Source organism: Mastigoproctus giganteus, chromosome 8 (assembly GCF_048544385.1).
Source record: "Mastigoproctus giganteus isolate SK-2022 chromosome 8, ASM4854438v1, whole genome shotgun sequence".
In the NCBI taxonomy this organism is placed as follows: Eukaryota; Metazoa; Arthropoda; class Arachnida; order Uropygi; family Thelyphonidae; genus Mastigoproctus; species Mastigoproctus giganteus.
In genome coordinates this window covers 21,099,946-21,219,285 of record NC_143582.1, presented here as the reverse complement: position 1 = coordinate 21,219,285, position 119,340 = coordinate 21,099,946, and the positions used below count along the sequence as shown (strand labels likewise).

Genomic DNA, 119,340 nt, shown 5'->3' with positions numbered 1-119,340 from the left:
CTGCAGGATCATTTAGACATGACTTCAGTTATAGCTCGGATACAGCATGGTTTTGTTAAGGGGAAGTGTTGCCTGACCAATTTGATTGGATACTATGATGCAGTCACAAAAGAACTGGATGCAGGGAATAACTTTGATATTATATACTTGGATCTTAGAAAAGCTTTTGATACTGTTGCACATGGAGGAATGCTGCACAAATTGGAGCAGTGTGGCACTGGAGGCAAATTGCTGCTATGGATAAAGGGGTGGTCGAGGGGGAGAAGACAGAGAGTGGTAATCAATGGACACTGCTCGTCGTGGACTAATGTTATCAGTGGAGTCCCTCAGGACTCAGTGTTGGGTCCATTATTGTTTTCTGCATTTATAAATGATATTGATGATGGTATATGAAGCTTAATGTCCAAGTTTGCAGACGATACAAAGGTTGGCAGGGTTGTCAAAGACAGTACTGACACTATGCTGCTGCAACAGGATCTGGAAAGTTTGAGCAGATGGGCTGAGAGGTGGCAAAAGACGTTTAACATTGACAAATGTAAAGCACTACACATGGGAAACAGCAACCCCAGAGCAACGTATCAACTCTGTGGTACTACATTGACAGTGGTCGAGAATGAAAGGGACCTGGGGGGGGGGTTGTGCAGGCAGATATGAAGTCCTCTGAGCAGTGCAGACGGGCTGCAAGAGTAGCTCATGGTATATTGTCAATGATATATAGGAATTTTTCTAGCAGGGATAAGGAGGTGATTATTCCCTTGTATAAGGCAATGGTCAGGCCACACCTAGAGGCCTGTATACAGGTCTGGAGGCCTCATTTCAAGAAGGATGTAGAGCTGCTGGAACGAGTACAGAGAAGGGCAACAAGATTAGTGAATGGAACAAAGGGGTGCTCTTACGAAGAAAGGCTTAAATTTTGCAAATTACAGTGTCTGGAGACTAGGCACCAGCGAGGTGATCTGATAGAGGTGTATAAAGCCTTCAATGGTTTGAGCATGCTCAATGCTGATGGGATTCTTCCTCTCGCTCAGAATAATCACCTGAGAGGGCATAAATTCAAATTGAGGAAAGACAGATGTAGGATAGACGTGCGGAAATTTGCCTTTAGCCCGCGGGTGGTTGGTTGGTGGAACAGACTTCCAACCCTTGTCGTGGAAGTTGATAGCCTAAATAAGTTTAAGGCTCAGCTGGACAGGTATTTCGAACGAACAGAGGGGTGAAGTGGAAGTGGTTTTTTTTTTTTTTTTTGGGTGATGCTGCATAAGCTTGCTTTCTTGCATCAAATACCTCTACTAATGCTAATGTCTGTTGTAGAAAGGTCCTTTTTGGGTCGGTGGGTTTGTCAGATAGCTTCCTTTGTGAACTTCGAAAGATTGCTGTTAGGTTAGGATAAAGATCAATATCCTGTTGGTGTTTTCTTTGATTCCATTCAGGATGTGTTCTATGAATTGAGTTTTGGGTTCATTATAAGATGGGAGTGCGCTGAACAGTTTGCTGTATGTGAATTTGACGCATTTCAAATACACTCTGGGCAAAAGTAGTGAAGGCTTTGTTGGTTTCATCAATTATATAGAGATGTTCCTGCCCACTGGGTATATTTCCAGTTCTGGTAATTAGGAGACTTCTGAGTAAATCATAAAGAGGGCAATTATACATGAGGTGAATCTAGTGTTCATTGTCACTGCATGTGCAGAGAGGAGAATCGGTGAGACCCAGGGCACGCAGCTTGGCCCGAAACGATCCGTGACCCGAGAGGAAGAATGAGATGTGAAGGCCTGGTGAGTACCACGGAGGAGGTTTTAGTGCGGTTATCATAACTTGTGGAAGAAATCTTTTAGTTGTTTCACCTTTGGCTGCAATGAATAAAATTAGCTTACAAAAAGCCAGGAAATTTTCAAAATACGTATTTAAACAGTACATATATACTTTTTAAATTTTATTTTTAGTCACATGGTTCAATAGCACAAAAAAGGCTCATTCTTCCACACAGTGTGGCTAAGTTTGTATATGAATTCCTTCTAAAACAAAACTGTACTGATGATTAAGTACATATTTTGTCCTAGAAACATGTTTCCAGCACAACACAGTTAACATTTTTACTTTTCTCACAAGGGTATTAGAATATTTCTTCTGTTGTTTGAATTCCGTTCGTAGCCTGTGGTAACAGGGGCTCATATGTGGTTAGTATAGTCTTGGCATACCTAGGATCCTGAGCTGGATATCATTCTTCTCTTTTCTGGTGATTCCCTTCTACTTCTGACTCTCTCTCTCTCTCTCTGGGTAGCTCGGGAAATTTTCTTTTTTTTTTTGGCTGGTGCAGCAAAAGCCTGAGGCTTCCTTGCACCATATAGCTAATGATAATAATAATAGGATATAACAATAGAAAATTTAGCCAGAATGAAGAGACATGGAATTTGCAATATTCTTATATGAAATATTACGAAGTAAATTACAGCCTCCACATTTTATTTTGTAGCGGTATTATTTTTGTTCCTATCTTTCGTCAAAGAGGATATCTTTTTCACTCAAATGTTTTAGCGAAAAAAATAATATATATATATATATATATATATAGATATATATATAAGATAAAATATAAAAAATAAAATAAAAATAGATGGAGAAGTTATTAAACACAAAATGCCGAACCTAGTTGAAGAAAAAAAAAGAGAAAAAGAATGTTAAGATCCTATAAAAAAAAAAAAATAATAAAAATAAATAAATAAATAAAATAAAATAAAATAAAAAATAATAATAATAATTAAGTAGAATTAAATCCGAATTAATGCCGAATTAACAGGCCAATTATATGTATAAAAGCTGAAAGAAAAAGAGGGAGGGTGATAGAGATAAAAATTATAAAATAAAAATTAAAAATTAAAAATTGGTACATAGATCAGGTATTTCATCAGGGGGCTACACCTGATCATGTACCAAACACTGTGTTTCTATGCAAACTCATGCTGATGGAGAAGCTGAAGAAATGAAAAGGAAATAAAAAAAAAATAAAAAATAAAAAATAAAAAATAAGAAATTTTTTATATATCTCCATAAACATGAGTGAGGTAGCCCCAACGCAGTGTATTTAGATTAATAAATTAAGTAACGTAGTGTAACCGCAAATGCAGTGTATTTAGATTAATAAATTAAGTAACGTAGTGTAACCGCAGTGTATTTAGATTAAAAATTAAGACAATTGAGTAACGCAAACGCAGTGTATTTAGATTAAAAAATTAAAAAAATTACGCAACGCAGTGTATATGGAAATAAATTGAGTCGATAGTATGTAATAAATAAATAAATAAATAACAAGGTAGCGGTATAGAAAAAGGAAGCAATGCAAGGTAGGGGAGGGAAAAGAAGTTAAAAATACAGAGGCGAAGATAGTGAGAATGAGGAAAGTGAGAATGTCCGAATGCATTCCATTCTTATTAATCATATTCGCGTAATTGTACCTTATTAATCATGATCGCATATTTTATTGTCATTTCTTAATTATATTTCACTCAACTTGTTTCTGCCAACTATCATAGGTATTTAATTTTCTTCCTTTTCATATTTTTTATTTTATTTTATTTCGTAAAATATACAATACAAGCTACCGGTATTAATTTCCACTTCTACTAACACTCTCACAGCCAAGGCCCTCTCTATGAGGTTGGGTACTTACATCCCCAGCTTGCCTAGTATCCTTTAAACTCTTTTCCTTCGCTTTACTTCTTTCTACTTTCTACTCTTCGTCTTTCCGTCCGTTGAACTATTAGTGTAATACGAGGGTGATTCGGACATTCTCACTTTCCTCATTCTCACTATCTTTGCCTCTGTATTTTTAACTTCTTTTCCCTCCCCTACCTTGCATTGCTTCCTTTTTCTATACCGCTACCTTGTTATTTATTTATTTATTTATTACATACTATCGACTCAATTTATTTCCATATACACTGCGTTGCGTAATTTTTTTTAATTTTTTAATCTAAATACACTGCGTTTGCGTTACTCAATTGTCTTAATTTTTAATCTAAATACACTGCGGTTACACTACGTTACTTAATTTATTAATCTAAATACACTGCATTTGCGGTTACACTACGTTACTTAATTTATTAATCTAAATACACTGCGTTGGGGCTACCTCACTCATGTTTATGGAGATATATAAAAAATTTCTTATTTTTTATTTTTTATTTTTTTTTATTTCCTTTTCATTTCTTCAGCTTCTCCATCAGCATGAGTTTGCATAGAAACACAGTGTTTGGTACATGATCAGGTGTAGCCCCCTGATGAAATACCTGATCTATGTACCAATTTTTAATTTTTAATTTTTATTTTATAATTTTTATCTCTATCACCCTCCCTCTTTTTCTTTCAGCTTTTGTACATATAATTGCCCTGTTAATTCGGCATTAATTCGGATTTAATTCTACTTAATTATTATTATTATTTTTTATTTTATTTTATTTTATTTATTTATTTATTTTTATTATTTTTTTTTTATAGGATTTTAACATTCTTTTTCTCTTTTTTTTTTTTTCTTCAACTAGGTTCGGCATTTTGTGTTTAATAACTTCTCCATCTATTTTTATTTTATTTTTTATATTTTATCTTATTTATATACATGTATCCTGTTTTGCTGCTTTGCGCATTCAGGTGCACGTACTGTTTTTTCCTTGTTTTTCCTTATTTTTCCTGTTTTTCCACATCCTTGTTTTCATATTCCACGTATATATATATATATATATAGAAAAAGGAAAAGAAAAGTCATTTCATTAATCTTAGAATGTACTGTATTTATTTGCACCATTTAATTAATATTTAATTCATATTGCTTTAGCAGAGTTGCCACCTGTTCCGATTTAAAGCATGTCTGTTCGGGGTTCCCACATCCAAAAATTATAGAATACAAGAAAAAAAATATGTATAATATAAATTAAAATTTCCATCCCATTTTAAACAAATTTGACATTGTGTATTATTACATGCTATTTTAGAATCTATACAACTCAAAAAATTATCTAGTACTTGTATCATATAACAATATTCGAAATTGTTAGATTTATAAGAGGCTACAAGCAGTGCCGGCCTTAGCAAATGTAGGACCCAATTGGAGCATGCTGGAGGGGCCGCCTTGAAAAATTCAACATTAACCCCTCAATATTTTTAAATGAGGAAAAACTAAAACTATTAAAAATTCTTTATTATTTTTATTATTGCAATTTGTTAACAATTCACCAGACATTTTGATAATATAAACAAAACTAGTCAGAAAGATATTTTTCTTGCCTTTTACCCCAGGGGCTCACATCTGGTGAGTATGGGCTTGGCAAACCCAGGGTGCTGAGCTAGTAATCATCATTCTTCTCTCTCTCAGGGTAACACGGGATTTTTTTTTTTTTTTTTTTTGGCTGGTGCAGCATAAGCCTCAGGCTTCCTTGCACCATATAGCTAATAATAATAATAATAATAAACACCGCAACACATACCCGGCCTACATCGATTACCGCAAGGCCTTCGACTCTGTACCTCATAGTCGAGAAGCAACTCCAGCAGCAAGTATGGATATAACCTCAAAGAAGGAAGAAAGAAAGAACCTGTACACCCTCACCCACATGATGTACATGGATGGCATCAAGCTCTACGCAGCAACCGAGAAGCAACTCCAGCAACTACTCTGAATCACCGAAGAATTCAGCAAGGACATAGAGACCCTGAAGATCTACAAGGTTAATCTGAGAGTGACAAACTTCCTAGGAGCAATAATGGCGAAATGGAGTACCACCTTAAGGTTGAGAACATCACAATCAGGCCAATCCCCATTAGAAGAGGAATCTTTCAGGGAGATGCATGGTGGATAGCACTCAACCCGCTATCCACCATGCTCAACGGCAGCAAGTATGGATATAACCTCAAAGAAGGAAGAAGGAACCTGTATACCCTCACCCACCTGAGGTACATGGATGACATCAAGCTCTACGCGGCAACCGAGTAGCAACTCCAGCAACTACTCCGAATCACCGAAGAATTCAGCAAGGACATCAGAATGGAATTTGATCTAGAAAAATGCAAGACCCACACTGGAAAGTTGCAAATATGAAACTGATCCTTAAAAATCCGACAAAACCACCACATCTACCAAGTTCATACAGGCCCATAGCCCTATTATCCGTATGCAGCAAGCTCCTAGAGCGTCTCCTCCATGTACGGATCCAAAGCCACTATGAGAAAGCAAACCTAATATCACCAAACCAATATGGTTTCAGACCAGGGCGTTCCACGGTTGATGCTCTATAGGCACTGCTCACTGAGGCCCGCCAAGCAGACAGGAAATACTTCCTGATGATTACAATTGATTTCGCGGGAGCGTTCGACACCCTTTGGTGGCCGAGCGTCCTCCGCAGACTCAGGCAAGCAAATGTACCAGACAATTTGTTCAATATCATGAAAAGCTACCTCTCAAATAGGGTGATCACAGTAAATGCACCTTATCAGAAACTCACAAGACGGATACACCGTGGCTGCCCCCAGGGCTCGGTCCTGGGGCCGACCTTATGGAACATGGTGATGGACGAATTTCTATGCCTTGACCTCGGGGAGGTTCGTTCACAAGCCTTTGCTGATGACCTCATCCTGATGGTGACTGCAAATTCCAGGGCCCAGCTTGAGACCTTGGCAAACCATGCACTCCAAATCCTCCAGGACTGGGCAAAAACACACTGCTTGACCATATCACCATCAAAAACAAACTCTCTGCTTCTTAAAGGAACTCTCTGCATTACAAGACCACCACAGATTAAAATTGGAAACAAGACCATAAAGTTGTCAGAGCAACTGAAATATCTTGGCATAGTACTGGACAGAAAACTCTCCTTCCAAGCTCATCTCAAATACATCAGAACCAAAGTGAGAAACTATACTGCCATGGTTGCTAGGATATCCCGTCGGGACTGGGGTCTCAGCACCCTCTCTAGTTGTATTACAAGGCTATCTTCATCCCTGTGATTACGTATGCAGCCGGAATTTGGTTTGGCAAGGCTACGACTGCAGTAAACAGACGAATCCTAGATTCCACTCAACGCACGGTCCTGCTCTCCATCTCTCGTGCCTGGTGCACTGTAAGTACTCACGCCCTCCAGGTCCTGGTGGGGGCCCTCCCCCTCGACCTGGAGGTGGTGAGAAATGGAATGTTGTATCATCTTTCTAAGGGCGTGTCTCAGACCTGCTTGGGATTCGAGCTGAATCTTACCAACAACCAAAAATTTGAGAAGAGGTGACTTCAAGCACACATGCAGCGGGTGTGGCAGGACCGCTGGACAAATTCAACCAAGGGGGAAATCACCAGGAGATTCATCCCAGATGTTAGCAGAATCTATCCAAAATCCCCATTATGGTTTTCTCCAGGCCTGTATGCCACGTATTTGCTTACTGGCCATGGTTCAATAAAGGCAAAACTAACAACCTTTGGCCTAGAAGAGAACCCAACATGCACCTGTGGAGGAATTGAGGACTGGGATCACCTCATGCATGAGTGCCCCCTCTACGATGACCTCCGCTGCCAGCTTATCACAAAGCTGACTTATATACCAAAAGGCAAAGAAAACCACTTACTGGATACTAAGGAAGAGTATCAAGCTCTCACCAACTACGCACAGCAGCTTTTCTTGAGGAGAAGACAACAAATTGCAGCAACATGATAACCCTCTACTAAATGAACTCAGGGACCCTGATGGTACTGGAACAAGGCAGCTAAACTTGACCAGCATTTAATATTTATTTTTTATTATTATTTTTTTATTTTTTTTTAGGCCCTTGCCACTGAAATCTTAGGAAATTAGGTGGCAGGGCCTGCCAGAGTAATTACTTCTAATGCGATCCCTCTATGCCTGACCTGCCTCCTCGGGGTTAAGTGTGGGCAACGGGGGGTCCCACTAGGGGCCCAACGGCTAAAAGGTCAGAGGAACAACACAACATGACACTACACAACATAAACATGTACCTTACACTTTTTAAAATCTCTGGCCTTCACAGTGTTCTGTGTTTCACAAACAGAGTACACAACACGGAGATGGGGGAAACCCCTTGGGCCGTTAGACAATGAACACTTTACACTTTACACTTTTACTGCGCCAGGGAAAATTAGTTGGCCGAAACTACCAGCTGCTGACTGGTAAAGAGATCGAAGCTATGACAGAAGGAGAGACCTACAAATAACTAGGGATGATGCAGGCTGAGCAGTTGGAACACAAGGAAATCAAGAAGTACCTGACCGAAAAATATCATCAGAAACTCAGAATCCTGCTGAAAGCAAAATTGAACGGAGGGAATACAGTTAAAGCCATAAACACCTATGCAGCTCCAGTAATAACATACACATTCGGGGTCATAGATTTGACTAACACCGAGCTAGAAGATATCATGCGAAAGACAAGGACAATGATGATCAAGAGTTGCCAACACCATCCGAAGTGGAGAGAATAAGAATAACAATACCTCAGAAAGAGGGAGGAAGGGGCCTGATAGACTTGACAGAACAACAGAAAACAGCGATAGTTAACCTGAAGGATTACTTCAAGAACAACACAGCACCACTCCACCAGGCCATAAGGAAGATAGATAAGTGATATACCCCACTCAACCTAAGCGAGGAAACCCCTCCCGCCCAAACGGTCAAGAAACGAAGATAGAAAGATGGGCAAAGAAGATACTCCATGGCAGACACTACAATGATCAAGATCTCATCGATAACATTGCTTCAAATGCATGGCTCACTAGCGAGACGCTCTTCCCCGAGATGAAGGATTCATGCTGGCCATCCAAGACCAGGTAATCAACAGCAGAAACTATAGAAAATACATCTCAAAGGAGCCCGGAACGTCAGATAACACATGTCAACGATGCCACCTGGCCTCAGAAACGATCCAACACATCACCGTGAGGTGCAAGGTGATCACCCAGAGTGAGTAAACACGACAAGGTAGCCAGAATAATAAATACATCAGAAGCTAGCGAGAAAATACCAGTTGATCAAAGAAAGTGTACCATACTACAAGTACGAACCCCAGGCAGTACTAGAGACCCGAACCCACAAGTTGTACTGGGACCGCGCCATAATAACGGATAAAACCATCCCGCACAACAGACCGGACATAACCCTTGTGGACAAAATGGAAAAGGCCACTACCTGATTGACATAGCAGTGCCGAACACTAGCAATGTCCAGAAAACCCATGAGGAAAACATTAGGCAGTACACGAACCTGAGACATGAGATCAAGGATATTTAGCATAGGCAAGAAGTATCAACCATCCCAATCATCGTGTCAACAACCGGTATGGTACCAACGACTCTACATAGCAGCCTAGCAGCAATAGGTCTCCCAGAGAACATCTACAAGGAACTCCAGAAAGTCGCAGTCCTGAACACCTGTAGGATAGTCAGAGATTTCCTCGACCGGCAGTAACACAAGACATTACAACCACCCTGTATACTTGGTAGTTCTGATGTTTCTGCTATTTCCAAAAGCGCATCATAGAAATCACCGACTTGATACCTTACAGCCTTCACGCTTTGCATTCGACACTTCCACCTTGTTTCAAAGAGAGGTATTGCAAAAAGACCCTTCACATATTTTTTGAAAACTGACCATCTCTTCGTTGATGCTGAAAAGAGAACATTCAGACGTTGAAGTGTCCCAAAAAAGGTAATTGCATCAGTACAGGTTTTGGCTATATCTCCTAGAATTAGATTATAATTGTGACAAGCACAGTGTAAAAAATGCTTTTGAAATTTCCTGTAAAAGTTGTGCCTGAACACCTGAAACTTTTCCTCTCATATTAGCTCCACCATTGTCATAACCTTGACCTCCACCATTGTCATAACCCTAATCCTAATATTTCGAGTTCCTGTTTCAGCACATTATACAAATTTTCTCTGGTACTGCTCTTTACATTGATAAATTTTATAAACTGTTCATACACACTTACTGGAGTGTTGGGCAATGTTCCATCGGAGACGTATCTAATTGTCAGGGACAATTTTTCCTGATGACTGATGTCGGGTGTACAATCAAGAATAACAGCAAAATACTTGTCAGATTTTATTCGCCTAACAATATTGTTTTGTACTGCATCTCCCATGATACCGAGGAGCTCATTTTGAATTCGTTTTCCGAGGTAGTGGTCCTGAATAACTTTATTAGAAATTCATGGAAGGTGCTCTTGAATAATGGGGTCGAATTTTCCTAATAATTCTATAATACCAAGAAAGTTTCCATTGTTGGAATTTCTCAGTTCTTCGACAGAGCCACGAAAAGCCAAATTACACTCTGACAAAAATTGAACAACTGCGACTAATCGTTCAAAAACTTGACGCCGTCGCTTATTTTCTTGATTGCTCTGTTTCTGTTCAATTTTGTCGATAGTTTCTTCAGCAGAGAGTCTACTCTGCAGTTTACAATAATTTACCATAGCTCTGAAACGGCCTTTTGATTTTTCATGCTCTGATAATCTTGTATGAATATTGGGCCGATCGTCAAATCCGTTTGTATCCAAGGCACTTTTCATATCATTTCCAAAGAGGCTACAGAAAAAAAAAAAAAATAGCCTGTCAGCTGATTCGGAGTATGTTATCCATTGGCGAAGAATGACTTCCCCGTTCAGAAGCTTCCTTTGGAAATGAATTTTTGGGAAATGTGTTCCAATTTCGTTCCGTGGAAAATCTTCCAAAACGATTTTTGGTGGGCCTTTCTTCATTAAATAGTCTCTCACACGTTGGACAATTCTTCTTGGCCAAGTGATTGGATCATCTGTTATGTTTAGCTGACCTTCAAGACTTGAATTGTTTTGATTTTTTTCCTTTTTTCCTGATTGACTCTTTGCTCTGATTAGTTGTATCATCAGCCTGGAGTATTTCTGAGTCAACATTGTTTCCTCGAAGTCTTGATTACTTATCACTTCACTATCAATTCTGCAGAACTCGGACGTCCTTAACAAATACTTATCTAGAGAACCATGTTGCTTTACGTTAGTGGCTTGTTTCAATTTGAAACGTAGTTACATTGTAACTATGTTTAAAAAACCAAACTAGCAGTGAATACCTGTAACAAACAAAGGACCCTATCTGCACTCTATATAAAGCAAAGTTAATAATATCATAATAACTCCATATTTACAAAATACCAAAAAATACAAAATTGATCAGTTATTAATGAAAAACATATAACTAGCAGAAACAGATAGTCTTTGTTGTTATTTATGGCATATATTGAGAGGCGCTTGCCCTATGAACACGTGCCTTTCAATGTAAGCCCTTTTCAATAATAACTGATAAATTTTGTATTTCATAAATATGGAGTTATTATGATTATTATTAACTTTACTTTATATAGGGTGCAGATAGGATCCTTTTTTTGTTGCAGATATTCACTGGTAATTTGGTTTTTTAATTTTAATTTCCCGTGTTAGGTATTATTTGAAGTTATATCTATTGATTTGTATATTCTATTTAAAAAATGATTTGTATATTCTCAGGCAAATGTAATGTTTAATCAGGTCTGATGGCATTAATTTGTTCTGACTAGAAAATTTTTATCTGTGTGAAATAAATAAATAATTGTTCCATTGTAACTACACGTGATAGGTCGGCACGCCTACTCATACACTTATCTAATCCATTTGTCTATATTTCATTATGGTTGCTGAGTATTTATGCTCCGGATCCATAAACTAGCACAATATATTATTTTTACATTCTTTTTTAGCCATTCTGATTTTTCACTACAACTTATTCTGTATGTACGTATATTATTATTATTATTATCATTATTATTATTATTATCATCATTTGGTCCTTGAGGTTGTCACAGACATTCTCTCAGACATGCCAGACAAGCTGTTCTTGCTACTTGGGAGTCTAAAACGCTGATGGAACTGATATTCGGGTGACACTCAAGTCAAAGTGGACTTCGGCGAAGTCCGGACGGTCTATGACAGCCAAATCCTCTGCTTGCACCTTCACGATGGTGGGACTGTTAGTAATCCTGGGTATAACCTTCATGCACAAGTACATGGTGGGTGACCACCCAGGTGTGAACCAACGTAAGCAGGCGTCGAGGTGTGGCGCCCACACCACATGGAGGAACGCCGCCCCTCTATGTTACCAGGCAGTACTAGGTGGTAGATGACTCTCATCAGCCGGTGAAATACCACCACTTTGCTTATTGGAGGCTTGAAGTGGTGGAACCCATGTTTAGTCTCTAGAGCTAAGTTCCGGCCAACCCTTCCATCATGCAGTATGATTGATGATTTTTGAGGTTATGATGAATGTCGTGGCGAGATCCAATATTCCTAACATTTCGAGGGTACAGCTCTAAAACGGTGTTCGCAGGCCGGCCGCTAGTTAGTACACCGGACTGAACCTATTAGTAACTCTTTAGGAAGCTTCCGGATCAGCTAGTGTATAATCTTGCTACCTCTACTCTGCCAGATAGTGACTGGAGGGAGTCCGTGTAGTGTGTATGCGGGGAGCATTGTCGAGGCCACGTTATGTCAAGGATCTGGTTATATTCTTACCACGTGTACGCCATATCCAAAAATTTCATTACTTCATACAGCATGTCCCACCTACTTTTTCTTACTATTGAATACACCATGAATTGTCAAAATAATAGAGCAAGCTTATCTGCGAAAAGATCTAAACCTCCCAAGGACTTCCTAATTCATTTCACAAATATACGTGGTCTCAATTCTAATCTCAACGATGTCCATTTCCACTTGCAGTCTTCCAAACCCCATGTACTTTTTCTGACTGAATCTCAGTTATCAGTTGATTCAACTACTACTCATCTCAGATGTCCAAATTATTTGCTGTATGATTCCTTTCGCCTCAAAAGTGGTACTTGTGCATATGTCCGTTCTGATATTCCCTGTCAGAGACTTGGCAATTTGGAATCTCCTCTCTTTGATCTTCTCTGGCTTAAAATCTCTCTACCTCATTGTGTAAAATTCATATGTTGTCTCTACCGTTCTCCCAACTCCACTAATCACTTGGAGCTCTTTGACTTCCTCTCTTTGCAACTTGACTTTCTCCAGTCCAACTTTCCTAACAGTGAGGTAATTTTCCTTGTGATTTTAACATTCACAACTCCAGCTGGCTTCCGTTTTCTAGTCACACCGACCCAGCAGGTCGAGATGCTGAGGCTTTTGCAATTACTAATGACCTAGCACAGATTGTTCATTTACCTACAAGAATACCGGACAATCCTAATCATACAGCCAATACGCTTGATCTTTTTCTCACAAACAACCCTTCTAAGTACAAGGTTGAAGTGAGAGGTCCTTTAGGCACTTCAGATTACAACTTGGTGATTGTCTCTTCTCCAATGGAACCTTTATCTCATGCCTATTCCCAACCTCGTGTTGTTTGGCATTACAAGAATGCAAAATGGGATGACCTGCGAGACTTCTTTTCTTCTTTTCCTTGGTCTGATTACTGTTTCAAAACTTCTGATGTCAACGTTTGCTCAGATCGTGTCAGTGAAATTATTCTTGCAGGAATGGAATCCTTTATCCCACACTCCACTTTAAAATCTCGTCCTTTATCTAAACCTTGGTTTTCCAATAAATGTGCTAAGGCTGTCCAAGAGAAGAACGTTGCATATCGTAATTGGCTTGTTTCTAATTCTTCAGTTTCATTTTCTGCCTACACCAAAGCTCGCAACAATTGTAAAGCAGTTATTAATCAGTCCAAACTAGAGTTTGAACAGGCTAAGAGTAGAAAACTTGCTTCTTGCCCTAATGGTAGCCGTGCATTCTGGTCTCTTGCCAAAGCTATTGGCCGCAACTTTTGCCCATCTCTGCTCCCACCTCTGTCCAAACCAGATGGTTCTGTTGTCACTTCAGCCAAGGATAAAGCTGACTTGCTACCATCCCATTTTTCTTCGAGCTCATGTATTAATGATCTTGGTAAAACACCTCCCACCATTCCTAACACACTCAATTCAATGCCTCCTGTGGTCTTCCGTCAAAAGGATATCAGAAGGATTTTGATAAATCTTGATGCTAAGAAAGCTCCAGGTCCTGATGGTATTTCTCCACTTGTTCTCAAAACCTGTGCTCCTGAACTTACTCCTATTCTTTGCCGCCTTTTTTCACTTTCTTATTGCAAAGGTGTTTTTCCTTCTGCTTGGAAATTTGCTCATATCCAGCCAGTTCCTAAAAAGGGTGACAAATCCCTCCCATCCAATTATCGTCCCATTGCGATTACTTCTACTCTTTCTAAAGTAATGGAGAAATCAATTAACCGCCAACTCTTAAACTACCTAGAAACCTTCCGTCTGATCAACGATCGCCAGTATGGATTCCGTCAGTGTCGATCCACTGGTGATTATTCTGGCTTATGTTACCCATTTATGGACTAATTCAATGGAAAGGTTCGGTGAAACACAAGTAGTTGCTGTTGACATCTCAAAGGCTTTTGATCGTGTTTGGCATAAAGGTCTTCTAAACAAGCTTCCATCTTATGGTTTGCCAACTGTTTTTAGTAATTGGTTATCCAGTTTTCTCTCTCATCGCTCACTGAGGGTGATGGTAGATGGCTCTCTGTCTTCTAACTTCTCCACTAATGTCGGCGTCCCCCAAGGTTCAGTTCTTTCCTCCACTGTTTTCCTCTTGTATATCAACGACCTTCTTCCATTGACTGGAAATCCTATCCATAGTTTTGCCGATGATAGCACATTGCATTCAACTTTCCATTTTGAGAAACCTTGTCCAGGTTTCTCGAAAATCTGCTGCCAATTCCTTAAATGCCGATCTTCAGGTAATTTTCCAGTGGGGCAAAGACAACGTAGTTGATTTCAACCCTTCTAAAACTCAATCTGGTCTAATATCTCGCAAAAAGGATTCTTCTTCTGCTCCTATGCTTATCTTTAGTGACACTCCGATTTCTAGGCAAAAGGATATATCTCTTTTGGGGATTACCCTGACTTCTAATCTCTCTTGGCACAAGCACATTACAAATATTGCTTCCTCTGCATCTAAAAAACTTGGTTTTCTCTTTCGCTCTCGGCGTTACTTTTCTCCCAAACAGCTGCTCACTCTGTATAAATCGCAAATCCACCCTGCCATGGAATATTGTTCCCACATCTGGGGTGGTGCCCCCAAAACCTCTCTCAGGCTTCTTGATTCCATTCAGAAGAGGGCAGTTAGGTTAATTAATGATTCATCTCTAACAGAGTCTCTCCACTCGCTTTGTCATAGACGCACTGTTTCTGCTGCATGCCTCTTCTTCAGATACTTCCATGGGCACTGAATTGGCTTCTATAATTCCCGCTCTCTCTTTCAAAACAGTCCGAACACGTGCCACCACCAGCCAACATCCATTTACTGTCCAACTTCAAACCCACAGAATCAACTTTTCATCTTCCTCGATTATTCATTCAACTGCCGTTTTCTGGAACAACCTTTCTTCATACGTATTTCCTGAAAATTACAATCTACAGAAGTTCAAGTCCAATATCAACAAATATCTTCTTTCGTCTTCTCAACCTCCAACCCAAGCACGGTACTAAGTACTATAGGTTATAATACCTCTCGTGTTTGGGGTTCTCATAAAAAAAAAAAAAAAATTAGCTGTAAGGTGCAAGGAAGTCTAAGGCTTTTGCTGCACCAGCCAAAAAAAAAAATCCTGAGTTACCCAAAGAGAGAGACTGAGAAGTAGAAGGGAATTACCACGAAAGAGAAGAATGATGATATCCAGCTCAGGACCCTGGGTGTGCCAAGCCCATACTCACCAGATATGAGCCCCTGTTTCCACCCTGAATGTCATCACTGTAACGCAGTGCTTTCAGTAAAACATATCCTTGTTGATGTCTAAAATATACAAGAGAACGCCAGAATCTTTTCACTCACGCCACAACAGAAGACCCTTTTACACCTAGAGGCAATAAAGCAAATGTCTCAAGCATTTTTACCTTTCTAAAATGATTAATGTATACCACCTCCTTTAAATAGTCAAAAACTAACTTTCTGGTTCTATTTTTTGCAATTATCTCTATCTTACAGGAAATAGCATTAATACTTACCATTTGTATGGCGCACTATGGCCATAGTTGCCGATGTGCCTAATAAATCCCTAAACCAACAACAATATGAGTGCTGGGAAAAATTAGCATTAGATAAGGGCACACCATGCAAGAAAGCAAGCTTATATAGCATCAGCCAAAAAAAAAACCCCTTATTTCACCCATTCCCTCGCTCCAAATGTTTGTCAATTTCTGCCTTGATTCTATTTAAGCTATCAACTTCTACAACGACAGATCCAAGTTTGTTCCAGCAATCAACCACCCGGGGAATAACACAACCAAAATCTGTTCATTTCGAGACCCAATTTGATTATTGTTTTGTAATAGCTTTCTGAAAACGACCTGGTGCTTTGATTTTTTTGGGAACGGGTCGTTAGGTCTACAAGGTCCACGTTGTAAGATAATTAGATAGTATGAATCAGAGCTGTAATACTCAATATGTTCTACGTTGATAATAATATAGTAAATTTATAAGAGGAGTTTACCTCAATATAATACGTGGAACACTTCCGTATGATACCTTCCAGAAATTAAAACGGAAAAAACGAAAAAATCGACAACTTACCGGTACATTAAAGTAAAATATAAATAATTAAAGTAAAATATAAATAATTAAATAATCAATTTAACACAATTCAAAATCAATTCAAAACAATTAAAATTCAAATTAACGCAATTAAAAGAATCTAATGAAAATATTCAAAACGATTTTCCTTCCTGAAGCTGACAATGCTTTTCGACCGACTGTCGTGATCACAGGAATGAAAATTACCGAATCAGGCTAAACCTGCAACTTAAATAGTGATTATATGTCTACGCGCATGCGCGTAAAGGTCCACGCATCGGAGATCAAATATGGCCGCCGAACATTAACAGAATTCTCGTGTAATTTAATTTCAACGGTTTCTGCAATTAATAGTCGCGTATAATTACGTTGAACGTTAAGTATTTTGGCCTCGTTAAATAAAAAAGTATGTTTTTCGTTAATGGCATGAAAGGCTAATTCTGACGCTGCTGAACGAGAAGCACGAACTGAGGCTTCGTGTTGATTTACACGAATATTAAGAGAAAACCGCGTCGAACCCTGATAAGACGAGTCGCAATCACCGCAAGAAATGTTGTATACCAGATCATTAATTTGTGTTGCGAACGCGGAAAGAACCGAGCGATTGTTCAGTATAGTGTGTAACTTCCGTATAGGCCTAGCTATAATTTTAAATTCGGTATCTTTAAAGACTCTGTTAAGCTGTTTGTGCCACTGTTCAACATATGGGACCGAAATAAAGTATTTTTTGATATTACTATTGTTGATTGGTGCAGTATTTTGTATCCTATCCTTAGCTTGTACCCTAATTCGATTTATTGTGTTAATGGGATAACCCCTGTTCAAGAATCTGCTAGTTAATATTTGTATTTCTGAGTCCAAAGCAGAATCCGTCTTTGAATATTTATAGGCATTTATAAATTGATTAAAGATTATCGATCTTTTTAGGTGAATGGGTGGTAGCTATTATAATGTAGAAGCATACCGGTGTTTGTGGGTTTTCGATAGATGCTAAATTGTATTTTGTTCGAGTCCCGGGTAAGCGTGAAATTTAGAAAGTTTAATGACTTAGTATCCGTATCTTCCCTTTCCAATGTAAATTTGAGTCTAGAATGAATATTATTAAACGAATGTAAAATGTCTTGGATAGTACTACTATCGGTAATAACTAGAACATCGTCTAAATACCTCCCATAGTATGTGATACGGGGACGAAAAGGTGTCAAATGTATCTGCTCAATCGTTGAGAGATAGATCTCTGACATTAAGCCACTCAGGCTCAAACCCATTGGTAATCCAAAAATTTGTTTGTACACCTTGTCTCGAAAGGTGATGTAGTTAGCCTCAACTAATAGTTTAATTAAGTGAAAAATTTCCTTAATAGGCAGCTTCGTATAATTAATCGGTGTCGAGTTTTTATTTAACATATCCCAAATAATATCTAATGTGTATTCAACGTTTACATTCGTATATAATGAGATAACATCTAATGAGAATAAATTGTCATTGTCGCCGAGTCTACAGTCTTTAAGATTATTAAATAATGTACCGTAATTCTTAATCCCAAATTGTATAACCTGTCTAAAAGGTTTTATAATGTTATATACATGTGTGGCTAAGGCTGAAAATGCCGAGTTCCTGTAGGAAACAATAGGTCGAATCGGAAATCCAGGCTTGTGTAATTTTACCTGACCAAAAAGTGCAGGAATATTGTATGTTCTGGACTTCAATTCCTTCAACTGAACCATAGTAATGTAGTCGTTTTTACGATATGTGGTTAACGTTTTATTGTATTGATTTACCAAATTGGTAAACAGTGTCGGGTCCACTTCACGATAAGTGGAATTGCGTTAATTTGAATTTTAATTGTTTTGAATTGATTTTGAATTGTGTTAAATTGATTATTTAATTATTTAAATGTACCGGTAAGTTGTCGATTTTTTCGTTTTAATTTCTGGAGGGTATCATACGGAAGTGTTCCACGTACTATATTGAGGTAAACTCCTCTTATTAATTTACTAAGTTGTAAGATAATGTAATTCCTTGACATAACAAGCCTCTGTATGCGACGAAATCTCTTCATAGCCGTTGTTAATATGTCTGGATAATTAGCGACGTCACTTGGATATTGTTCACTAACTAAAATTTTTAATAGTTCCAGTTCATTGGTGTTCGTTTGGTTTTTTACATCTATATATTTAGTTTGTGCTGGAAAAGATGATGTTGCGGATATTGAACCCGATATTGATGCTGTTATTTCTGATGTTTCCGTTGGAGAAAATGAATCCTTTTCCGTTGGAGAAAATTTATCCTTTATCAGTGATAAAATGACAAACTTCAACATTCATTAAACTCTAAAGCTTCTTACATTTAGCCTGTTGAACAGGTGAGTGTGAGAACAATAAGAAAATCTGTTTCGTAGCAGACACTCATCGAGAGCTGGAACACCACCTAGACACCGCTAGTTGGAGTGAATGAAAACACAGCTGATGAGAACCAGACAGGTAATCTCAACCTTTAATTTATTATACATCATTGTTACCAACCATTACATCATTGTTACCAACCAGTACAAGTGCAATAAGTCTGTACAACTCTAATTCATTACTTCTTAGCGATATTTTCAAAGATTTACATATTTATTCTGCAACGCATTCATTGAGTTCAATTATGTCAAGAAAAGTTACCACTAATCGATCTCGAAATTCAAATAGTACCGTATTACAATTCTCAACATTTATATAACATTAATGTCATTACTTTCATCAATAATTTAAAATTATCCACGAAACGTGGTGCTATAGCATTGCATATTATTGAGTACGTTTTGTTCTTCGCAGTTTAAAATCCTTACTTATCCTGCTGTCTGAAAAACGAAATTTACAAATGTCACTCAAATGCTCAACTACCCTTAATGCACGATGCACAGCTATGAAAAATGCTATGCTGCTTTCTGCCTTTGCACCTTCTGTGTCGCCAATTTTCTTGAAAGGCAATAAATACTCTCTGATGCTGAAAACTAAAGGATTACAAATCAATGGATTGCACAACTGTCATGTTAAAAAATGTATTTTTTGATTCTGAGATAGCAAAAAGATTTTTCTGCGCTAGAACCAAGACAGAAGCCATTGTAAACTTTGTACTTGCAAATCATTCTCTTAATGTTACTGTAAAAACTTTAAAATAAAATAAAATTGCGTACTGTGGGGTCTCAACTGATGGAAGTAATCATGGTTCTGAAAAAAATCTTCCCATTAATTATTCAGTATTTTGATGTAAATGAAGGAGGGTTACAAAACAAAATTAATTGAATTACAGAAGATGCCTAACGAGACTGCAGATACCATTTCTACGTATGTTAAAGAAACTCATTAAAAAATTGTTTGTGTGAAAAATGTATTGCATTCACTGGGGACAATTGCAATACAATGTTTGGAGGACTGAGACGAAATGAAGAAGAGAATAATGTCTTTGCAAAATTAAAGAAATTTTTGCTGTCTGGGTGGTGGTACCTATCTGAGAATAAGTAACATTAGTCTTCTCCTTAGGTGAATGGACATGTGGACATGTGTTTTTGTAAAGGGCGGCTCCTAGAACGTGAGTTCAACTCCGCCTCGTATCTCTGTGAAGAACAGTATCACTACAAATGGGCCAGATGTGTGTGACGTCGGTTTGTGTGTATTGTGTGTGTGTTCTGTTGTTCTGTTCTGACCTCTTGGCTACCCAGAAGCATCAATCACCTGGATAGATGATTCTGGGTACTCGTCCACACCACAGGAAGGTGGGCCAGTCCCAATGGAGCACGTACTGTCTCGATACGAGACTCTGAACCACCTGAAGTTGCCAAAAGGTGGGCCAGATTTCTCTGGGGGCCCACTCCAGAGAGGGGAAAAAAAATAAATAAAATAAAAATTAAATAAACTAAAAACAGAAACAAAATGTATTTCCCGTGGTGCAAAAAAAAACAAAACAAAAAAAAAATAAATAATAAATAAATAAAAAAAAAAATAATAAATAAATAAATAAATAATAATAATAAAAAATAAAAAAATAAAAATAAAAAATAAATAAAATAAAATAAAATAAATAATAATAAAAAAAATAAAAAAAATAATAAAAAATAAATAAATAAATAAAATAAGAAAAATAAAATAAATTCCCTGTGATGAAAAAAAAAAAAAAAAAAGGGAGAGCTGTCTGGCACCAATGATAGTCCACATCCCAGTTGTCAGAACAGAGCACGAGTAAAAAAAAAAAAAAAAAAAATGAAGCTAAGTAAATGAAAAAAAAAAATAAATAAAATAAAATAATAATAAAATAAATAAAAAAAATAAATAATAATAATTACAGAATAATTAAATAATTTTAATCCCACAGTGAAGAGGAAGATGTAAGTCGGGGTGCCAGCAGAGAGAGAGAGTAAGAGAAAAAAAAAAAAATGTGAGAGTGGTTACCTGTCCTGCACAGAGGGAGAAAGAAGAAAAGGTGAGCCAAGGCTGCTCCTAGTTCCAGGGCAGGACCCGGAAACAGTGCAGAACGCAGGTTTGAGGAAAAATAAAAAAGAATAAATAAAAATAATAATAAAATAAAAATAAATAAAAAATAAAAATAATTAAGGAATAAATAAATAATTTTAATCCCACACCCTGGCTACAGTGAAGAGAAAGATGTAAATCGGGTGCCAGCAGAGAGAGAAAAAGAAAAAAGAAAAAAAAAAAAATGGGAGAGTGGTTATCTATCCTGCACATAGTGGGAAAGAAGAAAAGGTGAGCCAAAGCTGCTCCTAGTTCCAGGGAGGACCCGGAAACAATGCAGAACGGAGGTTAGAAAAAAAAAAAAAAAAAAAAATAGTCAGTAGAAGGGGTGACTTTCAGTTGGCAGTGGAATTGTTAATGATCGCATTTCCACGTCGGTGACTGACGATCAGTGTCCTCCTCCAGGCAAATACCTCAGCTGCAAAGGTCTGGAAGGCTTCGAGGTTGTTTTGGGTACATATCAGTTGATGCAGATCTGCTGGTGGGAAGTCCTGGATCTTATTCCGGAGACGGTTTCTGATATCGTTGTAATGTACACACTCTAGAAGCAAGTGTTTCCAACTTTCACTTTGTCCGCAAAAGCAGTAGGGAGTGTCGATGAGTCCCAGTGTATGCAGTTTCTCATTTAGAGAACCGTGTCCGGTAATGAGAAAGGATGATTCGAGGCTGAGGGAGAACCATCGGGCGTTATTTTTAGTGGTTGCAAAGGTTACCTCAGGAAGAAAACTCCGAGTTACAACCCCTACAGTAGAAGAATCCCATCTGGTCTGCCATACATTGAAGAGTTTATTGAGACATCGAGATTTCTCCTGCTTTATATCCGTAGTTAGTGAGAGTTCTATATCCAGGATCGTTGCCGGAATACCTTTTTTAATTCGATAGAGCCCCTTGTAGATTGTGTAAAGGTCGAGAGGGAGGGTGCCTGCTATAACTTGGAGAGCTGCTGTAGAGACTGTACGGCAGATTCGATGGGTCGCCAGTAACATAGCTCTTTGTATAGAGTTTAGCTTTTCTTTCATCTTAATGATGGGAACTCTGTGAAACCAGACCCCGGCAGCATAGGTTACTATTGGGAGAAAGACAGCTTTATAATAAAGAAGAAGGGTTCGTTTTGATAGTCCCCACTCACTTCTTGAGATCCGTATAATTGCGGCGGAGAACGTTTTGGTCTTGGAACTCAGATGCTGTAGATGGGGGAAGAAAGACAGACGGTTGTCTATTACTACTCCCAGGACTTTTGTCTGTTCTACGAAGGTTAGCTGGGTTCCGTTGATTTTGACCTGGGGAGGCCTTCGTAAGTCGAGTCGGTTTTTAAACACCATCATCTTAGTTTTGGCAGGGTTGATTTGCAATTTGTTGATTGTTGTCCAGGTAGAGAGATGGTTGAGTACTCGCTGTGCTGTGGATTCGAGGGCTGCTCTGGAATGACCAGCGACCACGATGGTGAGGTCGTCGGCGAATGCTATGATTTTCGTTTTTTCAAAATTGTTACTGAGCCAGCTGTGGAGCACCATATTCCACACCAAGGGCCCCAGGACAGAGCCCTGGGGACACCCACGGTGGATGGGTTTAAGGACTTGGTGATATTTTGACTTAACTACTATTGTACGTTGTGAGAAGTAGCTTCTGAACAGCCAGTAAAGATTGTTTGGACATTCTGCTGTGCGAAGACGTTCCAGTGCACTTTCCCACCATACATTATCGAAGGCCCCCTCGAAGTCAATAAACAGAGCGAGTTCATACTTGGATTGCGAAGTTTCCAGATGCAGGATCAAATCAGAGAGGGCATCTTCACATGATCTGCCCTGGGTGAATCCATATTGGGCTGGTGAAATCATACCTTTGGAGAGAAAGAGATTCGTGATTCGGATGGCCATTAGTCTTTCCAAGGTCTTGCCCAGGTTTGCCAGCAGGGCAATTGGTCTGTATGAACGAGGGTTTGTTATTGGTTTATTTGGTTTTGGTATTAGGCGGAGAAGTGCAACCTTCCAGGGCTGGGGGAACTTTGATTTTTGGAGGCATTTATTGTACAATAATAGAAGATGTTCTGGCTTTAATTTGTGAAATCTAATGATGAAAGCATATTCAATTAAATCCACTCCCGGGCACTTTTTCGTATTTACTTTTTTGAGGACCTGATTCAATTCCAGACCGGTGAAGGGTTCAGCTTGGGTCTGTGTTATATATTCGGCATTCTTCTTCCGGATACTTTTGTGTTCCGGCAAGTCATTCTGAGGGTTGTCGTCTGGGAAGAGCTTATTTATGATGGCACTGACAGAGTCAGTCCAGTTGGTGGTTTCATTTTGATCAGCCTGGACAGTGCCAGAGATATCTGTTGTGAAGGTTTTTCCCCGTGTGATTTTATACAGTAACCCCCAGGGGTTTGAATTTCCAGATTCTAGGACGAATGTAGCCCAGGTTTCTCGCTTTCTAGTTGCTATTGCCTTGGTTTATGTATTCTTTTTATTCAAGTATTCCCTGTGTAGCCTTTCGACGTCTGCTGCTGGCCAGTTTCGTCGGTTCTGATACTGCTTTCGTGCGCGGTGGACTTCCCTCCTTAGTGTCATAAGTTCCGTGTTCCACCGTGCACAAGGTCTGTTGCATGGAACTTTCTTCCTTGTTGCTCTATACGAAGCTCTGGTAATTGCTGTTTGTATTACTTCACTGTATTCTTCTGGTGTTGCTTCTTCATATTGAAGAGGGTCATGTGTTGGAAAGTCTCTATTGATGGAGAAGTCGAAGGCATCCCAGTCGACTGTTCTTAGGGAAAACCTTACTAATTCTGTCACTCTTTCCTTAGTAGTTGTCGGCAGGCGCCTGGTCCCAATGTGAAAATAGATGACCCGATGGTCACTTATCGTCCAGTCCGGTATTGTGACCCAATCCCAGACGCATATCCTTAAGTCATTGGTGGTTAGTGTGACATCAATATTAGATTGTCCAGTGGTGCTACAATATGTCGGAAGATTGTTGGGTAGGTTATGGATGGTTAAATTTCTGTTCAGAATTAATTCCTCTAGAAGTCGCCCACGTGCATCCAAGGAAGTTGAGAACCACAATGGGGATTTGGCATTAACATCTGCTGTTATTAGTATACTGTTAGAGTTAAGAAGGTCAATGGCAAACTCAATATATCTTAGGAAGTCATCTATATCCCTGGAAGGCGGACAGTAGAGGGAGATGATATATAGTGTGACTGAAAAGAACCTAACCTGGATGCAAGTAGCAAACTTTGTGCAGAGCCCGTGAATTATAAGGACATCAATATGCTTATTGAGTACAACTATGCAGGTCTTAGGGTCAGTGCTAGCTGGCTGTATGAGTCTTGTCTGCATTGAATAGCCCACTATCTTGTGTGTGTTTTCTGCTGGGACTTTGATGGTGTATGGCTCCTGTATTGCAATTATGTCGATTTGGTGAGTCTCGGCTGCCTGTCGTATTTCATCCGCAACTGTGCGGGAATGGTGAGCGTTTATCTGCATGATGCGTAATTTAATTTGGCTGGAGTTCTGACTATTACTGGCTGCTGAGGATGATACTGCCGGGGCAGGTCTGGTAAGTTGTTGTTGAGAAATTAGGTTCTTATCCATTAGTGGTCCTTTGCCGTGCAGTTTCTAGAGCTCGTTGATACTCTGGGCAATTTACCTCTCTAACTGAGTGTTGATGGTCTTTCTTTCTCCGTTTGCAGTTCATGCAGCTTGGAAATTCGTCTCGGTATGGACATTCAGCATGAACGTGTCCGCTTCGGGCACAGTGTCCGCACGTTGGAGAAGTGTGGGTGCAGTGGACAGAAGTGTGCCCATAGCCCAGGCAAAGGAAGCACTTGGTTACCACAGTGAATGGCCTGAACTTGTGGGAACTATAGCCCAGAAAAATTCTGTTGAGCGATATAACTTTTTTGTAAAGATAGGGATCTAGTGTTATGACTCTATGGGCAGTAGAGCTGCCTTTCGCACTTGTGGAGAATCTGAATGTTACTCCTTTCTTTATTTCATCCAAGGTGACTCCATAGTCCACCAGGTTTTTGTGGTACATGTCTTCTGCCAACTCGTCGTTGGTCATTGAATTGGGGATAGTATAGATGATCACTGATGGGTTACTCATCTTTGGAGGACCAGCTGTAACCCCAGCAGTTTGAAATGAACTCGCTGTAGAGATGTTTTCCAGGTCCTGTTTTGAGGCAGTTTCAATAATAACTCCTCTGTTTCTTACAGGGCGCAGTGACTTGACTTTGATTGATTTAAATTCATTCTTCAGGGTGTTTTGAACAAGGTCCTTTACCGCGCTACTTGTTTTTAACTCAGAATCTTCATTGGCTCTCAGTAGTAGGACATGTTGTGGGCTCTGCATTTCTGATCTATTTATCCGTAGGTTGGAGGTTGGTTCTGGTCTGGTTCCGGAGGGCTGTGTTTTCACTGCAGCAACATAGGTGCGTGCCAGCGGAATTTCCAAAGGAGGCTCATGTCTTGTTCAGAACTCTCTGAGAAATTTGATGAGAACTTGGAGACTGTATCAACCACTTTTTCTAATAGCTGGATTTTGGACTTGAGTTCAGCATTAACTGCTTTTAGTTTCTTATTGTCTATTAGGAGAGCTGTGGAGATAGTCTCCAAATTATTCCAAAGCTCTTGTACCGTATTGCTAGCTGACTTTGTAATCCTATTGGAGTCTTGGTTTAGGAACGCAACCAGTTTTTTGTGTAGCATTGCTACTACCTGATGCAGGGATAGAGATGAAGTATTATCAGTGTTGACAGTCAGAGTTGGGACTAATGTAGATGGAATTGCCAGCTTGCTGGAGGTTTGAATTCCAGCCGCTATAGTTTGATCAAGGGCCGATTGTGTCAGAGCAGCCGCAGTTAGAGTAGCAGGAGTGGCTGCAGCTGAATAGCTTTGTTGGGCAGTAGAGGCTGTATTGCTAGTTACTGCAGGAACCGGGGTAGCATCGCTTGCTAAGAGTAATGCGGAAGCTGCTTTTGGGGTTGGCAATATCGGTTGAACTACAGCAAGTTGGAAGGCTGCTGGAGATGCAGAAGAAGCCTTAGTGGCCAGTTTCAGAAGTGGTGGTGTGGCTTGTGGATGAGAAGAATCTGAAGCTGGATTTTTAGTAGCTGAATTGGCAACTGGTGTCGACATGCTAAATTCTAATTTTGATGACATCAGCGGGTCTGGGTCGGAATCTGGGGGCTCGGCACAAGGAGACTTACTGTTATTATTAAGGGGAAGCAGAGGGGGAGAGCGAGGCTCCCGGTACTTGGATTTCTTTTTAGTTTTCTTTTTCTTCTTCCTGGAAGCAGTTGTTACTGGCGCCCTAGGGAGGAGGGGGCCCGAAGCCTCAGCCCCATCTCCCGCATCCCGAGGAACATCCTCTGGAGCTGAGGAGCTGGACTCTTCTCGAGAACTCATAGGTTGTGTTTGTGCTGGTTTGGATGAAAATCCGATAAGGTAGCGCAGCCTACCAATTTCAGTATCGGTTTCCAGATAATTTATTTTAGGCTAAAGATTTACTTCTGGTATTTATTAGTTCCAATTACTTTCAGAAGGGGGCGTCATAATCTACCATAGTTAATTCAGTATTCTGTTAGAAGTCACGTCTCTGTAATACGAGTTCAGTGGAGTATGACGTCATGTACAAACTAGCACTAATTAGCACCCGATTAAAGATCAAAAATCATTATTAATAGATGCCATTACTACAATATTAATAAAAATCAACTATTAATTCCATATCGTGATATCATCATTAGATTGGGTTCAGTTTGATTACTAAAATAATTTACCCAACGCTACTTCAACCTCCGAACTGTCAGCCAATGGGAACTGAGTCACGTGACAGAAGCACCGCAGACTAAGTTGATGTAGAGAACATTGTTTTTAAAATTTACCAGTATTTTCATAATTATACAGTCCGGACTGAAGAGCTTAAGGAATACTGTGAGTTTGTTGAGATTGAATATAGACAGCTCCTTTCTCACAGCAAGACGAGATGGCTTTCATTATTTCCAAGCATCACAAGGCTCATAGATATGTTTCCAGCTTTACAGGCTTATTTTCTGTCTCAAGAAAAACCTCCCATTGTGATTAAAAGTTTCTTTGAAAATGGATTTAGTGAGATTCATCTTTGGTTCATGTAATCACATGAGTGTATTCCATACACACATACAACGAATTGAAAGGGAAAGTAGCTCAGCTGCAGAAGTGCTAGATGTCTTAGTCTCTGAAAGAAATTATCTCGAAACGGATGGATCACAACTTCATGCCATTAAGAGTAAAAGGAAATGCTATACAAGAAACATGATGAAGGACTTGTACTTGAATGTGAAACATTTTCTAGTGATACAAAAAATCTGTATAGAATGTACTAATCCTAAACATCAGTAAATGTGGTTTTCATTGTCTTTATTTTATTATTTGCATAATATATTTGTCCTCTTTTTTAATCCAAGATGAACTTTTTGTCCTCTTTTATTCGCCCCAAAACATGTAAATGTCCTCTTTTTATGAGTGCACAAGATGGTAACTCTATATTATATGTTTTCTGATATGTAAATGATCCAGCAACAAATTTTCAATAAAAAAGAAAAATTGCTGACATCAGAGTAATAAAATGACAAATCGTTCTATCAAATTGTAACAAAATGCAAAGAATAGTAAAAAAAGAAAAAAATAAATCTACAGCAATGAGTAACAACCCCGGGGTTTGTTCTTTCTTCTCTTTCATCCATCATTCTTCTCTTTTTTTCTTCTGTATGTCTCTCTCTCAGGGTAACTCGGGATTTTTTTTTTTTTTTTTTTTTTTTTTTGGCTGGTGCAGCATAAGCCTCAGGCTTCCTTACAAGTTAGAAAACACTGGTGGTAATGAGTAAATTTTTTCATGTTCTAATAAACTTAAATGTATAATCACAGAATGGTACATGCTACTTGATAAGAGCTGGAGAACTTTTTCTGCCAATAAAGAAAATAAAAATTTCTGTGATTGGCTGAATTTTTTTGTTTCGTTTCCCCAGTTTCTTCTTCTTCAAGTAACATTGCAACAAATTTTCCCGCCATAAACGAAAACAGAAAAGATCCATATAAAGGGGTTATGAAATGTATTATTCATGGCCAACAACAAAGTCCAGGGCCTGTTGGCTGTATAGAAACAAAGCAATACATAATAAATGTAATATTTATAATAAATATGTACTTTATTAAGTGCACTCTTCATTTGTAACATGTATTATTTGTTTATAATATATGGAATATTAATAATAAAAAAGGGGTTTATTAACTACAAAAATTTATTTATAATAGAATTTTTACTCATAATATTTTGTTTATTGACAATATACAGTTATGCTCCTAACAAAAAATATTACAATAATATTATGTCTCTTAGTTTAATGAGATCCCCAAGGAAAGGATCTCACTAATTTCTTTTTTTATATCAGTAATAATTTTATTTTAGAAGTGAACTTTTCGTGGCCCACTTAACAGTTTCCAAGGTCCCCAACTTTAACCTGTGCCCCTCAGAAATACGGCATGGACCCCCGTTGAGAACCACTGCTCAATTCGTAATATGTGAAAAAGGAAGGCTGTATAAATTACACAGCCTTCCTTTTTCACATATTACGAATTGAAAAAAAATTATAATAAAAAATAAACACAGTATTTTTGTCTGCGTCCTTTCTACTCATTGATAAAATGCTAATAATTTTTTTGAAACATATGTAAAAAAAAAAAAAAGTCATTGTTTCGGGTTTCACAGGAGTACCGCGCGATTTGAATACATTTTAAAATCAATTCTTTAACTTTAAAGAAAAAACTTTTTCCTTCTCTTATAATTTATCTCTCTTTTTTTATTTAACTTTAATTTTTCTGCCACGCCCGATTGGGTCCAATCGACTTAAGGCCGGCCCTGTCTGGTGTTGAGTACTGACTCGGAGGTTATCTCCCACTTTTCGAACTGATGGGTCTGCCTAATACCTGAACACGAGTGACTTAAGCGTGCATCACACTAGATGCAGTATACAGTACTTGATATTTCTACTTGTCATTTTATCCAGCTATCAAGTTCAACTTTAGTTCCATCACTGGAGAAGTTGATCCGATAAAGCAGCTTTCCCGATTTTTTTCCGCGTTCGAATTTTAATTTATTTTATTATTATATTTATTAATTATTTTTTTTATTGTTGGCGAACTATGATTCTCGAGCCAGTGTTGAGTGATTTTCTCTCCCGGAAGGTACATTTTTACTCTGGAAACAATGTAAGAAATCATACTCCATAATCATTCCTAACTAATTCTACGAACACTTTACTTTAAAAAAGCAGGTTGTTAGATGGAATTAATAAGTTTTTTCTTTCTGTTTTTTTTTAAATACATTTTCTCCTATACATTTGTATGGGCGGCAGTGGCGCGTTATCCTACAGGCAAAAAGACATATGCTTATGGCCCCGATCAGAGAGAACCCCAAAATCATTGTGGCAAAAACTCATTGCTGTTTTTTATTAATATTTTTAAGTGATTTTTACCGGAAACTGAACTTTCTACCTGCCAAGGTAGAAAGTTTAGAGCTTTAATTGAAGTTGACAGTAATTTGAAAATTGCGTTTTTTGTTAAAATGTTTTTACCGATTTTCATGAAATTTTATATTTAGTCAGGAATTATTCTTATAAGAATATAAGAAAATATTCTTATACAGTATCATATAATTTGTTTGTTTTGTTGTCACAATAAAATTAAATTGTTCTTTATTAGTTTTTTTTTTCGGATGGGGGCCCCCAAATTCCATTTTGTCTTGGGCCTCAGGAAGGTATAGATTGGGCTCCATATTCCACTTTGCCTTGGGCCCTATGAAGGTATAGACGGGTCACCCAAATTCCTTTTTTTTAATTTTGATTGGCTGGGCTGGGTTACCAGCCCAGCCAATCAAAATTAAAAAAAACTGATTGGCACTGATTGGCTGGGCTGGTAATCTCCCACTGAGTACGAGATTCTCGTATTAGACGAGATTCTCATACTGAGTGTGTTATCGAGTGACTTTTAAACTACAGTACTGTCTAGAGTTGGTGTTTGTGTGTTTATCGCTTTGGAAAGTTGTGTGTTTTTACGATAGTAGTTATTTTATTCTGAAATCAGTTATATTTCTATATTTGTGAAAATGCCTCGTATAATGATAAAAGGAGGTGCTTGGAGAAATACTGAGGTAAGTAATACTTTACGATGATAGCATTTGTTTATAAATTTTTTTCTTATACATCATACAGAAACTAGGTACTGTGCATAGGTTGTTTTTACGTTTACGTTAGTAGTTATTTTGTTCTGAAATCAGTCATATCTCTATATTTTTGAAAATGCCTCATATTATAATAAAAGAAGGTGTTTGGAAAAATATTGAGGTGAAGTGTTTTTCCTTGAAGCAGTGTTACGATAATAGCATTCGTTAATGTACATGTTGTTTTTGCATCCCATAGAAAATTCACGCGATTTTTGATATATATATATATTTTTTTTCTTTTTATCCTTTTTGGCTGAAATTTAGTTCAGCCAAAAAATGGTAAAAAGAATAAAATAGCTACTAACAAAATAACTAAATTTCAGCCAAAAAGGGTAAAACAAAACCGTGAACTGAGAAAAATAGTTGTAATTAGAAGTTAAAAAAAAAAAACAATTATAAGAGGGGTCTTGTTTTTAATCGACTGTCATTTTTGTTTAGTGAAAAAAAGTTTTGTTTTTACCCGACTTCGGGAGGGATTTAAGCAAAAACCGGTCGTTGGCCATGGTACCGTTTAGTTTACGTTATCCTCTGGCCGTGGCCAACGACTACAGTAAACTAAAGTTTTACCTATATAGCTATCTGTTTCTTACCTTTTTCATCATGATACAGAAAATAAATTTATGTACAATAAAGTTTTCTGGGTATAAAAACCTCAGAATATGTAGTTTTGTGTACCTATAACCTACAGAACTAAAGAAAAAGGGTATATACTATTAAATTGACCTGATTCTCCAGGTGTCGTCATTCATCAGACATATACTTTATGTTTAATATTCTGTCTTTGATAATGGTTGTGTTAGATCTATTTTTAGTTCTGTGACAAAGGAATTCCATGATTCCCTACATTTTTCCCGCACTTTTCTGTTGAAAGAACTGTTGCTCTTTTCGCAACAGTTCTTTTGTTCTATCCTATTTGATCTGTTAAAGACTGAAGTAATAAGTATTTTCATCATTTACAATAAAGTTTTCTGGATATAAAAACCTCAGAATAAGTAGGTTTTGTGTACCTATAACCTACAGAACTAAAGAGAGAATGCTGAGCTAAATTTCAGCCAAAAAGGGTAAAACAAAACCCGTGAACTGAGAAAAATAGTTGTAATTAGAAGGTAAAAAAAAATAACAATTATAAGAGGGGTCTTGTTTTTAATCGACTGTCATTTTTGTTTTCTTAATATAAAAATTTCTATATTAAGACAACTAGTAGCAATAAGGACCTCAGGAAAGTTTAGATTGGGCCCCAAATTCCATTTTGCCTTGGGCGCCATGAGGATATAACGCGTCACTGATTGGCGGAGTTTGGGCTGATAATATCGTACTCAGTGTGTTATTGAGTGACTTTTAAACCTCTGTCAGCTTTTTCGTGCAACAAATTTAGTTAAGCAGGTGTCTAGAGTTGGTGTTTACCTGTTTGGAAAGTTGTGTGTTTTTACGTTAGTACTTATTTTATTCTGAAATCAGTCATATTTCTATATTTGTGAAAATGCCTCGTATTATGATAAAAGGAGGTGTTTGGAGAAATACTGAGGTAAGTAATACTTTACGATGATAGCATTTGTTTATAAATTTTTTCTTATACATCATACAGAAACTAGGTACCGTGCATAGGTTGTTTTTACGTTACTTTAGTAGTTATTTTGTTCTGAAAACAGTCATATCTCTATATTTTTGAAAATGCCTCGTATTATAATAAAAGGAGGTGTTTGGAAAAACACTGAGGTGAGTAATACTTGAAGCAGTGTTACGATGATAGCATTCTTTAATGTACATGTTTTTGCATCCCATAGAAAATTCACGCGATTTTTGATATATATATATATATATATATATATATATATATATATATATATATATTTATTTATTTTTCTTTTTGGCTGAAATTTAGTTCAGCCTAAATTTAGAGAAAAAATTTTAAAGTATCATCTTATCAGATGCCATATAATAATGGGTTACATTTGGAATGACAGAATTTGCTTAAAATATTAATTGAAGCAGCAAATGAAAGTTTAGATAAAAAAAAAAAAGGTGGCAGGGAAGGAAGGGCCTTCAAAAATGGAATAATGAAATTACAAGAATCATTGAGAAAAGAAAACCCTATAAAAAATACTTATTACTTTAGTCTTTAACATATCAAATAGAATAGAACAAAAGAACTGTTGCGAAAAGAGCAGTGAGGGGAAAATGTGGGGAATCATGGAATGCCTTTGTCACAGAACTAAAAATAGATCTAACACAACCATTACCAAAGACAGAAATTTAGTTAAGCAGGTGTCTAGAGTTGGTGTTTACCTGTTTGGAAAGTTGTGTGTTTTTACGTTAGTACTTATTTTATTCTGAAATCAGTCATATTTCTATATTTGTGAAAATGCCTCGTATTATGATAAAAGGAGGTGTTTGGAGAAATACTGAGGTAAGTAATACTTTACGATGATAGCATTTGTTTATAAATTTTTTCTTATACATCATACAGAAACTAGGTACCGTGCATAGGTTGTTTTTACGTTACTTTAGTAGTTATTTTGTTCTGAAAACAGTCATATCTCTATATTTTTGAAAATGCCTCGTATTATAATAAAAGGAGGTGTTTGGAAAAACACTGAGGTGAGTAATACTTGAAGCAGTGTTACGATGATAGCATTCTTTAATGTACATGTTTTTGCATCCCATAGAAAATTCACGCGATTTTTGATATATATATATATATATATATATATATATATATATATATATTTATTTATTTTTCTTTTTGGCTGAAATTTAGTTCAGCCTAAATTTAGAGAAAAAATTTTAAAGTATCATCTTATCAGATGCCATATAATAATGGGTTACATTTGGAATGACAGAATTTGCTTAAAATATTAATTGAAGCAGCAAATGAAAGTTTAGATAAAAAAAAAAAAGGTGGCAGGGAAGGAAGGGCCTTCAAAAATGGAATAATGAAATTACAAGAATCATTGAGAAAAGAAAACCCTATAAAAAATACTTATTACTTTAGTCTTTAACATATCAAATAGAATAGAACAAAAGAACTGTTGCGAAAAGAGCAGTGAGGGGAAAATGTGGGGAATCATGGAATGCCTTTGTCACAGAACTAAAAATAGATCTAACACAACCATTACCAAAGACAGAATATTAAACATAAAGTATATGTCTGAAGAATGACGACACCTGGAGCATCAGGTCAATTTTGCTGTTGTTGTAATAGAGGATATAGAAAAACAGAACTAAATATGAAAGAAACCATTTCAGGCTAAATTAGGGATCCAAATAGAAGGCAACTTCTTTTATAGTTAAGATTTGCTTTAAAAAAATGGGGGAACCATTTAGTGATAGATAACCTGAAATAGTTAATCACTCAACTGTTTGCAAGAAAAGGAAATATACAGAAAATTACACAATCTTATACAAACTTCTTGTATCAGAAGAAATTATGCAAAAAAATTACGGCGCCTCCATAGCCGGGTGGGCAGGAGCAGCAGTGCATAAAACATACTTCTTGATTAGACCGGGGTTTGAGCCAGTGACCACCAAATACGGAGGATTCGGAAAGGTCAGGCAAAGACCACCACATATCCCCGGAGCAATATGACCTTAGTTGCAAATGCTCCTAAAAACCAAATAACAACAACAAAAAAATTATAGAGATATAAAAATGTTCAGAATTTATTTCACAATTCACACAATAAATTTTACAAGATAATGACATAAATTGTGTTATTGTCCGTGAGATTTCATAACATTAAAGTTGTTATTTTAATATCAAATAAGCAATGACAAATTTCATGTTAGAAAATATGGAACAAACAGTTGAGACGAATGTTACAGCTTATACAATTTGTGCTACCAGGCTGATAGTAATATGTTTTCTATTCAAAGGAATTAATCATTCCAAGAAAATTCCTCATTAGGACTATTCCCCCATGTTTTAGTATGAGTATTGTTTTCTGACTGCATGATTCAGTTCAAGTGTTATAACATATCTCAAAAGCATGAAACAGCATACAGTAATACTCGCCAACTGCAGAGGATACATTCTGAAACTATCACATTTGACAAAACTGCAGTTGGAAAAACTAAGGCCCCATAGAAAATAGGGGAAATAATAAATATTCCAATAAAATATATGAAAAAGTAATTTTCATTTTTTTTATACTATGTAAAAGCTGTCGCTACATTATGAAAAGCGAGGATAGAACAAGTGTGGGAACAAGATAATAAATATACACATTCAATTTCAGCACTTAATGAACATTTAAAGGAAATAATAAAGGATAAAATAAATGTTAATTTACATTACTAAGTAATTATGGCAATTTTTAAAGCATTATAAAAACAATTGATACACTTGTTTTCATAATGTGCTTCTGAAACAAAATGTAAATATTAGTCAGAATCAAAAAAGGACACAGATGAGCAGTGCCACATCCACACGGAATACACTATGTATCAAGGACTAAGAGGATGATATGTCCTTATCCAGTTTAGTAGAATATACTAAAATATAATTTGAGCATTTAAATGAAGATTAATAGATAAAAATAAATAACAATTACTAATAAATAAAATTTAAAAAAATATGAAAATACCTGAAGTAACAGGAGTAATAATTTTTTTTTTTTTTTTTTGTTAATGCATTTGTGTCAGTTGCTTGCTTTGTATCAGTGTAGGATGGAAATGAGGATTTTTGATGAAAGCCAGTTGAAATATGCTTCATTTTGAATTCAGACAGTCTTGACTGATTTAATCGACAGATGTTTATATAAAGGACAAGCTTATGGTAGGGTGAGAAAGTAGGGGTGTTACATTCCTACAAAAATAATTTCTGTAATGTGATCAGAATAAATATTAAGATTAAGAAATTTAAATAATAATCTAGCCAGTGAACAGAATAATAAGAATCATGAAGATCTTTGCATTTGACATGCTGTGTGGAAAGAGAAATATTCATAAAATTGTGAACTGAGGCATCTAGAAGATAGCTATCATCAGCTGTTGACCTTTGAGGAGTTATTGGATTTGTAAATACCAAATAATAGGCAAATGCATAAGTAATATAATAATCTGGGCATAATAATTATTATTATTATTAATATCCATATGATGCAAGGAATCCTGAGGCTTATGCTGCACCAGGGAAAAAAAAAGTTCCCGAATAACCCTGAGAGAGAGAAAGTCAAAAGTAGAAGGGAATCACCAAGAAAGAGAAGAATGATGATATCAAAAGCCTCAATATGCCTAACAACTGAATCTGTTTCATTGGAATATGGATCCATTTATTATAAGGAGCTAATTTGAGATTTAAGGCTGGAGAAGGTCAAGTTCAAGAAGTAAAAACATTTTTCCTAATTTGTAGTTTGCTGATATGATAGATTTTCAGCCAGATGACATCAAAAAGAGACAGATTCTAAATTAATAAAATTCTGACAAGCAGTATTAGTGTGAATCAACATGAAAGCAAAATTAACACTGAGTAATTTGGGGCAGTGAGATAAATGGCAGTTGACGAAATGAATAGTTACATTCTGTTAGAAGATGTGTGTAAGATTTATGAGATTATAGATGGAAATTGGCTTCATTAAGATTTGAATTGCATCTATATATGAGGTGAATTAGGAAATTTTTGGGGATTTTTAAAATTATTTTGCAGATTCTTCCATTACTTGTTGACTGCATGATTTCTTGATATCATTTGATCATAAAGTCATTTATATTAAAAGCAGACCAGAAAAAGGACAGATGCCTGTCCTTTAAAAATAGGAAAACTTTTTAATAGTAGAGAATTTCCTTATCTTATTTTCTGTAGGCATTCTGCCATATTTATATGAAACTTTTATTCCTAATACATTTCATGGGTAGGCTGTCAGTCTGCCTTTCTTACTGATTATAAATGAAGCACATAATCATTTGGAAAGATTAGTATATATGGCTGGTGGATGCATACATGTGGCTTTCAACTGTTACATATAACAGGAGAAAGTTATTGAGCTCTTTTGAGAGTTAGCTGTTCTTAGGTAAGATTTTTACTCCAAAATTTTGTTGTTTATACTCCCCCATGTCAGACCTTAGAATAAGGTCTGATGTGTGGGGGTAAACAACAAAATTCCACATCAGACCTTAAAATAAAGGTCTGATGGGGGGAGATAAACAGCAAAATTAAAATCATGAGTCATCAGAGCAATCACACAATTCTCTGATCATTCATGATTTGATTTTGCCATGTTGCTAATTCATTAGCCCAATCCATCCTCATAGAAAGTGGTTAGTCCATGATTATCTTTATGAATTATTACTATTGCTGAGCATAGCAATGTAATCAATAAAATAAATGGTTAAAAATTGTTTTTAATTATATTTTGTGCAAGTGTGGTAAAATAACTATTAAAATATCAGCATTCTCATAGAAATTGTTTCTCGTTTTTGTATTTTAAAAAAAAATCTCATATTCTTTATAGGATGAAATACTGAAAGCAGCTGTTATGAAATATGGAAAGAATCAGTGGTCGCGAATTGCTTCCTTATTGCATAGGAAATCTGCCAAGCAATGTAAAGCCAGATGGTAAGTTGTGTTTACTCATATAATTGAAAGAATAAATTTAAAAAAAAGCAAAACATTTTAATTAACAGTTGAAAAGGTTAAAAAAAATTATTTTTTGTACATAGTATTTAACTTTTTTCAAGTACACTTTGAGCACTATTTTATGGAATATGGTTTTTTTTCCCCCTATAATAATAGTAAAAAAAAAAAAAAAAAAAACACACCATTCCCTCCAAATGCCTGTTCAGTTCCCCCCTTAAATTTATTTAACCTTTCAACTTCCACAACGACAGATGGAAGTTTGTTCCAGCAATTAACCACCCGCTGGCTAAAGGCAAATTTCCGTACATCTATTCAACATGTCTTTTCTTAATTTGAATTTATGCCCCCTTAGGTTCGTAATCTGAACAAGTGGAAGGATCCCATCAGAATTCAGCGTGCTCAACCCATTCAAGGTCTTATATACCTCAATCAGATCACTGCACAGGTGCCTAGTCTTCAGCCACTGCAATTTGCAGAACTTAAGCCTCTCTTGGTAAGAGGATCCCTTCACTCCCCTCACCAATCTTGTTACAAGGTTTGGTAACAATGTGTTTCATTCAAGTTTGTGTCACATCCTCACTGATGATCACAGAGACTGGTGAGTGATCATATGTCAAAATCTACATTAATTTGCTGCAACCAACGACCCACACTTAGTTTCTTCCAACATCAAAAAAGTGATAAACAAAAGCCCATTTCTCTCAGTTGAATATTTTCTTCTCCAAGGCCCAAAAAATCAATAAAATTTCCATCAAATTTTATTGCTTGTTTATCATATTTTTTGACTCACAATGCATTGTTCATTATGAATTTGTCCAAATGGTCAGACAGTGAATGAGGAATACTACAAAACAGTTCTACAGCAGTTGCGTGATGCTGTTGAAGAAAATGGCCCTAAAAGTGGGCTTTGGAAAATTGGTAATTACATCATGTCAATGGTCCTGCATGCTTGACACTTTCCATTTGAGAATTTAATGTGAATCATTCCAATCACTGTCATCCACCACCATGCACTCAAAATTTGGCTTCCTATGTTTTTTTTTTTTTTTTCCTTTCCAGGTCTCCTTGAAAGGCCACTGATTTGCAATAGTTGAGGAAATTATTCAGTATATGACACTGGAACTATAAGCAACTTCAAAAGAAGCCTATCAAGAATGCTTTCAGAAGTATTGGAATTGGTATATAGAGTGTCAAGGAGCCATTTCAAAGCAGATCCATTTGAAGAGCAAACATGCTTCATTTCCTAAATATTAGTTTTCGCTCTGAACTTTTTGATTGCACCTCATATAACAGTGGAGTCCACCTTCACATGGATCTATATTGACTTGTCTGTGGACTCCCTTGAGATTTCCACAGATATATGTATATACTCTTCTGTGACCTATAACAGTGTTTTACATTGCTAGCTTACTGACTACCTAATAGATCATTTGTCCTAGCCAGTTCATTTTGTAGCATCAGCTACTTCAGTATTTCTCCCTTTTTTTAGCAAATTTTTTGTGATCATTCCTCACAAACCTGTATCATCATTTTCTGTTTCTGCACTTTTTTTGATATATTAAATATCTGTACAAAAATGTTTCACAGCACAGATTGATCTCTATACAACCAAACATTGTTACAATCATGAGTCCAAAATTCTAGAATGCTATACCATTATCCCAAACAGCAGCTACTTGGAAAAGTAGCTGCTGTTTGAAATAATGATTAGAGTTTAGCAGTAAATAGTATAGCACTGATATGGATTCTGATCATTGGGTTTAAAAATTTGCAAATTTCTTACATAAATCTCAAAACTTAAATGCCCAAGTGTGCACTAGCAGGTGCATTTGAATGTTGTTCAACATTCCTTTTTATTTTGGAATAAAAGCTAGAAATACTTAATTGTGCGCTTTGCAATACCATGTTATTTTAGTATTTATCTGGACTGTTCCATAAAGAATGATCATAATTTTTTTTTCACAACATACATTTATTAGTCATCCATATTTTGATGGTCCTTTTCAAAGTAGTCCCCATTTGATGCAATGCACTTACTCCAATGTTTCTGCCATTCTTCAAAAACATGGTGAAAACCGTTTTTTGACATGCTTTCGAGAATCCTTAGATGTCTTTACAACTTTTGACAACTGGAAATGTTTTCCTCGCAGCTCTTTCTTTAACTTTGGGAAAAAAAAGCAAAAAACTGCAGGGTCAGGGTTGAATAGTGGATGAAGAACACATTTTACATTAATGCTGGCTAAGTACTTGATAACAGTACGAGCAGTGTGAGGTCTTGCATCGTTGTGATGTAGCATCCACCCACCTACATCCAGTTGTGGTTATTTATGATGAATGATAGTGCAAAGTATGCAATACAGTTTTGTTGTAAGGCCCCATAACAGGCATACGATATGGCACAACATGCTGGTAAACTATTCCTGAATGTCAAACAAAAATATGACCATAACCTTTCTTGCAGAAGCCACAATTCTTGTTTTTTACAGTGTTTACAATGACGTAGCTTTGTTGCTTACTCTCTGGCTCGAAATGATGATGACATGTCTCATCCACTGTTATTACCTTGTGCATAACCTCACCATCTTCAGTAATCATCCATTGCATCTCCTGAAGAACCTCCATACAAACTTGCTGTAGCTCAGGTGTGAGTAGTGTTGGAACCCAGCATGCACAAACATGTGTAATATGCAAATAGTCATGAATACTGTGCATACTTCCTACTGATATTCCCAAAGCCTTTGTCAGTTGCCTTACTGTTATTTGACGATCTTCTCATGGTTACAGAAGCAGTGTTTATGGTTTTTGTGGTACAGTAGTGGTTGGAGCTCAGAAGCCGATTTTTGTGATTGAATCATGTCCATCTTTAAACATTCTAAACTATTTTTGAGCTGAACTATATGGAAGTGTAGATTCGCCATAAGCTTCTTTTAACATTTCATATGTTGCAGCTGATGTTTTCTTGAGATGGAAACAAAATCTGAAAGCAGCATTTTTATTTATTTTTTTTTATTATAATAATGTAGCAGAATGCTAATTAAGGCAGGCATCTTTGTTAATTTATGGCATATACCATTTGGTCTGTTTTTGAAAAAAAGCAAGATTAAAGAAGTTTGAAATACAGATTATTGGTGGGTTTTTTTTTCTTTGTTATTTAAATTTAATATAATACAGTAAAATCTGTCAAAATGACCACCATTTGTATAGTGACAAGTAACAAATGTGACTACTCTTTGGCAGATTTTACTGTATTATAAATTTCCTATACTATCATTGCAATTTTTTATGCACTGTGACCAGTCATCACTTTTCAGATAAAACTCTTAAGTCAAATATATTCCCATAACATAAATTTAACAGTGAAACTACAAAATAAAATTCCACTTTTTTTTTTAATCTTTAACAATAAATTTTAATTCAAAGCTTACTCCATTCTTAATTTTCAAATATTTAGTTCTTGTTTAACTTCAAAAAATATTGAGAGAGTGAACATTGCAAACATTTCATAACACTGCTGAAAAATACACTATCTTTATGCACAACATACTGTGAAGAAACATTATGGTTCAAGAATATGATTTGTTCAGTCGGGCCTCTCTTTAACGAACTTCCATATAGCAAATTTTTTTGATTTCCCCTTGATCATTACATTCAAAATGGTTTCTGTATAAACAAAGAAAATTTCCATATAACAAACTGATTTTGAGAGACTTAGGTATGCATTGTTTGCATCTCTGGCTTTAGGCAATAGAGCTGATGCTGTAGAAAGCACAAATTAAGAGCTAAAAGGATTAAGAATTAATCACTTTAGCTTTTAAGAGTTAAACGGTTTAATTCTTAAGTGCACAAATTAAGACCTAAAACATTTCACAATTTAGTGATGCACGTAAAACCTATACAACCGCCTCTATTGTACCAAGAAGTTGCACTGGTCAACTGCTCTATGTATCCACAGCAATTGGCAAAGATTAAGCCATAATCCTGACGTGGACATTGGCTCTGGTCAACCTGTTTTCTACTGTAACCCTATTAGAGAATTAGGAGAGAGTGATTTTCCTTTATCCTTGAAAATTCATCTGTTTCGCAGAAATGAGTCATCCACACTTTCACTAAATTTCACCTGTCTCTGTTTATGCGGCATTACAAGTGGCCCTTAAATCAGTTTTGTTTTAGCTTCTCTACAAGTAATCTTACAGTGTCTAAGAGGAAATCCTTTAATGTAGTGGAAAAAGTGGAAGTGCTTAATAGTGTAGATTGCGACATTAAAAAAGAAATCGTTTTAAAATTTGATATCCCTGCTAGTTCACTACTAGTCAACCATTCTGAAAAACTGTTTTGGTTCTTAAACTGTTTGAGGAAATGGGAACCAGTTGGAAGCATGGCCAATCATGCTTGTTTGAAGATGCAGATTAAGCCGTTTTTAAGTGTGTGAAGTTGATTCGAGTCCAAAACATGCTGATATCGGGGACATTAATAAAAGAAAAGGCTATGGAGTATGCATCATTTCTCAGACATAAAACTTTCCAAGCCAATTCTGGTTGGCTAGACAAATTTAAAAAGCAACATGGCTTACTCGAAAAAGTTATTTCTGCTGAAAGTGGGGTTGTAATTGAACGAGACTACCCACTGGAAAGAAACTTTTTTGAAAAAAAATTGTAGAGGACTACTAGCCCCAAGACATTCAACATCGATGAAACAGGTCTATTTTTTAAATGCTTGTTGAACAAGACACTGACTTTTAAAGGTGGTAAAAATATTAAGGAGAGAATTACAGTCTTGGTTGGTGCAAATATGGCTGGTAATGAAAAACTGAAGCTTTAATAGGCAAAAGTAAACAACCCCGATGTTTCAAAGGGTAAGGTCATTAGAGGTGGGCTACAATAAAAAATCTTGGATGACAAGTGAAATTTTTGAACAGCGGATTTTAAATTTTGATAGGAAGATGACAAAATTAAAAAGTGTGAAACTTGTTTACTTCCCTCCGAATACCTCATCTAAACTGCAGCCAAAAGACCAAGGCATTATCAAGAATTTGAAAATGCACTACCGAAGGAGCATACTGAAAAAAATTATACTGAGAATAAAAACCAGTCAACCTATAGATTTGTGGATGTGCATATTAGAATTGGGGAAAGTAGAGATGTGATGGAAACAACGATAAGAATTGTTTCACAAAATCAGGTTTTGCTAAAATGCCAATGAACAGCAGTGAGAGGGATGAACTGCTACAAGATATTGATCAATCTTGGCAAGAACTCCAAGCGAGAGTTTTGATCAGTGGAGAAACTGTCCTTGGCGAATTTATAGGCGTTGATAATGATATCATGGTAGCTGAATATCCAAGCGTCTCCAACATTTTGTAGGGTATTCAAAGATTATCGTTAAAATTATATTTTAATCTCTGTTTGCCATTTCTCATATCCCATAATCATTCACTAAACTAGCAAAGTGTTTCCAGATTTTTTCTGTTCAAATTGCTAACATTTAATTTCAGGATTTCACAGCAGAAATGTTTGGTTACTAATTTACCTTCTTTTTTTTTTTTAGGAAGTCTAAAAGTTAAATGAACTATAGAGCAATAGCTCTTTTTCACAGATATCTTTTTATTGGTTTCACATTTAAATGAATTTGTTTCATGTAATATTAACTAGTAGGTTTTGTATTTGTACTAATGTTTAATTATTACTCTTAATCAGGTATGAATGGCTCGATCCAAGTATCAAAAAGACTGAATGGACCAGAGAAGAAGAGGAAAAGCTTTTACATTTGGCTAAGCTGATGCCTACTCAGTGGAGAACTATTGCACCCATTATTGGAAGAACAGCAGCACAGTGTCTAGAACATTATGAATATTTACTGTAAGTATTATATAAAATCTTATTTTTTTTTATTGTCATCAGAATTAAGCATAATAGTGATTAATATATTCATACACATTTCTGCATTTGTTTCAAGGAGTTGCAAACTGATATTCCTTAATTTTTAAACTAAGGATAAGCAACTTGCAGGCTGAACCCAGTCCACATGTTATCCTTTTCATGCTGGCTAGTGGTAAATCAGCTATTAAAAAAATTAGTGCAGAGTGAACCCAGTCCACATGTTATCCTTTTCATGCTGGCTAGTGGTAAATCAGCTATTAAAAAAATTAGTGCAGGGTGAACCCAGTCCACATGTTGTCCTTTTCATGTTGGCTAGTGGTAAATCAGCTATTAAAAAAATTAGTGCTGAGTGAACCCAGTCCACATGTTATCCTTTTCATGCTGGCTAGTGGTAAATCAGCTATTAAAAAAATTAGTGCAGACTGAACCCAGTCCACATGTTATCCTTTTCATGCTGGCTAGTGGTAAATCAGCTATTAAAAAAATTAGTGCAGAGTGAACCCAGTCCACACGTTATCCTTTTCATGCTGGCTAGTGGTAAATCAGCTATTAAAAAAATTAGTGCAGAGTGAACCCAGTCCACACGTTATCCTTTTCATGCTGGCTAGTGTTAAATCAGCTATTAAAAAAATTAGTGCAGAGTGAACCCAGTCCACATGTTATCCTTTTCATGCTGGCTAGTGGTAAATCAGCTATTAAAAAAATTAGTGCAGAGTGAACCCAGTCCACATGTTATCCTTTTCATGCTGGCTAGTGGTAAATCAGCTATTAAAAAAATTAGTGCAGAGTGAACCCAGTCCACATGTTATCCTTTTCATGCTGGCTAGTGGTAAATCAGCTATTAAAAAAATTAGTGCAGGGTGAACCCAGTCCACATGTTGTCCTTTTCATGTTGGCTAGTGGTAAATCAGCTATTAAAAAAATTAGTGCTGAGTGAACCCAGTCCACATGTTATCCTTTTCATGCTGGCTAGTGGTAAATCAGCTATTAAAAAAATTAGTGCAGGCTGAACCCAGTCCACATGTTATCGTTTTCATGCTGGCTAGTGGTAGATCAGCTATTAAAAAAATTAGTGCAGAGTGAACCCAGTCCACATGTTATCCTTTTCATGCTGGCTAGTGGTAAATCAGCTATTAAAAAAATTAGTGCAGGGTGAACCCAGTCCACATGTTATCCTTTTCATGTTGGCTAGTGGTAAATCAGCTATTAAAAAAATTAGTGCAGGCTGAACCCAGTCCACATATTGGCTAGTGGTAAATCAGCTATTAAAAAAATTAGTGGTAAACCTTTATTTCTTATTGTGAAATAAAATTTTAATCCTCTAATAACTCACATGACATAAAAAAGATGTTGCCTGCCCCTCACTTCCTCTGATGTGCGAGGGAGGGGGAACACCTATAAATTATACTCTGGCATGACCACTAGGTCAGTAGAATTTACAATAAATTATGAATATAAACGTTAATCGTATTAGTAGTCATGAGCTTGAACACTGGTCCACTCAAAGATTGTCTGCTACTGCACTCATTAAGAAGACATATATGTAAGATTTTCTTTGTATTATTAAATTTGGAAATACTAACACATTTGCTTTCAGGTGCACTATAGCCCCAGAAGCTTATGCACCATTAAACCTCCATAACACACACACACACACACTTGCTTTCTGTTCTATATGTAGATGTGACTTTTTAGCTTCAATTTTGGTGGGAAACATGATGTAATCAGTAGACATTAGATTATATGCACTAGAAAACAGGTCAGATATGCACCAAAATTTTAATATATGCACTATTATTACTTTTTACTACAATTTTTACATTTATTACTTGTTTATTACAATTCATTGAACACAATTTCTTTGTATTCAACATGTTAAATAATAAAACCATTTCTGAAAAGTTTTAACATCGTTTTTAAAAGTTTTCCCTTTCAATCTCCCACCTGGAATAATTTTTGTTGTTACAATACACAATAATATATTTCTCAAAGCGATCCATTGTAAATTTGTGGCCTTACAAACAAGTGAATATGGATGCGATGGTTCTGCATCTAATTGTCCACATATAAAATGTGTGGTATAGCAGCCACAAATGTCTCGTTTCATTACAGACATCCAAATGTGGTTTTCTCTAATATCTTAGACAAATTTTGCAAATAATTTCATCAAAATAGCATTAAGCTAATTCTTTCTAAAAGTAGATTCATCTGGAATATTTTTATTTATACAGTTTTTATTTTCAAAAATTGCCTAAAGACTTCATTGTTTAACTTATTGAAAGAGACATTGGTGCTTACCAGGGAGATACACAAAATCCTTTTGAAAATCACTTTTCTTTTGTAAGTACATGGCCTGGTTAAAAGTGACTGTTCTGGAAATATTTCTTTGCTTTTTCTTTTGCTTGGCCATATTATCAAGCTGTTTGATTGATCAAGCTGTTTTCACACCTTGATCAATCTGGAATTTATTTTATTTTTTTTCTTCTGCTCACAATGTTCTTTTAGCAAACAACACAGAATGTATTAATGCCATCCATAGTAAAATCTTTTCCGTGATTGGCATTCCATAATTACATACAAATTTTTCTAACAATTTAGATTAAAAGCATTTAAATTTTGGCATGTTCAAGGAAAACATTTCATCTGATGTAGATAGCATGAGAACGAATAGCAAAATACCATTAAAACTGTGGAGTATTTACATGTTTATTTTTATTATTATTTTTCTTTCCTTTCATTTTTAGCACCAATTAGCACATTACCTTCTGTTATCTGGATTATTTTCAGGGCCACTGATAAGTGCTGCCCTGCTGGGCAGCACTTATCAGTGGCCCCTTTCACCTGTAATTTTCAACACATCACTGTGTTCTCCTGCAACTTTAGAACAAATGTTTCCCACTGGAGTGGAAATCTGGTAGGGAGACCTTTCTCCCTACCAGATTTCCACTGTCTGATAGTGTAGTAGGGTTTTCATATCATTGTATTATTATCTGAAATTGCTCAGTCTCTTTCATCTTGTTTTCACTATTTTCATATAATTACTACCTCCCTTGCTTGAAGGTCCTCAGATGGTACTATTTGGCCCAGTGGCTATAATTCTCATGTTTACCAGGTTCGGCTTGGTTTACTCTCAAAGCACTTTTTTTTTTTTTTTCTCCCTTTAATGTCACTCCTATTACCTACTCTTTAATGGTGGCACTCCTTCAACAACCAGAAATAAACAGATTTTCTTCCATTTTCCGAAATTACAAGGACTTTGCTGATTTCCTTCACTTAAAACAAGCCTACTCTTTCTTCTACCATATTCTACCTTACTAAAACAATAAAAAAAATAAAATACAACCACTCCCCGATTAACGTAAGGTTTGCATTCCGCAGAACGCAACACAAGTTGAATTTTACATATGTCGGAATTTCCCTAAATAAGCATTTAGGGAAATTCCACACTCGCAACTATGCACGCTGAATTTGATAGAAGCAAAAAAAGAAATGTTCGACGAACATGGAAATAGAATTATTCAATTTTTTTATCTCATGCGCAGGAAAAATTACAAAAGCGTACAGAAATACAAAAATTATAAAATTGCAAAAAGAAACAGGAGACAGGCATAACGTTGGCAAGTTTTACCTTTCGAGAATCATTGCCAGAATTAACTCTCCAGCCGATAAGCAAGCTACTTTAATGTTTTGGAAACCAGCATGATGCTTGAACCTATTAAACCACTCGTTGCTTGCCACAAGTGGTTTAATGATTGGGGGGGGAGTAGAAATGATTTCATTTGCAGAATAACTTTGACATGTGCAATTTGGCCTTAGTGCCCTTGTGTCAATAAACTCCAATTAAAACCAAACCAACCAATTGCAGAATAACTGTGACATGTGCAATTTGGCCTTAGTGCCCTTGTGTCAATAAACTCCAATTAAAACCAAACCAACCAACTGGGAAAATGAATAAAAAATAACCATCATGGCTGCATTACAATTTTCTGAAATGAGTTCTTTGCTAAACAGAAGCAATTATAGGTTATAAATTAAAAAAGTAATAATACTTTGTTTTATAATTATCACAGTGTATATATTGCATTTAGCTGTGCTAACTAGATAAAAAAAATTTCAATGAAAGAATCTCCCCTTGCAGCCATGTTAATATAAATAATTTAAAAAAACCTGCTCCAGTACTATTTATAAGTTGCAGTACATGGTAAAACTGGTCATTATTTTGAATGCCTTGGAACAGTGTTTTGTAATTGCCATCTCTTTACTTCTGCTTTTTTTCTACTTTGTAATTTTACATAGAATATTTTCTGTGCTTCCATTTCAAATTTACAATTTATAAGAATTACGCTAAAACTATGAATGATAATAGCTGCAATTTAGTGTAGTTTGAATTAATTATAGGAAAAGGTACTTCATACCATCATGGATTAAGAATTTATACATAAATATAGTGGGGGGTTTCAGAGTCATATACTTGAAAACAAGATTTCAATTATCTAAGCTATTATCATTCATAAGTTTTAGAGTAATTCTTGTAAATTTGAAACGGAAACACAGAAAATATTCTATGTAAAATTACAAAGTAAAAAAAAAAGCAGAAGTAAAGAGATGGCAATTACAAAACACTGCTGCAAGGCATTCAAAATAATGACCAGTTTTACTATGTATTGCAATTTATAAATAGTGCTGGAGCAGTTTTTTTTTTTTTTTTTTTAATTTATTTTTCCCAGTTGGTTGGTTGGGTTTTAATGGGAGTTTATTGGCACAAGGTTATTGGTTGTAAATACATGCAAAGCAAAATTATGGTGATCCCTTGCCCAGAGTTACACAGTTTTACCCATTGTCTACCAAAATATTTTCACCGAAAATATCTTGGTAGATAATGTCATGAGTGATTTTATGATAGTGCATTACTCTTCTTTGATTACGTCTGTATATTGGAAGTTTTTTATTTTGAAAGATTTATTTCTAACTAAATCATCCACTATTTAATAATTGGTTTATAGCTTTTATATATTGTATATTTATTAGTAAGCTAGGAAATTTCATTTTCTTATCAGTGAAATTTATTTTACTATAGAGATCAAGCTCAAAGAAGAGAAGAGGATGGAGACATTAATGATGATCCTAGAAAATTGAAACCTGGCGAAATTGATCCTAATCCTGAAACAAAGCCTGCCCGTCCTGATCCTAAAGATATGGATGAAGATGGTATGTGATTTTGAATTGTTACAAATTTTTAAATTCATAAACATGAAGGTGCAAGCCAGTGGTTACCAAACTGTGTTCTTTGAGATTTGTTAAAGATTAGTTGGGTTTCATGGCAATCATCCTTTAGATGAATATAACTTATCTTTACTCCAAGTGATAAAAGTTTGAGAACCACTGGTGTTGACCATATTAAATTATAAGATAACAAATTGAACAACAAATTTTGGGTCATATCATGTTACGGGCATGAAAGTAAGTTTACTTTATAGATTTTGGGGTGCTGAACACAAAAATAGTGCTTTAAAATCACAGATTGGATCTTGTTTTTGAAAAAAAAATAGCTTTTTATATTTATACAAGGTACTTTTTGTTTATATGGCAGTAAATAAGCTTCGGGAGCATCCCTTTTCACCAGCTAACATGTCAGCACTCCATTTGCTTTTGTATCTTTGTTCCATCACTGCAATATCTTGATGAAAGAGCTCATTGTGTTTGTCGCTGACAGCACCACAGTTTGGTGGGAAGAAATCCAGATGTGAGTGCAAGAAATGCATCTTCAATGACATGTTGCACTCCAGTTTTTTGTAAGAGGTAATGAGATCTTCCAGAAACTGCCTGTAGTTGCCGGCTTTAACATTTCCTAGAAAACCAGTGGAAACATTTCGAAAGGCTTTCCATGCTGATTTCTTATACTTGCTAAGGACACGTTTGAACTGTTTGTCTTTGAAAAGTTGCCTTATTTGTGGATCACTTAAAATGCTTGGCTTGATTTTCTCTGTACTAAGTCTTGGGAATTTCTCTTGCAATTATGTGAATGCAGGACCGTTCACTTCCAAAGTCTTCACGAAATTTTTCATGATCCCCAGTTTGATGTGTAGTGGTGGAAGCAAAACTTTATTTGGATCTATCAGAGATTCAAATGCTACATTCTTCATTCCTGATGTTAATGATTTTTGTCAAGGCCAACTCCTCTTCTCGTAGTGAATATCCTTGGCACGACTATCCCACTTGCAGAGAAAGTAGCAATACTTAGTGTAACCCTTTTGTAGTCTGAACAAAATGGCGATTACCTTTAAATCACCACATATCTGCCACTCGTACTTCTGATAGTGTACGCCTAAGAGGATGTACTCCATGTTTGCATATGCTTCTTTTTCGTGGATGGCACATGCAAGAGGTATTGAAGGCAGCATATTCCATTGTGTAATAACGAAGCCTTAAGCCTATAAATAGTTGCCATTTTTTGGGAACGTGCCTCATGTTCATTGCTGCCATTAGACCATCAACATCCTTACAAACAGTGAGTTCACTTTCTGTTTGATAGAATTTATCATAGTCTTTATTTCGAGTACGAAATGTTGTCACTCTCACCGAATGATCTAGAAGATTCCACTGTTGTAGCCTTGAGGCCAAAAGCTCTACCTTATTCTTCAGCAGTTTGAGATCCCTGATTAGGTCATTAAGCTCACTTTCTATGATCTTATGTGGTTTGGACAAAATGGTGGTAGACAGCTGCTGTACTTTGTGAATATCAAGTTGATGTTCATCAGAGTGTACAGAAAAATGGTCGGGTGGTTCAGGATAGGTAGTTCTTCACTGTGAGGCACGGGACAAATTTCAGATGGTATATTTGGGTACGTCACTGTCCACTTTTTCTAATAGGAAGCACGATGCAGACGTAATAATCTGTGATGCGATTTGTTGGTTCCCTCCATATCATGGGCACTGCAAAAGGCATAAAATGTCCCTTTCGATTCACCCACATGTTGAGTTTTGATGAATAGGTAGTGCAGCATATGTGTGGAGCCCAGTCCTTGTCCTGGTCACCTACTTTACGCCCAAAGTAAAAGAAGTAGACCTTTTTTACTGCTCAAGTTAAGGGACACTTTTTCTTGAAGCTAACGAGATGTTTTCACATACATAATGGAAGTTATCTGGACTATTGGCACAATTAGGGGCATATTAATCTTACATGACACAAATACTGCACAAAAAGTGGGAATTTCACAGAGAACAACTGTCAATAAATCTCCCAGAACCTAGCCATTCGTATTCAAGGATTACTGCAACAGAGTTGGAGGCAACAACAACTTATGTGATGTAGAACAAGGTGACAGTTGCCAATCACACGATAAGAGTGTTGTTGTAATGAAACTGCGGTGTTGTCATGCATTAGCCATAGTTGATAATGTAGACTAATTCGCTAATATAAGATCTATGGCGCCTCCGTAGCCAGGTGGGCAGGAGCAGCAGTGCGTAGCACACGCTTCTTGATTAGACCGGGGTTCGAGCCCGTGACCACCAAATACGGAGGATGCGGAAAGGTCAGGGAATGACCACCGCATATCCCCGGAGCAATATGGCCTTAGTTGCTAATGCTCCTAAAATCCAAATAACAAACAAACAAATAAGATCTATGATCTTATGTGGTTTGGACAAAATGGTGGTAGACAGCTGCTGTACTTTGTGCATATCAAGTTGATGTTCATCAGAGTGTACAGAAAAATGGTCGGGTGGTTCAGGATAGGTAGTTCTTCACCGTGATGTAGAACAAGGTGACAGTTGCCAATGTAACTGTAATTTGGAAACAAGAGCTAATCGACAAATTTTAATGCGATTTTTGTGTTTAGCACATAAAACTAGTTAAGATTGGGTATTTTTGTTTTTGTAAAATTTTACGTGCTGACCAGTGTAATTAATCAGAGTTTTCCTCTGGAAACACTTGGCGCTCCAAAAAAAATAAGGTTAAAACAAGTAGAGTTGAAATTAATGTGTATTTTGCCTTTATTAGTTTTTACCATTCTTTAAATACATTTTATAATTTCATTTTGACTAATTACATGTCTTTTTTATTTGTCTTTATTAGAACTTGAAATGCTTTCTGAAGCCCGTGCCAGACTTGCAAATACTCAGGGTAAGAAAGCAAAACGAAAAGCCAGGGAAAAGCAGTTAGAAGAAGCTAGAAGGTTAGCTGCTTTACAGAAACGGCGTGAGTTGCGAATGGCAGGAATAGAGTTAGAACCCCGAAGGAAAAAAAGAAAAGGAGTTGATTATAATGCAGAAATTCCATTTGAGAAGAAACCTGCTCCTGGTCTATATGACACTTCTGAGGAAGTATACGATCCCATGGAGCCAGATTATAAGAGGTTGAGGCAACAGCAGCTAGATGGAGAATTAAGAAGTGAAAAAGAAGAGGTAAGTCTTTCACAATACATGTAATTTAAATTTTATTATGCTAAAGTAATTAAAAAAAAATCTGTCCTTGTTACATGGGTCATTAATCAAAAATTAGCATATAGTTTTGTCCACTCTTTCAATGCAAGCAGATAACTTCACAAAAAAATTCATGGCTCTGCGAACATCTGTAATTCATAAATTTTAATGTACTATTTTAAAGTGAAGTGTATACAAACAAAATGTTATTGCACAACTCAAAATTATTTTATATTTTAAAATTTATCAGCTAATTTCACATTTGAAGATACATATTTCACCAAAGTTGTCCTCATACCATCATTCAAATATTTATTTTCAAAATTTCACCCTGTCAAAATTTAATAATTTTATTTAAAAAAAGCCATATTCACTTTAAATACATTGAAAACTTTGTTGGTTCACTCCATATCATGGGCACTGCAAAAGGCATAAAATGTCCCTTTCAATTCACCCACATGTTGAGTTTTGATGAATAGGTAGTGCAGCATCTAAAAGCGGCATCTTTAGAAGTATTTCTCAGTTAGTATTAAAGCACACAAGTTTTGCTATGAATACTGAAATTTTTATGGAGAATCTCTCCTCATTTTAATGATTTCTTAATCATCAGGACATCATTTCATTGGGATTATGCAAGGCTGCACGCAACATCATCATCATCCAGCTGGGGTGGATCATAATGCCTCACCCACCCTATAGCCCTGACCTTGGTCCATCAGATTTTTTTTATTTGGTAGATTGAAGGTATACCTGTGTGGTAAGGTGTTTGAGAATGATATGGAACTTATTTCTGATATTAAACATTGGTGTAAACGTCAGCCTCCTGGTTTTTACCAAAGTGCATTCACAGCCTGGAAAGAATGCTGGTCCTTACATTGAGTGAACTTTTCACAAAGTTGAAAGATTGTATTTTATGTAATTGTAATAGTATTTGCCGTATAGTGCAAGAAAGCTATAAGCTTCTGCTGCACTGGCAAAAGAACTAAAACCACAAAGTAGATAAGAAAATACAAATTATACGCTTTCCTCCTCCTCCTCACACAGGTAACTGTTCAGTTGACCTTTGAATTTATTCAAACTATCAGCCTCAGCTACCTGTAAGGGCAACAACTTGTTGGCTAAAAGAAACCTTCCTACAATCTGATCTAAAGCTTCAACCCTGTGATTTGAATTTATGTCCACTAATTCTGAAATTCTTTATAACAGTGAAAACTCCACCTCATTCATTTTACTAATCCCTCTCAGAACCTTATAAACCTTAATCAGATCCCCTCTGAGGTGTCTGGTTGCCAAGCTGTGTAGCTCACTTAATCGGAGGCTTTCCTCATCAATCTCACCATTCTTGGGACCCCATCAAAAAACATTGTCTTTTTTCAGACAAGTTCTCGATACTTGAACACAGTATTTCAAACATGGTTTTACAGTTGTCTTATATGGTGGGATTATGATCTCTATGGGATAATATTCAATAAATCATCGATAGATCACCATGGGCTTTCCTGGCTGCCTGTTTACACTGTTCAGAAAATTTCATATCTGCCTGTATCATAACTCCTAGATCCCTTTCCTCCTCCACTGTTTTTAATTCAACCCCACCAAGTGTATAATTTATTTGGGGGTTGCTATTCCCCAAGTGTAAGATTTTGAATTTAGCTGCCACATCTCTGACCATCTTTGAAATCTATTCAAGTCATCCTGAAGGAGTACTGCTCGGCACTGATCATTAACAACTCTATCAGTCTTTAAGTTGTCTGCAAATTTTGACACACTCCTTTTGTCCCTTCATTGATGTCATTTATGAAAATGAGAAACAATGGTGGTCCAAAAACTGATCCATAAGGAATCCCACTCCTGATGTTACACCAGTAGGAAGAATATCCACAATCACAACCCTCTGCCTTCTGCCCTGCAACCACCCAGCAATCCTTCATAGAATCTTACCAGTAATCCCAACCTGTTCATGCTTAAACAGTAACCTCTCATGAGGGACTGAGTCAAAATCCAAATGAACTATGTTGAAATTGTTGCCTACGTCCAATTCATGAATAATTCTGTGTCAAAATAGCCTACTAAATTAGTTAAACATGATTTTCCCTTAACAAAGCCATGTTGTGTGTCCTAAATGTTCCTGGATTGCACTCTTAATCATTGCCTCTTAAGATTTTTCCTACGACTGAAGTCAGACTAACTGATCTATAGTTACCAATTTCACTCTTAGAACCGCATTGATGTATTGACGATACCTTGGTACTTCTCCAGTCCAAAGGAATCCCTCCCCCCACCCCCGGAGCCTTAATTGCTTTTAATGTGTAAAGTTTTTCTAATAAACAGTCATCTATAATTACGAAGTCACTAATTTCATATGGCTCAGCCTCGCTCACGGAGTCTCTTTTCTAAGATATTGTAACCATTACATCACATGTATGTGAAATATGGTTACAACATCTCAGCTAAAGATGTTACAGCTTAGATTGCACTACTTATTGACCATGCCTTGTATTAGTTAGAGAGTCTGAGGCAGATGGAGTATGGTCCCCTTATGAGTTATTCTAGGTTTTCAGCCTGCACAACATTCTTATCAGCCCACAAACATATTTCTACAGACACACATTGGTGCAATATTGCCTAAGTTGCTGATGGGATTAAAACCAAACAACAACAATATTACATTGTTCTCCTTCTTAACATATGTATACAGCTAGGCCTCGCATAACGCAAGTTCAATTAACGCGATATTCAGTTAACACTATTTGAAAAATGATACCACTTTTCACTTGACACAATGAAAATTTCCAGTTAACGCGATCTTTTTTTTTTATGCGATAGTTGAAAAAGATTTGAATCGTGCGTTAAGCTTACCGCGAGTCATACGGTCAATAAACAAACAATTGCCTGCTGCCCACCTTGGTGTGTTCCATCAACCATAGGAAGAAAACGTGTTTGTCTCTGCTAATAAAGTCAATGCAGACTTGCATTTAAAAATTCAAATTTTTAAATGAGCCAGATGAAAATGTTACCGCGAAGGAGAAAACGTTAAAGATTTAGATGAAATCTTTCGTATCGCATAGAACCTCAAACAAAAGATTTGATGTTCTCTGCGATATTTATTTCGCCAGGGTCCAGAGAAGATTGTTGTCGGCTATCGGAAATTGATTGATGAAAAGTGAAAGTCAACACTCTTCAAATATTTCCGCAACAGTAATTCCTTCATTGTGTATTTTATGTCAGAGGTTCCCAAAGTTTCTCGGTTCATGGCGCCTTTAATGTCTCAGTAATTTTTTCAAGGCGCACCCAGACCAAAAGAAATACCTAACAGTTTCGTTTAGTAGTTAGGTCCAAACAACTTAATAAGAAATGCTGAAACTGTGAACTACCTTGAGCTAGTAGTTCGCGCGGTGTCTGACAGATGTCGAGTGTTGCTGTGTTTCCCTCGAGAATTTAAAATATTCTGCAGAGCAGTTTCAGAACCGCTGTTTTATGCAATAAACATTTAATTCCATAATTATTTTCATTCTCTTTTACATTATATACAGTTAAAAAGTTATTTAAAAGGCATTTTTAAAATTCTTTATGGACATTCCAGAAGGTCAAGGACCAATTATAATTTTTCCTATTGGTTATGATATTCGAGTAACGCATTTCCGTTTTGCGCGATGCGCTCACAGGACAAATTAATCGCGTTAATCGAGGCCCGCCTGTATATATATATATATAACCACACACACACACACACACTCTTTTACGAACATAATACACACATCCCACAGTATGGTCTTAAATGTTAATGCACTGTATTAATCATAATAACAATAATAATAAATAACCCAGCCAGAACCTAAAAATCTAACATTTTTTTATTAGGTCATTTGCATATACAAATTTCAGAATGTAAAGTATGTAATAGTTGATGTGCCACATTTATTTTAAGGTGTTCTTGTTAATTTTATAGATATTAATCGTGATAAAACCTAATAATAGTTTTCATATGTCTATTTTTAGAAAGACCGTAAGAAGGATAAGCAGAAATTGAAGCAGCGCAAAGAGAATGATATGCCAACCGCTATGCTTTCTGGTAATGCTGAACCTGCCAGAAAAAGAAGTAAATTAGTTATGCCACCACCTCAGATATCAGATGCTGAATTAGAACAGGTAAGTGAATGATTTTGTATTATTTTTCTTTTACAAACATGTTGATTTGTATTTATTTCATAACTTAATTTTATAATGCAATGTGTTTAAATCTGAAATATATTCTATTAGTAATTTTCCAAATCTCCAATTAGAGGGTCTGTTCGGCATACAGCATATTCCCCAAACTTTTCTTACTATAGAATACACCATGAATAGAGTAATAGAGTAAGCTTATCAGCGAAAAGATCTAAACCTCCCAAACACTTCTTAGTCCATTTCACAAATATATGTGGTTTCATTTCTAATCTCAACGATGTCCACTTGCAGTCTGCCAAGCCCCATGTATTTTTTATGACAGAATCTCAGTTATTGGTTGATTCAACCACTGCTCATCTCAGTTGCCCAAATTATTTGCTGTATGATTCCTCAAAGTTTTTCCCCAACCAGCTGGTTGGGGAAAAATGCTTATGATTCGGGGCATACCACTTAGGTGGCTTTGGGCTAACCATTGCCACCAGCTGGCAATTTCAATTAAACCTTCTCTGAGCAGGCATAAACCTGCTCTGAACACATCCAAGGTCATTACGTTACAAACGCTTCAGACTTACCAGTTGAAGCACATGTAACGTAAGTGTTACAGTACCCATCTGTATTACTGAAGCAGCTGTATATTTCCATCAAGAGGCAAATCAAACGTTTTTCCTCAACCAGCTGGGTCGGTTAAGAATATTTGAATCAGTTTGCGATTGGGAGATAACAGACTCCAAATTACATGTATGATTAGAATCTTTTCCTCGTCGTTGGCCATTCTCATTAAGTTGCAGAAATCCTTGTTGATCATCAAGCTTTGGCATTTATATGCAGTTGGGCTGAGTTGGTTGAGTATGGCAAGCTTTAGATCCTTATTCATCTCGTTGTTTGGATGATTGTAAAAGTTTTGAAAGGGGTTTTCCTCTCGCAGTCATGTTACAAGGCTATGCAGGTCATTACTGCATGCTTCATCAGGGTCACCATTGCCTTGACACATTGTCTTACATGTTTCAATCGTTTTGCGAATTTCCAAGTCCAATTCATACAATTTATGATCTAGTATGAGCTCTTCATTGTTATACATCTCGACATATTTCATCTCTGACAGTATCTTTGTTTCCTCATTGCAACAAGGAATGTGTGCGTTACCTGGAAATTTTAACTGGAAATTGTTCATGATTTTGTTTCTATCTGTTCGAAATTTAGTAGGTGTCATCAAAGATGTTTACACATAAAACATCTTTTGTGCATACAGGGCACACACATGATTTTTTTTACATCTTCATTACAGTATAATTTTTAATTACTGTGAACATGCTTGAAAGTATAGTACAGAAAACATTATCATGTATTGCCAACAGTTGTCATTGTGATCAGTGTCAGCAATGCAATTGAAGAACAGAATTGTTTTGTGAATTGTCCCCTAGCATTTATAGTGGGATGTTTGCCGTATTATGGCTTTAGTTGCCAATGTTCCATAAAAAAATCAACCAACCAACCTTGTATAATATCCTTGAAGTCCAACTCAAAGAATTTTGGAGAGAATTCCATATTGTAGATGCAATCAAAATAATAAAATGAGCCTGGGACAAAATTGCAGAGAAGAATATTGAAGGGTGTTTGGAATAAATTCTGTCTTCAGCTTATTGATAATTTTGAAGAATTTCAAGGACCAGCAGAGATCATACAAAATGAAATGAAAACAGTCATTAATATTGCTAATCAATTGCAGCTTGAGGTTTCTACAGCTGACTTCACTGATCTGCTTCAAACACACAATGGAGAGCTCATAAATGAAGACCTCCTCAAGATGGCAAAATGTGAAGAAGCTGAGGAAGAAGATTTAACAGCTGAAACTCCTGTTCTTTCCTACACTCTCAAGGGGCTCGACGAAGCTTTTCAACATATAGAAAAAGCAACTGAGATTTTTGGGCCGCAAGATTCAAATTTTGAGTGTACCAGAAAAGTTTCTACAGATTTAAAAAGTGCTTATGCATTTTATTGTGAAATTTATAAAGAAAAGAGAAGAATATCTTGGAAACAAACCAACTCTTGAAGCATTTCCGAAGAAGAAGGCTCCTTTTGCTTCCAACAAACCGAGTGACGAACCATCAACGAGTGTGCATTTAGTCAGTGATGATGAAGTATAAATATTCTTTAATATTCATATGACAAATAATTTCTTTATTATTATAGCTTGATTTTAAAGGCTATGTTTTCCTTTCTTTGGATAAATAAATGATTGAAGCATATACTATTGTTTTGTTGACCTTTATTTAACGTTACTATGATCAAATTTCATTGTTGAAAACGTAACTCCTGTTTTTAACATTACGTCTATGGGAAATAAATCCCCACTTTATGAGCGTACACTAGGAGCGAATTAACTTGTAAAGTCGGGAACTACCTTTATTGTATATTGTTCTTTCTGACAAGTATTGAAAGCAGTATTATCTTAAATCAACATTTTACATTGATATAAAGAATATTGATATAAACTCAATTACTTGGGTATCACTTGTCTTCATGCAGTGGGTGTGGTCATAGAACGGAGTGATTGTACGGTCGAGTTCTGTGATTGGGTGATTATTGTGAAGTTTTCTTTCTGATTGTTTTGTGTTGTCAAGGAGGGGGGTGCTTAGTTTATCCCCCATCCCGCTGTTTTAAAATTGGAAACCGAGTTCCTGATTTAAAAACAGTGGGGGGGGGAAACACCCTAGGCATAACAACCTAGGAGGACAGTGTACAGTGAGTGGCACCTCCCTATCACTGCTTTATTCCTGTCCTTTTGTTAAAATATGTACTAAGTACTAAATATGTACCCAAGATCTGGAGTTTTACCTAAACAAGATAGTTCAGTAAGAGTAATCGCTTAGCATAATTTAATCATTATTTTATTTCAAATACTAATTATTTTCAAAGATGAACTGTTGTAATTTATTTGTGTATTAAGAAGTCATTCAAAGTCGGGAAAGCATTTAAATTACCTTTGGAAATGAATATTGAAGAGAGAAAAATGATGTGATCACTTTCTAAGTAAAAGAATTTTGCAAATTCTCAGCTATATTTACACAGTACTGCCATAAATACTGTCACCAAAGTAAGACTTCCGTAAAAATCAAAATGATATCACAGAGCTGTGGGTTTTGCATCACGTGTAGTACTAATGTATGATTTTCTGTAACAGGTATCATCAACTAGTAAAGGAAGCCAGTGAAAATTGAATGATGCACCTACAATTTTCAAATTTCTGAAACCACTTGGAATAAGCCGAAGCTTTGTCTACAGGGCAGTACAATGAACAACAAAAAATTGATGACAGGCCCTGGTCTGGCCACCCAGGAACCGTGAGGACCCCTGCAGCTATCAAGGCGGTGGAGAACATCCTCTATGAAAACAGAAAATCGTTTCCAGAGAAATGGGAATATCACCAAGATCGATGTCATGCATAATCAAAAGTCATCTAGGATTGAGTACCTACTGCAGAAGAACAGGATGGTTTCTAACTCCAGCTCTGATGGAATGGAGGCACAAAAGATCAGAAGCAGTGCAGCATCGGTATGTGAATGGTAAGCATCAACAGATACTCTTTACGGACGAAAAGAATTTTACTATCGAGAATAGTTACAACCATCAAAATGACAATGTGTATGCCCATAGCTCTGCAGAGACACATTAGACCGTTGAAAGGGGTCATCATCCAGCATCAGTGATGATTTGGTGAAGAGACTCATATGAAGTTGTAACAAAGATGCATTTTTGTGTTCAGGGGGTGAAAACCAGTGCAAGGGTGTACCTGAATGATATTCTGGAGCCGCACCTGAGACCCCTCAATCAGACTCTGTTCAGTGGTCAGCACTGGATCTTCTAACAGGACTCAGCACCTGACTGAGAATGTGCCAGAGTTCATCAGTCATGACGAATGGCCTCCTGCTAGCCCAGATCTTAATCCACTTGATTACCGTTTGTGGGCTGTTTTGGAAGGGATGGTCTGTGATAAAGGGCATGCCACATTGGAGAGCCTGAAGAGATCACTAGAGTATGCTATGGCCAATTTCCCAATGGATGTTCTGTTGATGAATGGCTGGAACATTTGAGGTCTTGGGTAAAAAACAGGGGGAGGGGGGCCATTTTGAATGAGTGTTGTGTTTCTTCATTTGTTGGATGTTCAAGAATAAATCCACAGAGTTTTCAGTTTCTGTGTCTTTTTATTTGTGGCTACATGCAGTAACACATGTGGCAGTACTGTGTATAATGAATTTGTAAATTTACATCATTAATAATAGAAAATTGAGACTTTAAAAACTGTATTAGAGGAGTATCTAAAATATTCAAGTAGAGAAAATATTTTAATTTTTTTTTTTTTTTTATAATTTCTTTATATAAAGTATTTTATTTCTGTAAATTATTTGTTTAAAATTTCTTTTACAAAATTTTTTAGGTTGTGAAATTAGGAAAAGCAGGTGAATCTGCTCGTGAAGCAGCTGAAGATTCTGGAAATAAGGCATCAGATGCACTTTTGGCAGATTATAACCTTACACCTGGCACAACAAATATACGTACTCCACGTACACCTGCAACAAGTAGAGACACAATTCTTATGGTAAGCACTGTGAAGTCAGAAAATAAAAGCACCTTATTTCATTAGTTTTGCATGTAGAAGTTATTTAATAATAGTGACTTTGTTTTTAGTATGGTAGTAGTTTCTTCTGTATCTTATGCTATTTGTTCAAATTTCCGTACTGAGAACTTATAATTAAACTCATTGTGTTTAATTATTGGAATTCGTAGTCTCTTTCAAATTGTATGAAAACATATTTTTAAAAAAAAATCTCTGTACCTACCCCATTATGTGCATTTCATTTAGCTAAGAAATAAAATGGGCACCGCTAGCCAGAAGGGTCCTTTCACATGTGATTATGGCATAGTTCCTTGAATATTGTAGCAACTTGTGGGCATCTGGCAGCTGTTGCTAGTAATGGCATGCATAAGAAATGTCTGGAAGAAAAATTTGAGCAGGAATAGAGTACCTTGGATGAGAAAAGAATCAAAACTTACCAGGGATTCAGTTGCATTCTAAAGTTTATAGTTATGAATAATGGCAGGCGTTTCTAAAATGGAACAGGATTGGCTTGTGTGTGTTTTGCATACATTGTTAAATTTGTTAAATGTTTTGGCAATTCTTTTGTATATGGAACTTCAAGAAAGTGCCCCTGCTGGTGTATGCAAGGGAGATAAATGAGTCACATGATTCTTCTCTGAGATACTCAGCACAGCTTGCAGCAAACAAGAGTCTTTTCTGTATGAACTCCTGCATCCAGTCAAGAACACGACCTCTGATTACTTTGTTTTGGAACTGTTTCTTCTTTGATTTTGTGTCCAACAAGATGCAACTAGATGATCCTATAGATATCTAAACAAGTTTCTTTTTTAACTGTTTATTTATTTAACAATTCTATTTAGTTATTTTAACTATTTATGTAACCACAGAAGGAACCATTGTGTTTAGGATAGTGTAATACATAATTATTAATTAATTAAAATGTTAAAATTATCTTCACACAGTGTAGTATTGTGTGTTTCTTTATTAATTTAATCATTCCTGCATTTGTTGTCTTTCTCATTCTGAAAAATTTCTATTCTATAATGGGACTTGAACCCAAATGTTTCTAAGCAGGTTCCAAGTAACTAAACCACTATATGGACATGGAAGTCATACGTAATGGCAAAATCTATTAAAAAAAAAAAAGATAGAGAAGAAGAAGGAATGTAAAAGGACTACAGAAATATTTTCTAGATTAACAAAAAATTTTCTCAAAAGATCTAACTTCATAAGCCAGTAGCTCTTTAACAATCTTTTGCTAAAATAATCTGCATGGGTTTTGAAAATGAGTCCAAGAAACTTTCTGGAATTGCAATTACAGGTTTTTGCTGAATTAATTTTCTGGTTGAAGAGAGTGAGGTAATTGTTAAAATTTAAAATTGCAGAATAAACTTTTAATGCTTTGTGAGCTAATTAACAGTGATGGGATTTGCAGTTTGTGGGAATAGAACAAATGAAGAGGATTTCAGCATATAAGAAAGCCACAATTTTCATCAACCCTTTTTCATAACAGTGGGGGGGGAAATAGAAGGCCTCACTAATAGAAGGCCAGCTGATGAGAAGTCAGTACAGTTGTGCCCCCGTATCTGCTGATTCAGTTGCCTGTGGTAAACCATGGGAAAAAAAAAACGAAAAAACTTGAACACGTACTACTCGCATCCAGTACGACACTTCTCTTTATTTTTTACGATGTCGCGTATGGTTTGGTCACCAACATACTTTATTATTACCTATTTAATGTTGGTTATGTCTTACTGTGTGTTTAATTTATCAATTAAACTTTATTATACGTATGTGTGTACAAGAAAATCACATTATATATGATTTTCTTGTATGTACAAGAAAATCACATTATATATGGGGTCAGCAGGTGTTCGCTTATATTTGCGGTTTTACATACATGGTAGGTCTTGGAACGTATCCCCTGCGGATACGTGGATCTTACTGTACCTTCAAAACAGCTGTTCTGGCAGTGTTTCAGATTTTTTAACGTACATTCCATTCACCTCTTCAGATGAGGCTACATAATTTATAAAGTTATTAGAAACATAGACAGAACTGTGGGTAATGGTTTTTGTCTTTAAGTTTAAGTTGTTAAAGCCATTTTTGAACATAAACCCAATCTTAAGTGCCAAGCACTTGGTACTTAGAGAGTTGGGCAGAATTATCCTATGATTAAAAATCAGTCAGTAGGCATATTTTATTTTATTTGATAATTTAAAATCATAATGGTAAATAATACAAACTAAGATTTCAAACCCAGATTTTGTATTCTTTCAGTAATGAAAGCATCAATTTATAAAATTTAAATTCATCATGAGAAGAATATTTTATGCTCATTCTCTATATACAAGGTATGGCAATAAAGTTCTCAATACAAACACAAAGTGAAGGAGCTCAAAAATGGTTTTATTTTTATTCAAAGTAAATAACCACCTGATTGAATGCACTTATTACACCATTCTAAAAGTTTCTGAAAAGAATCAGTGAAGGAATCCAGAGATTATGTTCAGTTTGGCAATTATATTTTTCTTTATCCCTCAACATTTTGAAATCTCTTTCCTTTCAGGGCAGTTTTTACCTTGGGAAAGTAGGGTGTATGGTTGTGAAAATGCCATGGTTCATCAGAAATGCATTCACAAGTGTGGAATGGATGGGGCCATTGTCGTGCAAAAAGAACAAGCTACCTTTCTCTTGAAATTGCGGCATCACTCAGAAAATATTCTCTAGTAGTCTTCGATGCACTTATACGTAGCATTAACTCTCTCTTTTTGGGTTCAAATTCCTTGTTAATCACATCCTGTTTGTCAAAAAACATGAGCAGCACCATCTTGATCCTGTACTTCTATAAACGAAACCTTTTGGGCCTTGGTGATGATTTTGAAGTCCACTGCATGCTCTGACGTTTTGTCTCTGGGTCATACCAAATCCCAACACTCATCTCAAGTGATAATACAGTCAAAGAAATTAGGATTGTCTTGATTCTAATTTCTTCAAGTGTGGATGATTCAATGTCTTTGCATGATGACACTCTTCATTTCTTTCTTCTGTGAGGTTGTGCTGCACAAATTTTGCACTGACTTTTCTTTTCCCTAAATCTTCATGCAGAATTTGACGAATCATCTCTTTATTCATATCCAATTCATCAGCCATTATTCTGAGTGTCACACAGCGATATCCTGCCACAATTTCCCGAACTTTTGCAATATTGTTTTCTTGAGAGGTTGATGAATGCCCTCTTCTTGGATCAATGTGAACATCCCCACATCTATCTTTGAACTGCTTATACCATTCACACACACCGATACTACTTAATGTTTCATTACCATAAACAGTTATAAATATGTCATGTTACTGTTGCAGATTTTCCTAGTTTAAAGCAAAATTTGATATTTATACATTGCTCCATTGCAATGTTGTTATACGGAACATTAATGCTACTAACAAAACTGGTGTTCTGTTTACATGATGACAACATCACCAGTCCAGGAGCTTTATTGCCATACCACAAATGTATTTGACAATAATTTTGACAATAAATTAAAATTTTATGGTATGACTGTTTTTTATTTACTTCTTTTGTTTTTTTCAGGAAGCTCAGAATATCATGGCTTTGACCAACGTAGACACACCTCTAAAAGGAGGCCTCAACACTCCTCTCCATGATACAGATTTCAGTGGAGTAACACCAAAGAGAGATGGTGTGCAAACACCTAATACCCTCATAGCAACACCATTCCGCACACCACAAGGTTCAGTTGCTGATGGTATGTTTGATATTTAGTGTTTTTCTCTACTATTTTATATATAATTTTTTCTGTAAAACTAATCCCGTTAAATGGGTTAATCATGGTTTATATGCATAATTTAATTTACAAATTTCAAATACAGTCATACCTCAATTTGTGTGGGGGGTTATGTTCCAGGAAAACACTGCCAGTTCAAATCCGTACAATGCAAAATGCAATTTATAATGAGGTTTCCATTCCTATACACAAAACAATTTGCAAACAAAAAAGCTGCTTCTTGTAAGCAATTAAATTTGAAAGCAAGTTTTTTCTGTTAACGGATTTCTCACCTTTGTAGTGCCTTTTTGTAGCCAGTGATGCAGAACAGATAACTGAACTTTTAATTTTCTTAGCATTTTCTCTAATTCATCAAATGCCGCACACCACAAGGTTCAGTTGCTGATGGTATGTTTGATATTTAGTGTTTTTCTCTACTATTTTATATATAATTTTTTCTGTAAAACTAATCCCGTTAAATGGGTTAATCATGGTTTATATGCATAATTTAATTTACAAATTTCAAATACAGTCATACCTCAATTTGTGTGGGGGGTTATGTTCCAGGAAAACACTGCCAGTTCAAATCCGTACAATGCAAAATGCAATTTATAATGAGGTTTCCATTCCTATACACAAAACAATTTGCAAACAAAAAAGCTGCTTCTTGTAAGCAATTAAATTTGAAAGCAAGTTTTTTCTGTTAACGGATTTCTCACCTTTGTAGTGCCTTTTTGTAGCCAGTGATGCAGAACAGATAACTGAACTTTTAATTTTCTTAGCATTTTCTCTAATTCATCAAATGCTAGATTCATTTATGCTGTATTTCTTGGCCAACATCGCAACCTTTTCGCCATTTTATAACTCCTTAATAATTTAATTTTTCTTCTAAATTAAAAAAAATTTTTTTGTTGTAGCTTTTTTCATTTTAGGCACTAATTAAGAACATTTTATGTATACAAGAAATATTAAATTATCAAAAACAGTGCTTACTGATTAAAACACTTTACATTACACAAACCATATAAAGATTCTGTCTGACCATCTAATGTAGGATAACTGATGAAAGAGGGTTCCTGAATTAAAAAGTTGTTTCAAAAATAACCCTACAAACATGCCACAATTTATTAATATGTTTGACTATAAGAATCAATTTTGAACACCTTGCGATATTTTTCTAAAGCACATTTCTGGAGGTCACTACCATAAAATAATAAAAACAATTTTAAGTTTCCTGTTTATTGGGCTTTTTGTTACTGCACATACAATCTATTACAAATGGATAGCACACTCGATCTTATTGCATTTGTGATAATACTGATGGAATTCTGTGGGATGTTATGTTATTATGGTAAAATGTGTTTCCCCTTTACTGAAATCTTCAATCATATAAAAAACATAAGTAAATTTTCAAAATCTTTTCTTCATTCCTATTTTTTTAGCTTTCTAAGCTTGTTACTTTGTATCTCATTTGCATGTATCGTGTTAGTTGCAATTTGTTCATACCGTGTTCTTTGTTATTGATTGATGCTTATCTTTTTTACTGTTTTAAATAAAAAAAGTCAGTGAACAGAAATGTCTATTTCTATGTTTATTTAGTATGCATATTAATTAAGCTATGCATGTAGGCTTAAATTTTATTTTATCCTGCTAACCTGTGGGTAATATTCTTCCGATTTTCACGTATCATTTGATTTTGTTGGTTAGTAAGGTAATAAAGTGTAAATTTGCACAATGTAAATTTATTTTTGGATAAAATTCCTCTGATTTTTGCTTATTAGAATCACCCTTAAAAGAATCAAAATTCCATTTGCAAACATAATCACAATAACTGGGTGCTTACTGTACAGAGAAGGGCAACAAGATTGGTGAGAGGAATGAAGGGATCCTCCTACCAAGAAAGGCTTAAGTTCTGCAAATTGCAGTGGTTGGAGACTAGGCACCTGTGAGGTGATCTGATTGAGGTGTATAAGTCCTTGAATGGGTTAAGCATGCTGATTCTTCCAATTGTTCAGATTACAAACCTAAGGGTGCATAAATTCAAATTGAGGAAAGACAGATGTAGAATACATTTGCCTTTAGCCAGTTAATTGGTTAATTGCTGGAAGTTGATAGGTTAAATAAATTTAAGGAGGAACTGGACAAACATTTAGAGGGAATTGTGTAAATTTTTTTTATTTTATTATTATTATTATTTTTTTTTGGCTGATGCTGCATAAACTTATACACTTGCTTTCTTGCATCACATGCCACTACTATTACAAGATCCTAAAGCAACTTTGTTCACATATTATTAGAATTAGTACAGGCATATGATGCAAGAAAGTTTATGCAGCATCTTCCATTTGTTCCAAATGCCTGTCCAGCTCAGCCTTAAATTTATATAGGCTTCCACAACAAAAGAAAGTCTGTTCCACCAATCAACTACCCGCTGGCTAAAGGCAAACTTCTACTCTACAAGACAGTTGTAGAGACACATCTACTCTAGAACTGTCTTTCCTCAATTTAAATTTGTGCCCCTGCAGGTTCTTAATCTGAGCAACAGGAAGAATCCCATCAGCATTCAGCTTGCTCAAGCCATTCAATGCCTTATATACTTCAATCAGATCATCTCGCTGGTACCTACTCTCTCTCTAGGCACTGCCATTTGCAGAACTTAAGCCTTCCTTGGTAAGAGTACCCTTTTGTTCCCCTCACCAATCTTGTTTCCCTTCTTTGTACTCGTTCTAGCAAATCTACATCTTTCCTAAAATGAGGAATCCAGACCTGTACACAGTACTTTAGATGTGGCCTGACCATTGCCTTGTATAATGGGATAATCACCTCCCTGTCGCTGGTAGCAAAATTCCGACATATCATTGACAAGACTCCATGACCTGCCCTAGCAGCCCATCTGCACTGCTCAGCAAACTTCATACAATTACCCCCAGGTCTTTTTCACTTCCCTGAGTGTAGTACCACACAGTTGGTACGTTTCTCTTCGATTATTGCTACCCATATGCAGTACTTTGCATTTGCCAATACTTCAGTTGTCACTTCTCAGCCCATTTGCCCAACTTATCTAGATCCAGTTGAAGTAGCAAACTATCTTTACTGTTGCCAACCTTTGTATCATCTGCAAACTTGGACATTAAACCTGATATACCTTCATCGATAAATATTCAAACAACGGGCCTAACAACGAACCCCGGGGAACCCCACTAATATCATTTGTCCACGAACAGCAGTCCATTGATTGCCACTATCCCTCATCTCCCACTCAACCATCCCTTTATCCACTGTAGACTTTGTGACAACATCATAGCATCCAATCAAATTGGTCAGACAAGACCTCCCTTTAACAAACCCATGCTGTGTCTTAACTATTATTGCAGTCTTGTCTGGATGATCCTGTAATGCTTCTTTAACCAGTGATTTCATTATTTTCCCCGGAACACAAGTTAAACTAACAGGTCTATAGTTACTTGTGCCACCTTTTGAACCCTCTTTGTGAATTGGTGATACATTTGCATACATCCAAGTCCATGGGGACCTCCCCTGAGTCGAAAGAAGTTCTCATAATTATGGCTAAGGGTTTGCTGCCTTCTTTAATATAACTGGATAGATCCCATCCACCCCAGGTGCCTTTTTTATGTTTATCTTCAACAATTTTCCCTCCACTTTGCTCTCAGTTATTACAAAATCACTTAGCTCCCTGTTAGAGTTTGATAAACTTCTGGCACTGCCCTCATTGAATAATTCCTCATGTGTGAATGTAGATGCAAAATACTCATTCAGTTTATCAGCTACCTGAGCATGATCATTAATAGTCAACCCATTTATGTTAAGTGGTCCAATCTGATTCATCCCTTTCCTTCTAGATTACATAAGTAAAGAACTCTTTGCTGTTTTTCTTTGCATCCTTTGCCAAAGATATCTTGTAATCTGCCGAACCTCCTTTGTGACTTGATTAAAGACTAGTTTATATCTGCCATAGGCTTCTGTGTCACCTGATACTTTATATGCATCCCATACATTTTTCTTCTCTGCCACGAGCCTTATTAATTCATCTGACTCCATTTAGGCCTAAAATGTGAACAGTATTAGTTGAAATGAAAAGCCTAGTAGCCTCCAAAATTAAGTCCCTGAAGGCTTCCCATTTAGAATTCAATGTTGGTAACATCATCAGCTGATCCCACTGTACAGAATTTAAACACTGTCTGACACCCCTGTAGTCAAAAGCAATAGTCCTTCCCTTTAGCCTTGATGGAAGTTTCATCTTTAAGTAATTCCCACATCTGTGCATTGTGATCACTTTCACCCAGTGGTTCCTTTATCTGCAAATTCTTAATGCATGAATAATCAGTGCATGATAATCAGATCAAGAGTGTTACTCCCTCTGGTTGCCTCTCGAACATGTTGCTATAGAAAACAGTCATCCAATAAATCCACAAAAGTCTTGCTAGTGTGCAAGTGACCAACCCACAAGTTCCAGTTGATATCTGGAAAGTTAAAATCCCCCATTATGAGACATTCTGATTTACTGGCCCACTATTTTTTGCATAAATGCTCATTATACTCATCAGATTCATTTGGCCTATAACACACACACTGTCACACCAAACAGACTCAATATTGCATTGTCCACCAACATCAATTGGATACACTTCCTTAGATTTTATGTGTTTCTTAATTAACAGCATAACCCCTCCTCCCTTCCTGTCTTGTCTATCATTTCTGTACACATTGTACTCCCCAAATTCCAATTCTGCACTGCTTATGTGGAGCAATATGGCCTTATTAATTGGCCTTAGTAGCAATGCTCCTAAAAACCAAATAACAACAACAACAGCACTGCTTATGTCTGTGTGACACCATGTCTCTGATATCCCAACAATATGTCTTGACTAGCACTTCAAGCTCATCAAATTTATTAACTATACTCCTAACATTGGTGTACATGAAAGTATACATGCACCTGTTTCTACTCCTAGTTACCCTAACACAGCCCAAGTATTTATTTGTTTCACTGTGACTCCCAGCAGGTCCTGGAAATCTCCATTTCCTTGCTTTCCAGACTGCTGCTCATTCTAATAGAAGCAGTGCAAGAATCACTTTTGCCTCTGCCTGTGGCCACTGTTAACCTTTTAGTCCGTGTATCCCCCCCTAGCTAACAGTTTTCTGACCCACCTAACACTGCCTCAATAGCATCAGCAAATATTCTTGCACCCTTTCTATTTAAGTGGACCCCCCCATCCCTGTAGAAGCAGTCTATCTTTATGTAGTATCTCTTTATGAATAATAAATGGTATAATATTAAACAAAATGGAGGAATAAATGTCAGAAATTGGTTGATGAGTCAATGGAACCAGCTGAATAATAGCAAGATTGCTTTGTCTGCCATCCTTTCCAAGGAATATTGATCAGTCAGTAAAGCATGTTTATGAATGCTGAGATCATGTGGCAAATGATTCTCAATACATTTGACAGACTAAAAAAAAAGGAAATTCGTACATGCATACTATACAAGTACAACTATACATACAGATAAAATGTGTGCAGCATATGCTTGGAGGGGGGTGAATGACTGACTGAGTGAAATGTGTGCACACTTTTTTAATGCAAATTTTCTATTATTTATTCTGATTCCATATAGTCTTATTAGTCTGTTTTACGATATTACTTGCACTATATACACATGCACTCAGTGATCACTGAATTATGACCACCTGTTTAATACTGTGACTACAGTATTAGATAGGTGGTAATTCACATCTGGTCATGCAAGTTACAGAAGTGATAAAGTAGTAGTAGTTATGGGACTTAGTAAAGATATAATGGAGTTTCATAGGGACATGATTATGGAAACTCATGCATTGAACCACCTCCCGCTGACACGACTGTAAAGGATTACTCAAGGTGGACACGGTTTTGGTCACGGTGTGACAGTTGACATCACAATACAATATGGGGAATGCAAGAACAATATCCCAAATGATTCAGCACACAGATGTATGGAGTTCCACAGCAGATGATCCAAGAGACACCTTCTCTCACTGCTGATCATCACTGACAGCAAATGCTGTGGTGGCAACAACGGTGTCCAACTGACATTCCTCAGGTGTCAGTTGGTGGACACCGGAGGAATTGAAAATGATTGGGCTGGTCAGATGGGTCCAAAAACCTGGTGTAGCAAGCCAATGGACACCATGTGTAGCTCAGCATCATGAGTCCGTGGACCCATCGTGTATGGTCCCCGCTATCCAGGTAGTTGCCGTGGTTGCTTAATATGGGGCATATTTTGCTGGCAGGAACTAGGACCCCTGGTACTTAGGGATCAATGTGCAAATGGTATTAGGTAGGTGGTCATAATTCACTGAGTGTATAATTATTATTGTTTTTATTATATTTCTGATAAAACAATTAATCTTTCTTTATAATATTTTAAATTTTCATTTTTTAAGGTCTTACACCAGCCAGAGACAGAACACCGTTACCAGGAGGAAGGGGACAAATGATTGGAAACACACCTCTTCGAGATGGATTGAATATTAATCCTGAGGACCACTTAGGTTTTGATGATAATCACAATGCAAAGTCTTTTAAAGTATGTACTGATTTCTTAAAATCATATTTCTCTTGATTCATTGTTTATATTAATAAATATTCTCTTTTGGATTATACATTTATATTTTACTATAAGAATGCACTAATAAAGTTTTAGAAAATTCTGATATGCTGCCTACTAGTTGTCTATTAAGTTTGCATCATTAAATCAAGAGTTACAATGACAATGTCAAGTTCTGTCTGTTGTGGTCCTATATTAAAAAATTTTATAATCTGTTTTTTTCTTTTGTCTTTTAGCTCATTCCTTTCTGTCTTTTATATATATATATCATATTCTCAAGTGTATTTAAAGACCAGTACGCTTCGAGTAATCAGTAATTTGCAGACATACCAGTAGCCTTAATGACAGTGATCTTTCTGAGAATACTTTTTCCAATTTATGTAATAGGTAGCTGATAAAGCTTCAAAGCATTGATCAGCTATACACCTGAAGGGGAAGGAAATTTGGCAGTGTCCCAATGGGGCTTTCCAGAAATGAGCTGGAATTCTATAATTGTTATGACTAAATCAAATTGAACAACATTAATCAAAACTAGATTGGCAGTAAAATTAATTTCTCTTTCATTCCAAATTTGGTAGGTCCTCCTTTCATACCTCAATCTGAACAGTAACTTTAAATTATAAATTTTATTTACATGCATGATCTCTCTCTCTCTTTTTTTTAAGACTACGTTTTTTTAAAGTATATGCTAAAGAAAGAAATTAACAAAAAAAACCCGATTGAGCCATTGCAGAAATAAAATGAAAATTGTTCCAACTTTATTATCTAAATTTAGTATTTACAAGAGTGGTTCAAAAAAGATTTGTATTCACCTAGTAGTTGTGATAGAAAGATAATATATATATATATATATATATATATTTTTTTTTTTTTTTTTTTTTTGTTTTACTCCCTGAAATCACTGTAGCAACCACACAAATTTTAGCTGCGAACTGGCAATTCGTTTTTTTCCCCTTAGTGTTGTGAATGAAGTGAAGTGTCACAATTGATAAAGTGGAATATAAATCAGTGATTTGGTTTCTCTTTCTGCAATGGAAAATACCCAAAACAATCTACGATAAAATGGTTGCTATTTATGGAAATGATTGCTCAGGCAACAGTGTTGTTGCACATTTGGTATAAACAATTCAAATATGGAAGAACCTCAGTGCACAATGAAAAAATCCCAGGATGCCCAAAAACTGCTGTAACAGAAGAGAGTGTTGCAAAAATTGGGGCATTAATCCTGGAATATTTCCATATTAGCATCAAAGAACTACCTGCAGAGCTCCAAATTAGTACAGGTTCTGTGGAGAACATCATCCATCAACAGTTGCATATGAGTAGAGTGCCTGCTAGATGGGTTCCCAGGCTTCTGACCCCTTACCAGAAGAAGGAATGGGCACAGTGTGCACATGAATGTTGTTGACATGCCATGTTGTTGACATGTTTTTTTTTTTTTTTTTCCCTGGGATCATCACTATGATCTCAAAACTAAACAAATGTCAAATAGAGGGAAGCAAAAACACTCCCCCCACAAAAGAGGCAAAGGTGGAAGCAATAATTTGGGGGTAATCTGTTAGTATTATAGTATGCTATAATACTAAGATTACTCTCAATAAAGCTGTACTATACTATACTTTGTTGTATTTAGTTAATACTAAATACAACAAACCCACAAAGTATAGTATTCAGTTAATACTATACTTTGCTGATAGCAAAGTATAGTATTAACTAAATTTTAACACAGTAATATTTCATTATATTGTTACTAAAATTAAAGATAAGTTATATAGTTAGAATATATACTAGAGCAGTGTAGTGTTAATTGTCTTGACTACTTAAAATCATTGTGTGTTCGTCCAAGGATTATAAGTAGTCAAAAAGGGATATGTGTAATTACTTTAGCCTAATGGAATTTTTATTTAATTTATAAGAAATTGCTAGATTGTATTGTAATTCTGAAATTAATTTCTTTTAAGCATTGAAACCATCTCGGGGGAAAATCTAATATGAAAAAATAATAACAAAATGACCTCCCTTACCTTAGTTCTTTTCATATTTTAGAAATAAATTCATTGTTATCTAAACAAGATCTATAAATATGTTTAAGCGAATTTAATTAAAGCCTCCTTGTAGAACTCGATATAATTAAAATCAACTAGTATTCTATATCCAATTATGTTCAATATAGATTTTTAGAGGATGGCATACTTATATATTTTCTTAATTATACTTTTTCAAAATGATGTAGAACTTCTAAAAAATTTCTACTATAAAATTCCTTTTTTACATTACATATGGCATATGTTAGTTGCAAGATTTACCTCTAGGTTTTCTATGCTTTTATGCAGGTTTCAGTGCATCTTATAACTTTAAGTCTATGAAAATTTTTTTTGTGATTCTGTTTTATTTGCAGCTCTCTATTCTCTCCCATACAACTACCTGTTTGAACTTTTGTAATTATTTATATATTGTCATGCAATTATCGATTCTTGTGGATTGCAGTGCAGTTTACTGCCTGTCATGATGTTTCAATGTCTATATTGATGCTGTTAGTATAGTATACCTCCAAGGAGGGTGATCATGACAAGCTGTAAATTATGGCATAAACAGATTATTCTGTTTGCAGAAAAGTATTGTTATTATCTGAAAATTAATTATTGGCTGTTTATCTGTCAGCTAGGCTATTTCAGTTCCTAAAAGTAAGGAAACATACATTGTACTGCCAAAAAGGGATTTTGGACAAATTAATCATACTGCCATCCACATGTCAAATATAGGTATAAAAACAAATGCATTAAAGCTAAAATAAGTGAATTTTATCATAAAACAAATCATAAAGTGCAGAAATTGATGAAATGAGGCTTGAGAGTGTGCTCAGAATATGGCATGATGATTCCATCAGTTCACATCAATTACTGTCAATATCAAGAGTTTTGCAAGGCACACAAAATGAGTCAGCTGAAGGATGATATTTAGGGAGCTGCATAGGAATGGATTTTAAAGTAGAGCTACGACACATCATAGAATGTAGTGTACAGTGTTGATCTGCCTGTGCACAACCCAACTTAATTGGTTCCTAGAGAATTTTGAAAGCTGCATCACAGAGTAACAAATCATGCTATATGGTTTTCCAATATGATGATTGAGTATAGGTTTGACAGATATCCAGAGAACATTATTTACCAGAGTGTGTCATCCTAACTATAAAGTCTAGAGGTACTATCACAGTCAGAGGTCATTTCCTGTGGTTTGTGTTTAGACCATTGGTCATTTTTTCTGTAATAGTGAATGTTTTGTGGTACAATGCCATTCTGGACAGTTCCACTCACACCGTGGCATCAATATTGGGAGTTCTGTTTCAGTATGACAATGCTCCTCTCATACTTCACAGTCCAAAATGATTAGTTTTAAGACTTGGGAATGCAGAAGCTTCATTGGCTGGCCTAGAACCCTCACCGGACACCTGTGGAATGAATTGGAACATCAGATTTGAGCCAGATCAGTACATTCACAGTCAGTAGCCAAATTGACCACTGTTTTGAAGGAGGAATGGAGAAAAATACTACTTCCTGTTTATAAAAATTGGTGCAGCATCTACCCAGTGTGTAAATAAGTACAAACAAATCAAATATTAAGTAAAAGTAATGACATAAAAAAATAGCATGGATTTCTCTCACCAGTGTGCTTCAGTTAATTGGCATGCTCATATGCTATTTTCAGTTAGTGACTGAAAATTAAATCCAAAGTTTATTCATACCTTTCACACCAGCGGTAGACAGAGCATACTACTTTCTCTGGTGAAATTTTTGCTCCTTCAGAATAGCCGTCCTTTATTAGTGAATTTTCACCATTATTACATAGTTGAACAAATAAAGTTTGTACATTATGTTTCATAGTTGAGGTTTTTCTGCTCTGAAAGTTTATTAGTCTTCTTCAGGTTCCATATTCAGTTTGAATGTTGGGGACCAACATTTTCCAGCCATCCTTATCCCTTGTTTTGTGAAATAGTTCTTGTGTCGAAATATCCCCATCCATTCTTTGATATTATCAAGCCACTTTTTCCTTTGTCTTTCTTTTCCTCTTAATCTTCCCTTGCAGAATTAATTATGCACGTCATATTGAGGGCTGCTATTAATATGACCAAGGTAGGCAGTCTCCCTCCTTGCAATTATAGTTAGTAGTGTTTCTTGCCCTCTTAAGGATCTGCACATTGGTGACCCGATCTGTCCATGGAATTTTGAGTATTATCCTGAGCATCCACATCTGATTTCCGTTTTATGCATGACCAAGGTCTCGCAACATTTGGGCATTCAATATCTTTTCTGGAAATCCAGTTTAGTGTCGCAGAGGAACTCCTTAAGATTCTTAAATGCATCTTTGGCCATACAGATTCTGCTTCTAATTTCTGTGCCTTGGGCTTTATTAGTCTAAGAAGTTACAAATGTATACTTAATGTAATGTATACAAAATAAACAATGATGAAATAAAAAAATAGCATACTCATATGCTATTTTTTGTTTGAGGCTTTCTGCTGTAAAATTTTATTAGTCTGTCCCTGATTCCTTAGTGTTTTCTTTTGCATCCTTGGGAATGTCAAAAACCCTTGAAAGCTTTGGGTTGGCTATTAAACTTAATGATCACCTTTGTACTTTCACACTGCATTTCTTGTTGAATAATTTTAATTTCTTGAGGAGAGGATTGTGTTTAGATCTCAGTCAGTTTCCCACAGTCTAGCTTAGAAGATGTGGGAATTTCCTCTTGATTAGATAGCCTCTGACCTTTCAATATTCCATCCTCTCAGATTCTCAGGTAACTTTTTTCCTCGTGCCAATGTGTTGCCTGCACTTTTGGCAAAAGTGCAGGCAATCCTATTTCCCTAATATGTTGATGATATAATGATTTCCTTCCCCCTTCTCTGTCACATTTTTCCAGATTTATGAATCATCCTTTACATAAGTTAGTAGCCATAATTAGTTTATTAGTTAATTTTCTGTAGTGCTTTGTTACTTTTAATGTTACTACATATGAAGCATATCTCATTCATTTCAGCGTGAAGCTAGAAATCAGCTAAGAAAAGCCTTAACTGGCCTTCCTTCCCCAAAGAATGATTATGAGTTGGTCATTCCAGATGAAGAACCTAATCATTGGGAAGAACCAGCTTCAGATGACACATTTGTTGAAGATCAGGCCGATATTGATGAAAAGAAGGAGGCTGAAAGGCAAGCTCAATGTAAGAACAAAAGTTTTTTTTTTTTCCATCTTTGTTAACTTTGGTTGCTTTTTAAATAAAAAAAACTGGTGTATCCTGTACGCACACAAAATGTTTTATATTATGTGAAAACATCTTTGACAAAAATCAAAACCGGTTAAATTTTTAACTGGTTTTGACCACAACTGAAGTTATGAATGATGTAACATTTTATGCTCACACCCACTACTTACTCTACCGAATCAACATTAGTGAGTGAGTTAGCATCATTTAGGAAGTGACATCATTTCCATCTCACATTTTTATTACCAATCAGTTTTACTTCAGTAAGAAAAATTTAGTAGGTGATTTCAAAAGTGTTTTCACGTCAAAAATAATAAATTTATCTAAGGGAAAAAAGGTTTAATTACATTTAGTAAGAAAGTCTACTTGATCTAGGACAAGTTTTACTTGTTACTCCCTGCTGCTGAAACTCGGTTTTCATCCAGCAAACAGGTAAACTGACATACTCAATTTACAGGCACAATACACACACTGTTCCTCAGCCTTGGTTACTTTGGTGCAAAAACAAAACAAACAGAAACTACTTTTCTCCTATGTTAAGTCTTCACTTTTGAAGAGGCACTTTTTTAAAAAGTTCATTATAAATAAATGCCATTTGTTAGTTAAATTAGAAATTTTGTTATTGTAGCAAGCCATCCAGTGAACTATGATCCAGTATCAGATTCCATCAGGTTTAGTTCAAATTACTAACAATCAAAATACCAACATTCAAAGTTCTAACATCTCAACATGCTGTCATTTTAAAATACTAACACATCAACTTGCTAATACTTCAAAATGGCAGCTACCAAAGCACTAACAGTTTAAAATGCTGATGGTGAAAACTATCATTATTCAAAATGATATTTGAAACCCAGCTGGTTAGAACACCAACAGCTTAACAGTTAACCCTTAACAGGTTATGTCACCCAACTGATTTCATTGTCATTACACAAAATGTATATATTTTGACAATCATTTAAGAAATATCTGACAGAAGTTATTTGAAGAGTTTTTCAAGTTATCATAAGGTGGTATCAAGTTTTCATTGTCGATTTATCCAAGCAAATTATTATTATTATTATTAATTATATGGGAACCCAAATAGAGTTTATTTTCCCCCCTAATTTTTGGAGAATCAATCAGTTTGTTTGATTTAACCCTCTAATTTTTTATTTTATTATACTGTATTTTTTCATATTTTTATTTGGGGGGGGGGTAATACTAATTTTATAAATTACTAATATTGTATTATATGGCAATACTCACTAATAATGCTTAACAGTGATATAAGGATTGTAAAATCTCTAATGAGCTCAGTTATGTGATTGTAAATGATGATGAAAATTAAAACATTGTATTGTGTTATTATTGTTAATCAGCCTTTTATTACATGTTTGTTAATTACATAAATACCATATAGCTGAACCCTGACAAATATTTGAATGCTTTCATTATTTGTAATATAATGTTTTTTTCTGCTCCCCTTTTCTTCATCATCCCTCTAGTTTTCTGGTAACCAACAAGTATGGTGCCCTGCTGAGGAGAGTACCAATAACAGTGGTAAATGGCACATCACTGAAACATTCCTGGTCTTGTTTTGATTATATTTCACAGATCAGCCTTGAGGATTTTTGCATAATTTTGTAAGTTGACCATTTCACCTCAACCTCAACATATTATATAGACAGCAATAGTCTATGTGAGTCAAAGGCAGAGCCTGATACTTCAACAGTTTGAAAACTTTACTAAACTCTTGCAAAAGCCAATGAATTTCAGCATGCAAAAGAGGGCCATTGTGCTCAGGTTGCAGCTTGACAAAGCAATAAAGATTATTGTGACTTTAAATAGCTTCATGGCATTTAGGCTTCATAACATTAACAGCTTCACGACATTCAGGGCGTAAATTTTTGGAAACCAAAGGTTCTCAGTGCAGAAAACCTTAATAGCTTCTTGACATTTAGGGCATAATTTTTTGGAAACCAAAGGTTCTCAGGGCATTCTGTCGACATAATACTGAGAAAGATGTTTCTAATTAAAGCAAAAATACCACTTCAGGGACAGCTTATATCATATATGCCATCTATACAATACATATAGGCACCTCTGTAGCCAGGTGGGCAGAAGCAGCAGTGCGTAGCACACGCTTCTTGATTAGACCGGGTTTCGAGCCCACAACCACCGCATATCCCTGGAGCGATATGGCCTTAGTTGCTAATGCTCCTAAAAACCAAATAACAAACAAACAAACAATATATATCATTTACGCCATCTATACCCAGCACATTTTTTCCATGGTACTATGTGCCTTTTGCGGGTGGTATTGAGAATTCCTTAAATATTTCTTCTTGAGTAGTTTGTAAAGACCATTCTTCACAAACTACAACATTTTCACATAAGAATCACATATAAACAGTCATTTGATTGCTGTTGCTCAGATTTGTCAAATTATTAACTTGCAAGGCAATTATTACTGTCTATTTTTTTTTTTTTTTTTTTTTTTGACACTATGAATTCTTATAAATTTTGTCTTATAATTTTTGATTCATTTTCAGTGGAAGCTGAGAGAAGAAAACAGTCTCAAGCAATACAGAGAGAGCTCCCCAGACCACTTGAAATAAATTCATCCATTCTTCGCCCCTTATTTTCTGATCCTCCTCTAACTGATTTGCAGAAGGCTGAAGAACTGATCAAACAAGAAATGATAACTATGCTACATTATGATTTTGTTCACCATCCAACGCCTCAACAAATGGGCATTTTGCCAGGTAATAAGAAAAGCAAAGCAGCCCATATGCATGTGTTAAATCAAGCTCAGCACTTGGCATATTTAGAAAAGCATCCCCTTGAGAAATTTAATGAAGAAGAAATTACTATGGTAAGTTTCAGATAATGGAAAACACTGTCTTCCAACTTATGATGCTTTCAACTCACTTACTCTGAATCTGTATTTTATATACCGTATTTCCCCATGTATAAGACGCACCTTAATTTTGGCGCCCGAAATTTGAAAAAAAAAATGTATTACATAAACTTATTGAACTCAAGTTTTATTTATCATAAAATTCATACAACTCCTCATAACTTGAATTCAGCACTGTACGAAAATCTTTTCTGAGCCATTTCTGGGCAGAACGTGGCAAAACGTAACCTAATATACCAGTAACAAGTGTGAAATAATGACCGCAAAGACAACAAGCAGGAAATGCAAGTAAAAAAATCTACAACCACTATATAAGACGCACCCAGTTTTTTGATCCCAAATTTTTCGAAAAAAGGTGCGTCTTATACATGGGGAAATACGGTACTTCTGATATATATATATATATATATATATATTTTTTTTACTTTAAAATATATTAACTTTGTCATAAAAAGGAAAAATTCTGTTTGAAGTGGAGTGTACTTTAATAGTTCTTAAAAATATATTTAGATATTGCACCTTATCTTATAAAACAGAAATTGATCATATAATATAAGATCATATAATATAATACCTGATATTATATTGATCATATAATATCAGGTTATAACGAAATCATGGCTGTAACAAACAAAAAGCCATAATGATTTTATTTATGCGTATTCCATACAATTGCTCAGTTATAACAGGCGTACTACACAGATACACCGAACAAATTCTGGTACCTATGCAAACATTCTTAATTGCTCGGGTAGTTGAAAAAATCCAATTTTTGGAATAGATGAAAATGAAAAGGCAACTTAGCTTTATGATCTTCTGCATCAGATTAACGGCCAGAATTGCCAATGGAATAGTGCATTGGCATTCTGCTTGTCACATTACCCTATTTACAGATTGTCTTGTATTTGCTGAACCATAAATTTATTTCGGGACTTCTAAGAACTTTGTATGCAGATCATTTTAAAGTAAAATCAGTTAGAAAGGAACCCTTCCTTTGGAAACATGTCTACTAACAAAAGAAAGCGACTCTCGATTCAAGAAAAGGTTGAAATTATTTGTGACTTAGAACGTAGTGTAGACATCTGCAACAGGATTGAAAAAATTTGGGCAGATGGGCTGAGAAGTGGCAACTGAAGTTTAACAAATGCAAAGTACTGCATATGGGTAGAAGTAACCGCAGAGGAACGTACGAACTCTGTGGTACCACACTTAAGGTGGTAAAAATGAAAAAGACCTGGGAGTGATTGTGCAATCAGATATGAAGTTTTCTGAGCAATGCAGACAGGCTCCCAGAGCAGGTCATGGGGTATTGTTAATGATATACAGGAATTTTGCCTTATGCAAAATTCCTGTATATAATTCCCTTTGTATAAGGCAATGGTCAGGCCTTGAGTACTGCATACAGGTGTGGAGGCCTCATTTGTGTACAGGTATGGAGGCAACAAGATTGGTGAGGGGTACGAAGGAGTCCTCTTACCAAGAAAGGCTTAAGTTCTGCAAATTGCAACGGCTGGAAACTAGGCACTCGCAAGGTGATCTGATTGAGACGTATAAGGCCATGAATGGGTTGAGCATGCTGAATTATAATGGGATTCTTCCGCTTGCTCAGATTACGAACCTGAGGTGACATAAATTCAAATTGAGGAAAGACAGTTGCAAAATAGATGTGCAGAAGTTTGTCTTTAGCCAGATATTGTGGTTAATTGCTGGAACAAACTTCCATCTGTTGTTGTGGAAGTTGGTAGCTTTTAGAGGGAATGGTTGTGTGAATTTTTTTTGGCTGATGCTACATAAGCTCATACACTTGCTTTCTTGCATCACATGCCTCCATTACTACTACAGTGCCGACGAAACAGGACTTTTTTATGAGTTGACACCTGACAATATATTTAAATTCAAAGGGGGAAAATGTGTTGGTGGAAAAAAATCAAAGGCTCGCTTGATAGTGCTCTATGCGCAGATATGACAAGAACTGATAAACAGATAGTGTAAACAGAAAATATTAAGTTTTCAGCAGCTTTATAAAATTTTAATGATTAAGAATTAAACAATTTATTGTTTAATGTTGTTGTTATTTGGTTTTTAGGACCATTAGCAACTAAGGCCATATTGCTCCCTGCAGTTTTGTATACATACAAAATACACCAAGCAAGAACAACATTAAACCACTACTCATCGTACAATACAGGAATACCTTGCATAGCGCGGTTAATTTGTGCCAAAAAAAATACCGCGCTGATCGAGGTATTAGTATGTATTTTAATGTAATCCGTTCCAACAATTTGATTATATGGGTTGAGTTGCAAAAATATATAGGTGTTTGTTTACCATAAATTGACGCACACAAAGTTTTTGCAAATAAAGAAATTGAAATGATAAAAATTAAAAATACTAGTAAGTACAGCAGAAATGATTTTTATTGCAGTATGTACATACCAAAAGAATATAAGTGAAGTATGTACTGTATTTTTATTTTGAAAAATAACTGATCAGCTTAGTTTGCACAGTTTTTTTATCTGCATACATCTCTTTATAACATCGAATGTCATTTTGCAACGCTTGCCTTACTTTCATACCTCGTTCAGTGTTTGGATCTAGAACTCTCAGAGCCGACTGGGCTAGCCAGGTGGGTAAAGTGCCTGCCTGGCAACCCAAAGGTCGCGGGTTCGAATCCCGCCTCGGGCTTGGATCACTGTAAAATGCAAAAACCTTGGGAGGTGCATTATGGCCACAGAAGCTGATGTGCCAACAACTAACAAAAAAAGAAAAAAGAAAAACTCTCAGCACCATTACATTTCTTCTTTCCACTCATATTTGTATAAAGGTGTAACGTTTTTAAAAAATAATCTTTAACAAAAATACACAGCGAAAAATATTTGTACAGCTTATGCACAGTGAACGACCTCACCGCTCAGAATCTAGAGTATTTACTGATGTATGAATGCTAGTAGAGTCAGTATATAATGGGAGTTGCGACAACAGTCAGCTTGGCTTTGAATCTATAATGCATTAGTCTACGTGCTGGCATAATACATACATACCTAACAAATGTATTGGTGCGTAATGCAGTTAATTTTTTTTCACTTTGTAAACCGCGCTATAGTGAAACCCGCACTGTTCGAAACCATGCTATGCGAGGTATTCCTGTACTTCTTTATACACCAGCTATCACAAGTTGCCCTGATATTGCACTACATCGAATAAGCAACACTTTGCCACTGGAGAAGATAATGTTACTTATTCTCAGCGGATACCATCACCCACAGGTGGTGGTATCCGCTGAGAATCCTCTGTCAAAGGTAGTTCAATATCAGAGCAACTCATTGTGAAGGCATTCACAATGTGAGATTTAACAAAAATTATGCCATTTCATCTACTTCGGTGACTTACTATCAACTAAAAGGATACTACGCCCGAATTTGTCCAATTAGTGAATTTTCCATAGTCAGAAGCTTTTAGCACTAAAACCTTTTTAGTATAAACATTTTGATATAATGGAAGTGACATTTCTTTTCATTGATATCCATAAGTGGGTACCTCAACCACATTAAGTATTAAGTTCTCATGGCTGTGAACAGTTCTGAATTACTTAGTGGATTGTTGCTGGCTTATTGTAATTGTGACTTTTTAAGGTATGTTGAAACTCTAAAGGAGCCCATTCCTTCAACTTGCTAATGAGTTTAATGAATAGAATGTTAAGCAATTAGAAATCCTCAGTTTTAAAACTGTTTCCCATAGACAGAGTAAAAAATAAATTCTGAAATAGTGCTTAAAAATCATCTTAACTTGTGTGTATCTTTTCATTTGCACAGTTAATATTTCATAAAGTAGGTGTTCATTTTTAACTATGAATTCCACACTTTTACTTTTCAATCATTCTTTAGTTTTTGGATTTTGAGGATTTCAGAATGTTATTCTCAACATTCTGAAAACTATGGCACATTGAATGCACTCTCTTCTTGAATATAGGTGGCAGTGAATATGTTAACCAGTTCCCCCCCCCTTTTTTTAATGCATGATGATAAACCTTTGGAGAGGATCTTAAGGTTAATTATCATGACCAGGCTATACAAGACAGACAAAGCAATGATATATTGCTCATATAATTGTGTATTAAATTTATATTAAGTACTGTAAAGTTTCCACGCTGTTGTTGATGGTACTGATAAGAGATTTGCAGTTAGTTGAAGTGTCAGAGGGGGCACAAGTATTGAATAGGATAGAATAAACAAACAAAAAACTTCAGAAATTTTAACTCTTGCCTTAGTGGAAATTTAAGATTCAGCTATTCTTTTGTGTGTGGTACAAGAAATTCCTAACATGAATAACAAACAGCCTTACTGCCTTCAAATTATCCAGCAACATATAAAGTAAAGATATACAGTAAACCCCCGCTATTCGCGAGGGTTACGTTCCTGAGAAATGCCGCGAATACCGAAAACTCGAATACTGAGTTATGGCTCCCATAGTAATAAAGGGGTTCCGTTCCAAAGTATGAAATATATAAGAAAAACTAGTCTAAAATTTTGTCTATGCATGTATGTATTATATGTACCTTCATAATATGACCATTAGAAATGCAAGTATAAGGCATCGAAATGAAAATAAGAAACAATTTAATATTAAATGTAATATTTATTAGAAATTTCAAACAAATCTTTCAAACCAGCACCTTTGCTAGCTAAAAAACTTATCCCGCCAGTGCTATCATCAGTTACGCTAAAGTGTTGATGAAGGAGTTTTGCCTTTTCACGAATGATGAGTGAACTTAACGGATTTTATTTTGAGTTCGGTCTTCTATCCACAGATTTAAAGCTTTTTCCATTTTTTCTAATTTAACATCACGAGTTACAGAGCAAATTTTTGAAGCAATTAGCGCGTTTTCACGGACACTATGGAGGATTTTTTGATTGATCGTACCGTTGACTCATTGATTTTATATTTTGCCACTGAGAAGACACTTTCACCATTAGAAATTTTGTCTAATAACTCAATTTTATTCGCTAATGTCATCACCTTCTTTGATCTTTTCACATTTCCCTTGTTATTCGTAGGCATATTTTTGTATGGGTTAGAAAGAACTTGTCCACAATAAAGCCACTTTCTTCCATTAACATACTCAAAAAAAGTCTGTTTTACACTGTAAAACGGTAGATTTATCACTTTTGTAAGCATATCAATTTATAAATTGATAAATTCATTCAATTTATAAGCATATAAATTAAAAGCAAACGACGAAACCTTCCATGACAAGTGCATAAGGCATACTGAACAAGGATTAGCGAGAAATATCCACACTTGCAATTTTGTCACCCCTTTCCCCCACCCACTGAGCGCTGTTTTGACCGGGAAAGATAATTTTAGCCACATCCATGTTTTTTTATGGCGGAAAATGTTCATAGCGCTTTAAAATTCACATATTTTTAGGGTTCATTTTATATTAAATCAGCAACCGCGAATAGCGGGGGTTTATTGTATATCAAAAAGTAAAGATATATATATTTTTTTTTACTATATAGAATGAAAAGTTCGAGGGACAAAAAAAATTTTTTACATAACCAATATTTAAAATTTTTCATGTTTCACTCTGTGTGTGTGTGTGTGTGTGTGTGTGTGTGTGTGTGTGTGTGTGTGTGTGTGTGTGTGTGTGTGTGTGTGTGTGTGTGTGTGTTTATTTTTGTTTGTATTTATTTTCCTTCTTTTTGTTCATTTCTAAGGCTGATAATATACTGAAACAAGAAATGGAAGTTGTAAAGAAAGGAATGGGACATGGAGACTTAAGTTTGGAAGCATATACCCAAGTCTGGGAGGAATGTTTAGCCCAGGTGTTATTTTTGCCTGCTCAAAATCGCTACACAAGAGCAAATCTAGCTAGTAAAAAAGACAGAATTGAGTCACTTGAGAAAAGATTGGAGGTAAGTCTTTAATTATTTAGCATCTTGTATTTGTGTAAAATTAGCAGGAAAATTTGTTCCTAATTTAACACAATAATGTTCCAACTTTGTTTTAATTAATTTTTATAGCAAAACAGAGGTCACATGACTCGTGAGGCAAAAAGAGCTGCCAAATATGAAAAGAAGTTGAGGATTCTTACAGGGGGCTACCAGGTAAAATATTCAAGAGAATAAGTTTTTAGTTCTTTAGATATCATGTGTTTCACATATAATTATTTGGAATTATATATCTGTTTATTAAGTGTGTGAAACAGTTCGCACATTCTGATGCACTACAGCAATTGAGTACATTAACTAGTGTTAAAAACTATTCCCAAAAACTAGAAGAAAAGGGGAAGAAGACCACAGTAGGTATGAACTGTATTAATTAAGACAGATTATACCTATATAAACTATACTCATTATTTTTTATTTTTATTAATGACAAGATACACAACAGGAAACCATTAACAGTGTATCTGAGAGCTACCATCCAGACAGTCTGACAGTCACACTCCATGCAAAACTTGATGGTTTAAATTATATGATGAGAGATGCTAAATACAAGTATCTGCCTGTAAACAAAACACTAAGTTTCTCAGATATATTAGACTATACTTTCTGTGAAGTTTAATTGTAGACCTCACAGGAATGCACAAAGGAAGAGCCATTTCATTCCTTATACTAAGGCTTTAATCTTTCATGTTGCCCTAAGTTGTTCTTATGTCACATTACAAATTAGGAGTGCTACATTCATATGTAATGTATATAATTCTTTGGCATGATGGATGGTTAATAAATAGCATCATATTTCTGTTATGGTGAAAGCTTTAAAACCTAAAAGATTACAGCCTTATGTGTTTGTTATAAGTAGATAGGGAATAAGTTTAAAAGTTCAGAGAAAACATCAGAAATATTAGTAGCAGTCAGCATGAGTTTTGGGAAGGGACTTATGGAATTCCAAGTTATAATTGACAGTTACGATGTCAGTGAAAAATGGTATTGCCTGCTGTTCAGAAGGATTGGCAAGCCCTGAAGAGGCTGGTTAAATCATCACAAAATTCCTTTTAGAACCTATCTAGCTCCAACGCATAGCTTTCCAGAGGCATGCACTGTTGGTAAAGGTATTGTATTGGTTTGGTTTTTAATAGAGCTGCAGCTTAGCTTTACATAACAACAATACTAAACAGTGTTTTGAATGGTAAGCTGCCCATCATTCACAGACTCTTGAACAATTTAAGGCGGTCCCATGGAGCAAGTAGTCGCTACACAGTGTTTAGTCTATTGATTGAGTTTGGATTTGAAAAATGCCCAGAGAATACTACCTATATACAAACAGTGAAGTTTGGAGAAGGAAGAGGTGTTATAGCATCAGCCTGTTGCTTTTAATTCTGAATGAGACCATTGTATGTTGTGCTGAAAACCCTCAGTGCCACATATTGATATTTTGAACAGCTCCATGGTACCTCTCTCCCCACTTTCATTTTGGAACTTCAACACATGTATACAAACAGTGAAGTTTGAAGGAAGAGGTGTTATGGCATCAGCCTGTTTCTTTTGATTCTGAATGAGACCATTGTATGTTGTGCTGAAAACCCTCAGTATATTGATATTTTGAACAGCTCCGTGGTACCTCTCTCTCTCTCTCTCTCTCTCTCTCTCTCCCCACTTTCATTTTTGAACTTCAACAAACACAATAATACTCTGTTCCCATAAGTCCATCTTGTTTCCTCACACCACTTGGTGTGACGAAAGCAAGTTTTCACAACTGACCTGAACATCCCAAAGCTGCAATCTTAATCTCATAGAATGCCTTTAGGACAAGTTAGAACACTGGATTAGAGCATGTTCCATATGACCTACTTCAACCTGTTTTATGAAAATTGGTGTAGAAAGAATGTCACCAAATTCCAGCTGGCTGCTGTAGCAAACTATTTAATCTTCCACAAATGATCGACATTGTCATTCACACTTAAGGTGATCCCACATTTATTTAATTTCGTAATAAAATTCCATTTTATTTAACATCCTTGCATCTGAATGCCTTTTAAAGGAAAGTATAATAATTTCAAATGGATACAAGTCCCAATTAGCAAGGTGGTCAAAAGCACCTTTTTGTTAATGTGGAAAGTTGAATCACCATTTGGCATCTTTCATTTTATGCTTTAAATCAGTGGTCTCTGAACTTTTAAAGTAATTGTCAGTGTTTTTTCAGTGCAAGTTTGGTAATTGGTTTTCACTCTAATTCAGTTAATTTTAAGTGTAGCCCACTGGAAATGTAGACACATTGACAATTACTTGAGAACTCATGGGCCAGATTTCTTATTTCATAGCTCTTGTTTCATATTAAGACTTGTTATGACTTGCTCATTTGTCATACTCTGTTGCAGGCCTGATTAATGTTCTTTTTGGACCTTACCCAATGTGTGAGCCATGGTTTGGGGACCTCAAATTTAAATCATTGCTGGTTGCCAAATGTGTCACTAGTAGATACTTTTCCACTAGCTGATGAGATGGCAATAACCATGAAACTAGTGGGTTAGTGGCACTTCCTGACATCCATTTTGGTACTCCACTGTTAAGAAAAATAGCATTTTACCATTGTTATATGAGAAGCGTTAAATTTTTTTAGTACATCTTGTAGTAATAGCTTGCAACCCAAAGGATCAAAGTACTGCAAAAACCTTGGGAGGTGCATTATGGCCACAGAAGCCAATGCGCCAAAAGCTACCAAAAAAAAAAAAAAAACCCCAAAGGATAAGTTTTAATATGAGAATTTAAGCAGATTTTTTTTTCTTCTTGAATTATTCTTTCTTAACAATCTACTTGAAGCTGACAATGCTTTTCGACCGACTGTCGTGATCACAGGAATGAAAATTCCTGTGATCACGACACGGAAGCGTTCCACGTACTATATTGAGGTATACTCCTCTTATTAATTTACTAATATTTTCATTCCTGTGATCACGACAGTCGGTCGAAAAGCATTGTCAGCTTCAGGAAGGTGGAATTAACAATCTACTATATTATAAATGGATATAATTCCTCAAATTAATTTAATACAAGATCTCACTCCATAAAGTTGTAACATCTCCTAAATATCCACAAAACAGTTGTATGCTGTAGTTTCACACATCTGAAAAATTATTATTATACGAGGACCTGTACGAAAGTAATGCCTTCCAATTTTTTGCTTTCAAATGTGGTGCTGTAGATCATTTTGTGTGTTACCGAGTGGTCACTAGAGGTCTCTAGTTTCACCATACTGAGTGGTCCTGTTATCAGTCTCGTGGGTGCAGCACACGGATAGTTCAAAATGGTGGATGTTTTATGGATAAACGTATCAAGCAAACAGTGGTGATCAGATTTCTTACCAAGGAAGAAGTGACGCCTATCAAAATCCATACACATCTCAAAAATGTTTATGGTGAAAATACTGTAGATGTGAGTAAGTAAGAGTAAATAAGACACTTTAAGAATGGGGAAAGTGACATTGTTCACAAGCCCCGAAGCAGCCAGATCAATATGTGGAAGTGTTGAAAGCCCGCATCCATAGAGTTTGACCGGACAAAAACCTTAATGACGTTCTTCTTCGTGACAACGCATGACCCTACACCAGTCTGCACCCAATGAAGGCCATTGCAAAACTGGGGTGCACTGTTCTTCCTCACCGGATCTTGCACCTTCTGACTGTCACCTCTTTTGGCCCACTGAAAACAAGACCAGCTCAAGCACAGTGTCTGGAGCAAGAGTAAGGACTTTTAGAGGATTGGAATACAGTGTCTAACTCAGATGGCAGAAGTGCATAGAAAATAATGGTGACTTTGTGGAAAAATAAGTGTGTTTATTGATGATTGAGGTTTAATTTATGTAAAAGGCATAGTTGTAGGAATTACATTTTCTGAGGAAAACAATAGGAGGCATTACTTTCTACCACTCCTCGTAATTAATATATGATAATTAATATTAAATATCATTTTGTAGGACATGATCATTATGTACAATTTAAAAATAGTTCACTTAATTTTTTAAAAATGAATGATTATTTCTGTTATCCTTAAATAGCTTTAATTTTTATTGATAGTCAAGGGGCCAGGCACTAATCAAGCAACTGCAGGACTTAGCTGAACAAGTGGAACAAACTCATCTTGAAATGAAAACATTCAAGGCCCTTCAAGAACATGAAGATTTGGCAATCCGGAAGCGAGTTGAGGTATAATTTTTATTTTCAACAACATAATTAGGTTATTATATACAGTACACAGAATATGTTCTGTATTTTTTAAATAAAGATTATTTTCTTTCAGTTCTGAAAACTGATAAATTTTCTGATAATATGCCATATTTACTCCTAAACTGAGATTTCTTTTCCTTTGTTTTTTTTTTTTTTTTTTTTTTAAGCACATTCACAAAAGTGCAAAGGGCCCATTAGCTTCAGTATGTCTGTCCATCTCTCCACACAACTTGACTCCAACAGGCACTGATTTTTAAATGGTTTATTTTTATTTTATTTATTTTTTTTGTTATTTATTTACTAAATTATAATTATTTCAATTTTTATTGAAATCCAAGAGGAAATAGGTAAAGTGCATTACAGAGATTTGGGTGAACAGTATATTGTAAGATATGTCCATTGAAGTTGGAACTACTTTTATATATTATTAATTGATAAGTAAAAAGTTAATTAATTATTTACTTTTCACCTTTAATTTAACCAGTCCAGGTTAAATTAAAGGTGAAATGTATGCACTGGTGGAAGAAGCAGTGGACAATTGACATAGCCAATGCTTCTTACATTTTACAAAACTCATCTGACAGTTCTGCTTTGTTTGACTAAAGAACTAAAAACGAAGAGCTAGAAATTTACTATTCCCATGAAAGTACCTTTTGCATAGCAGCTTGTCATTCCACTCAAATCCAGTCAGACACTAGAATATAACTGTCAGGAGCTTAAATGAAGAATTTTTTCATTCCCATCCTCATGCTGACTATAACTAAACAATTGGAGATATTAATTTAGATGATGTAAGAGATGTTGGAAAACTATCTAGTATTCATTTAATCATATATCATTAGATAACACTGTGTTGGTACTTGTGAACATTTGCATAGCTTGACTTATTCCTTCCTGTGGTGAGAGAGAGAGAGAGAATGTGCAAAATCTATTAAAAAATTAACAAAATTATGTTTCTTTAAAATTAAAATTCTGAAATAGTCAAATTCAAAAATATGTCAATTGACAAAATTAACAGAACAAAATGATTTTCGTGAATGAACAGAAGGTGAATATTTGATGTAATAGGCATCCTGGCATGCAAATTCCGAGTATCCAACAGAAATCGATCTACCACCTTACAGAGCCACACATTATTCAAATTATTCATGCCTATAAAAACACAGGTTGCAACCACATCATTCATGTTTTTTGGCTTGCTCAGAGGGATAGCCACATCTCTAGTACTCAGGATGGCAAGTCATTGCTGTTTAGACGATTCTTTGAGATGGCAGGCTGTTGGATGACTTGAAGCTGGGCAGTTGCATGCAGAGATGGCACATTGCCTTAATGTGTTACACACTGTCGTCTTGGCACTATGGAAACAATTTCAGGAACATTACAAGAAGAGCTGGCCAAGGTTGCCTGAGGGCTCCATCAACCAGAAGAGACTGGTTTCTGGCTCTAACAACAAGACAGAAAAACCTACGATGTTCTGTCATCAACTGTCTCTTGAGGTTGCTGTGACCACAGGTGAAAACATTTCCAACCAGATTGTGTTAAGAGGGCTCAATTCAAGTCGACTCTACACAAGTAGGCCAGCGGTTTGTATCCCATTAACCCCGAACTACTGCAGAACTCGTCGAAACTGAAGCCACGAACATGTGATCTGGAGCCCTGAGAAATAGGGTACAGTTCTGTTCTCAGATAACTCCCGTTTTAGCCTGCAAACAGATTCTAGACATTATTTAATTTCCAGACAATAAGGAATGCAGTACCATCCCTTCAACATCAGAGAAAGGGACACGGTGGAGGCAGTGTTCTTGTGTGGGGCAAAATAATGATCAGCAACTGCACCCCTCTTCATGTTTTTGATAGGAGTACTGCAACTGTGCAGAGGTACCAAGAACAGACCTTTGAACCCTGTGCATAACTTTTTAGGGATATGGTTAGCCCAGATTTTCTTTTCATACATTAAAAAATCACTGCACATAGCTCAAGTGATGAGTGATGAAGGAATATATTGAAATTAAGGTATCCAACGATTGCTGTGGCCAGCACAATTGGGTGCCATATTGCATGCCAATTCCTCCATCACCTGGTAAGGTAAGGTCTGCACTGGTGGAAGAACGGGATTAGTTGCCACAGAATCTTATAGGCACCCTTATATTGAGGATGGTTCACTGCTGTCAGGCCTGTTTAGCCATTGGAGGGTATCATACTCCGTGCTGATGTCATGTGGCATCTGGTATCGACTTCTGTAATGTGACCTTTTTAGTAATTCTTATACAACTACTAAAAATGGACCTTATACATGTCTGAAGTTTCTCACTGTCTTCTCATTTTGTTGTTATTCTATGGTACACCACCACCATACCACATTTTCTGATTGTTATCTTTATTTTGTCGTGCAGTGTACATCACTTATGAGTCTCTTTTCAAAGAACATGTATTAAACAGAAATAGTGCATGTGTCCACCATTAGGTGGCTGACATAAATTTAATTTATGTCAGCCAACATTAAATTAGGTAAAATTAAATTTAGGTCAAGGGGTAGCAATTTAAAGTCTTAAATAATACAGTTAAATAAATTAAATTATTTAGATTTCCTATTGCTTTTAATTTCTCTATTGATATAATTTTCAGCCTGATTATTAGAATTAAACTTACACTAAAGTACATGAAAATATGGACTGTTGTTTCATGTGTGTGATGTACAGTAAACTTTCAGAATAACTGCACCCACAGGGATTCATATGAATGATGCTGTTATTTCAATTTTTCCATTATATAGAAAGTTTTATTTTCAATATATTTAATGCAGAAATAATGAGGCTAAATAAGAAATAGAGAGATTAAGAATGCAATTTTATTAATTGCACATAAAAAAACATAAGCATGTTGACGATCCAATGTTGTATTCTGCCATTAATACACACTCCTACTTACACCCGTTCTATTATTATATCAAGCTTTAATGTTCTTAATTATTTTTCTTTCTTTCTTATGAGGTTTATTAACTTTAGGAGCCATAGTGAATGGTGTTTAATTTAAAATAAATAAAACAGCCCTATAATCCATGATATTAGTACAGAATTCACTTTCAAAATGACGAATTTAACAAATAAAGTAATCACGTTTTCTCTTTTTCGGCACTGCAAGACATCTGCGCTGTATGTAAACATTTGATCTCAATGTGCTGTTATTTTGAGAGTCTACTGTATTACCTTACCTTATTATACTTATTCATAAGTGAAATAAATTATTTGAGGGTAGTTTCATGTGTTGAATGATGAGTTCCTTTTTTTTTTTTTTTATGAATAAAATATTCATTTAATCATTCCCTCCTTTTTTTCGCTTCTTTAGGTCACCTTTTCTGTAATAGCTAGAATTTTCATGATTTGAAATCGGTTATAATGGGTTTCTCATAAGTATCATTTTGTTTTATATCTATCATTCAAAAGGATAATGGAAAGTTTGTGGTCTCAGAGATAAATAGTGACAGTAAAACCATGAATATTATTTTGTTTAGTTAATTGGACTTTTGTATAAACAGGTTTTTACATTTGGGATTTCATTTTTTAAAATGAAAATCCCAAACGTGAAAGATATTAAGGCCCTGGCGCAAACTGTAATTAGATGAAGGTGACTCCTTTGCATGTTGGAACATTTTATCAGGTAGTATTCAGTGACATTTTTGTCCACTGGATAGTTGTTATAAATTTTGTAGAAAGTATCTAATGAATCTAGAAATTTGTAGCAATAATTATTGTTGAGGATACTGCAAAAGGTACCCTCAACAAAATTTTTTGCAATAAAATTCTTGCTTTTATCATTGACCAATGCTGAATAAATTTAGTAGAATTGAGTGCGAGTGAGAGAGAGAATATAAAAGATAATACATTTCATATTTACACATCGAATTAAGTTTTTTAAATTTAACTTTTTATTTATATTTCAGTCATTAACTGAAGATGTTAATAGGCAAGTAGAGAGAGAGAAAATGCTGCAGAAACGATATGAAGAATTACTACACAAGAGAGATCAGTTACAAGAAGAAGTTGATAATGCAAATTGAATGCATTATTGGTGTTGTCATATACCTTTCTGTTTTGTTGTAAATTTTATGTGATGAAATCTACCATCTCTTCCTCTGTGGTCTGTTTTTCTGTCAAATAATGAATACAGGACTGTTTGTTGTTATTGGTGTAGTATGTAAAGCATTATCGGTGATGCTTTGATGTATAATTATATTTCTGTACATAGTTGTTAAAATATTAAAAAAGTATTAAACACGTAGTATGAGAGGTCTTATTAGATTATTAAGTTTATGGGTTTTAATCATAAATGTAAAAATTAATTCACTTAATTTATCTTCACCTAAGACTTAAAAACTGCAAAGTTTCTCTACAACATGTAAGTTCATACATAGAAGACTAGAATCACCAATATATTTGTAACATTCATGATTACATGCAGTTTTCACAATTTCATATAATTTAGGAATTTGTTCATATACTAAATTATGACATTGTGAAATTATGAAATTTTAAATTAATTATCTGAATGAAAGGACATTCATGATTACATGCAGACGATATATTGATAAAAAAAATTTTCACGAGAGAGCTAAAACTTAAATACAGTATATTGTTACAACACAATAATCTGTCTGATGTTTTGGGTGAATAACATCTCCCAGAGAGACTAATGGAATTCTAGGGTTGCACCAAGTTACATAACTGAATGATTATGTAGCATCAGCCTCAGCTACCCACATCACTTAACCATCTTCTGACTGTTTTTTATATTAAGATCCTTAGAAATATGAGTGATATTTAAAAAGTTTCACGCAAGCAGCTGCATATAAATAGAATAGTTAAAACATTAGGTTATATTAAAAATGGAGCATAATGCACAAAATCACGAAATATTTTTAAACTTGCAGTGTTTAAGATGAACATATATTCAATGGCAAATTGTTTATCTGAGCTGAGCAATACTTCATTGGATAAAGAAATCTCAGATAATAGAAACCCAAGTTTTTTTTTTTTTTTTTTTTGCAGGAGTATATACATAAATGAATGTATACATTTATATATATATATTACTTTGCAGTTTTTATTACAAACAGTACTTGCACTAGTCCCGAGATGGACACATCGGGACTAGTGCGTTTTGGCCTGATTAAGTTGCTGCCCGAATTATCTGAAGTTTCACTTAAATAGTTAAAAATACAATGTAGCCCCCCTTTTTTTTTTGCAGTTGGTTCACTGTACAATCAAATCATGTTAGATGAACTCGCCATAGTAAAGTACCCTTCACTATACGATGTGTAGTAAGCACCGGTCATTGTGATCACGTTTGTGAATTGAATTCTAATTAGCGAAAATAGGAGGAATATTATCCACAGGCTATAAAAGCGAAGATATATTAAGCAGAAATTTACCCTTTATTACCTTACCAATTAAAAAATAAGTGAAAATTGGAAGAATATACGTGATAATCGGAATAATTAATACGTACTGTAATATGTACATACGAACTAGTTGACATTTGTGGGTGGGGGTTAAAATTTAAAACAGTAAAAAGATAAGTAATCAATAACAAAGAACACGGCACACACAAATTGCAAGTAACACAATACGCGCAAGTGAGAACCTGAGTAATGAGTTACAAAGCTTTAAAAATACGAATGAAGAGAAGATCTGAAAATAAATTTTTTTATATGACTGAAGATTTCATGGAAGTGTAAACACATTTCACCATAATAACCCACAGAATTCCAGCTGTCGATATTATCACAAATTCAGTAAGATCGAGTTTACTGTCTGTTTATGATAGATTTCACTAACAGAAAAGCCCAATAAACAGGTGACTGCTAATTGTTTTATGGTTGTGACCTCCAGAATTTTGACCGAACCACCTACCATCTGAGACAATCATAGAGTAATCTCTAGTGCTGCAGCCTCCTGCCCCGATTAAACGGCATGCTGTCCCAATTAAGCGAAGTAAACCCTGGCTATTTTCTCGATTGGTTTCTGTTTTTTAAGATTTGTCCCAAATAAATGGCTGCCCCGATTAAGCGGTGGCCCAAATAACTGAAATCCACTGTATATATGCTATTTGTAGTGGCATGAAATAAATTTGTAATTTTTATCTTTCTTAATGGTATTCAATAAAACTGTTTAAAAACATATACTAAGATATAAATGCACTGGTTACTTTTCTAAATTAAGAACAAAGGATTGTGTTCTTACACATTCCCAAAAATGTTAAGTGGTCACTGCCAGTCTTAACATTTTAGAAGACATATTCAAGAAAATTAATACTCAAACACCAGCCAAGTTTAAATATTTAATAAAATAAAGTAATACAGTAAACTGGACTATTACAATAAGTACTAAAAGAAATAAAGTTAGTTAAAACAGTTAAAAATAACAATGCTAAAATCGTTAAAATACTGGAAATCCGAACCTTTTGGAGACAGCTGTCTCCTTTCTCAACAGTGTACTGTTGCTACAATGACACATCCTTAAGTAACAGGCTCATATGACTCAGTAATGAATGATGATTCATTACTGACCATGTGCATGGGTTCTGGGAACGCAACTGGCTCGAGAGCTTGCGAATCGGTTCATCCGGTCATATTATTAACAGAAACAGGGGTGTGCGATTACTCCCCCTTTTTTGAGGCAATTGTCCTCAGACACGATGATTGGTTCCACATGGCATGCTCCCGAGTCACTTCTGTCTCCGGTCCACAAATAGAGAATACTGACGATGTTCCTGGTGAGTGACATGAGTGCCATGGACCTGTTACTTAAGGATGTGTCATTGTAGCAACAGTACACTGTTGAGAAAGGTGACAGCTGTCTCCGAAAGCTTCAGATTTCTGGTATTTTAATGATTTTAGCATTGTTGTTTTAACCGATTTTATTTCTTTTAGTACTTATTGTAATATTTAAATTTATTCTAATAGTCCAGTTTATTGTATTACTTTATTTTATTTTATTTTATTAAATATTTAAACTTGGCTGGTGTTTGAGTATTAATTTTCTTGAATATGGAATTTCCCAGCCCCATAGGCCTATTTGAGGATTTTGGAAGACATTTTTGGAATTTGCAAGTTCAAGTACATCCATAATTACTGTTCCTGCCCTTTTCCTGTGAACAAGTTATTTCTTTGGAATAATATCATTCTGCAGCATGTCCAAAGCCTAAACACTGATAACTCCTGGTTCTTGAATTTGATATCTTGTGTTTATATGCTCCAGCTTATGAAAATGCAGTCAGTTCATTACACTGAACTTCTAATCTTAACCGATTTTCTTTTTAAAATCCAATTACATGCTAGTCTGCACCTACCATACTTTTGGAAAAGCAAACCAGGGAATCACGAAAAGATTCATCTTTATTGAGCCTATGGCAAAAGAAGTTCCAGTTAAAGTGCTCTTCTTTTAGTCCTACATCACAGCCTTACAATCACAACTTTATCCTCAGCTTCTTGAATATGTCAAGACCTTAACTTCCGTTAAGGTTAATTTGATTTCAGAATGGAAAACCTTTTTAACCTCTTGGCTGAAAGGAAAATGGGGAATCTTTCCCAGCTTTAATTACAATTGTAGGCAACGAGGCCCCTAACTCATTAGGGCCACAGCTTCCTTCACCACCTCATTAAAAGTCAGTTTGGTCTGATAGACTTGACTACCTCTTCCCTTGCTGGAGTTTTGGAGTATTGACAACCACCATTTGGAATGCATACTCTTTGCAGGGAATCCAACTCAAGTTAAAAAGCTAATCATGCATATCTTTATAAACTTTTTAAAGAAATCAGAATTTATTTCCATTTATACAGAGCAATCAGTAACCTGAGCTATCCCACTCTTCTCCAATCCCTTTCCAAATCCAACATGTATTCCAATGCTATCCCTCTCAAAGTTGACATGTTTAACGTCCTTCAGAAGTTTCCAGTTCCCCACTCCTCAGTCAGACATCAATCCCTCTTCTGTCAAAATCATTTTCCTGAATTTGTGAAGGAGTCGCACAGCCAACCTCTAGCATTTGAACATACAAGTGTATGTAATACCATCGAATTCAGGTAGTGCATCCCCAGATTAAAACCCCATCTGAGTTTTTGACTCCTCAAGTATCTCCTGAAACGAATATTCCTGTGATGTAACAATATTGGAATCCATGGATATTGTGCTCTCACTACCCTGCTCATAGTAGAATCTTAAGTTGTTACAGTGATGCCTCATCTGTTTATCAAGAACTTGACTATATTCGCCTCCTTACTATTACTTTGATGTGTGACTCCATAGTTCGTTGTATCAGTATAAATTATTTTCACAGTGTCTGCATTCAAGGTTCTGTACTACTCGATTCAATTATCAGTACACATTTAATAGCTACAGCATAATCTTCAAAACAGCATGCACCAAAGGATCATTTCAGTTTGTTTCACACATGATTAACTAAAGGATATTAGTACTAAATTATCCATATGGCAACACTGTCACTGTAACTGGAAAATATCAGTTTCCTGCTGAGTACATAAATCCCAGATGCCACTGATCCTGCTTCTTCTTCATAATACTTTCCAGTGGGATATTTTTCGGGTTTATTGCTTTTCAATATATACAGTTATCTTCAATCTGAATGAACCCCACTGTAGATCATCCAGAGACTTAGCTTTATACAAGTTCCCTTTCTATTTCCCTTATTAAAGTCTCAAAGGATGCTTTATGACTTGATATCTCAACTGTAAATAGGAACTCTGATTCCTATGTTATATAACTGAGTGATATGTATTTATTTACAAAAGCTAATTATTCATTCACCAAGATGAGATGATGCCAATTAATTTCTGAATTTCTCCTCTGGTCATGCAACTGAGATGGCTCCTAATAATCACAATTTAAATGGTAGGAAGAAAGAAATAATGGCTGATTAGCAGAACCAGTGACATTTGAAATCTTGAAAAATTTCTATCTTCACTAATTTTTTTATCAAACCAAGAAATAATTATACCATCAGCTGCCCCTTAGGCTTAGGTACCCTACAGTTACTTTCTTTTCTACTAACCTATCCTATTGTGGGTAAGAGATTAACAGTTTTTGCCTTGAATTTACCCTAAGCCATCGTTACATGGCAGCCATTTTAGGGTGCATAAACATCAGTCTTATTTATCAATTTCTTAAAAAAACACCCCCCAATGTCCAAAATGATTACATTATAACTCACCAGATATTCATATACTTTGTTTTATATTTAGTCACCCTAAAACCACTTTCAGGAGCTCAAAAACACAGCATTTAGCCAGGTAACACCATTATGCGAGCTAGTTATTATGGGTAATGATACTACTATGGATATTATTAAATAAAGAATTTAATAGAAGGTTAGGTTAGGATATGTTAAGTGCCAAAGCAACTAACACTATGATGCATCAGTATACTGTGTCTCCTTCATTTGGGTTTTGTGAAGTTTGCTACATAAAGAACCAGAATTCCTGGAAGAAAAAAAAAAATCAACCGTCCTGTGAAAAGGAGCCCATAAAAATTCCTTGTGTCGTTGATGGGATTCAAACCAAGGCCTTTCCACCTGGGTGAGAGGAGGATGATTATACCCACTATGCTATCTGTGAGTGATGAATAGAACGAACACCTTTGAAATAATATAATTAGATTTCAGTAAAGCTTTTGTTGTAATCCCACAAGAATGACTAATACATGGATGGGCAAAGAAGTGGAAGCTGATGTTTAATACTGGAAAATGCTCTGTATTGCATCTAGGTAGCATCAGTCTATAAATTTGAGCCAAGTAGCATTAAGGGTAAGTTACTACTATGGATAAAGAGATGGTAAGTGACAGGAGAGAGAGAAAGAAAGTATTTCTAAAGAGCTACTTGGGCTAATGCAGTGACTGGGGTTTTACAGGGTTTGGTGAACTGGGAACTTTTTTATTACCAGGCTGGACTTTTAAGTTGGGCTGACCACACATGGGTCTGGTTGTACCAGAGTACAACTAGACCCACCAACGGCCAAATTAAAAAATTTGTTCACATATATTTTCATTTTAAACATTGTATGATTGATATGAACAGAACTTTACATTAATAATATATAAAATTTAACCAAAAAAAATATATAATAATAATTGCACTAAATATCAAAACAATCAAAATTCCCTTTAACAATAATGCTCTCTCTCTCTCTCTTACACACACACACACACTCTCTCTCTCTCTCCTCATTAACATGAAAAGTTCTAAACATTGCTGATTCATTAAATTTCTCAATCTTAATTTTGAAAATGATTGTTCACAAGCTAAATGTGAAGATGACTATGAGAATAAACTTATATGCTTCACATAAATATTGATAAGATAAACTATACAAATTATATTTCACTAAAATATTTCCAGCTTGCTGCTGCAGGTGCATACTTTAATACATGGAATTTTATATATTTTCATAGTGAAATCATGTTTCTTTTACTATTTTAATGTAATAAATGATGAACAAAAAATCTGTAAGGATAAATAAATTAAAATACATTTGGGCAATTCTCTTGCACGTTTGCTTGTAAAACGGCCCCAATGTACACTGGCCTACACCGGTGAGTCTTACAGCCAGTCTGCCCCTGGAAACAAGACAAATTTGGATGGGCAGAAAAATGAAAGTGACATTTAATACTGGAAAATGCAAGATAGCATCAGTGGCAGTCCTAGGTGGGGACTTACCTCCTTGTGATCAAAATAACGGATTATTTTTACTACTACATGATGATTAAAGCTCCTCCGCTTAATGCTTTAGTCCCCCTCCCGCTTTAGAAAATCCTAGTACTGGGTAACAGCAATCCTAGAGTAAGGTACCACTAAATGAACATTGTAAATAATGAAAAGGACTAGAATAATTGCACAAACTGATTTGAAGTTTCCTAAACAATGTAGACAGGCTACTAGAAGAGCTCATGGGACTTTTTCAATATATGAGGTGTAATCAAAATGTTCATGGACTGAACTATTTGGAAAATGAGGCATACACGGGAATGGATGATTCTGTTTCGAAATGGTTTCCTGGATAATGCGTACACCAATGCATTGTGCAACTTCTGGAAGCATTCCTGATAGGTTTTTTTTTATTTTTGAATTGCTAATAGTTCCTGTCATGTTCTGAATAATTTCCTTAGTTGTTGAAAATCAGACTTTCAAGGGAACTTTAAGCTTTGGAAACAAAAAAAAAAAAAAAAAAAAAAAAATGTAGGTTGGAATATTCTGCGATAAACGAAGTCTTTGTGATGATCAGTGAGGATGCAAGTCAGTCGTGATTGAAACTTATTGCACTCACAGATTTCATGAAAATCCAGCCACTGTAAGTCACATTATTACATGCAGACAGATCAAGATAGATGAATAAATAGATAGAATGAGAAAATTTTAAGGATTTAATACGAGTTTAACCTTTTATAATAGCCCTTTAACTAAAGTAATGCGTACACAGTAGAAGAAAACAATTTGCCATTCTCCTGAAACAGTATAAAACAAGCATTTATTTGTAAATGAATATTACTTAGATTTCCGGTTTACTTGCCCTGTTCAAGATGTGTTAGCATACATGCATATACAGAGTCCAGTCACAATGACCACTCCCCAATGCAGACATCACACACACCTAGCATATCATACAGCACACGGCAAGCATATAAGGCCTGATGTTCGGCATCCGTGAACACAGTAACAGCATCTGTCATGGACAAAGCATGCAACCTAGCGCCTCCGTAGCCAGGTGGGAAGGAGCAGCAGTGTGTAGCACACGCTTCTTGATTAGACCGGGGTTCGAGCCCGTCACCACCAAATACGGAGGATGCGGAAAGGTCAGGGAATGACCACCGCATATCCTGGAGCAATATGGCCATAGTTGCTAATGCTCCTAAAAACCAAATAACAACAACAACAAGCATGCAACCTATCAGACCTGGAAAAAGGCATGATCATTGGCTATAGGGCCAGGGGTGCCAGATTTTCCAAAACAGTGGACTTTGTGAAGTGCTCACGTGGTGAAAATGTATCAAGACTACATGGGGCTCCACAATTGGCACATTGGGTTTTAACAACCCAATGTGCCAATTGTGGAGCCCCATGCGCCATTGATCCCAGAGGTGAACGTCGGCTGAAACAGTCAGGACCGATCGGCGTGCTACTGTTACTCAACTGGCCGTCCAAATGAACAATGGGGCCACCAGAAAGGTCTCCAACATGAAAATGCAACGAACCCTGTTGTGTATTGGGCTCTGGAGCAGACGCTTGATGACAGCATCATGCTGATGGCCGTTCATCGCAAACAGCAATACCGACACTGGACCCCGACTGAGTGGCCTTCTCCGATGAGTCACTTTTTCTGCTCCACTGAGTGGATGGATGGTGGCGTATTAGGTGTGAAACCTCCAAGAACAGACACCCGGACACGATTGTTGGCAGAACGCAGGCTGGTGGGGGCGCCGTTATGGTCTGGGGAATGTTTTCATGGCACGGTTTGGGTCTGCTGATACCTGAGGGTACCCTGAACGCAAATGGTTACCTATCGATTGTCGCCGATCAGATACACCCATACATGCTGACAGTGTTCCCTGGGGGTGATGGTATCTATCAGCAATGCATCATGCTATGTCGCCAGAATTGTCCGTGAGCGGTTTGAGGAGCACGACGAAGATTTCAAGCTACTCCCTTGGCCATCGAATTCCTTGGATCTTAACGCAATTGAAATTCTATGGGACCACCTCGATCGACACAACAGACGGATGGATCCTCCACCAAGGAACCTACAGGTACTCTGGGGTGCACTGCAGTCTACAGGGTCACAGATACCCATAGCAACCTTTCCCAGACTTATTGAATCCCTCTCATGGCGGCTGGCTGTGATGCATGCTGCAAAAGGCACATATTCTGGATACTAGGTAGGTGGTCATAATAATGACTTGACCCTGTAGTCTGTCGATGCGCTGTCTGCGTGGGTAGCACAGTGGTATCGTCACCGTCCTCCCCACACTGGGTGGAAAAGGCCCGGGTTCGAATCCCGTCGATGACGCGAGGAACTTTAGTGGGCTTTTTTCACTCCGTGGCTGAGTTAGTCGGTCTCAGGCGTAGATAGTAAGGTTTTTCCCTCAGAAACTGAGGTTTTTTTCGTCCAGCAAAACAGGCAAATCGACCAGAGAACACACGCAATTTACAAACACGGGTTAATGTAATCATTTACGGGTAACCCTAATATAGTAATTTTTTTTTTTTTTTGTCTGTCGATGCGTTGAGATTCCAGGCTTTTCAAGATTTTTCTTATGCTGCTTTCACTAAACGAACTATAATTAGACGTTCTGTATGAGTTTTGTTGTCTGCAAATGCTGAAATTACTGGTATGGACCTGGCTCATGGTGTTGGGTCTGTCTATATTATGTTTGGCATGATTATTGTGTCATTGCCTTGATCTTTCTGTGCTTTCCATGTTGAGCCTAAATGTTTCTAATCCTGACTGACATCGACTCTACAGGAGTTGTCCTTTGGAATAACAACCACTAGGTTTTTTTTTTTTTTTTTTTTTTTTTTTTTGCTGGCTCCCAGCACCTCTGTTCGGTGCGGGCTTTTGGAAACTCTCGTGCTTTTGCACGAGAGTTTTTAAAAGTAGATACAGGTCCGGCTCCTCGTGCCGGAGACGGGCATCAGGTAGCAGCTGCCCTAGTGGCAAAGTGACCTGACACTAACAACACACTATGCTCACAGACTTTTTTAACACATTGTTTATACTTTCCTATTCAAAAATATGACTAAATTAAAATAACTTTTTTAGTCAAAATTTTCTTGTTTTGAAATCTCTAATCTCCTTCCTATCTTGTCAGGCCCAATTTACAGTTGATCAGTCAAAAAAGGAAAACTAGCTGGAGATGGGCGAATGCCTAGGGACCACCCCGACACACACACACACACACACACACACACACACACACACACACACACACACATGTCCGCATGGAATATTATTTCTCCCAGTGAACGAATTTTCATGAAATTTTATACTTGACTCTTCTAGAATTATTTTTCAGGCCATGCCAAATTTCATTAAAATCAGACCAACAGAAATTCGGAAATTACTATATTTTTCATACCTATCACATCCATATATATACTGAGAAATTTTCACAGTTCACGAATATGAAACGAGCACTTTTCATTAACAGTTTATTAAATATATAAGTCATGAATTATTACTATTTTCTTATTATGTTAATTACAGCAGAAACTTCAAATATTTATCTTTAAATTATTATGAAACCCCCAGGTAAAAATAAGTACATTTTAAATGTGTTGCATTTTAAAAATCAAGGAGAAATTAAACACAGTATTACAAAACGGATGAAAATTATATTATGGAACCAATTTTCAATAGAGCCATGGAGGATTTATAGGTGACCAAATTTTATTTTACAGATCCTGAGTTTGGTAAAATCGATAATAGGATCATAATGCACAGCAATATGGTGTTAAGTGTTACTATAATATTTCAATGAATAAAACAAGTCGATCACAGAATTCCCGGCAATGTCACTAGGTTAGGTTGTTCGGCTATTTCTGCATGAACAGTTTACATAATTTCTTATCTGTAAAGTAATAAGTCAAAATTTTTTTAAGTGGCTAATTTAATTTAATGCATTGTTTAATTCAACAAATTCATAATTTAATTAAAGAGTTTAGACTGGATGCTTGCTGTATACCAAACAGCTATATAAGGAAATAGAGTGGGCCAGCAAATCAGAATGTCTCCTAATGGAGGATTTTTAACTTTCCAGATGATAACTGGAATTTGTGGGGTGGTCACTCATACACTAGAAAGACTTTTGTGGATTTCTTGGATGACTTATCTACAGCAACATGTTAGAGAGACCACAAGAGGAAGCCATACTCTTGATCTGGTTATCAACAGAAGTCTGAGACAGTTTTTAAAGTGTGCAGTGAGACCAAACGATGATATTACCAAAAGCATATTCTAAATGGGAAGAAATCAAAGAAGATACCGGACTATTCATGCCAATAAAGAAATACTGTTCAAGGCTTAAACCTTAATGGATGTCAGATGAAGTATTGTGACACGTGGCACAGAAGAAAAGTGCGTGGGATGCATATAAGTTATCAGGTTGTACAGAAGTCTATGGTAGATATAAATAAGTCTGTAATCAAGTCACAAAGGAGGTTGAGCAAGCTAAGGCGGAGTATGAGAAATCACTGGCAAAGAAAATCAGCAAAGACTTCTTTGCTTATATTAACAGTAGAAGGAAGGGTTGAATCACATTGAGCCGGGGCCAGTCATAGGGTTTGCCGGGCTGTTGTGCGAAAATAATTGCGGGGCCGAAAAAAATAAAACTTTTATTTACTCATTAAAGAAACATGATTTTTCAAATCAAAAAATAATTATTAAAATAAAATCGCAGAAAGTCTTATAGCAAAAGTAAAAAAAACAATTTTTATACCTCTAAACAAATACAATATTAATACAGTATACACAAAAAAATATTAATATAAACAAAAAAACTATATATTTTATTATAATTTTATTTTGCAGCTTTTTTCGCTGCAAAATAATCTATAATTTGTGAAAAATCTATCCCATTGCAAATGTTTCTTTCAATTGCAACTAGCTATAGCCCAACTAGTTAAAAATATTTTAATTTATTATAAAAACACATCGCCAGAGCGGAGCTGTGTGCAGTGCACATCCTGCACTCCCTTCCCTTTCGCCGGCTCTGCATTGAGCCACTTGATCTCTATGGGTTAGCTGTTGATGACCGTGCTCAGGTTGCAGACAAATCTCTCTCTCTCTCTCTCTCTCTCTCTCTCTCTCTCTCAGGGTAACTTGGAAAAATTTTTTTTTCCTGGTGCAGCATAAGCCTCAGGTTCCTGCACCATATGACTAACAATAATAATAATAATAATAATAATAATAATAATAGCAGACTGCTATACAAACTGGAGCAATGTGGGATTAAGGGCAAATTTTTTGCTATGGATAAAGGGATGGTTAAGTGAAAGTAGACAGAGTGGTTATCAATGTCACTGCTCTTTGTGGACTAATGTTATTAGCGATGCTCCTCAGGGTTCAGTACTGGGCCCATTGTTGTTTTCAATATTTATCAATGATACTGATGAAGGCATATCAGGCTTAATGTCAAGCAGATACAAAGGTTAGTAGGGTGGTTGATAACAGTCATTAGGGTGAGCCACTGCAACAAGGTTTAGGAAATTGGGTCTATGGGCTGAGAAATGGCATTTGAAGTTCAACATTGACAAATACAAGATACAGCATATGGGTAGAAGTGACCCATATTCAGTACCACACAGTTGATACACTCAGGGTAGTGGAGAATAAAAAAGACCTGGGGGTAATCAGACATGAAATTCTCTGAGCAGTGCAAGCAAGCTGCCAAGACAGCTTGCTTGCACTGCTCAGTTTTGTCAATAAGATATAGAAACTCTGCTAGCAGGGATAAGGAAGTGATTACTTCTTTGTATAAGGCCATGCTTAAGCCGCATCTTGAGTACTGTATATCAGTGGTTCCCAAACTACTGAGATCTACGGACCCTTCAAAAATGAAAAAAAATTTGCGGACCCCTATATACATGATTGTTAAAATTAAAGTATCCCAATGTAGAGGGCTCTAGAGCGAGTTCTAAGGCTCGTACTGAAGAGAAATTTGGATAACAGGTACAATAAAGAATACGCTCGCCATTTATTGGGAAAAAAAAAATTAGTTACAAAATTTGTCACTGTATCACTGAATGGCGCGTAACTATCTTAGTTACGATTATGCAAATAACTTACGTTATTTATTGCCACAGCACCACCACTAAGCTCTACTGTACTGTATAAAAGCAAAGCAGTCTTCAAAATCACACAATAGATGTTTGCCTGCACTACAGCTGCATGCTAAAAACAGCAACAATGCAGCTGCGGCTATCAGAGAATTCCAGCGTCTGAAGGCGTGGACTGTTTGTGCTGTCCGCAAAATGATTGCGAAATTTGAAGCGACAGGACATCTTGGTGTTCAACCAGATAGAGGTCGGAAACGAGTGGACTCCTCTCGTGTTGAAGATGTAGCTATGGCTGTCGTGGATTTATAGAGTCAATCTCCATGTGGTAGCGCAAGTGTGCCAGCTGTTTCTCGTGAAGTGGACATGCCGTATTCCACTGTAAGGCTAGTAATTCGTCAGGTGTTGCGGTACTATCCTTACAAGATGCACTTGCTACAGCAGGTAAAGCATGGTGATGCAGATATTCGTTTCACATAGGCACTTCAGTTTCTGGCGCGAATGACAGTGGATATTACCTGGCCGTGGAATAATGACGCCCACTTCTGCTTAAATGGATAAGTGAATACGCACAACTGTTGCATTTGGGCAACAGAAAACCGTCGAATTATCAAAGGGGTCCCGTTGCATTCTCCAAAAGTGACAGTGTGGTGTGAATTTACAGCCACATTCATAATTGGGCAATGTTTTTTTGAACGGGTAATACTGACTGGACCCCGCACCTGTTCCGTCACTGAACAGCGATGTTATGAAACGTTGGCAAATTTCTCAATACCATAGCTGCAACAACGTGGATACAATATTCATGCAAGATGGTGCGCCACCTCACATCCACTGTTGTGTCCAAAAATTGCTAAGGCAACACTTTACAGATGAACGGATCATCAGCCGTTATTTGCAGACATCTTGGCCATCCCGATCACCGGACCACACCCCAATGCGATTTCTGGTTGTGGGGTTTTTTGAAGAACCAAGTGTATCGGGAAGGATGTCAAACTCTGGCAGATCTGAAGGACAGCATTAGACGTCATGTGCTGGCTATTCCAGTTGACATGTTACGTTCTTCTGTAGAAAATGCTGTTCTTCGAATGGAATCTGTTGTTGACCCAAATGGAGGTACATTGAACAATTGTAGCGCCGTTCAAGTGATTTGTATTGCCATAGCGCCGTATAGTGACAAATTTTGTAACTATTTTTTTTTCCTAATAAATGGCGAACGCATTCTTTATTGTACCTGTTGTCCAAATTTCTCTTCAGTACGAGCCTTTGAACTCGCTCCAGAGCCCTCTATATAGCGATACTTTAATTTTAACAACCCTGTATATATACACCGATGAGCCAAAACATTATGACCAGCGAGTCGTTATGCAAATCGAAGTAACTGCAGGTGAACTAGGGCGGGTGCGCGGGTCTGGACACGGTATAAAAAACACCTGAAACTAAGCTCCGTTGCTCTTGAAACTGTCACTCTTGTTCTTCAGATGGGAAAGGCAAAGGACTTAAGCGAGTTTGACAATGGCCAAATTGTAATGGCCAGACGACTGGGTCAGAGCATATCCGAAACGGCGCGGCTGACGGGATGCTCACGGTCAGCCGTGGTTAGTACCTACCGAAAGTGATCCGAGCAGGGGAAACCCACGAACCGCTGGCGAGGTGTTGGATGACCACAGCTCATCGATGCTCGAGGTGAGCGAAGGCTCTCCCGGATGGCACGTGGCAACAGAAGGACGACTGTGGCGCAAATCACTGGTAATTGGAATGCTGATGATGGGAGTAATGTGTCACAACACACAGTACATCGAACCCTGCTGAAAACGGGGCTGCGTAGCCGCTCCAAGTGCCCATGCACGGTTCACCGGTGACAGCGCCTACAATGGGCAGGCGAGCCGAGCTTAGAAACTGGACCTTGAGTGATTGGAAGAAGGTGGTCTGGCCTGATGAATTACGTTTCCTGTTGCACCGTGTAAACGACCGGGTACGTGCGCGTCGTTTACCTGGGGAAGTGATGACACCTGAATGCACCGTGGGACGAAACAAGCCAGTGGCTGTGGTGTCATGCTTTGGGCGATGTTCTGCTGGGATACCTTGGGCCCAGTCCTCCATGTGCTGGGCACTCTGACGTCTACCACCTACCTAAACATCATTACTAACCAGGTACACCCTTTCATGGCAACACCCTGTGGCAGTGCTGTCTTTGAGCATGATAATGCGCCATGCCTCACCGCCCGGATTGTTTGAGACTGGTTTGCGGAACATGAGGAAGACTTCCAGGTATTGCCATGGCCTCCAAATTCCCCAGACATCAGTCCCATCGAGCATCTATGGTTTGTGTTGGAACAGCAACTCCGATCTGTAGCGTCTCAACCACAGACCTTACAGGAGTTAAGGGATCTGCTGGTTAATTACAATCATGTTATTGGTACCAGACACTACAAGGTACATTTAGAAATCTTGTGGCGTCCATGCCTCGCTGGGTACGAACTGTTTTGGTTGCACGTGGAGGACCAACATCATATTAGGTAGGTAGTCATAATGTTTTGGCTCATCGGTGTCTACGGAACCCCAGAGGTCTGCGTATCCCAGTTTGGGAACTGTTGCTGTATACAGTTCTGGAAGTCTCACTTTAGGAAGGAAGTAGATCTGCTGGAATGGATGCAGAGAAGGGCAACCAGATTGGTGAGGGATACAAAAGGGTACTCTTACCTAGAAAGGCTTCATTTCTGCAAATTGCAGCGTCTCAAGACCAGGCAACTGAGGAGATCTGATTGAGGTGTTTCAAGCCTTGAATGGATTGAGTAAGCTGAATGTTAATGGTATTCTTCCATTCCAGTTGGGGAAGGATGGTCGCAGAATAGATGTGCGGATGTTTGCCTTCAGCCAGTGGGTTGTTGATTGTTGGAACACAATTTTATCTATTGTGGAAGTGGATGGGCTGAATAAATTCAAGGGAGAACTAGACAAATTCTTGGAGGGTACAAATGGGTCAACTTTTTTTTCCCTTTGGCTGATGGTATATATGCTTTCTTTCTTGCATCATTGCCTTTACTACTACTTGTTGTAGAGTTTTAGGAGCTCAGCAAACGAGGCCATATTGCGCCGTATATATGTCTATAAATTGCGTGCGTTCTCTGGTCCATTTTGCTGTTTGCTGGACGAAAAATCCGAGTTTCCTGCAGGAAAAACCGACTAACTCTTCCATGTCGGGAAAAATGGCTCATAAAAATTCCTCGCGTCATTGACGGAATTTTAAGTCAGGTCTTTTTCACCAGTGTGGAGAGGACGGCTTATACCAACTGTGCTACCGACGAGAGCTCAACACAGAACCGAGATATTAGCTCTGTTCTGTGTTAAACTTTTTCATTTATATCCATATCAGGACCAGTTTTTTTTTTTTTTTATGAAAAAGAATTTTAAAAAATATTACTTACTAAACTTTATCTTCCTGAGCTTTCTTTTCTTACTTAAAAGAAACCTTGCTTAAACTTTCACTTATATTATTTAAATTATTAAGATTGTTGTCAAACGCATTAGTAGTAGAAGAATGATGCAAGGATGCAAGCAGAGTTGGTATAATCGCTGTCCTCACCGCACCGGGTGGAAAAGACCGGAGTTCGAATCCTGTCAATGACGCAAGGAACTTTTATGGGGTCTTTTTCACAACGTGGTTGATCGGTTTCAGACAAGGTTTTCCTCCCGGAAACTCGAGTTTTTCTTCCATCAAATAGCAAATCGACCACAAAACACACGCAACTTACAGACACATTATATACGGCACATTATGGTCTTGGTTGCTGATGCGCCGTAGTACAACTAACCAAGCTTATACAGCAACAGCCATGAAAAAAAAAATACCATTTGCTCATCCTTTCCAATAATATACTTCCACACTAGATGAAAGTGTATTCAATCAGTCACAATCTGCTTGGAAGCAAATTTCCGCTTATTTATTTGAAACCATCACAGACAGTATACCATCAGCATTTAGTTTACTCAACTCACTTAAAGCCTTCAACACTTCTGTGTCCGGGCGTGTAGCACAGTGGTTATAATCACCGTCCTCCTCACACTGGATGGATAATGCTCGGGTTCGAGTCCCGTCAGCGGTGCAAGGAACTTTATGGGATGTTTTCGCTCTGTGTCTTAGTTAGTCGTACTCAGGGGCACGAATAGCAAGGTTTCTTCCTCCAGAAACTCCGGTGTTTTGTTCAGCAGAACAGGTATTGACCAGAAAACACATAATTTATGAACATAGTACATGAGCAGATGAATTACTCCTCGGGTGGCCCTAATTGACAGTTTCTTTTCTTTTTTTTTTTTTTTTTCAACAATTCAATCAGGTCTCCTCTCAAATGCCCAGTTTCCAGAAGCTCAAATTTACGTAACCCAAGTGTTTCTTGGTAAGAGTACTCTTTTGTGCCCCTGACTCCTCTTGTCCCTGCCCTAGTTAATACAGATCCATATGATCCAGGGTCAGATTTAAACTTTTTGTAGCCATAAGCTATAACAGTATGAGGCCCTTCTCTTTCTTACAGTTCACCTGTGACAATATTAAAAAAGGATTTTTTTTAAGATGGAGCGAGACCCCTTGTATCGTGAGGTCCTAAGCTGTAGCTTGTTTAGCTTATATGTAAATCCGACCCTTGTCCATATCCTTAAATAAAATGTGGCTTCTAAATCTGTATGCAGTAAGCAAGATGGAGAAAAATTATTGCATAATATAACCGGATAATCACTTCTTTGTCACTGCTTGAAATTTCTGTGTATCCTGTACGCTCAGAGAACTTCATGTTGGACTGTGAAAAACCTTAGGTCTTTTTAATTCGCAACTATTCTGAATGTGAATTTTTTTGGGGGTCTGTAATCCAACGGGATTGCTGCTACCAAAAAGCATTTATCAGATTTAAACTCAACTTACACATTTACATCCATCTTCTTAAGTTATCCAGGTCTATTTGAAGTACCATACCCTGATTAATCTCATGAACCACCTGTCCACCTTTATATCATCGGAAAACTGAAGACGTTAATCCTTATATGCCTACATCAATACCGTTAATAAACACTGAAAACAGTAAGGGGCCAAATACTGACAACCCCCCCCCCCCCCTCATAACTAATTATATTCAAGAACAACTTGGATAATGCTACCAACCTGTCTCATTCTCAATAGATATATAGGCTGGTGAAACTCAAACAGTTGCGCTAGAGATTTAAGGTTTTTGATCGTGTTTTCTTCTAAACAAGCTCCCATCTTATGTATTGCTGACTTTTTTTTTTTTTGAAATTCAGTATCCAGTTTGTTCACTGACCGCTCGCTGCTGGTGATAGTTGACAGCCCTTTGTCTTCTAGCTTCTTCCCTAATGCTGGTGTTCCCCAAGGTTCAGCTCTTTCTTCCACTCTTTTACTCTTGTATATTAATGACCCTCGTTCACTGAAAGGAAACCTTATTCATAGTTTTGCTGATTAAACTATGAATCAGATTTACGCATTAAACTTTACAGTTTGAGAAACCTTTCCTTGCACAAACAGCTCCAACTTCTGAAATATCCACCATCAATTACTTTAACTGATTTCCAGGTAATTATTCTCCAATAGGTCAAAGAAAACTTAGTTAACATCAATCCTTCTCAGACACTACTGCTACTATGCTACTACAGTCTACTGCTCCTATGTCTCTTGGCTTAAGCAAATCACAAATATTGTTTCCTCTGCATAAAAAATTGTTTTTTTTTCGCTCTTGGCGTTCGTTTTCTAAAGCAACTATTCATTCTGTACAAATATTGAATCCGCCTTATATATGGATTATTTCCCACACCCAGAACGGTGCCCCGCAACCTCTCTCTAGCTTATAGACTATTCAAAAGAGTGCAGTAAAGTTAATTAATGACTTTTCTTCACTCTGTCTCATAGAGGTTAATGTTTCTGCACACTTTTTCTACAGATACTTCCATGGGCACTGTTCTTCTGAAATTTCATCTATGATTCTCTTCTAAACCAATCCGAACACATGCCACAACCAATCAACATCCTTTTATTGTTCAACTACAAACTCGCGGAACCAACTTTTTCTAATTTATCCCTTCTGCTTCTGTTCTCTGTGATAACCTTCTTTCATTCGTATTTGCCGAAAATTACAACCTCCAGATAACAACAACCTCCAGAAATTCATGGCTAATGTCAACAAATATTAGCATTAGCATTAGCATTAGTAGAGGCATATGATGCAAGAAAGCAAGCTTATTCAGCATCAGTCAAAAAAAAAAGAAAAAAAAAAAAAAAAAAAAACAACCACTACTCCCATTTCACCCCTCAATTCGTTCGAAATACCTGTCCAGCTGAGCCTTAAATTTGTTTAGGCTATCAACTTCAACAACAAGCGATGGAAGTCTATTCCACAAACCAACTGCCCGCTGGCTAAAGGCGAATTTCCGCACATCTATCCAACATCCGTCCTTCCTCAATTTGAATTTATGCCCTCTCAGGTGATTATTCTGAGCAAGAGGAAGAATTCCATCGGCATTGAGCATGCTCAAGCCATTCAAAGCCTTGTACACCTCTATCAGATCACCTCGGCGATGCCTAGTCTCCAGGCTCTGTAATTTGCAAAACTTAAGCCTTTCTTCGTAAGAGCAACCCTTTGTTCCATTCACTAATCTTGTTGCCCTTCTCTGTACTCGTTCCAGCAGCTCTACATCCTTCTTGAAATGAGGCCTCCAGACCTGTATACAGTACTCAAGGTGTGGCCTGACCAATGCCTTATACAAGGGAATAATCACATCCCTGTCCCTGCTAGAAAAATATCTTCTGTCTTCTCAGTCAGCACACTATTAGCATTAGCATTAGCATTAGTAGAGGCATTTGATGCAAGAAAGCAAGCTTATGCAGCATCAGCCAAAAAAAAATAATAATAATAAATAAAATAAAATAAAAATAAATAAATAAATAAATAAAAAATAACCACTTCCACTTCACCCCTCTGTTCGTTCGAAATACCTGTCCAGCTGAGCCTTAAACTTATTTAGGCTATCAACTTCCACGACAAGGGATGGAAGTCTGTTCCACCAACCAACCACCCGCTGGCTAAAGGCAAATTTCCTCACGTCTATCCTACATCTGTCTTTCCTCAATTTGAATTTATACCCTCTCAGGTGATTATTCTGAGCAAGAGGAAGAATCCCATCAGCATTGAGCATGCTCAAACCATTCAAGGCTTTACACACCTCAATCAGATCACCTCGCTGGTGCCTAGTCTCCAGACACTGTAATTTGCAAAACTTAAGCCTTTCTTCGTAAGAGCACCTCTTTGTTCCATTCACCAATCTTGTTGCCCTTCTCTGTACTCGTTCCAGCATCCCTACATCCTTCTTGAAATGAGGCCTCCAGACCTGTATACAGTACTCTAGGTGTGGCCTGACCATTGCCTTATACAAGGGAATAATCACCTCCTTATCCCTGCTAGAAAAATTCCTATATATCATCGACAATACACCATGAGCTACTCTTGCAGCCCGTCTAAACTAAATACTAGAGATTCTAATACCTTCGTGTTTGGTGTAGTTTAACTTTGTAATTCTGTACGCTATTATATTCTTATTATAAATATTTAAAATATGTAATGTTAAAGGACATTGATGATAGAATCACAGAGTTAATCCCGAATTTTAACCAATGCATATAGTTAAATAATAGTTAAATATATATTTGTAGTGAAAGTTACGGATCGTATTTTTATATTAAGAAGAAAAATAAACTAAACTTTCGGTTTTCATGTGGAGATTTTCCTTGTAAATCATTTGTCAGTTCGAATAGCATATTTTTGAAATCAGAAACAGGAACATCATTAAAATAAATTTTGATTTCCTTCATTTTTAACTGCAGTAATTGAATATAAATGAAAAAGAAATGGTATCAGTTTTACTGATGTGATCGCTCAACAAAAACGCTAAAATAAAAGAAGAATGCAGAAATATGTGTATCAAGATAAGTATTCACCCTCTGTGTATATCTCTTGAGGCTTAGGGTTCAAGAATTTTCGAGATCATTCGACAGCGTTCTGTCAAAAGTTTAGGCTGAGATAAAGGACGAAAATTTATGTCCTGCAATCAGTCAGATCATCGAAAGGATAGGGAGAGGTGGAGGATGTTTTCATTAATGCTTCTCATCACCGGTATGACACGTGATCCACCAGATGACTGGCCTGTTCACAACTGATAACTTTCCATAAACACAGGACACACGAACAGCATCAACTAGGAAGTAGACGGAGTATCCTGACCACGTAAGGCTCTTTTCAGTTGTTTTCCCTTAAATATAACATAAATCCACATATCCTCTACTGGAATGGCTATAAGTTTTTTAGCTATTTGCAATAAATGCGAAAAGTAATTTCGGATTAATTGCAAATGATATTTTCTTGTTAAATTGGTTCATATCAAACACACCACTTGTCATGCATGTTGGTGAGTGTATCAAAAGCACTGAAAATAGTCTGCAAACTCTTGCAAGAAAACGTGGTGCATTTTCGTATGTGGTATGCATATTTTTATAATTTATTTTATATAAGTTAAAATAAATTATAAATTATAATAACCGCTTATTTTATATTTGGGTAGATATGTTCGGCAGGACCTAATCTGACATCAGAGAAGCTAGAAATATTTTAAATTACTTTTGCTGTGTTCCTAAGTTCTACTCTGTATAAAGGTGACTCAATAACCTTGATTATCTCTCGATTATCCGCAATCCGGATAATCGAGATTCTACTGTTATATCAATGTTTTTGTCCTCACCATTCAGTGCTAACTAAAGTTATAACCACTGTTCGAACAACTGGACAGGTGTACACCGGAACGGCATTCCATTTAAGTCTACCTTTTAAAAATTAAGCTCAAAATATTCCAGTTGTTAAACTTTCAAAATGTATTTTCGAGCATGAATCTGAATGGTTGAACTAAATGACAACTGGTGTGTGAGGTTTGAATGTGTTGGATGGGTGTATGTCTTTTAAATATTTTTCAATCTTTTGAGTATTGGATGTGAGATGAAGGACTTTGAAGGTGCTTTTTTTTTTTTGTTTCTGTTATTCCTAGACGGTAATATTTAAAACTTTTAATTATTCGTCAGTGATATTATCACAAAATAAAACCACATTTCTGACAAAAATTCCAAAATCGTAAAACAGACTTGATGAGTATGTAGAATTATATTCGTTTAAAAGATTCCTCCAAAATGTTAGATACCTTAAACTGGAAGTTATATTCAATAGACTGAAAATATACGATAAAACTCTACCAAGAACTACAAAGATGCAACCTGTCCTGGAGTTTCATGAGTCTGTATTAAACTGAATCTACTCGCAATTGTGCTGTGTACTATCTGCAATGTCTACTACAAGCATCTCGTTTTGACATACTGTGTACCTACTGAATGCCTTGGTTCTATAATATGTCCCATTTTATGTTTATTATACTGAAAATGTTCCCACCCACTAAATGTAACTTGGTATTTGATAATTAAATAAACGCAAATTTTCTTTATTTAATTTTCATTGTTTTTTAAGAAAATTTTTCTAACAATTTAATTTAATATCGTATATTTTCATAACATAAACTTATAAAGCCTTTGGCCTACTAGCATTAAAGTGCATTTGCACAGAGAAACTATGCAGTACAGATTTATTTATTTATGTCTCTGTAAATAATCAACGAATCTATTCCAAAAAAATTATGATCATTCCTGTCTCAATGAGTGGACGCAACCTACAGCACCTAGGAGTGACGACACCGAACAGCGCAGCATATATAGTGACGGCACGGTAATGCCTATCAGTCTGTAGAAATCCGTGCAATAGGAAAAAGGATGGACCTCACGGAGTTTGGCGAATAATTTGCTGCAACAGGAAGGCGGGGTCAGCATCTCAGCAAACCCAGGCATTGTTGGCTGTTCGGGAGCTACCGTAGAGTGAAAGTGTGGTGGAATGGTCCGAAGGGGGACACACAACCACATAACGTGGCGAGAAAGAAAAGGAAACAACCACTGGTTAACAGTCGAGGTGAATAGCGGTTGGCACGTGCTGTCCTGGAAAACAGACTGTGCATGATCCGTCAGTTAACGATAGTCTACAATCAGGGAGCACAGAGAAAAGTTTCCAAGCACACACCACACCATCCAGCGAACACTCTTGTGGAGAGGCCTATGGAGTAGGTGACCTGTTCATGTGTCCATGTTGACCGACGATCATCGAAATTTCAGCCTGCAGTGGGCACGGGCCTAATGTCCCTAGGTATTGGACGCTAGGAAAGAGTCACTTGGTCTGATGAATCAAGGTATCAGATCCATCTTGCCGATGGATGGGTGGGTATTCGACGGCTAGCAGGTGAACATCTGCAACCAGACTGCACGGTCGGACGAATACAGGCCGGCGCGATGTTTTCATGGATATTATTGGCTTCCCTTATCACCTCGTTGTTCAGGACCAAGTTTTGTCCTACATGGTAACCGTGTATATCCAGATGACACTGGATTCTTTCAACGAAACAATACCCCGTGTCACAAGGCCCGCACTGTGCAGAAGTGGTTTAAGGATCACGTCCAGCATGTCGTGTGCTTCCTTGGACGCAAAATTCCTCTGACATCAATCCCTTCGAACATATGAGGATTGCTGTGGAATGCAGAATTCGCCTAGAACCTCGCTTCGTTACTGAATACCAGGACGTCTTTCAGTACAGCTGGTCCAGAACACCTGAGGACACCTTTCGCGGTTTCGTGAAATCGATTCCACGCTGGATCCAAGGTTCTGGTGGGTAGCACAGTTGGCAGAATCGCCGCCTTCCCCACACCGGGTGGAAAAGACCTGAGTTTGAGTCCCGCTGATGACGTGAGGAAGTTTTATGGGTCTTTTTCACAATGGGGCTAAGTTAGTCGATCTCAGGCGAGGGTGGCATGGTTTTTCTCCCGGCAACTTGGGTTTTTCGTCCAGTAAACAGAAAATCGACCACAGAACACACGCAATTTATAGACAGTATATACGGAGCAATATGGCCTTAGTGTAGCCGATGCTCCTAAAACGTTACTACAACACCATAACAACAGCAGGATTAAAGCGATTATCACAGTGAAAGGCGGTCCAATACGCTGATTAGGCAGGCGGTCATAAAAATGTCAAGAAAAACCACTTTTTTCCATATTTAATTTCTTCTGTTAATAATAATATTTACACTAAGAGGCAACTTTATTAGGTATAACTGCCTAATAGCAAGAAGGTTTCCCTTTTCCCTCGCAAAAGAGCCTGAATTCGTCGTGGAATGGTCTAACTCTAAAGTGTCGAAAGTGTGTCCACAGGGATTAGTTTATGTTGACTCAATTGCTTTCAACAATTGTTATAAACTTGACAGTGATCGATCTTTACTCCGAATGATTCGTTCCTCTTCAACTTACAAGTGTTCAAGTGGATTGAGATCTGTGATTGGGAAGGTCAGTGCAGCAGGCTGAATTTATTCGTTGTGACACAGTGTATTACCTTGTTCGAAGACCTCATTCAAAGATGGGTACTACAGCCATAAGGAGATGAATCTGATTGCAAGCAATTCCGGATAACCTGTAGAATCCAACGTTGCTCCACTACTATCAAGGGGCCAAATAGCACCACGAAACCAGTCTCCACACCATTATACCGCCACTACCAACTGCACTGTTAGCACCTGGCAGGATGCCTCCATGGATTCATGCTGTTTTCGCCATATTCTGATTCTACCATCAGCGTGAAAGACACCATAATTTTTCAGACCAGGAAACATTTTTACGAATCCTTCACTGTATACTGTTGACGTTCTTGAACCCACTGTAACCGTACCCTCTTGATTTTTGGCTGATAATAGTGCAATTCGGGTCCTCAGCTTCGATATCCGATCCTTGAAAAAGTATAGCGAGTTGTGAGATCTAAATGTCTCCTTGTTGCTGGTCTCTCGTAACAACGAACTGTTTATGAAAACAGAATTGCCATTAGCTGGATGTCATTTGGCTGTTGCAACAATCTCAGTACACCCAGAACATGAAAACCCAAGCAGGGTTGCTTTCCTGATGGCACATTTTCTGATAATTTTATGACACATACCTACGCTTCTGCATCGACTACCATACCACGTTCAAAGTCAATTAAATCTTTCATCTTGTCCATTTTCACCTAAAATTGCACATCCCTATGTCCCATTTTCTTTCATCCTGTAAAAAAATATACTGTAGAAATACAAAATAAGTTACAGTACCATCAGGAACAGAACAAAACTATGCGTCAGATGAAAAATAATCAACAGGCGAAGTAAAGTGTAAAGCGCATTTAGTGTCAAGCGGCATAAGGGATTTCCCCATCTCCGCGTAGTGGGTTATTTTCGTTGTGGGTGTACCAGTTCCCTGGAAATGCCAGAGATTTAAAAGTGTATGGATATTGTACATGTGTAGTGCATGTACCGTTGTTTTTCTGGTCATTTAGCCGCTGGACCCCTGCTGAGGCTCTACGTTGCCCCACTTTCGCCCTGTGGAGGCAGACCAGGAACCCAGAGGACTTAGATTTACTCTGGCAGGTTCTGCTGCTTAATTTCCTGAGATTTTCGGCTAGGGCATAAAAAAAAAAAAATGATTTGGCGTTGACGTAGGGGTGATGTCGCTTGAATTTGGAAAACCGAAATATGGGCGAAAGGTAATTTTGACATGTTTATATTTTTGGTGCGTAGGTTTTCGCTAGCGTAAAGACAGAGAGGGGGGAAGAGACATTCTGAAGACTTGGAGGAGAAATAGAAATATGGGGCCGATAGGGTAGGTAGCACCAGATATCAGTGGGGCATGCCCATGCCCCACCAGAGAGGAAACGTGGGGATTTTGGGGAGGGGAGGGAACGGGAGATCGTCCTCCCCCTCAAGGAAGTAGGATTTAAAGATGAAGAGGGGCTAGAGTGCCCTCTTCAGGTCCCCACATGGCTGTCGGCAGCTACGCTAAGTCTGGTCTCGTTCTCGTTATTATTTTCAGTTTTCACTCATTTCACCCTGACCAAGTATTTCCTTTCAGCACTCTGGATTAAGAGTCCAGTATAGGAATCAAATATGGGAAGCGGTCCCGTCCGGGTCTAATCATCACACCCAAGTGCGTTACAGTTTGGGTTGTTGGTAGGTGTTGTTGTATGTGGGATTCATCCCACTTTCTTGGATTTGCAGGCGAGAAGGCTTGACTTATCCTACATTTGTGAGCCGTTTCTTTTGTTAGTTCGTGATGGAAATCAGGGTTCTTCTTCTAGTGAAGGTGGTATAGGACAGGTACTCCTCTCCTGTGTCCAGAAGATGTGTTCCTGATCTTTTGGGATGTAAGTCACTCTCGTTATCAGTATTCCTCGCAGGTCATCATACTGTGTACACTGATGCATAAGGTGTGTCCGAGTTTCTCTTTCCCCGCAGCAACAGAGCGGGTTTTCAACGATTCCAAGGGTGGTAAGTTTGTCGTTGAAGGGACCATGCCCTGTGAGCAAGTATGTGTATTGCAGTCCCGGGTTGAACCAGGGTGATGATTTTGGATACAACTTGTCGATTGTGGGGATGAATTTTCTTGTGACGTCCCCTTTTGTTCGGGTAGTCCATCTATTTTGCCATTCCCGTCTTAGGTGGATCATGAGGCGTGTTTTTTCAGTCTTCATGTAGTTCGTCTGTTCTGCAGTATATCCCAGGAAGGCGATGGTGATTCTCCGCTTGAGGTAGTAGTGGA

At 36.5% G+C, this 119,340-nt stretch overlaps 2 protein-coding genes across 2 annotated transcripts; one reads left to right on the top strand and one right to left on the bottom strand.

The window, feature by feature from the left end:
* Nucleotides 1–10,193: 10,193 nt before the first annotated feature.
* On the bottom strand, nucleotides 10,194–10,913 carry LOC150081326 (zinc finger MYM-type protein 5-like). The gene has a single exon (XM_090380168.1). The coding sequence runs from the start codon at nucleotides 10,911–10,913 to the stop codon at nucleotides 10,194–10,196; it is 720 nt and encodes a 239-aa protein (XP_090236294.1).
* Nucleotides 10,914–32,706: 21,793 nt separating this feature from the next.
* LOC150081325 (cell division cycle 5-like protein) lies at nucleotides 32,707–92,921 on the top strand. The gene is made up of 15 exons (XM_090379168.1): nucleotides 32,707–32,813; nucleotides 36,856–36,959; nucleotides 42,674–42,835; nucleotides 47,934–48,064; nucleotides 50,931–51,259; nucleotides 55,277–55,426; nucleotides 59,880–60,041; nucleotides 63,634–63,808; nucleotides 70,270–70,412; nucleotides 75,468–75,648; nucleotides 78,225–78,547; nucleotides 84,310–84,507; nucleotides 84,616–84,699; nucleotides 88,610–88,738; nucleotides 92,700–92,921. The coding sequence occupies exons 1-15, from the start codon at nucleotides 32,769–32,771 to the stop codon at nucleotides 92,814–92,816; spliced, it is 2,433 nt and encodes an 810-aa protein (XP_090235294.1). The 5' UTR covers nucleotides 32,707–32,768; the 3' UTR covers nucleotides 92,817–92,921.
* The last annotated feature ends 26,419 nt before the right edge of the window (nucleotides 92,922–119,340 follow it).

Bases quoted from the DNA above. Each gene is read 5' to 3' on its own strand.
- LOC150081326 (XM_090380168.1), bottom strand. From the start codon at position 10,913: ATGTTGACTCAGAAATACTCCAGGCTGATGATACAACTAATCAGAGCA.
- LOC150081325 (XM_090379168.1), top strand. From the start codon at position 32,769: ATGCCTCGTATTATGATAAAAGGAGGTGTTTGGAGAAATACTGAG. The intron at 55,427-59,879 runs GTAAGTGAATGA...AAAATTTTTTAG, and splicing joins CAGATGCTGAATTAGAACAG to GTTGTGAAATTAGGAAAAGC. The intron at 84,700-88,609 runs GTAAAATATTCA...TTTTATTGATAG, and splicing joins TTCTTACAGGGGGCTACCAG to TCAAGGGGCCAGGCACTAAT.